Source organism: Adiantum capillus-veneris, chromosome 7 (assembly GCF_014529385.1).
Source record: "Adiantum capillus-veneris isolate H3 chromosome 7, ASM1452938v2, whole genome shotgun sequence".
NCBI lineage: Eukaryota > Viridiplantae > Streptophyta > Polypodiopsida > Polypodiales > Pteridaceae > Adiantum > Adiantum capillus-veneris.
Window position 1 is genome coordinate 92,065,234 of NC_140937.1, and position 144,179 is coordinate 92,209,412.

Consider the following 144,179-nt stretch of genomic DNA (forward strand, 5'->3'; position numbering starts at 1 on the left):
TATGCACGGTCCTTACGAAGATTGTATCTGAGTCGAGAACTGACTGGGACCAGAAGTTGCATTCAACATTATGGGCATATAGGGTAGCATATAAAACATCAATAGGAACGACCCCATATAACATGGTTTTTGGGCTAAATGCTATCTTACCAATAGAATTCTTGATTTCAACCTTAAGGGTGGCTAAGGATCTAAAGTGGACAGGGCATGAGCTCTCTGATAGAATAGATGACCTGGAAAAGCTAGATGAGCTTCGCCTAAAAGCAGTAGCTTCCATCTACGCTCAAAAAAGGCGACAAAAGGAATTTTTTGATAAGCATGTGCGGACTAAAGAGTTTAAAGTTGGGGACTATGTCCTAGTTTACACTCTGAAACAACATGCTAAGAAGCTTAAAAAGCGAGGGATGGGTCCTCTGGTGATTAAAGATCTATCACCAAGTGGAGCCGTCAAGCTTGCTACATTAGACGGAGAAGAAATGCCCAATTGGATTAGTGGATGCAGAGTGAAAAAGTATCTGTTGCCGCTAACACAAGACATGCTTCTCAAAATACATCAAGAAAAGCTGCGTGTCCAGAAAAAGAAAAAGATTGAGGAGGAAGCGCAAGCCGAGGCGAAGGAAAGAATGGAGAAAAGAAGACTACTGCGTCAGAAACAGCGCAATGAAGGAGCAATACGAATAAACGCAGTTAGTATAACAGAAATGGATAATGACAAAGAAGAACCCATCATTGAATGCAAAGTAGGAACCAACCAAATCAAAGCCAGAGCACTATTGGATTCAGGAGCTCAAGCTAACCTACTTTCACTCAGTTTGTATAGACAATTGACAAATGACACTAAACTACAAACTGCCAAGCAAGAGTTAAAGAGTTACTCTGAGAATGCAATCAAAACTGTCGGATGCACAGTTTTACATATACAGATTAACCAATATGTGTATCCTCATATGTTTTACGTGGTTGAAGACCAAGCTACACAACATCCATTATTGCTAGGACAACCATGGCAGAAGAAATACAATGCAATGATTGACTGGAGTTCTAAATCAGTGCTTATCAAATACGAAGGTGAAAGTCAATCAGTTAAGTTCACCAAAGGAGCAGAGCCAACTCCAAAGGAAGAATCCACGGACAAGGGCAAACAACAAACAGAGGAAAAGAAGAAGCAATGGCAACCAAAAGTTTCTATACAACCGGAGTACTCTTCGACGAGGAATTCTCAACAGTGGATAAGGAAGACAAGCAATATTATAACAGCTCAACCTTGGAAAAAAGCGGAGTCAACGTTGGTATGGAGACCAAAAAAGGTGGTGCCAGAAAAAACAAACAGAGTCTTCAATACCAGACAACAGAGTGATCCCCGACAATCAAGGACAGTGAAACAGATCTGGATTCCAAAGAAGTTCATGACGGCACAAAGCTATAGCAAGCAAATTTGGATCCCAAAGATTTGTAAAAAGGAACTCCCTTCAATACAATCAATGGAAACTCCTAGGTATTTCAAGGCGAGGGAATCAACACACAGAACAAAGCAGGTTTGGATCGCAAAGAGTTTGTGGCAAGCACAAGCAAAGCGGAAGCAGATTTGGATTGTAAAAAAAAAAGACAACAAGGTAACGAAGAATCCATCTACTGATTCAAATACCGAAGTGCCAAAACCAACCCAAAACCCGACCACCAATCCTTCAATCAAACAAAGAGCAGCTTTATTGGAAAGAATGTTGTATCGTCGCTCTACAATTGCATTGGGAACTTATGACCAAAACAACTACAATGCTTCACCCACAGACACTTCATAGTCGTCCGGGAGGACTCATACTAGGAGGGGGGGAGGTATACAGGAGCTACAAAGCAGCTACAAGCGGAAAAAACAAAGAAAAACAAAAATTATATTACAAGGGCGGTGTCTTACATGATTTTGCAATTTTTATGTTTGATTGCGGATATTGATAATATTTATGCCCTTATATATCTTGTTTTGCAACAAGAAGAGATCAAATGATGAATTTGGGTCTCTATATGTGTAAATATCACTAAATAAGAGTGTTTTTGGAGCTAAAAAGTGGAAAAAAGTGGTAATCCAAGTCCAGAAATCACAAAGAAGTGTATATTCATATACACAGGGTTACCAGCTATTTATCATGTATGTTTTGAATTTTTTGGCTTCAATTTGCTATTTTCTTTTATTTTTTATGATTTTCTTAATAAAAATAAAAGAAAAATAAAAAAGCAGGTGAAATGAGATCGGAAAAAAGAAAAGAATAGACGGTGATGATCCCCATGACAAGGGAAACCCAGGATAAAAATTGGGTACAATTCTGAAAAAGTTGCGGAAAGCCCGAAATGACAGAATTTTGGCAAAGTGGACAGATTTCTCAGAAACAGGTCAAACGGAGTCCAAATTGAGGAATTTCAAATCCTAAAGTGCATTTCACGACGAGAAAGGAGCACATGTCAAATTTGGTAACAAGTGATCCGGGAAGCCCGAAGTTAAGTATTTTTCACTTCACTATCAAGCTCATTTCCACTATTACCTTCTTGGAGAGAGCAAAGAGCACACAGGAGCATCCGACCTTCTACCGCCTTCTACGACTGCTACGAGAGCTCAGAGGACACCAGACATGAGAGGATCCATGGATTCCGCTAAGTCATCGGCAACTAAGAGAAAAAGGCCAACCATCAAGGATGCTCTTGCAGAGGTAGAACCTTTTGATATTCCAACAGAAACCCTCAAGCCAACCAAGACTTGGATGGAGGAAGCAGTACTAGAAAAAGAAGGAATAAAGATCTACCAGGGGACTTTCAGAGATCCTCAAGGGCAATCGGTCGATGTGCCTATGATCCCACGAGAATTAGTGGATTATAGCAGATCAGAGAACATCAGCAGATACCTGGAAAAGGCTGACTTACACAGGTTCTTCACCTCGAGACCATCAGGTGTAGACACAAGAAGAGCGTATGAGTTAGCAACATCCATTCAGAAGGATGGGAAAGCCACGTTGACAGCCATGGATGGAGAAACAGTTGAAGTACAGATCACTCCACAGCTCATTGCAGATGCATTGAAGCTGCACAACAAAGGGAGTTCTGTCAGAGAAAGAAGGGAAGCCATAGAGGTCTATGGATCAAAGAAACAAAATACAACCTACGGAGATATGGCAGATCAACGAGCGGCAACCCTTTGCCGATTATACAACCAGTTTTTCCATGTGTGCAGTAAAAGACCGCAGAAGTATACTACACCACCCCATGCCATTGCGACAACCATCACATGGGCACTGAAGAGCAACGTGCCAAAGGAGGTGAATTATGCTCAATACATCCACGAGCAAGTAATCGCCATGCACAACCAGAAGCCAAAGTACATAGGAGGAGGAGAAATCCTAACAAGAATAGCTTATGAAGCTATTGGAGCTAGGGATCAAGGGCCACGGGTTCCCTCCCAGAATGAGTGGCTTAGAGAAGCCGATGAGGAGGAAGAACAGCAAGAAGTATCCAAGAGGGTGTCCACAAGAGCACACCGAAAACTAGAAATAGTTTCAGAACCTGAGGAGGCCGTGGACGAGCCGCTCAAGAAGAAAGTGAAGAAGAAGGCCGATCCCAAGCAAACCAAAAGTCAAAAATCCGCAAGGATGGAAAGGCTGGTGGAGCAGTTTAGAGCGGAAAGAGCTCTAAAGGGGGACTTCGAAGAAATGTGGGTGCCAGACCCCAGTAAAGTCGGAACCAGCTCAGCCAGGCCACATGTTGATCAATATGATCAATACATTAGAGCTTATGAGGAGTCGGAGGCCATACTGGAGCAGCAACCTGTCGAGCCTTATACTGAAGAGGAGGTGCAGCTTTTAAAAGCTGAGCTGCAAAAGGACGACAAGGGGAAGAAAAAAATAGATGAGACTACTGCACCTAAAGAGACAATAAGGCAAGCAAACAAAGGGAAAGCCAAGGTGACTGAGGACAATCAGCCCTCTTTTACTGTTGTACCAAGCCCGAAGAAGATGGAAATTATTGTGGAGGAAACCACAATAGAAATGGAAACAGAAATTATGGAAAAACCGGAGGCCGGGACCAAGGAAAAGAGGATAGATCCAGTTCAGCAAAAGAAAGATGATTATGAGGATCTGGTCGCGATCGGATACAGTGAAGAAGAGGCCCTGGAGGCAGTTTATGGGATATCCCTACGGAAACAAGATGATCGGAAAGGGACGAAAGAAAAGACAAAGGGTACAATGGAAAGTGAAGAAAAAATGGTCGAGCCAAAGCCATTGGAGGTGGTGGCAGAAAGAGCTGTCAAGTTGACAGATGAAGATGAAAAAGACATGCACATGGTGCATGAACTGCTCAGCAAGATTAAAGAAAGATCCAGAGCAAAGGAAGTAGCATTTAAGACAGCAAAACAAAAGGAAGCAGAGTTGCAGAAGCAGTTAGAGAATGCTATGACTGAATCTGAAAGTCATAAAGCATCACTCTACGACGCAAAAAACGAGAGGGACGGCTTGATACTCCAACTAGCCGAAGCTTCAAGAGAGGTAACAAGCTCACAGGAAGCAAAGGAGCGAATAGAAGATGAGCTGGAGGCAGCCAAGGATGAGCTCATTGAGCTAAGGGAAAGAGTCGAACTTCAAGAAAGGACAATCATGAGACTCAGGACCACCCCTAGAGCTAGTAGAGCAGGAACAGAACAAGAGGGAGCCCTCGTACCAGCTCTGGAAGAGCAGGTCAGAAGTTTGCAAAGAGAGCTGAGGTTAGAGCAAGTACAAAGATTGCACATGGCGGAGGGATCATTGGCTGCAGAGGAGAGGCTCACATCAGAAAACCAAACACTAAGGACAGAAAATGAGGCCCTCCGCAAACAGCTCCAAGACCTCCAAGAGCAACAAAGAAGAGAAACAGAGCCACCACAAGAAGAGCAAGGGGGAGCAGCCATAGAGCTACCAGAAACTGGAGAGGCAACCACAATCGAAGATCCAGCCCCAGTTCAAGAAGTGGCCTCGACTTCAAGAATCTTTGAAGGAGAAGAACAAAGGCTCCAGGACCAAATAGAAAAGTCAACAGAGGAAAGTGCCAAGGCGGAAATGGAATGGGAAAGGAGACTCCTCATCTCCATTAGACTTCAAGGTTTAGACACAAAAGTGCTCCATGAAGAGTGGATGCAACCCAGCCTGCCTTTCCCTCTGATGAAATTTGAAGTGATAAAGACGAAAAAGAGAATAGAGGAGGAGCAGTATGTCGCTCTTTATGAAGGCGACATCACAAAGGATGAACAATCAAAGAAGATTGTAGATTCTCAACCTAGATGGAGGAAAGGTTGGCTGAACAAATACCCAGCCTACCTCATCTACTTGGTAGAGGCTCCAAAGGAGATTCGGGAGGATGCAACCTTCTGCCCGGTGCCAAGAGTCAGAAGCTGGGAAGAGCATGGCAAGATTGCAGAAAAGAAGCCAAATTGGCTCAATTACCCAAGGATGCCAGGACCAAAGGCAGGAGAGAGAATAGGTAAAGCCTACATGGTGAAAACCCTAACGGGCACCATCAAACTCTTTACTGGCTCTCCTGACCTTTCGTGTCAGATGCTAAAGAAAATCTGCAGGACTCTCCTAGCATGCATTGAAGTGTTCGCGCCAGATAGAGCCACGACCTCGAGTCTACTATCGACGGCCGACACAGTGACAGATATGATGTATGATCTTTCTTTGCAGCCATCACCAAAGGTGTTACATCTTTTATACCAAAGAATTATGTTTTTGCCTAGCTTCCACATGCAAACATTCGAAGAAGCTTTCTACACCGGCTTTTTCACTCACGAAAGCAAAATATTCGGCCCAACCTTGACCATCGGCAACCTACGCTACGAATCACATTTGCAGATGCTCAAGACGACAGGACTCTATTGACCAAGCCTCAAAGTCATGTCAGGGACGACATGAACGCGGAGGGGGGGAGTGTTGAGCCAGCAGAGGATCACACTTGCATTTTTGCTCACACCCATCATTTTGTAACCATTGATTGTAATAAATGTCTTTCCGACATTAATTTTGATTTGAGCCATTCATTAAGTAACGGGACTCAATTGAGTTTCGAGCTTGTAATCCCGAAGTAATTTCACATGTTAATGTAAATAATTAGAGATGTTCTCACCTCCAAGGCTGAGGTATATAAGCCAAAGTTTTGTAACCTAAAGGGGGATTTCAATTATTAATCAAAGTGAGTTTTTGAGCGCCGTGACTGTGTCTGAGAGAGAGAGAGAGAGAGAGTCTTATCTCCTTGCTACGCGAGCTACGGAGCCGCCATTGGAGAAGCGACACCGCCATTGTGTTAGCAACGGCGAGAGCTACGCACTGATACCAAGAGTGCGCGCTATCGGCTTCTACGTGTGGTAAGTTCCTACGAGCTTCGGTGTGAGTTTTCTTCCAACTCGTGTGTCGGAATAGAGCGTGCAGCATATCTATAGAACCACAACGAGTAGAGCTACACATTAGTACCATCGGGGTCAAGTTTCGGTCACCTGTATTTTTCGGCCTGTCTTCATACGCGTTTACCGCACGGAGTGGTTATAGGTTGATTTTGCAGTTCAAGTCTTTAGGGTGTTGTTCTTACCTAGTGTATAGACTTCCCCTTGAGTTTGAGATCGATTCAATGATTTTAGATCCTGTTTCGTATAGCATTCGTTCGTAGTACGGATTTCAGTCACTTGCGTGTTTTAGAACTTAGATTTGATTTCCTTAGTAGTGATTGTCATTAGAAGGTCGAGTAGGTGATTTGACACCCACCTAGTTTTTTCCATGCGCCTGCGGGTCAAGCTTCGTTCTCGTCTGACAAATTCTGTTGTTGGTTGAGTTCTCGCTATTTAGCTTCCGCTAGCGGCGTAACCGCCTTAACACACCTTGATGACAAAATCAGGGCAGAAGTTGATCATTGGCTAGAGGATGCAAAAGTATAATTGGCCATGCAAAAATAGTCACAAAAGGGGTCTTTAAATCATTAAAACCTAATGATTTGTTACCTTCAGTGTGCAAATGGTCATTTGGAAGTAATCAAGGGTAAAATGGTCAGTATCCAACAAAAACATTATGGAATAAGGTTAGGAGATGAACATGGAATTACCGCACTAACCAGAGCAGCAATTGAAACACCTTGAGGCTTTATTCCAAAACAACCTAAAACAAGAAACAGTCCGGAAGAGAGTGAAACACAAGTATCAGGGAGAAGTAACACTAAAGGTCTAATTAGGGCAAAGCAAAGCAAAACAATACCTACAAAGTCGTGCAAATTGCCTAGATCAATTTCCCTCTTCAGATGAATTCAGAAATTGATGGAAGTTGGTGGGGAGATAGGCAAAGCCGTGGTTTTCATGCACAAATCATCCAGAGTCAAGGGATTATCATATGTCAATCAAAGGAAGTGCCCAAAAGTGGTTCCAAAAAACCAATATGGCGAAGACAGGGAAAACATGGCCATAAATTGGGAAATTGAGTAAACAAAGGAAAAAACAAGTCCAAATTTAAAAAAATTTCACCAGTGTGCTAAGAAGACCTATAGGAGCATGTGTGAAAAGGCTTTCCCAAAATCCTTCCCAACAAGGATCCCGATCCATGTACCTTTCTGCCAAACCAAAGAAAAATTCACATCATCTGGCTCAGAACATCCAACAAGGTCTAGCCATGAAGTAGCAAGTCATTTGGATTCCAAAATCCACATCGAAAAGCCAAATTTCTCTAAGTCTGAGGATAATTACCAAAAATTGACCTATGTACCAAAACAATGATGCAAATTCAGTTTTTTTTTTTTGGACCAAGGCACCACCTTGATGACCCCTACCAGCTGGTATCACCTGATCTTGAAAAGAACAAGGAATGTCTATAATGGCAAGAGCTTGAACGTTGGGTATTCGCCACCAATTGGTGGAACATCGGTGCACCCAAAGTGTGTCGACCATGGCAGAGGGCACTGACAGTGGTATGTATGCTTAAATATGCAAGATGGAGTGCTAAAGCAAGTGTGGAAGGCCTGGCAGGTAGGTGATAGCTGGGATGTATGCTTGATGTGGTTTCATAGGCCAAACGGGCTACAAACTAGACCAGATGGGATGGTAGGCAATGATGTTTGAAGTGCAAGGTTTTTGCCTTGAAATGTGGTGCTCAAAGTTCAGTGTGAGATGATCTAGACGGCTTGTCAAACGGAGCTATAGGGTGCAATATATATCAGTTCAAAGCTAGAGGGCATTGAAGATTTTTAGACGAACATGGCAGGTGGGACATGTGGTTAGAGTTGGTTCAGTGGATAGATGTTTTAATCTAGCCAAGGGAATTAGTAAAAGGTCCACTAGTCAATCTTAGATCCATTGAAGTCCTAGTGAGGTATGAAGAGAGAGAGAGAGAGAGAGAGAGAGAGAGAGAGAGAGAGAGAGAGAGAGAGAGAGAGAGAGAGAGAGAGAGAGCTCTCCTCTTTGGGCATGGCGATGGCACCCGTGGGAACTGTGCCTGGCGCTACTGAGCGAGCACTGGGGGGTCTCGATGGTTGTTGGCGGTGGTCATGAGTGCCATACACGTTGTTTCCGTGCCATTAACGGGTCACCTTGTGGGGTAGTTGATGACATGGGGGTCCCCCTTGGGGGTGTTCTCATGGCGCCACAATGGTCCCAATCTTTTGTAGAGAGGAAGGTCACACGGGGTGGTTGTCATACCGTTGTGACATCCCCCCCTCCCAAGAGATAACTACCACGTGCCTTGGGGTCCAAGACTTGTCGAGAATAGCAAGCAGTAGTGCACATGTAGATTGGAGATAAAAGAAGAACAACATTGACAAAAATAGGGAGTTGCTCACACACCCTTAAGAGGGCCATTTTTATGCAGTTTCTCAGTAGAGGGAACTCTCAAGGAGGAGTTTTTTGGAAGCTTGGGGCCAATGAGGGCACCAACAAGAGGAATTTTTCTTGAGCTTTCAATGAAGAGAACCTTGTGAGGTGAAGCTGAGGGCTATTGAAGGGTTTTTGTGCTCGTTGAGGTCGTGCCGATGGAGCCGATAGTAGCTGATTTTGTGTTTGTAGTTAGTGTTTTGTCATAATTGGAGCAAACCATACCTGAATCTTGTGCCGTTTCTTCCCCCTTTCCTCCCTTCTCGTCTTTGCTCTGCTCAAAGTGTTTGCTGCTAGGTCATGTGAGTGGGTGCCCCCCAAGCCATCTGTGTGTGTGTGTGTGTGTGTGTGTGAGAGAGAGAGAGAGAGAGAGAGAGAGAGAGAGGCGTGTGCGTTGTGGAATTTCTAGAGTCGGACAAAATTGGTATGGTTTACTGTTTTTGATGGTGTGAAGCATGTGTGCGTTGGTATGCGTGCAAACAATGATCTGTATGTGGAGGTGTGCAGTTTTAAGCGTGTTTCCTAGTGGATGGGGGTGCTATGAAAACCCTGGGCTATAGAGAGGCAATGGTTTGTGTGATGGGTGTGCCCCCATTGAGGAGTACCTGATTTCTCCTATTTGAAGGTGAAGTATTGGGTTGGAAGTTGCAAAAGGAGCAATTTCAAAAGAGTAGGTGCTGTTAAAGATAGCATGGATGGGTTTTCCTACTTTGATTGGGGTGGAAGATGCGGAAACTTGGCTACAAGAGTATGGTCTATTTTTGCTGGTGAGAAGATTATCAAGAGAAGAAGGCACGGTTCAAGTTTTTTTGTTGCTAGTTTGTGGCAAAGCGAAGAGATGGCACGATGGTTTGTGAGATGAAGAGAAGGAGGACTAGATGACCTTGGAAGTGGCTTTTTGACACCAATACGTGCCAGATGTGCAACTGCATGAAGTGAAGCAAAAGCTGGATGGCCTAAAGAAAAGTTTGGACGAAGATTTTCAAGCATTTGAGTGGGAATTTGAAGCCCTTTCGAGACAACTTATGGAGATAACTGTTGCATACATTGTTGATTATTTGAAAGTGAGCAAATCCATTGATTGCCTGCATGAGGAGGTTTGGGATAAAGTTGAAGCGAACAGGCTTGTGACATATGCAAAAACGATAAATTTGGCAAAAGACCAGACATAGAATATTTTGAAGAAGCGGCAAGCCAAATAGGGTCAAAATGTTGTGGTGCCTAAGCAAGTCAAAGTGGTGGACATGAGGCCAAGGTTGATGTACAGGGAGGTGCCGATACAAGAGGAACCGAGGGTTTTATGGCTACAAAGGGTGGAGTGGTTTCTATGCCAAAGATGCGAGTTAGGGAAGCCCCAACTATTATGGAAGAACTGCAAAGGGTTCTAGACCAGGTAGAAGATGCACATGAAAACTTTGGTATGGATATTCAAGCTCCACTAAAGTGTGCTAGAGATCAAAAGGTTTGGTTTGTAGATGATGTTGAAGCAGTGAAGGTAGAGAAAAGCTCAGATTTTGAGATGAAAGAAGAAGTGGAAATGGATGATAGCAGTTCTATGGATGCTAATACGACTTGGGAACTCGACTCTTCCCATTCAAGGTATGGGGAATTTGATCTCTTGCATGTGGCTAAAGATGTGAAAGTTGTGTTGGCGGAGTAGGAGAAGGTGCAAACCAATGTGCCAGATGAAGTCCAACTAGAAGAATCCAGGCCTACAGAAGTGGACATGCATGTAGAGATCCTATGCGGAGCCATGCTGATGACTATTGTTGTGAAATTTGTAGTGGAATGTGCTACAATGGTGTAGCAAGTATGAAGTTTTGATGTGAAAGAGGAAGCAAGATTGGCTATGGAAGGAATGGTTGGCTATGGATGCTTTAAGGGCTAGGCGGCCTTGGTTTATTGGGATACTAGGCTAGAGAGCCTCAACATCAAAGGCAAAAAGGGTTGGATAGGAGAGATTATTGAGGTCTTTGATAAGGGTGTGGGAGTTTTGTAGGTTTTGTTTAAGGGTAAGAAGTAAAGGGAAAAGCTCAAAGTGAAGCTAAATAGTGGCTTTCTAAAACATATAGCCTTTGTAGGAGCAAATGGGCAGTGATACAAGGGAAGGCTTGTGGAGTTTAGGAATAAAGTAGATGGAGCATGGCTCTTGCTGCTTGTCAAGGGGTGAGAGGATAAAGTTACATTCCAATGTAGGGAGTGTGGCAAATGGGAGAGTGAGGAACTCGAGGGGGTCACTATGTATAAATCGTGTATATTATGCGCGTTCAAGGATTAATTATAAACTCTCGATCTGCGTATTTTTTACAATTAAAATACGCCCTTTTCCTATTCAATTTGTAAATTCTTTTTCCAATTCCATTTTATTGCACTCTTTGTGAAATTGTGAGAAAAAATGAAATTTAATAGCCCCTTCTACTACACTCATGTGATAGTCACATGATTATTAACTGACCCCCCCCTCCCCCCTGGCGCGACGAGATGAGGAAGAGGTGATGTAAGGGAAAGGTACAGAAGGGAAATTCTCATAGGTGGAGGCATCATTGAGGTGTGAGAGGGCATTATTTTCATACCAATCCAAAGGTAGAATAGCCAAGCCTAGGTTCTTGTCAGTGGGTTTTATGACAATTCAACGATCGAATTTGAGACTATACAAGGCTCCCATGGCATATGGTGGATGATTTGAAGGTGGAAATAAGTTGGATTCCAATAAGAGGCTAAGGTTATGGCAATTATTGAGAAAAATTTGGTTGAAGAAGGGTTTCCCCAGCGGTTGTTTCCATAAGGTGTTGGGAGGGAGGCAAAGTTTGATGGTCCTTAAAGAAAATCTTTATGTTGGGATTCCTAGGCATAGCAACATGAGCATTGAGAAGTGAAAAGGGTGATGGGTTTGAGGGAGGGATTGGGGTTGGGGAAGAGGGGGCGGAGGATGGGGGGGGATGCACTTCAAGCTTAGAGCTAATCAACAATTTTCGGGGAGGGAGAGAACTCTAGGTGCAAGGTTATGTACTTTTAGATTAGAAAAATATCAAGGTCCAACGAGAAGGCTTGGCACTTACCAAAAAGTAGGAGTTATAACCACGTAGCCAAAGCTTCCTTCTCGTCCCTCCTTTATGGGTTAGGAGCTTGGGGTAGCCTTTGTCAATAGTTGTTGAAGGTGCACTGTTGGTGGTCCACAATTATAGGAAGAGGGGGGTGCACCCATATGTAAGGGTGGTGTAACGCTAATCCCTTTTCCCTCTTCATTCCTGAGTTGCGATATGGGGCATTATTTTGATTGAGAGCTTTCTTGTGGGGAGGGGAGGAGGGGGAGTAATCAGAGGCTGCAAAAGTGGCGGGTGGGAGGCTAATTTGAGGGGGTAAGTGGGATTTGTGGGTGTGTTGGGGCGGTGGGTATACTTGGGTTTTTTTATGTGAGAGGGGAGTGTTATTGAAGGGGATTTAGAGGGAAATTCTTGGGGGCACTTCATGGCTATGCAGTGAGGCGATAGGGGAGATGGGTGGTGTGGGTGGGAGAAGGTGGATGCGATTTTCTTCTTTCATGAGACGTGGTCTCTAACTCCTCTTTTGTTTTTGCCCAATGACACTTTGTAACATGTGCTAGTGTAGAAGGATCTATGTGGAGGCTTTGTACTCTTGTTACCATGACGAGCCTTTCTCATTTGTTGGATCGTAAGTGCTGCAATTGTTTCTCTTTGTGGCTTAACCTTGCACATGTACTGACTTTGAGGGGCACACTTCAATGCATAGCTTGGTCATGTTTGGAATGATGTGTGCTTAAACATGGGTTATGGTCTTTATCAAACCCTTGCAATGAACACATTACTTCAACATGTGGAGTTGTTGGGTACGAATATATGTCATGAATAATAGTTCTTTCTTACTTGAGGTTCTTACCCACAAAACGAGAAATGCCACTAGTAGTAGGTTAAGGATCATTTTTGGGTGGTCTTTTGCATGTTGAGCAAAGCATGGGACGTGTTTTAGACGTTGGGAGAAGGCTACATTGTTGTTCAATAGTTCTTCCCTAAATCATTGTGTTATAAGGGTACATTTCTCAAATCCCACCTTATTGATACAATCATTAAAACAATTCCCTCAATTTTCTAAAATTTTCAAGCTGACTTACATTGATAATGTGCAAAGGGGGAATGAAGATATGGTATCTAGAATGCATATGGACAAGTTATTACTGGTTCCCCATTGAAGTCTCTAGCAAAATCTTTGACAGTTATTGAAAATCTCAAGCCATGCATTTACAAGTGTGCATGGAAGTAGGTCAAGCGAGGGTGCTTACTATGTCTCAATATTTCATGCTTTCGTTGCCTTGGGAATTTTAAATCAATTTCTCAAGTCCACCCACTTCATGTTTAAGGCAAAAAAAGATTCAAGCTAGGGATGATGCTCTCATGAAAGCACATATCTACGCTTGAAAGACGATAGGTGTTGTAGCACATGTAGTCTTATACATACATAGGGCAACAAGACATTGGAGTCTACAACAAGATATGTCTTCATTCCATGCTAGGTTTCTATTCCTCAACATAATCCTACATGGCCAACGGGCACTGCCATAACACATTTAGAATGCACAACATACAATTATATGTAAGCAATCCCAACTGTTTGGTGCTTCATTAGCATAACAACTTGAAGCCCCTCCACATCTACAAGCGACAAACTCCTTGAATCTGAGGTGTTGGCCACTTCTACGATCCTCACATGGCTTGGCCAAGATCATTGTTGCGAATAGTTCTACCTCATGATCAGGTTTGGCAATGTCTGGCTTCTAAGGTCATGCTAACCATGGAGCCATACTCTTTCCTTTTGGAGGATATAGGAGTGACTTCAAGGTTGTCTCATGATTGCATGTTCCAAAAATGGGTATAGACCACTGTTTCAGTGATTGCCAAACCAAAGCTAAGGTATACTCATGCTTCAGGAAGAAGCATTAGCTGCTTCAGATGGGGCTACCAATAGAAAAGTCCTCTAAATTCATAAGAGGGGGATTGGGGGTTTGAATGGTGACTACCTTCATGTCCTACTCCACTGATATGACTACTCTAGAACGAGCAATCTCTATTCCTACATAATTTATCTTGACACATGCATGGCATGTCTTCAAACCATTGTACTGTACATTGTTTTATTGAACCTTCGACCATGTAGGGCTCCTGTTTGTGACTAACATAACTATAATCCAAGTCAAAGGTATCGGAACAACGCCTCCTAGTAAACGGCACTTTTGCATATTTTATCTTGGGGTATGAATGTATTTAATAGAAGATTCTTTCTCTGTGAGGGATTTTTCTTTTGGGTTGGGGGGGGGGGGGGGGGGGGGGGGGGGGGGGGGGGGTTTGGCAAATTACTTGGTAAAAGAGAAGATCTTGCAATATGCATACTAGACCCCTGGACTCTTCTACAACCAGGCTCAGACCTGTAGTAGCTTGCTACTTCCAATTAATGGCAGACTTTTGTACAAGTATAACACCAGGACTTCATTCTCATAGGAGCTACAAGCTGAAGGCAATGCGTATTTCATTCTCGCAAAATTCATACAGGGATGGCTTTGGCCTGTTTGGAGTACTCCCAAGACACTCATGTCCTTGCACACGTAAGAGTCTGCATATGAGTAAGGCTTTACTAGTGTAGAGGTTCTTCTGTTTCAGAGTGATAATGTGAAAAGCACTGGGAAATGTGAACGAGGTAAAGGAATCAAGGCACGTGCTCTGTCTCATATTGTAGTTAGTGGTGACAATTGTGTTGTGCTTAATAGGGCCATCACTTGACGTGCCAGATTCTCATCTTGAGCAGACCAAACACAATCCAAAATAAAGGGTGCCGCCTCTCCCACTTCAGCTTTCTTACAGTTCTCAGGGCTGACCCTAATGCACAGTGAATTAGCAACTATGCAGCTGTCCTGCTTTCTCACAAAACCACTGCCAATCCCCCGAATTAAATGCGTGTAAACAGCCTGCAGTACATTCCCTGACTCTGAAGAAAGAGCTATTCCTTCCTCCTCTTTGAGATGCAACGTATCATGGGGGTCTTCTGCAACTTTGGCCATTGATGCAATGTCTTTCACAGTATTAGCTATAGGTTCAATTTGCTGTTTAGAGCCCAACGTATCTTCCATGTCCGTACAGTGCTTCTTACTTGGTTTCTCAAGCTCCTCTGAAATTTCACCTTCCTCTGCCAAACTCAAGGCTGGCTCTCCAACAACTGCAGTACCTTTACCACCATCACCGGCTGTAATGTACACGGGACAATAGCACCTGTAGAGCACCTTATGCTGAGAAACATTCAGAACATCCAATGCTTCCTGGGAATGTAGAACCTGAATGGTTTTGTGTTGATCCATCATGAGAATTCCCAACTGTGTGCCGCTCACCGCTGGAACTGACACTCCCTTCAAAATTTTATCGGACACATTGGCATCACCCACTTTGCTTGTTGCCTCTGTATATCCCAAAATCGGTTGACGAGCATTGGTCAAGAACTTTTCTGACGCTAGGATTTTCACAAGAAGGCGGGATGGAACTTCGACAGTTTCACCATTGCCAGGATCAAAGCATGGAACACCCAGTTCTGATATTATTCTGGTTTTTAGCAAAGCCATTTTGGGCTTCTCTCCATGAACTAAAATGACATGTTTTGCGCCTACATGTCTAAGAAGATCCATGATTCCTTTTGCATCAGTGTGTGCACTGAAAGATAACATATGAACCTGCAAAAAGTTAACAGAATGTGAAACGAAGACTTCGAAGTTCAATGACTAATGCACATCTCCATGTGTTATATCCTCGCACTGAATTAGCTAAGATAAGACAATATTCCGCAGAGAGTCGTAGCTAGGGTAATTTGTACTTAACTAACGGAAAATCTACTGAGAGAAAAAAAAAGATAGATTTGCAATTTTTGTTCATAAGCATGTGTGGAGACCTTAGCCTAATGTTTGGGTGGCGTCTAATATGAAAAATTATTTGGAGTTTGATTGTGATGCTGTATGCTTATTAGAATCTAGAGATGCTATTCATGTCTAAAACAATAGGTTGAGATTGTTTGTTCCGGGGCACTAAGAACAAATTACTGGATTCTAGAATTAAGTCCCTCTTCTATTTACAAACAGCTGATCTTGCTCAGGAAGGCAAACACTTGCAGGGAATTGCAATTGACAAAACAATAAGTTTCCTGACCAAAGCCGCTGATTACACAAAAAAACTTCATCAGAATGACTACCATTATAAAAAAAACAATTTTGGATTTCGAGAATGCTTCTTATTTATTATGCTTGCTTACATCCTTTCCATAATGCTTGTTCTATACATGATATGTGAAGGAAAGATCTAATCAACTCAGTAAAGCTATCAGGCCAGAACATACTTGACAGCGGACCTCCAAATGTGTTCTCTTGTCTATGTCTATCCTGGAAGATTTTCCCTTTATCAACTTGTATCCAACAGTCCCAGGAACACAATATCTGCAAAATAGACAATTTTAATGAATTGACAAAGCGTCATGTATTGACATTAACTTTTCAAAGATTTAAAGCAAGAATATACCCAGGTAACACGACCATGTTCTGTTCAAATGGAGCCCACAATTTAAACACCTCCAAGGAAAGCCCTCCATTCAGCATCCCAGGAGTTGCAAACAGAACACAAGGCCCTGAAGCATTGAGTTGCGATCGATCGAACACGGACACTGTGATCAGATATAGAAGTAATTAGTTTAATGCCTTGTGTCTCAACATACAATGACATCACCAATGACCCAATAGTTAAAACTCAGGCATTCATTATCATCTGCAAATATACTACTGCACTCCCTTTCATATGCATGTGCACATTCCTTAGTCCTCTTGGATGCACATGTGGCCCTGCCCTTATAACAGCCCTCGCAACCACTTTCCTCCGGGCCACCTAATCTTGCAGACACAAGGCTGGAGCACTTGCATGTGCCGCTGGGCTGCTCTCGCATCACCACCGTACCTTTAAACCCCCTCTTACTGCTCCTCGTCCCTCCATGAGGGTATCACCACATTCATCCTCAAGTCTCTCGGCAATAATTTTGCCCTTTCTTCAATGTTGCTATCACAAGACTCTGACAAACACTGACTTTCTTTGTTGGTTTCCTTCCCAAGATTTTTATTTAATTTTTGGGATTCCCTTTTTGAAATCACAAATGCCCGGACATTGCATGGCCAGTATGAAACGGCCGTTGGCTGAGAGTTTCACCCACAGGGGTCAAGGCCAAGCAGCCACGAGATGGTTGGGCCGATCGGCACTAAAATCTGACTAGTCTTTTAAGGAGTGGCTAGGCTCGATTAAAGTCTTTTAGGGCCCTCTGCAGGACTTTATAAGTTGGTGGTGCGTACTAGGAAATTTAAACCCAATGGGCAAACTGGACACATGGCAATAGGAGAGAAATCTGCAGGCCAACACACATCTAGAAGCTCTCATCCCAAGACAGGGAGCCCAAATATGAGAAGGGAGGCTGAATTCAGTTTTGTGGGTGGATTTTCAGGTTTGAAGCTTTAATGGAAAGCTTCCCTTCTTCCCCTTGACTCATGTAGCGCGATGATTTGCTCTTGTGCATCTCTCTCTCTCCCCTTTGCACATATGGTGATGATCCACTAGTTGGGCAACTCAGGTGACCATGTATAGTTCTGTGGGTTTTATATGCATTTGCCAAGTCAAAAGCCTCTCAACAGGAACTGGATTAGCTAATTGCTAATCCCCCATAGGTACACATAGTTCCATCGCGATGAATTGTAAAAACGGAAACTTTTCTCGCATGAAAGCTCGTCCAAATCACAGGGGAACTGTCCCATTGCGTGCGGGGCTCCCGAGACACGCGTAGACATGTTTGCTCCGCTCAAAACGATCCAAAATGAGAATTACAGTCTGCTGTGTTCATTTGCAGGTTCAGGGTTTCGCACCTAAACTGCAAGATAACACCAAGGGCGCCTCGAGAAGGGGTGCTTATAGAGGACTTTGGGCACTTGACAGTGACGAAAACAGCAAATTACAGCATGCTGGAATTGGCCTGCAGCTCACCGGAAAGCTTCTAAAATGCAAGGGAAACCATCCTAGACATGTACTTTTGACCTGCAAGGGTTTTGCTGCCAAAATTGGGTCGAAAACCTGCAATTTCAGCCCTTGACAGGTTTGAACACCTTGGTGAGTGTTTGGTGGAAGTGTTCGGGTCGTTTATTTGCAATTAAATAAAAAAATACCGAAAGGGGCACCAACCTTTGGGGCCAACATGGTGTCTTTGTCGACTTGGGAGCACTCTAGCTACCAACTCGTGGATTGTTTGAAGTGGTGAATTCGAGATACAGGTTTATTTGTGAAATTTCTTCATGTCTTAAAGTGCAAGGAAATTAGACGGTTATTTACGTGTGAAAGCTAAAGTTTACCGCCCTTTAGTAAGGCTACAAGCCCGTTTCATGGTTTTGTCGCCCGGGCCTACATCACTTTTTCACCTTGGTTTGTTTTGGGCGAAGACACAAAGTACAAGTACTTGGAATTCAACTATGGCTGACAGGACAGACGACACCAGAGAAGAGGGTTCCTCTTCACAAGTTAGAAAAGCTATTCCTACGGTGTATGAGGTTGGTGAAAGTTCATGGCCACCCCTATCTGTATCTTTTATTGATGTGACTGCACCATATTCTCAAGGGATAATGACTGGGCAACTAGATGAGGACATGCTCAAGACACAACTGGTAGCTGCTGTAAATGAGTTTACCCAGTTGATGCAAAATCCCAGGTTTATGGAGTTTCTACAAGTTCCACCAGTTCAAGTATTTCCACCGCCTACGATACATCCTGGGTATTTTGGAGGTGGGTTTGTGTTTCAAAGCATGGCCGGTTATGAGCATGGAAATCAACAGTATATGCTAGGAACAGTGTTTGGGGGTATGCGAGCCATGATGCAACCATCAAAGGTGAATAATAGGAATCAAGAAGAGTTAGACTTGTCTAACTTTCTAAAAGGATTCCAAGATGTGTTCATTGATGATATCCCTATGGACTTACCTCCAAGACGAGGGGATGATGACCATCAAATTGAGCTCCTATCAGGAAGCTCACTGCCTAACAAACCTCCCTATCGAGTTTCACAAGGTCAACAAGAGGAGATCATGAGGCAAGTACAAGAATTGGTAGACAAAGGAATGGTGAGGCCTAGCTCCTCTCCCTTTTGCTCTCTAGTCCTTTTAGTGCAAAAGAAAGATGATACATACCGTATGTGTGTGGACTATCGCGTACTAAACCACATCACTATCAAAAATAGATTTCCTGTACCTCGGGTAGAAGGTCTGTTTGATAAGCTACAAGGCTCTACCTACTTCAATAGGATTGACCTTAAAAGTGGCTACAAGGATAGTGAATGAAGATATCCTAAAGACCGCGTTTCGTACAACGTTTGGCCTTTATGAATATCTAGTCATGCCTTTTGGCTTGATTAATGCACCAGCTACATTCAATCGATTAATGGAGAAAATTTTTAGACCCTACCGCAAATTCACTGGAGTGTTCTTTGATGATATCATCATCTACTCCAATTCCTTGGAGAAACACAAGCAACATCTCCAAGTGATTTTTCAAGCATTAAGGGATAATAAGCTTTTTCTCAATCAAAAGAAAAGCGATTTTTGCCTTCAAGAGATTCAATACTTAGGTCATACTATCTCTCGAGATGGTATCCGTATGGATCCATCAAAGTTGGAGGTAATAAAAGCATGGCCTAATCCAAGGAATCTATATGAGCTAAGAAGCTTTATTGGTATGTGTGCATACTATAGACGCTTCATAGCAAAATTCTCTCAAATAGCAGGACCATTACATGACTTAACAAAAAAACACGTTAAATATTCATGGACTGCTAAGGAGCAAAGTGCTTTTGACAAGCTCAAAGAGAAGCTTATTCCCAACCAATCCTTATGCTTTCGGATCTCTCAAAGCCATTTGAGGTCCAATGTGATGCTTGTGGTGATTGCCTTGGAGCAGTCTTGCTTCAAGAAGGGCATGCCATAGCATATGAGAGCCGAAGGCTCAACACGGATGAATAGGTCTTAGGCATTTATGAGAAAGAGTTGTTAGCTGTTCTACATGCCCTAGACACATGGAAGCACTATCTATTGGGGACTCCATTCATCTTACGAATAGACCATCAAAGTCTCAAGTACTTCATGACGCAAACAAAGCTTTCCGACAAACAAATGAGGTGGGCAAATTTTCTTTCACAATTTAATTTCCACATTGCTCACTTGCTAGTAAGCACAATCAAGTGGCTGATGCACTTTCACGACGACCAAAAGTTAATGCTGTGTCAATAGCAACTCACAATGATCTATCTTCTATGATAGATGAGTATGCTACTGACCCTGACTTTAAAGACATAATGTCAGCCCTTGCTTTGGGGAAGAAAGAAGAATCATTCACCTTGCAGGATGGTTATCTTCTACATGGCAATAGGCTATGTGTTACCCACTCCCTTCGTGAGAAAGTCATGTATGAATCCCATGGTCCTCCCTATGCGGGACATAGAGGCATTCAACCTACTCTTCGAGGAGTAGAGACGTACTTTTATTGGCCTACCATGAAAGTGGACATACAAGAGTATGTTTCAAAATGTGTAGTATGCCAAAAGACCGAGTATGATAGAGGGAAGCAACCTGGATTACTCCAGCCGTTGCCAATTCCTAATTCCCCATGGGAGAGTATATCCATGGATTTTATCTTTGGATTACTAAAATCTATCCATGGGAATACGGGAACATGGACAATAGTCGACAAATTTAGCAAGCAAGCACACTTTATCCTTGTCAAGAAGACTATTAAGGCACACCAAATGGCAACTCTTTTCATATCACAGATTTTCAAACACCATGGATTGCCAACATCCATCCTGTCAGATAGAGATCCTAGAATGACCAATAATTTCTGGAAAGGTCTCTTCGAAAATCTAGGTACAAGATTGAATTTCTCTTCGGCCTATCACCCACAAACGGATGGCCAAAGTGAGATAGCCAATCTTACGATTCTTGATCTACTAAAGACCTATGTTACACATGTAGATCAACGCTCACAATAGGAAAAGTACTTACCTCTTGTAGAGTATGTGTATAATAATACTATCCATACTTCTACGGGAAAAGCACCTTTTGAAATCATAGAGGGAAGACCTAAAAGTCCCTTGCTACTTAAAATACATGGGAAGATCTTCACTGCCGATGAGTATAGCCGTGACCTGCAAACATCTTTTCAAAAGATTAAGGAGGCTATATCCATCTCCCAACTAAGGCAAAAAGCTACTGCTGACAAGCATAGAAGAGCCTTTAACGTTCAAAGGAAATGATTGGGTCTTACTTAAGTTTCCTAAGGCTCAATTGAGGCAAACAACGGGCAAAAATCCTACGGGCCATCAAAAGTATTATGCTAAACTAGCAAAAAGATACTATGGTCCTTTTCAAATTTTGAAGCCAATCAATGAGGTGGCTTATCAACTCAAGTTACCTAATCATTGGCTCATACACAATGCTTTTCATGTGAGCCTACTCAAGCCCTACAAAGGAGAGCTTCCAAATCAACCAATTATTGAAGACCCTCCCGAAACCAAAGCTATCCTTCGGCATGAAGACAAGGTACTACGACATGGTAAGATTATCCGACGGTATCTTATTAAGTTCAAAAATTATCCTTTTGAAGATGCTAGATGGATGCAAGGAATCCAGCTTAAGAATAGTATGAACCTTGTCAACGCTTACAATGCTACATTAGAGTAACCAAATGTACAAGTTTCTTTTAAATGATCAATGTTTTTGTCTTATAAGACTAATTCTCTCTTTATTGTGCACAAATTTAAGTAGTATGCATACTAAGAATCATGTTTGGGATGACGCCTCTCAAACACCATGTAGAATTTGTCACTCTACTTGGGAGGATGAAATGGACTAAAGAGCAGACATGCTTGCAGCAGCTATGTCTCCCAAGCACCAAATGAATTAGTCATCCATCTTGGAATCATGTCATAGGGTAAAAAAGGATCCTCTACCCCCTAAGACAAATTGACTATTGACTATGACTTTATCTCTTTTACCTTATAGTTGACGACAACTATGATTTCAAGAGAGAGGTAATGTCATTAAATATCTAATATCTAACCAACCTAAATGATTTTCTCATATTAAACTGATCATTTCATATGGGATAATAAACGGGAACAAGGGTTAGAATATAGACATGTGCTTACGGATCTATCTCAACACGGGGCCAATGGTTAAGGGGCTCAAATGAGAGATGGTCTGTCAAAGAGCAAGGTTAACTAATGAAGATTAAAAGACCTTAGGGTTAGCTTCATTAAAGACCTCCAATGGTTAATGTTAAAAGTCCTTTGACCTTGAGCAAACTAGGGTTGAGCTTCAGGTGGGAACCCGACCTAAACTTAAGCAAGCTAGGGTTGTACTTGAGGTGGGAACCTTAAGCAAGCTAGGGCTGTGCTTGAGGTGGGAACTCCAGGAAGTTTGAGAAACTTCCTATGCATAAAAATCTCAAAGTTAAGAGAATTCTAAAAGAGCACATGGGACACATGTCAGACTCTAACTAAGCTAAACCACATGGTGTGCTCGAATGCTATTGGTTGGACTAAAGAGGGGTCCAATGAGCTTCTACTTCCATCTAACAAATATCTAGATATTTTCAAGCTCTCTCTCTCTAAGGGGTAAGGAGGACACTTGTCAAAAGACTACCCATGTACTTGACTGCATGCTGCATGTGATTGGCTAGGGGGAGAGGGGTCCAATGAGCTTGCAACATGCAGAAAGGTCACCACTCGCCCAAAGCAAGGAGGGGGGGTGCTAGGGGGATATACTCCACACACACACACTCATTTGCAAAGCTATTCTCACTTGGTGAAAGTTGAGGAACACCACCTCCTTCTCCAAGCTTGTGAGAGTGAAAGCCTACACCAACACTCTTGGCTATGGAATGCAAATCCAACCAAGAGTCATGCTCAATGCTTAAGCTTGCCATCTTCTCCATCTTCATTACTATGCTATTATGTATGCTAGCAGGAAGAGTAATGATAAGTGAGGAACTATTTCTTTCTCCTATGGAATGTTTCTTCTTCATCTTCCCTATCCTCATTCCCCGCTAGCTCTCTCCACCTTCGAAGGTGTTTGAGGCCTTGGGACTAAGGCTTGGGATAGTTAATGCTTTCTTCAAGTTTATGTTATGCTTGTGATGCATGAAGCTTTCCATCTTCATTGCATCACCTAGGTTACAAGGAACACAAAGATTGTATTATACCAAGTCTCTCTTGAAGGGAGAAACTATAATACAAATGCCTATTGGAGGGGGAACCGGCTCCATATGAATCTGGTCCTCAACTATTGTCATGTTCTCCAAACTCTCTCTCCTGCAAAAGTATTGTTCATGCCAAGTTAACCAAGTACCATGTTTATGTTGCTACCATCAATTAAGTTCAACCGCTATGCTCACAAAGAATCTCTCAAAAGTGCTTCACCTAATTTCCTAATTCCGCTACTCCCAAAGTTCATAGGCAATTTCCATTACATTGGTATCAGAGCATTTGGTTTCTCTTTTCTTACTTAAGAAGAGAGGTACTTAAGTAGCCTATTAATGGTTGTTTTTGTTAATTATATTAGGGTAAGTGGGTCTGGGATCTATTATCGGTTTTGTTGAGCCCACTATGTGGGATATGATGCACACCTCGAGAGCTTTGGTCTTATTAATGGAGTCTTTTTGGACTTGCCTACGGCTTTACCATTATTGAGCCATAAGAAGTCCGAAAGGAGCTATCCCTCGACAACTTCGCTATGTTAGACTCACTCCACTACTCTCTATAATTAACCAATTCGAACCGTGGGTGTAGATACTTGAGTGCCTATTTTCAAAGGCTAAGAGGAGTAGCAACTAAGTTTTTGAATTACCAAAGCATACACTAAGTAAACACATAAGTTTAATTAGCATGGCTGACAATAACCAAGAGAGGAGAACGAACATTGATAACTTTGATTTTGTACATGAAGGTGCCAATGATGATGCCCCCATGTTTGCTAATTATCTTGTCACTAGGTTGCAACAAGCTATGGGCAACCCACTTTGCAAGACAAAGTTACTCAACAACTTTGTGCTTATGAGATTTCCTTTCCTCTCTAAGAGGAGAGAGAGCTTACGAGGCCTCTTGAAGAGACCCCCAAAAGAAGACTCTCTCCCATACAAGAGGAGGAATCCAAAGATCAAGAAAGTAATGAATCCCTAAATTCCTCCGAAGATGTGGCTCCACGAAGGAGGAGGACTAAACGATCGCCAACTCCTACCAAGAGAAAACGGTTAACCCATAGTCCTTCTCCTCGTCACTCCAAAAGGGAAGAGAGGAAACCAAGGAAGAAAAGGGCAAGAAAGAGGTCACCCTCTTCTCCTTCTTCTTCACCTTCTTCCTCTACCGATGAAAGCTATGGCTATTCTCCTAGAGAATATAAGAGGGGAGGACATCGCAAATCTTACCCTGCATGGCGAAGGTCACAAAAGCTCAAGAAGTTCAAAGAGGGAGGAAAGAGTATCTCTTTTCTCACCTATGATGGCACCTTTCGTGCTACCGACAAAGTATTGACCTTCATCCAACAATTTGATGCGGCCTTTGGAGACGAGGGCTTCACGGAGTCCTCCAAGCTACGCCATGTAGCTATGCACTTCCAAAAATCGGCTCGTCAATGGTGGGCTAGCCTTCGAGGCAATGGCAAAGCCCCAAAGACATGGAAAACTCTACGAGTTTCCATCACGAAGCAATTCCTTGCAAGCGATGCAAAGGACAAAGTGCTCACCGAATGGCGGAGTTTAAAGCTTCTCTCTCATGAGTCTATCCACAAATATGTGGACATGTTTTGGGATTTACATCTCAAGGCTATTGTCTTTCAAAAGATAAACTTTGCTGAGCAAAAACAACAATTCTGTGCGGGATTACTTGAAGAAATGGCCGAGTATATCAACTCTCAACGGCCTGACTCTATCAGCGAAGTAATCCACCATACCATGGTTGCTTCACGCATCAATTTCCAACAAGGGGTTAGACGGAATGTCAAACCCATGGAAAGTAAAGACAAAAGTGATGCAAAGGGAAAAATTCATGCCCAAAATTTTTCCCACGGCCATTCCAACAACAACAACAACAATCGGTCCAGGGAGAAAGGAGTTTACAAAGCTAAAAATAAACTCTCTCATGAAGAGCTTGAAAATTTTCGCAAGGATCACAAATGTTTTAAGTGTGGGGAGCAAGGACAAGGCTATCGTTCTTGCCTCAAAAGAAATGCTCGCAATGAGACTCCTAGAGCTTCCACTATCGAAGCTCCAAAAGAGGATACTCATTGCAAAGGATCACCTCTCTCCTATGCTTGGGGAAAGGTAAGGGAGCATGATGCTTTCATCTTGTTTGACCCTGGTTCTACTCTCAACTTCATATCAATGGAGTTGGCCACCAAATTGGGCATTCAAGCTTTTGAGATGGGAGATGCTGTAACTGTCGATGCCACTTTCAAGGGAGAGCAAGCCTCCGTTACTCCCTTGATTGGGAAGTTGAGGCTTCATGTCCAAAGCTATGTCGACAAAGAAGACTTCTTCATCTCTCCTCTCCAACATGAGGATGCTATCCTAGGGATACCATGGTTCAACCGCATGGCTGCCAACATGAAGTTCCCTGAAAGGAGAATCTACTTCACCTACAGGGGAAAGAATATGTATATAGATGCTAATGAGTCTGGTCGTACTATACCACTTGTAAATCCTCTCGCCCATGATAAATCAATGAAAAGCTCAGTTTCTACGTACATGATTTTTGTCAAAGAATCCCTAAAAGGTCCTAATGTTTCATCAAAGGTGAATGGTAGAAATCAAGAAGAGTTAGACTTGTCAAACTTTCTAAAAGGATTCCAAGATGTGTTCATTGATGATATCCCTATGGACTTACCTCCAAAACGAGGGGATGATGACCATCGAATTGAGCTCTTAACAGGAAGCTCACTGCCTAACAAACCTCCCTATCGAGTTTCACAAGGTCAACCAGAGGAGATCATGAGGCAAGTACAAGAATTGGTAGACAAAGGAATGGTGAGGCCTAGCTCCTCTCCCTTTTGCTCTCTAGTCCTGTCACGTGACACATCCCAACCCTATGTGTCCGTGGACAAGCTACACCACAGCAGGGTTCACTCAGTCCGATCAAGTTAGATTAGCAGTGATCTGGCACTTTTGTGAGTCTATTCGTAGACCGTGCATGCCCAGTCACTTAGTGTAGATGCATATCCTCCAGTTGCACAAAGCATGATCATCGAAATTCCCATCAGAATCCATTCGCATCAATTAGGGAAATTTTCCAGTGCATTTAGCCTATTCATTGGGATTTTCACTTATTATTTTCAAGTGACTTTCCAACAAAAGTAGGTAGGGCAATTTTGCTAAGTTGATATATAAGCAAACCAAAGTTCACACTTTCTGGCAGAAGAGGCAACAAGAGCTTCCCGCTCAACATGCAACTTCTCAGCAGTACCCCCCCTCATGACCCCCATCACCATCCCTCCCTTGGCGTTTTTCAAAGAGCATATCTCGCCTTGAAGTCCTCCCCCCTTCTGGCGTTAGTCCCTTGCAGATCAGCCCATCCCCGGTGTTTTCCCACGACAGAACCACACCAATCACTAGCGTTCGAACCTCAGCATCAGCCTATTCCCTTAACATTTTTGCTAAGGCCAGCACGGCTGAATTTCCCAGCGTTTTGGATCAGCAGCCAGCGTTTTTGACCTGCAATTTCAGCGGTAAGAAAACGCAGTTTTCAACAGTTAGATCAGTAGCAGATCAGCCCCAATCAGGTTGCAGATTGTTCCCCAAGTTTAGCCTCGAAAAACGCAGCCAAAACAGTCATTTTCAGCCACCGAAACAGTCCCCGAATTCAGCAATTAGAAGATCACAGATTTCAGCCATCGAGTCGTCGTCGTCATCGGCATAGTCCCATTGCATCAGTCCATTGCATACGCATTGTACACCTTTGTGTGCAATCAAAGTAGACCACTCTCGCCGACGAGAGTGGGGCCTTCGGAGGAGGGTTTTACAAACCTCTCGGTGTCGTATCTCTGCTCTCTCCTTCTCTCAGTCTCATTCATTTGCACGCACAATATCCATTCACTTTGTTCGTGACCACAACACTCTACAAGATGGAAAGCTCTCTCTTTCCCTAAAGAACTAAAAGGAACCTTGAGCAATAAAGATCACTAATCTTGAGAAAACACAACATTCATTCCGCTACACCTTACATTGGTATCAGAGCTTTGGAAGTGTTCTGCATTACTCAAGGAAAGAACCACAAGAACCACAAGAATTTTTTTTGCTTGTTGCGATCGCACGAACCCAAGTTTACTTGGGCGTGGCGATTCCTAATCGTGTTTTGTTGAAGAGTGTTAGGAATCCCAAGAAAGAAGGGCTTGTCCAGCCTCCCCTTGTGTCTCTTTTCAATCATTGAGAGCGGACCGTGCACTTAGCGACCGGCCAATCGATGTGAGGTGGGAAAAAGCAACCTTGGTGTGAGCGCAAGGCCGCCAAGGGGTGCGCCCACAGAAAAGGGTAGAACTCGGGTGAAGAGAAGATTCTTCTCCAACGCGATTTGCAAGCGAAAGAAAACCTCAAGAACCTCAAGAACCCAAGAACCAAGATCCGCAAGAACCCAAGTTCCTCGTGAACTTAAGAACCCAAGACCCGCAAGAACCCAAGTTCCTCGTGGACTTAAGAACCCAAGACCCCCAAGAACCCACAAGAACCCACGATTGCAGAATGGTCATCACTCGAAGCGGAATGGATACTTCGCTTGGAGGTGATGAGCATGAGAGGCGCGAAGAAGAATTTTCCCCACAAGGAGGTTTTTCCGACCCTTCCCCGTCTACGACAAAGATTGCACGAACTCCTATGGAGGAGTTGGACCAAGAAAGAGAAGCAGAAAGAAAAGCCTACGAAGAAGACATGGAAGCCATAGAGCGCCGGTACCAAGAAAGAATGGCGGCCATAGCGCGTGAGAACGAGCAAGCACGCTTGAAAGCAAAAGAAAGACAAGCAAAATTTGATCGTGAGAACAAAGCCCTCAAAGAACATAGCGATTGACAGAACAAAGAGATGTTGCGACTTTTTTCTCAAGTACAGGCGTACTTTGCACAGAATCACGGAAAGGAGACTCTCCGTCTCTCCTTCTCCAAAGCAGGATACACAAGATTTGCATGATTATTTGAAGCATGATGATGATTTGAATGATATTGCTAAGCATGATGATTTGAATGACAATGATAAGCATGATGATTTGGATGCCAATGATTTGCATAATGATTTGGATGACAATGACAAACATGATGATTTGCATGATCAAGATGTGATTTCTCACAAGCATGATGAATTGCATGAAGATGATGTGATTGTTCACAAGGATGATGTGTTAGTGGATGCTTTTTCTAGCGAAGCTAGCCTCGTTGTTGATTCGATCAATCACGAAGGATCGATCTTGGCTCTCGAGCCTAGGTCAACAAAACCCCCTCAAAAAGAACCCACTCAAGAAGAACCCCGTCAGGAAGAACAGATCTTGGCTCTCATGCCTAGGTCTCAAGAACCATCACAGGAAGGATTATGTGTTCGCATGATTGATACGCACGCATTGTTCGAGTGTTTCATTCGTTAAGGTTTCCTGTATTTTAGTCAGCATCGTTATGTGATCCCTTTTGCTAGGCATGACATATTGTATGTTGAGCACGTTGCTCTCATGGATGAGCACGAATGTATGCGGATTGTGCATGAAAGCTGAAAAGTTTGTATGTAAAGAAGTCACATTCCATGTATCTTCCTTGGCATGACACAGTTTCTGAACGAGCACATGATAGTATGAGCACCAAGCATGGGCATTTCCACTGTGATTTGCCACAGTTGATTGACTTCGATCAAACAGAAAAGATTCGAGCGCATTGTTCGCATGTGTTTGATGAACGGGTTGTCACTCCGTCTCTATGTTCATCTACATTGCATGCACAGTCTTTAGAGAAGACAATATTTTTTTCCTTCACTTTACATGGAATGGGTATGTTCATGGTTTTGTGTTGGAGATGGTTTCAAGAATTTTCAGCCATGGAGATTCTTGAAGACGAAAGAAGCAGGACTCTCGACGAAGTTGAAGCATCAAAGGAGCCATAGAAGACTTTGTGTCGCTTTCGGCGCGGCCCAAAGAAGCAAGCATTGCAAACCTTTATGAAGTTCAAGTACCGCACGACCCACACATCAGAGTGGGCCGGCGAAGAGTCCCTGGATGCTGTTGGCGATCTCCCTCGACGCCATACAGTTCGGTTCCAGTACCTCACTTTGAAAAGGAGGGGATGTCACGTGACACATCCCAACCCTATGTGTCCATGGACAAGCTACACCACAGCAGGGTTCACTCAGTCCGATCAAGTTAGATTAGCAGTGATCTGGCACTTTTGTGAGTCTATTCGTAGACCGTGCATACCCAGTCACTTAGTGTAGATGCATATCCTCCAGTTGCACAAAGCATGATCATCAAAATCCATTCGCATCAGTTAGGGGAATTTTCCAGTGCATTTAGCCTATTTTCCTATTTATTGGGATTTTCACTTATTATTTTTAAGTGACTTTCCAACAAAAGTAGGTAGGGCAATTTTGCTACGTTAATATATAAGCAAACCAAAGTTCACACTTTCTGGCAGAAGAGGCAACAAGAGCTTCCCGCTCAACATGCAACTTCTCAGTAGTACCCCCCCTCATGACCCCCATCGCCATCCCTCCCTTGGCGTTTTTCAAAGAGCATATCTCGCCTTGAAGTCCTCCCCCCTTCTGGCGTTAGTCCCTTGCACATCAGCCCATCCCCGGTGTTTTCCCGCGACAGAACCACACCAATCACTAGCGTTTGAACCTCAGCATCAGCCCAGCCCCTTCGCGTTTTTGTTAAGGCCAGCACCGCTGAATTTCCCAGCATTTTGGATCAGCAGCCAGCGTTTTTGACCTGCAATTTCAGCGGTAAGAAAACGCAGTTTTCAGCAATTAGATCAGTAGCAGATCAGCCCCAATCAGGTTGCAGATTGTTCTCCAAGTTTAGCCTCGAAAAATGCAGCCAAAACAGTCATTTTCAGCCACCGAAACAGTCCCCGAATTCAGCGATTAGAAGATCACAGATTTCAGCCATCGAGTCGTCGTCGTCATCGACATAGTCCCATTGCATTAGTCCATTGCATATGCATTGTACACCTTTGTGCAATCAAAGTAGACCACTCTCGCCGACGAGAGTAGGAGGGTTTTACAAACCTCTCGGTGTCGTATCTTTGCTCTCTCCTTCTCTCAGTCTCATTCATTTGCACGCACAATATCCACTCACTTTGTTCGTGACCACAGCACTCTACAAGACGGAAAGCTCTCTATTTCCCTAAAGAACTAAAAGGAACCTTGAGCAATTAAAGATCACTAATCTTGAGAAAATACAACATTCATTCCGCTGCCATCTGATTCGTCGGAACCCTCGGATGTGCTACCATCTGATTCTCCAGAATCCTGTGATGAGCAGTCATCCGGTTCCCCTAATTCATTCTCTTCACTGACAGACTTTTGCCCTATTGAGGTGGATACTATCCTGTCCATAGGATAAGTCAATGAGCTGGTATGCATTCCAAATCATTGCTTAACATGTCCCATAAGTCTCTGAATAGAGTCAGACTTCTGGTTTAGACACTATTCTCGAATCTCTTTTGGTAATCTACAGCAAAACGCTCAATTTGGTTTCTCAAAGTAATCTTCCGATACGAAGACACTGGCAAATAAGTATCTCAAAAGCTTTGGCAGTAGTTATCCAAATGTATCTTTCTTAGCCATTCTCAAGTGATGCCAAGCAATGATGACATCTCTTTCAAGTAAGATGCCGCCCTTCGCAACTTGGAGTGTTTTGTAAACCGACCTCCAGGGAAGGCGATGTCAAATGATTGTACAAACTCAAGGGCTCGATAGGTGTCCTGGTAGCCTGAAAACGTCTCCAACCTGACGACTTGACCCCCTTCCTTGAACACCTTGGTCTTCTCGCTCATCTGGTCATTGTCAAAAGAGGACGAGCTCTCCTCTTCTAAACTACTAGATGGCCTTCCATGCCTTCCAGGCTTGTTCAAAAATCTTCTTTTCTTTCTTTTTCTCTGCTTTTCCTCTGGTACTAGATGACGATGAACTGTCGGAACTTTCTGAAGATGAAAAAAAATCTAAGTCATCCTCGAAACTCGACTTCCAGCCCAAATAACCGGGGAAATCCACCGATTTCTTCTTCTTTCGAGAGTGCTTCAAGCCTTTCACTATCTGGTTTATCTTCTGGTCAACAGCTCTGTCCACTTCTTCCTATAACTTCCGCTTTTCTACACTCGTCTGACCTTTTAGCTTTCTTCCCGACCTCGCAGGAGAATCAATGGCCTCACTCCATCTCATCAATCGGGTAATTCTTCAGGTGTTTCGCAAATCTCGGGTCTTTGGAGTACTCGATCAATGTTTCCACACACGTGTCAACTTGCAGTTGACGTTTGTGCTCCACTTTGGCAAAGTTTACCATCGAAAATTTGCCCATTTCTTCATTCTTTTCTTCAGTTCCCACACCCGGGTTCAACTTTTCTTTGCCTTCCCACTGAGTGGTGTTATCTCTATCAGATTCTCCACGAGAACCCATGTGGAATCTGGGGTTCTTTATGGCTTATACCCTTTAAGACGGAGCGATGAAGACGGGAGCCCGCCCAATGCACGATGGACGAAGGGTAGGAGTGGCTAATAAGTCCGGGGTCGGCCACGAAGATTCTCTAATAAGCCTGGGGTCGGGGCACGAATATTTTTTCACAAAAACCTGCGTAAGCTGCAAAAAGGATCGGATCGTCCGTAGAAGAAGAATCTTTCTGAGCTCTGATACCACTGTAACAGGCTTGGACACTCCAAGCGAGAAATCAATAGCAAGGTTCGGAAAGCTACCACTTTCTTAAAGGAAATGCGCATTCATGGTGGACAACTTTGTTAATGCAAGGACATGCGCGTTTACTTCAAATAGATGTTTGCATCTGCATGGTTGTCAAATGAGTTTGAAGTTGACGTTATGACAGATTGGCACCAACTCAACGCGGCTAGCTACCAAAACTTAGAGGAGTACAATCGGAAGTTTTGTAAAGCACTACTTTCAGTAACTTCCTATAGATTTGTACCATTAAAAGAGCAGATAGAAAAGTACTATTGTAGGCTGCCTAAAGGGCTCAGGAATTACTGTACAAAGAAAAAAGTGGGCACCCTGACTCAACTAATGGAGGTTTCCAACACTGGTAATGCCTAGTTAAGAGGAGAAGACACTGGATTACATGGCAACGTGAAAGGGGGTCAATCAAAGAAAAATTCAGCAAAGAAGCCCTTTGCAAACACGACTCTTGAAGCTTCCCAGGGGTCAAGAAAAGGAGAAAATGCTAAAGATTCAGATGAGACTTCTAGAGGACAAGCCAAAAAATAGAAGAAGCCTTTTGTGCGTGTCACAAACTCATGACGTGGCATGACCAATAATAAGTTGTGCCAACTTATGGACAAGTGCCGAGGGGCCAAAAAGGGACAACTAGCCATTAAAATATTGCGCAATCACTGCTGATGTGGTTGCTGTACGGACGCCCGCGATTCACGCTGCTGACGTGGCTGCTATACAGACTTTCGCAAATTCCGTTGCAAAAAGCGCTGACAGGCCTATACGGATTTCCACAGGGTGCGCTGACTGTTTTTTGGCTTTTTGGTTTTGAGATTACTTGCTTTTGGGGCTCTGCTTTTAGCACCCCTTGTAATGTTTATAAGTGACCCAAGGGGGCTCACTTCTCAGACCATCTGGACGCAGAGTCTAAGAGCGAGCACCCGCGGGAAGTTGTGCTTTGCACAAAGGTTAATATAAAAGAAATACCGAAAGGGATGCCAGTCTTTGGGGCCAACTCTCTTGGCACGGAACTACGCCGGGCCGTGTCAACTCTTGAATTGTGAAGTGTTTTGAAGTGAATCTCTGTTGTGTCACGATAGAATCTAGACTTGGGGTGTCCAAGTTTGTTACAGTGGTATCAGAGCACGGCCGAATTCTCTTCTACCGGGAAATCCGATCCCTTTTCTTACGACACCTATGGATTCCTAAAAGAATCAATCGACCTCTTCTGCAACCGATGAGGCAAGAGGAGGCAATACGACAAATTCAAGTGAGTTAGCAGAAGATGAGTACGGGCAACCTCAGCCTACACAGTATGAACTATTGGAGACGCAACGTCGACAACAGGTTGATGAGTGCACAAAGCAGATGCTTCAGTTCCCTAAAGATCCCCATTTGCAAATTTTTTGACCTAGCAGTCGATGGTTGAAGTGCATACTCAGTGGAAGAAAGCCACCGAACCACCAATCAAACCGGCAATCAAGAAACCCCCTACTCCGAGGATGTTTACTGAAGAAGAACTTCAAGATGTGGTCCAGACCCAAATCAGTCAGCTTCTCGACACGAAGAAGCGCAAGAAGGGGATTGACTACCCCGGTTACTTGGGCCATCAATCTTCTTTTGCATCTGCAAGAAAGCAGAAGAAGCGTGTGAGTTTTGAAGGACTACCCAGTTCTTCTTCGTCTTCTTCTGATAGTTCCTGTAGCTCTTCCTCTTCCGACTCGAGTGAGGAGGACACAAAGGTCAAGAAGCGAAGCAAAAAGCAAAGCTCTGGAAAGAAAAAGAAAAAGGCAAAGAAGATCAGATTCCGACCAGTTTCTGATAGTTCTACAGAGGAGTCATCCTCTGAGAGTTCGGACTCCGACGATCACATGTTTTATGCGAAGAAGAAGCACTTTTACAGAGCCAACCAGTACAATTTCCTCGAAGATAAGAGTAAGAAGACAAAGGAATTTAAAGAGGGTTGACAGTCAATAAAATTCGAATCCCTTTCTGGATTCCGAGATGCTCCGAGGGCTTTGGCTTTCATTCAACACTTTGACATAGCCTTCTCCGGAGGGTATTACTCAGAGCACTCCAAGATCAGGATCGATGGATCGTCTTTAATGGGAAATGCTCGAACATGGTGGTCCACTCTTCTTCTGAGGAAAGAAGCCTTGGTCAAGTGGTTGAAGTTTAAACGGCTTTTTATTTCTTCTTGGTTGACTCAGGAGTACGAACGAGATGTGAGAACCACTTGGAACCATCTTCGGATGACCAACGGTGATCCTTTGGACGCATATTGCGAGAGGTTCTGGGATTCTTTTCTACCAACCTATTCGTTTAAGAAGGTCACCTTTAAAGAACAGATTGAACGATTTTGCTGCGGACTCCCTACAGAGATCCGAGATTACTGCCTTGAACAGAAGTTTGAGTCTATTCAACAACTAATGGGACATGCGAAACAGGGATTCTCGATACGTTCGGAGAATTTGACCTACCCCACTGATGAAATTTTGACTCAAAGGACCAGACAGACCTCGACCAATGAAAACAGAAAGAAAAAGAATACCCACGAAAAGAAAGATACATGACCCCGATTGACTATTAGAGCGAGAGAGATAACTATCTCAAAGAGGGGAAGTGTTTTGGTTGTGGCGAACAAGGGCACATCTTCGCAAAGTGCCCCAAAAAGGCACAAGGAGGCCATAGAGTTCTAGCTCAGCGGAGGAACGTGGCAGAAAGGCAAGATGAAAGCAAGATTGGTACTAGATTACATGGGAACCGCGACCCGAGTCCGACAGGACGGGAGCCACCGGCGGAGGCAGTTCTAGCGGTGCCCGAACGGGGGATGTAGCCATTATGCCTGTCATTGGCAAACTTCGTTTGCATTGTCTGGGGTATCTAGGACACGAGGACTTTTACATCATGCCTTTGGAAGGGTGTGACGTCCTCCTAGGAATCCCTTGGTACCATAAGAACAATACTGTGGTCGACTATCGGGCCAAGAAAGCGACTTTGACAAATGCGAAGGGCAGAAAAATTGTACTAGATGTAAAATTGAAGGGCGAGTCTGTCCCTATTGTATCGGCTTCAGCCATTTCAAAATGAAATCCATTCTTTTTGTTTACTCGATCTATTTGAAAGAATTGAATGATGAAAAACGAACGAACATGTCTGAACTAGACAAAGAACGACAAGAATTTTTGCACACACATGCTGATTGATTCTCATAAGGCCTGCCAGGCGAGTTACCCCCATCTCGTCCTACTGTTCTTCACCCTACTGTTCTCCAGTTTTATTGGTACTAAAGAAAGACGGATCTTGGAGGATGTGCATTGACTATAGAGCTCCCAAGGATCAATGATATTCTCTACTGACTTCAGGGATCCTCTTGTTTCAGCAGGATTAATTTAAAAAGCGGTATCAACAGATCAGAATCACTCTGGCAGATGTCTACAAGACAGCTTTTCGAACTAGCTTTGGTTTATACGAATTTTTGGTGACGCCTTTTGGACTTACCAATGCTCCAGCGACTTTCAACTGAATGATGGACTCAACCGAATGATGGATAGGATTTTCCGAGAGCATCGATATTTTGTGGGCACTTTCTTTGATGATATTATAGTTTTCTCCAAGGATGAAGAAGAGCATCGACACCATCTGCTACAGGTCTTTCAGGCATTGCGTGATCATAGATTAGTTATCAATGCCAAAAAGAGCGAGTTTTTCTTGCCGGAGATACTTTTCCTGGGACACATCGTCTCAGCAGCAGCAGGAGTACAGATGGACCCGGCCAAAATTGAGACTATCCGTGATTGGCCAGACTTGAAGAATGTTCATGAAGTTAGAAGCTTTTTGGGCTTGTGTTCTTACTACCGGCGATGCATTCGGAAGTTTGCAGAGGTAGCTTCACCTTTGCACTTAGACTCGGAAAAGAGTCCCTTTCTCGTGCGGACCGACAGAGGTGACTACCTTTCAAACACTTACGGAAAAATTGACTATTGGACCAGTGTTGGCTTTGCATGACTTGCAACAGCCATTCGAAGTTTATTGTGATGCTTGTGGTCGTAGTCTAGGAGCGATCTTGATGCAAGAAGGCCATGTGATTGCTTATGAAAGAAGAATGTTTTCAAGGCCAAAATTGGTAGCCCAGATTTATGAGAAAGAGCTATTGGCAATAATCCATGCTCTTACTCAGTGGCAACATTATCTACTCGGAGCCGATTTCACGGTCTTCACTAATCATCAGAGCTTATGCTTCTTCTTGTCACAGAAGCAGCTTTCGGAAAAGCAGATGCGGTGGGCTAACATCTTGTCACAGTTTCACTTCTAGATTGTCCAGGGACAGAAAAACTTAGTGGAAGATGCATTGTCTCGGAAGCCCCTCATCTTGGCTATTTCTACGATCCATCATAAAAGCTTAGAGGATATGGTTGATCAGTACGCCACCGATCCGGATTTTTCCGGTGTATTCACTCGGATACAGAATGGGAAGATAGTAGCAGGATATTCCATACGGGATGGCTCCTTGATGAAGAAGACAATGTTGCGCGTCACACAGCCGTTGAGGGAAAAGGTTTTGATTGATTGCCATTGTCCACCTTTTTACAGATCACCGTGGCATTGACACCACCTTGAAGGGGGTGGAACATTATTTCTTTTAGCCGAGAATCAAGAAGGATGTGGACGACTTTGTTCGCAGTTGATTAGTACGCCAGAAGGTCAAGTTTGACAGGCATAAGGCACAAGGATTACTACAGCCTTTCCCAACCACCCCTGGAAAGTATTGCAATGGATTTCATCTTTGATCTCCCGAAGACACAGAGCAAGCACGATGGCATTTGGACTGTCATTGACAAATTTAGCAAGCAAGCTCACTTCATTCCAATGAAGAAAAATGTCAAGCCGGACCATTTTGCGAGCCTGTTCATTGCACAAATATTTCCATTACATGGCATGCTTGAGACAATAGTCTCCGACAGAGATCCCCAATTCACGAGTTTGTTTTGGAGGGCTATTTGGGAGAACATTGGCACGTGGTTGCAGTTCTCGTCATCATTCCACCTGCAGATAGATGGGCAATCTGAGATTGCAAATTCAATTGTTCTGGATTTATTGCAGTCTTACATCTGCGATCAGAAGACTCAATGGGAATTTTTTTTGCCTTTTTCCAAAACGAAGACAGTAGCAAATAAGTATCCCAAAACCTCTTGCAATAGTCATCCAATGGATCTTTCTCAGTCATTTGCAAGTGATGCCAAGTCATGATGACGTCTTGTGCATATTCATCTGATATCCAAGTTGACGTGAAAATTGTCTTGAATTTTAATCACGCCGCAGGTGCTTCTCTGCGTAACAACAGAGTAGACCACCATGTTTTACAGTTCCTTTCAAGTAAGATGCCGCCTTTCGCACCCTGGAATGTTCTGAGAACCATCCTCCAGAGAAGGTGACGTCAAACTGTTGTACAAACTCAAACGGCTCGATGGGTGTCTTGGTAGCCTGAAAACGTCTCAAACCTGACCGCCTAACTCCCTTTCTTAAACTCCTTGGTTCTCTTGTTGATCTAGTCATTGTCAAAAGAGAACAAGCTCTCCTCCTCTGAATGGCTAGTGTCCAAATGCCCTCATGCCCACTTTGAGTCTTGGGGAGATCAAAGACGAAATCCATAGCAATGCTTTCTTAGGGGCGGGTGGGAATGGGTAAAGGCTATAAGAGCCCGTGAGCCTTATGCCTGTCAAAACTTGACCTTTTAGCATACTAAACAATTGCGAACAAAGTCATCCACATCCTTTTTAATCCTCGGCCAATAGAAGTAACGCTCCACACCCTTCAAGGTGATATCTATGCCGCGGTGGCCTATAAAAGGTGGACAATGGCACTCTGTCAAAATCTTTTCCCTCAAGGACTGTGTAACACACAACATCATTTTCCGCATCAATAGCCAAGCCTGAAACTGTCCCCCCATCCTGTATCCTAGTAAAAATATCAACTAAGTCAAGATCCGTGGCATACTGATCAACCATATCCTCGAAGCTTCTAAGATGAATCACGGAAATAGCCATAACCAAGGGCGTCCGAGACAATGCACGTGCCACTAAATTCTTTTGTCCTTGAACATTGACAGTCTGAAAGTGAAATTGTGACAGGAGGGTAGCCCATCGCATCTGCTTTTTCGAAAGCTGCTTCTGTGACAAGAAGTAGCGTAAACTCTGATGATCCGTAAAGACTGTATCTCAGGGAAGAAAAATTCGATCTTTCGCATTTATAACCAATTTATGCTTCCGCAGTGCCTGTAAAACTCTTTGAAAATCCCAAAGTCGTTCTAAAAGCTGTCTTGAAGACGTCACTAGGAGCACTTCAGATCCGATGATAACCACTCTTCATACCAATTTGGCAAGTAGAACCCTAAAGTCTGTCGAGTATATCATCGATCCTCGTAATGTGAAAATCTATTCTAGTTCATTCTTTCTTTATTTTGGCCTCGGCTAACTCTGTAGGTGGCCGGTTCGGTGGTGTACTACCAGGAATCAATCATGTGATCTTCAGTACGTGAAGGAGGCAACTCGCCTGGTACGCCCTCAGAGAAACAGTCAGCCTCGGCTTGCAGAAAATCTTTTCATTCCTTTTCGAGGTCAAACATATTCGACCTTTCAATTTTTTTTTCCCCATCAAGTACAACCTCTTTGCCCTTCTCATTCGTCAAAGTTGCTTTCTTAGCTCGATAGTCAACCACGGTGTTGTTCTTGTGGTACCAAGGGATTCCTAGGAGGACATCACACCCTTCCAAAGGCATGATATAAAAGTCCTCGTGCCCTAAATACCCCTGACAATGCAAACGAAGTTTGCCAATGATAGGTGTGATGGCAACATCCCGTCCGGGTGCCGCTAGAACTGCCTCCGCCTGTGGCCTTAGCCTATCAAGTGTAATTCCAAGTCGAGCCGCTAATGAAGTTTGCCTTGGCTCCTCCATCAAAGAAAATAAGGGCTTCCTAATCTTTCACTTTTCCCCATACACGGTAAAGTTTTGTGCGTTCGTTCATCTGATTCGCGTCGGTCCCCACGCAATGTTGTACCAGTCCTGCTTTCATCTTTCCTTTTCTGTGCTCAGCTGCTGCTCTGTAACTTTTTGGTGGTCCTCGGGTTCGTCTTCTGTTCAAGAGCTTTGTCTGGCTCTTCCTGCAAGTACAAGTTTTTCTTTTCTGCACTCATTTGTCCTTTCAACTTTCCTCCCAACCTAAGAGAAGAAGCAATCGCCTCGCGCCATCTCGAGTAAATCTCATCAATCGGGTCATTCTTCAGGTGTTTCGCAAGTGACGAGTCTCTGAAGTACTTGATCAATCTTTTCACACATGTGTCAACCTACAGTTGACGTTTGTACTCCGCTCTGGCACACTAAGAAACTGTCCAAATCTTCATTCTTTTCTTCGGTTCCCGTGCCGAATTTCAACTTTTCTTTTGTCTGCCCACCTAAAGGTGTTATCTCTGTCGGATTCTTCGAGAGAACCCATGAGTAATCTGGAATTCTTTATGGCTTATGCCCTATAAGACAGAGCAATGAAGACGGGAGCGCGCCCGATGCGCGATGCACGAAGGGTGGGAGTGGCTAACAAGTCCGAGGTCAAGACACGAAGATTCTTTCACAAAAACCTGCGTGTGATGCAAAAAGGATCGGATCCTCCGTAGAAGAAGAATCTTTCTGTGCTCTGATACCACTGTAACCGGCTTGGACACTCCAAACCCGAAAATCAATAGCAACACACAAACAGAGACTTCGAAATTACTGAACTTCAATAAAGAGAGAGAGAGTCCGGCGTTCCGTGCCCAGAGGTATTGGCCCCAAAGTTTGGCGCCCCTTTCGGTATTTATTTTTCATTACTCATTGCAAAGTACAAATCCCGAGGGACCTCTGCTCTTAGACTCTGCATCTAGATGCCCTCAGAGTGAGGCCTTGGGGGCTCTTATAAAGTTTACAAGGGATGCCAAAAGCAGAGCCCCAAAAGCTTCAAACTCAAAAGCAAATAGTCCCCCAAAGCATCTGGTCTAAAATCTGCCCCAAAAAGCAGGCAGCACAAATTATGGAAATCCGTACAGGCTGCCACGTCAGCATGTCAGCACGTTATGCAGAAATCCGTACTACTGCCACGTGGCACCCTGCCGTACAATCTGCTACGTCAGCTGCCGTATAGTTTCTGCCATGTCATCACTTCTGTCCGCAGGGTCATGCCACGTCATCAGCTTGGACTTTATGGGACACTTTGTTGCCATTTCTGCCAGCAACATTTATGCTTCTCTCCTGCATGAGTCTTGGCTGGCTCAACATTGTAATGCAATATGGTCTTTGCATAAATTTGATCAATGGTGGAGAAAGACTCTTATTGCAATTTGGAACAGCCAATTGCCTCTGAAGGAAGGTCTGTTTCTATGGCGCTGCTTGCTGGGAGTTCTCCCTGTTGGAACTCTCCTTAGTGCGCGTCACATCAGCTCTTCTCGTTGTGTCGGGGTGTTCAGCCTATAATGAGACTGTCAGACACCTGCTTTGCAATTGTCGTTCCACCACGGCCTTCCTTGATCGCATATCAGCATGTATGCGCCTCCGCTTTCCCTCGGCAATTTTCCACAAATGGTTCTGGGCTTTAGGCATTCTCCCATCTTCCCTTCAACGATTTGCGGTCTTTTTCACATGGGTCAGATTTTGGGTTCTATGGTCTCTCTGGCGTCAACGCAATCTTTGAATGTTCCATCAACATGATGCGGATCCCTTTCCTTTGTTCAAGATTTCACTTAGGCAATCCTTACATTTTGCCCTTGATGTTGGGGACATATCCATGGATATCCTACAGCTCTTCTATGTTTGCTTTTAGAGCCTTCACTATACGGAACAGTTCTGTGTTCTGCCGTTTGTATCTGTTCATTCATATGGGTTTTCCTCACTTTGAGGTTTCCCGTTTGTAAATTTTTTTTTCCAAGAAAAAGATCCTTCTATTAGTTAATGAAAACTGCCCATAGGGCTACATCCACCTCTCCAAGAAAATGCTACAACAAGCATGATGGGGAGACTCTCCCAATGAAAAAACAGCATATATACAATGGGGCTAAATCAAGAAATGGGAGGAGGGAAGAGCCACACAGGTGGACAGTAGTGCCATCTGAGCACCCCCTGGACCATGGTGTAGAAAGGCCCAGGGCGCCAGAGTCGAAGGAAAGCCTCGCGGCGCTCCCGCATGTGGTCGGAGCTGCCCTGTAGTCCCTCAAGCTGTCCTCTGAGAGTATGGATCAGCTCTAGCCAAAAGTCACGAACAGTCTCTGCTGGTGGCACAGGGCGAGCCTCAAAGATGCGGAAACAACGGGCCCGCCAGATGAACCAAAGAGATAGGCCGCTGATGAGCTCCCAGCACTCCTCTCTCTCACTGCACCACTCCTGTGGAGTAAGGTCTGTAGCAGGCTGGAGTGCAGGTCGCCCCCCCTGTATCACTATCATCCTGCTAGTGAAAGATAGCTCAAACTATAGTGCCGGGCCCGTGAGGGTGGACCAAGCCGCTGCCCCCCAAGTGTACTGTCGAGCCGCGGAGAGGGCAGGCATCAGCCGAAGAACTCGTAGCCACACCTGCTAGGCCGAAGGACAGTCCCAAAGACAGTGTCGCTGACTCTCCACCAACTGGTCACAGGCTGTACATGCGGCCGAGAGACCACTATTCACAAGCCAGCTCCCTACTGCTGTGGCTCTGTGTGCAACCAACCACTGGAACAAAGTGACGCGCCTCGGCTGTCTGGAGTCCCACAGCCTCTGCCAAAAAGCTGCCAAGAACTCAACTGTGAGACCCTCCTCCTGCCAATGACGTGCTGCAGCGGGGCGGGCCTCTCTCTGCGCTGCAAGTATATGACGTCCAAGCCGAACAGTGTACTGAAAGAAAGGGACTCCTGGGCGGTCTGCAGAAGAGAAGGGGTCCCTCCATAGCCACTCACCAGGATCCCACTGTACTCGTGCCAGTGGACAACACTCCCAAGCCCATAGCCTCCAGTGTCCTGCCTCGAGAGCTGCTCGGTCAGGGTCTATGACGCAAGTCCTCCCACAGATGCCCACAACTCGGATCCTCTGGAAACAGCACTCTGCTACCTGCGGGGCCTCTACTGTAACTCGTTGTAATCGCCCCCCACCCTGAAGCTCAAAGAACAGGGCTGGGACAGTCTCTGAACAAGCCCTGACTGAGATGAGAACCTCCAGTCGTGTGAAGGCTCCCATCCATCGGGGTGCTACAGGCTCGAGAGGCGTGAGCCACTCAGCTGGAACTGACTCTGAGATGTCCTGATACATGCTCTGAACCCCTCTCATGCCCTGTAGCTGGACACCCTGCACCTCCTCTGACAAACCTGTGAACTCTAGCCAATCACCTAGAGAGCGCGCTGGACCTGCTGCCATGGGACCCCATGAAACATGAGGCCTACTCCCAACTAGGTGGCCTCTCTGAGTGCTAACCATGGGGTTCCAGACGAGGGGCTGTCGTAGGCGCTCCTCCGTGCATGTCGGTTGTCTCTGCTCTAGGCCACGCCGTAAGAGCTCCCAAGAGCGAAGCAAACTCACAGCGAATCGGTCCTCCAGTCTCCTGCTCAAACCAACTCGGCGCAACTCTATAAAGATCCATCTGGTCGAAGGTTGCCAAGGGCCTCCTGACTGAGGCACCCTGGCACGAAGCCTCTGCAGCAAGAACTCTTTCCAGGGCTCCTCGCCTGGAAGAAGTCCTCTGACGACGAACTTCCCAAGAAGGGCTCTGCTCTGCTGTGCTGGATCAATGATCCCAAGCCCTCCCTGAGAACAAGGAAGTATGATGACCGACCAAGTCACCTTGGCTCGGGCAACCTGAGTGTCGCGACCTGACCAAAGGAAGTTCCTGATCAGCCTCTCTACCTGGCTGATACAAGAACTCGAGAAGATCCAGCAAGAAGTGATGTACCACATAGTTGCCAACAACACCTAGTTGGCAACTACTACTCTACCAGCCAGCGAAAGTCGTGCTGAGCTCCAGTGGAACAGCTTTCTCCTGATGGACAGGAGAAGAGGAGCAATCTGCTGCTCGGGGGACAAATCCAAACCAACCTGACAACCCAAGTATCGAACTGCAGTCCCTAAGGGAATCCACCTGAAACCCTCTCCTGGCATCCACTCTGGCACAGGAGCACTGCCAACCGAGAAAGCCACTGTCTTTCTCCAGTTGATCAATGCGCCCGATGCACAGCAGAAGGTCTCAAGAGCCTGCCCACACCTGTGTAAATTGGCCTCCTGGCCCTCTAAGTACAAGGCTGAGTCGTCGGCAAACTCAGCGTCCAGAAGCTCATCTCCCCGTACCGGGAGTGCTAAGCCTCTCAAACCAACCTGCTGTGACACCAAAAATCTGCTCATCGCCTCCGCATAGAACAGAAAGAGAAAGGGGGCAAGAGGACAACCCTGTCTGACCGATCGTGTGAGCATGAAGCGCTCACCTCTACCTCCTGCCAAAAGCACATGACTGTGAGACAGTCTGTACAAAGCCGACACCCCTCTGATCCAAGCATCTGAAAACCCCATCCTGCGAAGCGTGCCCTCTAGAAAGTCCCAGTCAACTCTGTCGTATGCCTTCTCAAAATCGAGAAGAAGAATCACAAGGTCCTCCCCACGGAGACGTGCCAGGGTAGAAGCCTCCCAGAAAGTGAAGATGTTGTCAAGGATACTGCGTTCCTTGACAAAACCTGTCTGAGTCCCATGTATAAGGCTCTCCAAAAGTGGCTGAATCCTCAAACTCAGAGCCTTGGCAAGAATTTTGTAGGCTGAGTTGAGGATGGTGATGGGGCGTCACTGTCGAATCTCATCCAAGGAGCCACCCTCCTTTGGAATGAGGTAAATCAGGCCCTCACTCATGCTATCCGGCATCACTCCTATGTGCAGAATGTACTGAAAGGCACTACAAAGATCTGGGCCAAGCAAGTCCCAGTACTCCAAGAAGAAGCTGGGAGTCAGCCCATCCTCACCTGGACAACTACCACGAGGAAGGGCCCTAAGAGCCGTGTGTAGCTCCTCAAGCTGAAGAGGTATCTCCAGCCTCTGGCGCATCTCCTCAATCAAAAGACAAGGCATCTGCGCCCAAACCTGCTCCCTGCATGCATCCTGTCTCTCTGACTGGGGCTCAGCCGTGAGTAGCTCACGGTAAAAGTCAGTAGCAACTGCACGCATATCCTCAGGCTCACAAGCAACTGACCCATCGGGTCTCCTCAGCTGAGTGACCTTGGCATGCGAGTGCCGAGGTCCTACTGTCTCAAAAAAGGCACCTGTCACTCTGTCACCTACCTGAGTCCACTGAGATGCCTGTCGGTGAAAGGCAAACTCATGGCGCCTCTCCTCTGTGCAAGCAAGCTCCTGTCGAGCCTGCTGTACCTGCTCCTCCAACCATGGACTGTCTGGATGTTGCTCCTGCATCCTCTGTAGTGAAGCAATGCCTCGTCTGAGACGCTGCTCCTCCTCTCTCGCTGCGGCCCGTCAAGCCAAAGACTCCTGGAGAAAAAAGTGGCTAAGCTGAGCTAGGCCTAAGGCCACTCTGTCTGCCGGTAGAGCCTGGCTGTCCATGCCCTCTGTCCAAAGAGCCTCTACCCTCTCTCTGAGTGTTGTGTCCAACAAGACCCGCTCTGGGATGCGAAGCATCGTGCTCCCACTCCTCAGCCTGTCTGCCACTGTGAGGATCACTGGTGCATGGTCCGAGAAGGATGTCCCTGCCAGGATGCCCACTGATCCCCCCAAGTCACTGAAGTGGTCACTAGTGTAGAAGCGATCTATCCGCAATAGATTCACTCCTCCCACTCTGCGGTTTGATCTAGAGAAGGCAAGACTCTCTGGAGGCCTCACAAAGCCAGAATGCTGCCATGTATCCAAGACCCTCAAGGTCATACACAACCTCTCCCAAGCTGCTAACTCGACTCCATGCATAGTAGCATGGCTGCCTCCGATTCTGTCAGAAGGGTCCTCCAACATGTTGAAGTCCCCTCCTACACACCAATGGTCAACCTGTGGCAAAGACTCAACAATCTGTGACCAAAACTCTGCACGAGCACTCGCCACATTGGGCGCATAGATGTTCAGGAAGCCCACAAGGCCACCCTGAACCTGCAAAGTAATCCACTGAGCCCTACCTGGCACAATAATCCCTCTGCCCACAATGGCCTGCTGCAATGAGTCCGCAATAGTCATACATACCCCACCCTGGATGCCTCCAGGTCCAAAAGCAGCTGACCAAAAGGTATCATAACGTCCACGCAAAATCTGACCACAGCGCCGGATGCGGCTCTCAGACAAATGGTGCTCCTGAAGCATAAGGAGATCAATCTCTCCTCCCACAAGGCAACGCTGAAGCTCCTGCCGCAATCGGCCCCGCTGTCGCTGAAACTGGGGCCCACCTAATCCCTGCACGTTCCATGAGACGATCCTCATGGGGAGCGAGAGAGAAAAGATGTTGTAGCAGCAGCAAGACGGTCTATCTTTGAGGCAGGCTTGGATGGGGAGTAATCCGCATCCGATCGTCCTCTAGATAGGCGAGCCTGTAGTGAGTGCCTGGTCCAAGCCCAAGCAGAGCGAGCCGAGCGTAAAGCAACCTCCTCTGTCCAGGAGTCCTCATGTATGTATACATAGCAAGGCAAACATTGTGTATCAGCAAAAAAGTACACCACAATGTGCCTACATCCTGCTGAGTCTGGGAGTGTCACCGCAAACTTGGCCAGTGGCCACAAAGTCTGCAGCAAATCTGTAACTCCAAGTTCTCCCATGTGGTGAGAGAACTCCAGAACCTGTGTATGCAACCATCCCACCACTGAGTCGAGGGACCACTCTGTCTCGGTCCTACCGCAGAGAGGAAAGGAGAAACCAACTGCTGAGTCCAAGGCCTCTGTCCCCCTAGCAGCGAGGAACAGAGCGTGGACCCTGAAGCAGGCTGCCTCGTGGTCTGCTGCGGAATCGCCGAGAAAGCGAGTGAATCCGTAATCGAAGAAGTCCCAGCGGCGTCGGAGGTCAATGCTCGTCAGACCACGAGGGATAGCTGCAAGGGAAGATGTCTGAATCTGCAAAGGGGGCCGCAAGAAGGGCTGACCCTCTCTCGCTAGGCGACTCGTGGCGAAAGCGTTGCCAAGAGATCTCCTAGCCGCCGGCGAGGGACCAGTCTCCTGAGTCGACTGTGGTACTGAAGTAGGAGGAGGGGAGAAGGAGCTGGGGGGGGACGGAGGAGAAGAGAAGCGGGGCGGGACGACAGAGACAGGGGGGCGAGGTGGGGAGTGGGCGGGAGCAAAGGGCGGGGGAGGGGATGAGGAGGAAGAGGGGAAATCTGAAGGTGGAGGGGCTGGCGAGGGTGAAACGGAAGAGAAGGCTAGCGTAAGAGGCTCCTCCTGCTCAAGAGGACCAAAGCGCTTCCCCGTGGGAACCCACTGCTACTGAGTAGGCACTTGAGGGCCACTCTGAGTGCCAGGCTGTCGCTATGGCCCCTGGCGTCGACGGCCACGGGCCTGCTGCCACCCCTCCTCCGCTGGAGCCCCAGGCTCGGAGGGTGGCTCAGAATCTGTGCGCTATGTCGCTGGCTGAGGCTGAGGTGCAGGTCGTGGTCTCCTTCGTGGATACGCCTTCGCTAGGTGGCCCATCTGTCTGCAAATGAAGCACTGGTTCGGGAGACCCGAGTACTCCACACTCTGCCTAAACCAACCCCCACTCACCCGAGGCAAAAGGATGACCTTCGGGAGCGTGTGGGTATCTCTGACCAAAACTCCAACTGAAGGGATGCCGACCGCCTTGGCAGCTACTGATGCTGCCGTACGAGGTGTCTCCAGAACAGTCCCGATGGCGGAGCCAATCCTGGAGAGCAGTGGAAGGTACTCCCTCCGTAAACCTGGAAAGCAGACTGAGATGGGGATGTCTGCCTCCTCTACGAGCACATCCGAAGTCGGGTCAAAACCGTGTCGCCACTGTCGAAAGTGGACGCGTGATGCTCGGATAGCCAATGGACTCATAGCTATGACCTTGGAGGCCATCTCGGAAGTCTCGAACTCGATCTGGTAGTACCCCCGTCCGAGGATCTGGACATCCAAAATCTTGCCCACCTCTGCGAGAAGGCGGGCCTGGAGAAGGTCACGCAGCTCTCCTCTGCTGGGTCGGGTGCCGAGAATCTTGCAGATGACCGAGGTCGCCTGTAGACGCTCTACCTCATCGGCTAGGCTCGCTTGCTCTGTCGGTGAAAGAGCAAGTCGAATGGTGGGCTCAGCGGTGTCGGGCGAGGGGGCTTCGGAGGAGTCCCTCTGAGGTGGAGCATGAGCCTCCATTAGTGTCTGCTGCTCTGAAGGAGAAGGGTGGACGAGAAGGCCAACGCTTGAGAGCTCGGCAAGGAGAAACCAACTGAGAATCCACTACCAGGCAATTCAAACGAGGCCTTCGGGGGGGGGGGGGGGGGGGGGGGGGGGGGGGGGGGGGGGGATAAGGGGCTGGAGCGGCGAGGCAGCGGGCAGCGAATAAAAGGGGGGGCAGCGGGCGGGGCTGCACTCTGGCTGGGCTGCACGCAGGCTGGGTGTAAGCTCGGCAGCGCGCGTGGACAGACAGCGCGCAGGCAGGGGCAGCGCGAGGGCGAGAGCGAAGGGGGGGGCTATGGCGTGGGGGAGCAGGAGCAGGCGGGGGGGGGGGAGGGGAACGTGCAGGAGCAGCAGCGAGCCTCCATCATATCTGTAAATCCTAAACCTTGTCCACTTCCCGTTTGTAAATTAATCAACGATTACAAAAAAATGTGTGTGTTTTTTTTTTTTTTTGAAGGGGGGGGGGGGATTGAGGGGAGAAGAGGACAAACGCTGAGAGGGAAGGAGAGAGGCAACAGTGCAGGGAGGCAGCAGCATTGAGCTCTGCAAAACCTTATTACTATCTCCTTGAACGACCAAATAAAATCTACACACATGATTTTGGATGAAAACCGCGGTACAGAATGGGACAAAGCAGACAATCCTAATCCTAACCATAGTCTTTGATCTGGTGTGCTCACTAAAAAGGGTAGCATATGTGCCCCTGATATCACCATCTGCTCTGTATCTGCAAACATAGTGCTCATCATCAAAGAGTTCTACATATCCAGTCTGCCCTAAGGATGCCTACTGCTCTGTTTCTCAGTGGTGAGGGACACCTGGAGCTGACTGATACATAGATACATTCATATATCCCAGTCTCCGTATCCATGAGAAAGGGGGGGGCACAAACCCTTCTCTCCATCTATTGAGGAAGAACCCGGCTTGCATGTGTTTGTTCCAAAGTGCCCAGGACTCAAGATCAAGTCATACAGGCTCTTGATACTTGACAAAGTAGGAAGCAGCCAAGAACTATGCCCTGATCTGCTGAGACCAAATTGTGACCTGAGGAGCTGGCATTGCAGCTTGACAGACAAAGTGCTAGCACATGTCAAAGAAAAGTGCAGGCATCCATATGCCAGTGTGTGCAGAATGCCAAAGCAAAAATATAATTACCATGTTTAAAGTCGAAAGTGTTTCGAGTGACACATGTGTCCTTGACCTTCTGATTGGTCCATGCTATGAGTAGCTTATAATAAACGTTTGCCTGCATAGTTAAACCTGTACAAAGGATCCACATGAACTGTGAAACAAAAGACTTGAAGCTTATTCTGATGCATCAAAGTGCTTGCATAAAAGAAATTTTAGTAAACTGTAACTCCAGGATACATACATGTTCAGTTGATCAGGAGACGTCAAAGTGTAGCCATCAGCCAGTTTTTGTATTATACAATAACTTCACAACTAAGGCCTCATTAAAATAGGCCATCCTGCTACCCGATGTTTCAAAACATTCATGATGAGTAATGAATTCCTTCATATCCAGTGTTTTGTATTATACTATAACTTCACAACTAAGGCCTCTTCAAAAGAGGGCATCCTGCTACCCGATATTTCAAAACATTCACAATGAGTAGTTTATTCCTTCGTATCCAGTGTTTTCCATCCCAACAACAATTCCACTATTGTATAATGTATTTAGCTAGCTCAAAATTATTACACGAACTTCAAAACATATTGCTGTTCCAAGAAGAAATAACAATGACACTACCAGGACAGGAGGGAGATTAAGGCAAACCGGCAGAGAAATAGATTGGAGCAGTAAGGTTCATGCGCTCCCAATAGTCATCCAAAAGGATACAAAGTTCCTGAGAAACAGTCAAAACAAAGCAGTGACTCATTTTAAGCCCATGAACGGTAAAACCCAACATACACATGCGAAAGAGTGAGTTTCACGAGTAGAAAGTTCGCACAGAAGGGTAAAAACCTGGGCACGACCGAGGGCAAAGACTGGAATCAGAACTTTACCACCACCAGCAACACATTTATGGACCTGCAAAAGGACCATTACCGATTCCTTTTCAGCAAATCCAGTCAGGCTTCATGGGTTCAGTTTCATGGCCAGATTATGTATTTTATCTGCTTTACCGCCTTCAGAAAATCTCGTTCTCGAGCATGCTTAGAGTCCCTTATGGTTGTTGCGTAAGTAGACCTGCAATGACCACAGAAGGCTTCTGTTATACATATAAACCTTAAAATCAACATTGCTTTTGCATGGACAAGATCATTTTATTAGTTAATTAATGCGCGAAGGGCTACAAGCATGTTCCTCTAAGGGGACAGGAGACTTTCCCAAGACACAAGCCCCTTGAAAAGATATATCCTACAATGGAAGGTGGGAATACTGATGAATGCCTGTCATCATTGCTGCATGCTGTCTGAGCTGCCTAATACTGACCCTGTAAACTGCAGACCAACTCAAACCACACATCATCAATCATCTCTGCAGGAGGCTACCAAGTGGCCATCAAAGATAATTAGGCCTCCATGAAAACATTATAGTGAGACTATTGATGAGCTTCAAAAGCTCATTCTGCTCTCGACTCCAAGCCTGAGCCAGTGTCGTCCGGGCGGGACATTGAATGAAACTGAAACACCCCCAGCTCTGATTTGCAAAGCTTCAGCCTCAGTCTCATATCCCAGGACAAAACCAAAGAGAAACAACCAGGATTCACACGCCAATCGAAGATCATGTCAGGGAGATTAGCAAGCATGAGCCCAAGATCAAAGGCTCTGGGGCAATCTCACGTAGGCCCTTTCCATGTGTCCCTACTGGATGGTCGCCACAAACAACTGCCGAGGAATGACCACTGCAGGCTAGCGGCTAGCCGACTCCTACCAGCTGCACTCCTGTGAGCAGCAACCGCTAGATGAGAATGCCCAGCAGGGGTATCTCCTGCTCCTCAGAACAGGAGTCCAGAAACCACCAAGGACATTAGCTGATATACCCTGTCATCGCCAGTGCTCACTGCAATCGGTGTCCTGCCCAGCTTAGCTATCAAGGTGTAGCAACCTTATCAGGGTGTAGCGACCTAACATTGCTTTATAGTGGAAAAACAAGAAGCCTCGATGTGAAGAGAGGGGAAAAGATGGTGGGTATATATAGGGCTGTGGGTTTTTCCCTTGAGCCCCCGAGGGTTTTTTCATCCACAATTAGGGACCCTTGTTTGAGCAGGGCTGTTGAGCTTTTTTTGTTTTTTGGAGGTTTTCGCCGGGGGGGGGTGGGGGGGGGGGGGGGCGGGGGGGGGGCTACATCTAAAGTCCCCACGAGAGTCATGCAAGATGTCGGTTCTCCCGAACTCACGGATAAGGTTGCTGATCCATAGAATAACATGACATAAGAGATCTTTCTACAAGTACAATTCACTATCAAGGAACAAACAGATTTCTTTAATCACTCAAAAGAATTTGAGCAATATGCTGCTCTTGCAAAAGATCAAGTCCCATCTGAAAGCCCAAAGTTCCAAATGTGCAGAGAACAATCCTGTATGTAAACTCTTGTGCTAATCAATTAGTGGCCTTGTAGCCACACAAAAGGTCTTGATCTGCGTAGGATCACCTCTTGACTACACATATGGAGTTGTCACATGCAAATTAGCTGTGTGCCATCATGACATGTTACTGCCGCTTCAGAGCTTAGGTAAGTCTAGGAAAACCTAGGAAGACGCCGTTGGCAACTTTGTGAACTTGTTCCCAATATTAGCATGCTTTTACTATTTCAGTGATTTACGCTTTCTCATTACATAACTCTCTTTCCTTGCATGACTATATGGGGTATAGTGGAGTGTTGCTACACTTTTGCGGGCATCTAGAGAGTGAGCATATACCCTAGGATAGGCAGGACACGTCTCATGTCTCATTGTAGCACGAAAAGCGTGTCATGCTCTCTACAATGGGTGCTCCTCAGTGCAATATGTGTGAAACCTCACTCCAACAAAAAGAAAACATCACTCAACAATGAAACAACAATAGACTCAGAACTCAATGGAGCTCGACAAACTTACAGACTTTGGCTGGCAGCACACTCAGCTCCAAGCCCAAGGCTCACAAGTACAATGGGGGTGTTGAGGCTTCAATGTGCAAGGAGGGTGTAGATGTGCAGTGCTGGACCCAAGACTCAAGACTCAAGATGCTAGACCATAGAAAGTAGATGATGTATGTCCCACCACTAGAACCACTCACACATATATACAATCATAAAGAGCCACCAACAGCTAGCAAAATATCCCAATTTAGCTATCTCCAAATTGTGGTGGTGGTGATCTGGCCACGATGTCCACTAGACCGCCACCCGTATCACTCCCACGTCTCACTGCCCAAGCCCAAGCAAGAGTCCGTCCAGTGTGAACTCTAGACCAACTATAACTAATTGCATGTTCTGTGCAGGTCACACTATAGCCCTGCTACAGGTTGCCTGCCACAAGACCACTCACAGTCTCGGTGAGAGAAAACACTGAAAACTGTGAAAGGAAACTGTAGGTACTAAGTAAGCTGAAAAAGGACCGCAAAACTACCATAAATGTGGAGCCAAGCTCTCCAAAGCATGTTAAGCAAGATATACTCGTTAGCTGTTATTCTCTTCGTCAAGTTAAATCAGTAGTAGGAAGAGGGTGGCTAGGAGCTAGGGCAACATTGCAGAAAGGAGGCCACATTGTGGTGCATGCATACCTCCTGGCTCTAGCACAGAGCGCACTGGAAGAGGATCAACAACAAAAAGTGGATGCAAGCAAGAAAAAAGGATGCATGTCGACAGCATATCTTCTTCAAAATTAGACTGGGGTTATGGAGTAAAAAGGCCTGGAGGTTGTAAGCATGAGTCCAAACCAAATTCTAAATTCTGAGAATGAAATCAAAAGGCAAGAAACTCTTAGCCTCCGTCCTGAGTCTGGAGATGTCACCGGTGCTGCTACAACTCCCTTCTCAAAACCCCCACAATGGCGGAGTTGATCCAGTACATGGAAATAATTGCAGATGCCGAATGAAAGCTTGCAACTGAGAAACTGGGAATGCAAGCTTGCAACTGGGAGACTGGGGAGCTATCCACGAGGAACGTCTCGATGAACCAGCGAGGGAGCCACAATTGGAATATCTCAAGAAACCCGGCGAGGATGTGGGGGTGGGTATGGGCTAGGGTGAGAGGGGGTGGGCTAGGAGGTTGGTAGGGTCGAGAGATGGAAGGGTGGGTAGAGGCAAGGGTAGGGTGGGTAGGGGCGAGGGGGGTGGGTAGGGGCGAGGGCAAAGGTGGGAAGGGGCGAGGGGGGAGAGGAGATGGGTGGGCGAAAGGGGGTGGGTAGTGGCGAGAGATGGAGAGGGGGTGGGTAGGGGCGAGGGCAAAGGTGGGTAGGGGGGAGGGGGAGAGGGGGAGTGAGTAGGGGAAAGGGTGAGAGGTGGGGTGGGTAGGTCTAGAAGGCTTGCTTGGGGGGACTTCACAGTAATCCCATTTGCAGAAAAGGTTAAAAACACACGCCCACATCCATCATGTGACACAAGGAAGCAACCCAAAATTGATTTTGGAAGCTTGCAATTCGCCAGCAGAGAAACATTCCATGATGGATGTGGGCGTGTGAAACCGGCCCGTAGGGCGGTAGACGTTAGCTTTCACCCGATTCTTTAACACTTGACTATACGACGCAAAGCAATGACTTAAGAGGAACCTGTGAATGACTGAGACTGGAAGTACACTTCAAAACAAAAACACGGCCAGGAAGCTAGAATGCTCCCAGCTAGACAGCGACACCTGTAGGCCCCAAAGGTTGGCGCCCCTTCCGGTATTTCTTTATTCTTTAACAGAGGGAATAAAACCTGTGATTTCCTACAAGCTGTCCCGCACAATCTGGGCTGAATTTCATCTGTTCTGGCTCGATTTCGGTAGCATAACTGTACTAGGATGCTTCACAGTCAGTATCTCCGCGTAATAGATGACTTTTCCGACGCATACAGTCACTTTGCAAAACCTGGCGAGAATCTGCAACACGCTGAATTCTCTGTTTTCTGCCCCAAAAATGCGCCACATCACCTCTATAGCGGTCCCCTCGCGTCCCCGAACCTCCTGGGGGTATTAGAGACTGTTTAGGGTCGAAACCCTAAACCTGCAAAATACACAACATGCTGTAATTCCCTGTTTCGGGCTCCATTTCGCGTGCCGGTCGCATCCGTAGCAAGTCCTCAAGCTCCCGCACCCGCACGTGCTAGTTGCCCTTTGAATCGGTCGAGATTTCGCACGTGAAACCTCTCCGAATTCACCTGTACCTACGGGGGATTAGCCACTAGCTAATCCAGTACCTGTGCAAGAGGCTCTTGCCTCGGCAATCGCGCATGAACCCACACAACTGTACATTGGTCAAATGAGAAGCCCACTTGAGGGGCATAACATAACTGCTCGTAGGGGAGAGAGAGAGCAGTGCGTAGCATGCAGGGCATCACTCCTGGCACCACACTGTACATAAGAGGGAAAGGAAGCACTCCATAGCTCTTAACCTGTGACAGAGACTTCAAAAATGAGCCTCCCAGCTATAAATTCAGTGCTACCTTCTCTTGCATGAGGAAAGTGCACAGAAATGTGCCACTTGGCGCGTTCACAAGCCTTCCCGTTTCGGGGTTGCCGCCTAAAAATCTCATGACTGGTTGCCCAATTGACTTCGCGACAGAGTAACAAAATGTTCCCCTTGACATTCCAGAGCTAATGAGGCGAACACTTTTTTTGGTCCAAAAATAGCAGTTCCCTAAATTTTAGGAGATGCTTCCATGGCACTCACACGGGTCATCTGACCATCAATCACCACTGGAACCACATCAAAAAAAATGCAATGTCGGCCAGCTATCAGGTGATTTACACTCGTAGCCCCACCGTGGCTAACCTTAGTCCATTTGCCTAACTTCAGTGCTCACTGGCCGTCCGGCCTAGACTCTCACAGTCCGCCTCACACCATGCACCTCGGGCATTGGCATTTCCAAAGGGGTGCTTTAAAACAAGTCAAATAAAATTCCCCCAAAAAGAAATCAACAAGTAAAGTTGCCACAGACTCGTGACATACCCCCCTCTTGAAATCGCGAACGTCCTCGTTTGCATGAATATCAATCCATTAGCGTGTATAGCACTTCGTGGACACCGTATCGCGGCTGTCAACCTTTTCGTGTGTACACACCTGGTTAACATGGTACGAGACATACATGCTCATAGTTAACACTCTTGTGTATTCAACACTTGTTAACTCGTGTATGGTCTACCTGTGAGACTGTTCCATTGACATAGTGGATAGCTTTCACACTGTGCCACTGGCTTTAATAGAGTCCATAACTTTTAGTACACTTCGAATCCTTTCAAGCATAATAAACAAACAGTTTAAAAATGCGTCAACCTGTACTCATTAAAAGCAATTACTATACTCTTGACAACTGACAAGACATACTTACTTCTATAGCATTGAACAGACTTTTGGACAAAACTTTTATTCCCCAAGGGGAATTACCAGGCAGGGTACACTTCTATTGCACTAAATCCATAGATACATGAGAAGTGCTAGCTGCTGGATCACCCCCCTCTAGCGCAGGTCTCTTTCCTTTTGACCTTTGCTCTTCTTAAGTTGGAGAATACGTAGATGGTAAACCAAAGGCTTCAAGGTAGAGCTGCAATACATTTGGTGACTCTTAACGGTTGACTCTCTTCCATCCACTTTGCATCCATAGGTGGATAGTTCTTGAACTTCACCAAATATCCCCTTGTAACCTTGCCTTTGACTTTTCTTTCCTTGTGTGCCATGATCTGTTCTAGGACCAAAATTTCATCAAGCTCTTCAACTTCTGGCTGCTCTTCAACTAGCATATCCTCTGGCACATCACCAATAAATGGTCTAAGAAGACTCACGTGGAAAGCATTGAGAATCTTCCACTTCTCAGGCAATTTCAGCCTATAACTGACGTCACTGACTTTCTCAGTTACTTGAAAAGGCCCATAGTAACACATACTAAGCTTTGTAAAGAGATTTTCTTTACCTTTTCGCTTCTTTAAGCGTGCCTTTTCAAACTGCAGCAGTACCCAATCACCAAGTGAAAACAACAATTCACGACGGTGGAGATCAGCAGCAATTCCCCCAAAAAGAAATCAACAAGTAAAGTTGCCACAGACTCGTGACAGCGTGTGCTTTTAACCTTTTCTACAAATGGGATTACTGTGAAGTCCCCCCCAAGCAAGCCTTCTAGACCAGCAAACAGGACTCAAATTGGTTGATAGAAAACTTCCATCACGAGCAACAGGACTCAGATTGGCTGATAGAAATCTCCTATCACTAGCAAGAGTCTTCGTCTGGCCACATCCGAAGCTTGGCACGACCAGCCATTGGTCTAGTAGCACCGAGTGATCCCACATTCCTCCAACCAAAAGAATGGGTTGGGGGTTGACAGAGTCGATCAAGTTGACTTCATTTACTAGGTCTAGAGAGGGCATTGTTGAAGATGTTTCTATAGGTGAAGAGGTTGCCGCTTTTTGGAGTGTAGAGACATCATGTGCTTGAGCTGGTGTCCGATCCAGTAGCTTCCAACCACTCAAGTAGGTCCTCTGGTTCATCAAGTGGGGTAGGTTGTTCCAAGTCAGGGTTGGACTCCATTGACAAAGAACTATGTTGCGCTACTGGATCCATGCCTCCTTCAAGTCGAACGGGTTCCATTGGGGAGCCAAGAGTATGTATCCACATTGCATTGTTTCCCCAATCATGTAGTGCTTTAGTGTGCCGCAACCATGGTCTGGAGATGAGCAAAGGAAAGCCTCCCTCAACTTGGGGAAGACGAACCACAACAAAATCCAAGCTAAAGGTGAAGTCCTGCAACTGCAGAGGCACCTTGTCTACTATGCCCAAGGGGTAAAAAGTTCTCTGGTCGGCCAACGTCACTGTGAATGGGGCAAGCATAGTAGGCTGGAGACCTAGTGCTAGCATAGTGAACTCAGGCATCAAGTTGATGCCAGATCCACCAACCACCATTACACGTGACAAGTGGCGCCCTAGAATAGACGTAGTGAGACGAGGACTCTTGTAATCAGTGAGAGGAGCAACGGGATAGGAGTCAAAGGGCTGCACTAGGAGGTGCCCATCACTGGACCCTGCACTGAGGTACAGAGATTGAATGACTGTAAGGGTGTCACTTCGACGATTTGCATCCAGCCGGAGCATGTCGTAGAGTGACACTTACTGAAAGGTGTTCTTCAAGGTAGTTTCTACTGTAGGCTTTTCTCCTTTGATCAAGGCCTTCTCTAGTACCTTGATCTACTGCAAGTCAGCCACTGCTTCCAAGAAGGCCCCATCAATATCAGATAGCATGGAGGTAGGTCGGCCTATGGCACCAGTGGATGGCTTGTCATTTGCTGTAGGTGGACTAGGTGGTGAAAGTGGGGATGGAAGAGTTGAACCTTTTGGAAGACTGAGGCCGAGGGCTGCCCTTTGTGCCCCAGAGAGGACACCAGCAAGCTCCTCCACTTGCTGCAATTTGTCCTGGGGAGTAACCACACGAGTAGTAGGTGACAGCTAAGGGATGGTGCTCACCGCTCTCGGGTTGATCTTTGGAAACATGAACTCTGGTTGGTTTTCATTCGGGCTCGAAGAAGTGGATGCCCATTGCTTGGGACAATCCTTATTGTAGTGATCCTTAGCCTCAGGGCAGTTACGGCAAGGAGGAGACCCTTCGGGCAGGGGACATTTGCTTTGGTAATGCCCATATTCCCCACATTTGTAGCACAAAATGGGCCGATTGGACGGGCCAACTGGGGAACGCGGTGGTTGCTGCTCTTGCTGCATAGAGGTGGAGGAATGAGGTGCAGAAGTTCTGAGGGGGTGAGGGAGCAATAGCATGATAAAAGCTCTGAGGTGGAAAATTGCTTTGCATACCTTGCATAGGGGCGTGTGTTCAGCAAGGGTGGCATGTAGTTTGGATGGGCATATGGGGAAACCATGTTAGACACAGATGCTAACCCTTGTGGAAGAGTAGGAACAAGGCTCTTCCATAGTTTCCGCAATCCCTTTAGGTAGTAGCAATCCTTGTCTTCCTGTCCAAGTTTTTCACAAAGGTGGTAATAAGCCCGAAGGGGACATTCGTGTGGAGGGTGCCCTAGAGAGGGACATGAGCTACACCAGACCACAGCCTTAAGACTCCTATTGGGCCCTCAGCTCTTCTAGCTCTATGTTGATCTGTTCCAAAGCCTCATGATGTGGAGGCTTCTCCTGTAGAAGAGAGGAGGATCTCTCCTCCTGAAGAGCTCGTTGTAACTTCAGTGCTTCTAGTTCCCTACGTAAAGCAGTCAAAGGGTCAGATGGATTTTCCAAGAGTATTGACGCAGTCTCTACCTGAGGAGGGTCTTTGAATAGCTTCCTTGCACCTTCTCTCCTAGTAGCACCAGAGACAAACTCCTCCAGAGTGGCTTCAAGTCGGAGACTCTCTCGGAGATTTTGCTGAGAAGTCTTGGGGAGAGCCTTCTCCACCCACTTCTTGACCATGAATTCTCCTGGTTGTTGGGAAGCTTGGCGACCAAAGACTTTGTTCTTGTCATGAGTTCTGCAAAAGTCTCATTTGGCTGGAGCACTAGGTTTGTCAACTGATCCAGAACCTTCTCTTGGAAGTCACCTGGTGTGAAAGCTTCACATAACTGTTGCCTTAGTGTTTTTCAAGTAGTGAAGTGGTTCTCAACAAACTGACTATACCATTTATCTGCCAAGCCATCCAAGGTTGACAGGAAGAGCACGAGGTAGGCCTCTTCTCTTTTAAGGCCACGACCCTGCAGAGGGAGACAAATCTCCTAGAATGGTCGTTTGCATCCTCTGTGGAGAGTCCTTTGAAAGTTGGAAACTTTATGTTCACCTTAGTCAGAATGCTTGTCAGCTCCTCCATGGCTGCCTGCTCCGCAGCCTGTTGCTCAAGAGCTTGCTATGACACGGTGCGTGAGAACTGTACTGGGGAAGGTGACCTGGGAGGTGAAGAACTAGTTGAGGGAGTGGAGGTAGATGCGTGGGAGGGTAGGAGTAGCGGAGCTGATGGACTTTGACTTGGCACGAAAGGTTGGCGCTTTCTGTGGTAGTACTTCAGAGGGCTCAAAAGTGGGCTTTGTCTATCTTTAGACTGCGTCGTATGTGTCATGCAGTAACAACAAACCCACCCAAGCTCTGGGTGCGGTGACCCTTGAGCTTGCTGGGTAGTCTAGACCCACTGGACCAGACCCGGCTAGATCAGGCTAGACTGGCTAGACCACTCCTGCTAGATAGGGGCGAGAGAGACTAGACCAGCTAGACCAAGCTGGACGAGGGCGACGCTGGTCTAGACCAAGGACCACACAAGCAGACTGGACAAGGCAAGGGGCTGAACCAGCTGGCTCCTCAACATGTATGCTCAGTGGAGTGGAGTGAGACTGCCGTTGAGGTCCCACCGGGCGTGCCAAAAATAAAGCACCTGTAGCAAGAAAAGTGTGTGTTCTCTCTACAGTGGGTGCTCCTCAATGCAATATGCGTGAAACCTCACTCCAACAAAAAGAAAACATCAGTCAACAATGGAACAACAACTCAAAGCACAACAACAGTCTCAAAACTTGATGGAACTTGACAAACTCATAGAACCATACAGACTCTGGCTGGCAGCAGACTCAGATCCAAGCCCAGGACTCACAAGTACAATGGGGTGTCGAGGCTCCAATGTGCAGGGAGGGTGCAGATGTGTGGTGTTGGACCCAAGACTCCAGACTCAAGACGCTAGACCATAGAAAGTAGATGATGCATGTCCAACCACTAGAACCACTCACACATATATACAATCATAAAGAGCCACCAACAGCTAGCAAAATATCCCAGTCCAGCTAAGTCTATCTCCAAACTGTGGTGCTGATGATCTGGCCACAGTGTCCACTAGACCACCACCCATATCACTGCCACATCTCGCTGCCCAAGCCCAGGCAAGAGTCCGTCCAATTCCACAGAGAGAGATTATCGACAGAGCCTGAGAAAATAGCACGCAAAATAACTCCTCTCTTCATAAAAATGAACATATACGCCTTGTGGGCTCATGCAAACTCTATCCGCTCCCACCTAAACTGATGGTGACGACACACCTGCCAACCACTAGAACATGTGGTGCATGTCTTGCATGCTCTAAAAGATTTATCCCACCATAATCAGAGGTCCCCCCTATAAGACTGACTACCGACAAATTTGTCGACAAATTGACAAATATGTGGACATGTGGAGTCGCCTGACAAGCAATCTGAAACAAGAGTAGGAGCCCCCCTAGACAACAACATAGGGGGTGTGTATTTCTCTCTGTAGACAATTAATACGGACAACAAACATAGACTCAACCACAAAGACATAATGGATGCACAATGTAAGGATGAGACAACAGAACAACAAGCTCTATTGACTACAAGTGCCCCATAGACATATAAAGATTGACATGGTGGTCTTCCCTCATGCATGTGCACGGACAATGTTTGGAACCCATTACATGTTGATTGACAGGACAATAACTGACAATTTGTGGATAACAAACATGTCTAATGTACTTAACAAAACTGAGAGCGGAATTATTTGTCACCTTTTTGTTTATTTAAAGAGCTGTTAAGACAGAGCTCGACAAAAACAAGCCAAAGTCAATTTGTTTCCACCGCTTTGAATAGTTGCAGTTTATCTTCAGCTTCAGATTTCTACTTGGACGTAGGTTCTTGAGAAATCCAAGAAGCCAAACATTCATATAGTGATCTGGAACAAACTCCATGAAATCTCCATCTGTAACTCTAACCATAAAAAGGCTTGAGAAGTCTATAAGTCCATTTTCTTTGCATTGATTTTTGATCTCGGCCATTGAACCATGCAACTCCATACAACCTTCGTCAGCAAAGAAACCGTATCGGGGAAATTGCAATAAATATGTTCTGTTGTAGAAGAATCTTGCAAAAAACAACAATTGATGGAAGTTTGGAAAGTCAAGTCAATGTTTGTTGTGAATGTTGTTCTTGAATTTAAAAAAATTGAGAATTTTGATAACTCCAATCCGTAGTCAACTTGTCAAAGAAGTCTAAAATAAATCATTGCAGAAAATACTCGAATTGAACCAGAAAATTACACAAATCTCTTATCTCAATCTCTGTATAGAACCTTGTAAAGGAAGTCAAGTACAGTTTCGATGCTGAGAAGAATACGTAAACAAGATCTTGACCAAACTCAAGGTTCAAATGGAGAGGTCAGAGCTGAAATCAACTTTTCCAATATGAACCCCTTAAAGAAATTCCCGATATATGCAGTAGAGCGCAGAGAAGACAACACCAATTTTGTTTTGCTCACAACCACATCTGTATGCCAAATTAGAGGTGTTGCCTATGTTGAAAGTTGCCTACCAAACTAGGACGCTCAAGATGGTATCGCTTTTTGCCGTTTTTTGAGTAGTTCGACACACAACCTTCTCCTTTGCAAGGTCTCTTTCCTGTGGGTGTCACAAGTCGAGGCTATCAACTATGGAGGTTGAAGATCAAAGCCGACTTTGATACTATGTTGGGTAAATATAGGGGGTGAAAGGAGATCTCTAGCATGTATAAAGTGCTCCGCCATCAATCCAACGTGACTAAAAGCTCTCTTGGTCCCCGTCCTGTCAATGGATTTCTTTACCATCTCAGCCGTAAAGAAAGTGTATGTCTGTGGGCAAGGCTCCGGAGGGTCGGGTAGAGACTACTCCCCTAGAATTGTGTAACAAGATGCTACATATGCGTCCCAAATCTCAATGGATGTGATAGTCGGTGGGGGGGGAATGCTCATGAAAAAAATTTCATGCCTCGCATGAGTCCTGGCTCAAGAATAGCTTGTACAACTCCTCTAACCGAGCAAGGTAGTCCTTTCTTCCGTCGCACCAGGCGCCAGAAGGCTATTTGTGACTGTCTATGAGTAATGGCTCCCAGGAGCACCTCTCTCTGGAGTGTGGCTCTAGTCTCTCTACACTCCTCATCATACCAACTGTTCTGGGGCATACTCCTAGAACCTTGTCTGTGCCCACATTGCCCAGGTTGGGTGTTGGGTATGCTTCTACTGCTGCATCATGTAGAGTCTTTGTATATCTAGGTAAGCTCCTGTAATGGGTGTCCCGGCCCCTCTGTGGCCAAGCGTTTGTAAATACTATCCATGTAAAAGTGTATCAAATATGCGTAGGTGTCTAAGCCAACGGAGCTATACTAAACTGGAATGAAACTATAAATGTGAGGAGAGCGTGGTCTACTGCTACCCCAACAAGCCTGGGGCCGACTGTAAAATCTTGAATAGATGCTATAAAACTCGGCTGAGCCATAACATAGTCCATTGTGCTAGCCCCATGCCTATGAGGAAAACAAGTGAACGCATTTGTTACTGGGAATCTCTGTAGTCCATTCAGGATGGTTACATTAGTAACAGGGAATGGCCGTTTTCAGGTCTCCGTTCCCCGTTCCCATTCCAAGTTCCCGTTCCAAATCCCCGTTCCGTGTTTCAAACGTGAGTACCCGTAACAGGGAATGGCATTTTGTTCCGCGTTCCCGTTCCGGTTTCCCGTTCCTGGTAACTATGATGGTTAGTCCATGTACAGTCCCCATGTCTGTCAAATATCTCACATACTCATTATGCACCTTGATTTCTGGCATCAACTCTTGCATGTGTGCAATTTGCGCTAAAGTGAGGTCATCGCCCGGGAATATCCCCGTTTCTTTTAAAGTTGCTTAATAACTCTTCTCTTCATCAAAATGAATATATACATTGTTTATAAGCCTTGTGGGCTCATGCAAACTTTAACCACTCCCACCTAAATTGATGGTGACCACACACTTGCCAACCACTGGAACATGTGGTGGATGTCTTGCATGCTCTAAAAGATTTATCCCACCATAATTGGAGGTCTTATTCCAACACAAAATACCATGGCGAGGCCTTCAATTTTGTGGTTTTGACCAAAGGAAACAAAGGAAGGAGGGGAAAAACTATGCCAAGGTGTGTCCACCACTCTCTACCTATTGGATGTTCACTAAGGGGTCTATAAGAACCCCCAGCCCCCATTGTAATGAACATCTAAATCTATTGTTGAGTTAGTTGGTTCAAGAAGTAATCTCTCTCTTTCTCCTTTTTGTCCATTCTCTCTCTATCTCTATGATTCCGCATCATCTACTTTGACATGCTTGGGTAGAGCCTAGGGCGGTAGGCCCTCAGCAAGAGCAAAAACGCTCAAAGCAAAGCTGGCAGCCACCGGTGTTTTGAAGGATGCAACCATGGAGGAAAACACCAGTAACAAAAACGCAGATCTGTAGGGAAAAACGCCCAGGACTCTATAGATCCAAGAGCCTAAAGTCTGATACCATGTCAAAGTGGCAATGGAAGCCAAGGGAAAGAGAAGAGAGAGAGAGAGAGAGAGAGAGAGAGAGAGAGAGAGAGAGATAGAAAAGGGCACAAGGCCTCAGCATGACCATGGGTGCACCCCCACGTGGGTGCCACCAAACAGATATAACTCAATAGGGAGAGAGGGCGAAGGTGCTGCCTATATACCTGCAAATAAGTAGGTCGGCATCCAGCCCCCCTGTTAGTCCCTCACCGGATCCATCTTGCACACATGACATGACGCAAGCCAACAAACTCACACCTAGATACACGTAGTGAGCGGACATTAGGCTCACCTCCCAGCCATAGAACCAATATGGGCTCACCCCCGAGCCTGCGAGCCTGCAGTCAAACGGGCTAGCCTTTGCCACAAGGGCTGGTGTCCCATACCACCAAGCCCACACCAGTGCAAGTGTGCGGGTAGAGCTGCCAAGGGCCTAGAGTCCAAGTGTGGTGATCACACAAGATGTCTCACAAATGAGACTCAAGTCCTATTTATAGGACTTCATAACTAAAGGGCCAGGTTCACGCTAGCCGGACATATTGCAGGCGCCCATCCTAATGTCTAGTGACATAACACTTCCCCCCTTATTTTTAATTGTTGTCCTCACTAATATCGTCGATTATAAAACCAGGAAAGCGATTCCTTAACAATCTAACTGACACCCTAATTGCTTGGGATTTTGGACGATGCTTCCACTTGACCAAATATTCAGGGTACGCACACTTGCAAGACTTGCAGACCCTTTGATCGAGAACCGATACGGGCTCAAGTGGAACATAACGGGTGGTGTCTTCAAGGTTCGGGACTTCCTTGAGAGGAATCACTAAGTCATCCTGCCCCAACCGTTCTTTTAGACGGCTTACGTGGAACACGGGATGAACAGCAATGCCTTGAGGCAAGTCCAACTTGTAAAAACATGTCCTCCATAGTTTGATTGGTGCATTCAGTCTGTCTATCACAATCAGGATGATCTGAGAACGACAAGCAAAGCGCATCTCCAATTTCTGGAAAACTATTTTCTAGAAATTGACTGTGAATGTTTAATTACAATCACTTACAGCTTTGTCAAGCAAACCATATAATTTGCATAATTATTCTACAAAGAGCTGACCTAATTCATGGCTCTTTACGGTGGAACGTGTAGAGATAAATCGCACCATCTTTATGAGTCGATCCACGACGATCCAAATGGCATCGTGACCACGGTTGGTTCGAGGTAATCCAACTACAAAATCCATAGAAATGCTTGTCCATTTGCTATCAAGAATTTGCAAAGGATGTAATAACCCGTCGGCGCGTGTTGACGTTGAGCTTTATTGAGCTGACATTGTGTACATTCTCGCACGTACTTTTCAACAAAAGCTTTCATGTGCGGCCAATAGAAATACAGGCCAACCAAGGCCAAAGTACGGCGTATAACAAGGTGTCGTGCACTTGGTGCATCATGACACTCAAACAAAGTTTGCTTGCGGATATCATCATCAACGGGCACACACACTTTACCCAGCTTGAAAAGTAATCCATTACGAATGAAATACTTTTTCAGTACCTTTCTCTCCGTAGCCAGCCTAGGGGCATCCGGACCGCCATAGCTTTCTGTCACGTGCACATCTAACCCTATGTCATGTGGACAAGCTACTTCAAGTCCAAGGTTCAGGTCAGCTTAGGAAGTGTTATGGCACCTTTGTGAACCTGTGCGCAAGCCGTGCATGTCCAGGCACTTAGAGTAGCTACATATCCTCTGGTTGCACACAGCGTGATCATCAGCATTACAGTCAATACCCATCATGAGCATTTTTGTCACAAGGCAGGCACCACGTGCCAATAGAAAAGAACACACTGAACAACTTTAAGCACTTCAAATAACAACTAAACTGAGAGAGAGAGAGAGACGACACGCGACACGGAGTGACAGAATTCCACCCCAGAGAGTATTGGCCCCAAACCTTGACGCCCCTTTCGATATTTCTTTATATATTGCATCAACACAATACAAGCCGGTACTCTAGACTCTGCACTTTCTCAAGGAAGCATGCCAAAGAATGAGCCCTAGCCTCATATTTAAAGGCCCTTGGCCTAAAAAGCAGTTACAGTGAAAAGCCTTCAAAACTCAAAAGCAATGCCAAAAAACTGTCAACGTAAATCACGAAAATCCGTACAATCCTGCCACGTCAGCACTGCCAGCGTAAAAAGCGGAAATCTATACAATTCTGCCACGTCAATAGTCAACGGAATTTCCGAAGCCTCCGTACAACTGCCATGTCATCAGTTTTTGGCGCAAGCCTTTGTGTGTGTGTGTGTGTGTGTGTGTGTGTGTGTGTGGGTCCTGCTTTATTTTAATTCCTTGATGTCTCTTGGGGCCCCATCGGACAAGGTCCCTATAAGTTGGTAGGACTTCTTCTTCTGTTACTTGTTCTTGTTAGGGTTTATGCCCCTCGGCCGACATCTGTAAGTTGGCCCCATTCTTCAGGGCTTTGACACGTCAACAGTTTGTGACATTTTACAGTGCACAGAACCCATTTTCCCTATTTTAGCCATTTTTCACTTATTATTAATACGTGACTTTGTTAGGAACTAGGTAGGGCAACTTTGCTAGGCAAGTATAAATAAACACCTAGCGCTAGCACTTTCTGGCAGAAGAGGCAGCAGAAGTTCCTACACTTGCAGTGCAACTTCTCAACAAGACCGGCAAAACTCCCCAGCGTTTTCAGCCATCAAGATCTTCTGACGTTTTGCAGATCCCCAGATCAGCCTGACGTTTTTGCATTTTGCAGACTACCCTAGCGTTTTGCAGAATATCGGCAACAGATCAGCACCTAGTATCAACATTTTCAATTTTCAGCACTTACTCCACAAGTATAGCCCCAAACCTCACAGATCTCACCTACTCGCACCAGATCCTCGCCACACGGTCAGATCAGCCAGCGTTTTCAGTTTCAGCCCGCTGTTCGCAGATTTCAGCATCTGCGTTTTCAGCGCATCGTCATCGCGTCGTCGCCATCGCCGTCCTCGCCGACACAATGTCAGAATTCAGCAGATTTGCAGATTTCAGCCCCTAGCGTTTTCAGATTTCAGCCCGTCTCGTCGTTGTCATCATTGTCGTCGACATCGTCGGCAAGTCCATTGCATCTAGACCATTGTACCAAATTTGTGCAATCAATAGCATAGACCTCTCTTGCCATACAGAGTGGGGCCCTTGGAGGAGGGTTTGACAACAGTCTGGTGTCGTATTCTTCTCTCTCTCTCTCTCTCTCTCTCTCTCTCTCTCTGAGTCTTAGCACCTTCAATCACTGTGTCATTCACTTTGTTTGTGATGATTTGCGCTCTCTCACTAAAGGAACGGAAGGCTCTCCCTTCCTAAGTAAAAGGAACCCTTGGGCACAGTTCGGAGCACTCATCTTGAGCAAAGTTCAACATTCACTTCCGCTGCACCTTACATTGGTATCAGAGCTTTGGCAGTGTTTTGTATCACTCAAGGAAAGAACCACAAGAATTTTTTTTTGCTTGTTGCGGTCGCACATAACCCAAGTCCACTTGGGCGTGTCGATTCCTAATCATGTTTTTGAAGAGTGACAGGAAACCCAAGAAAGAAGGGCTTGTCCGACCTCCCCTTGAGCGCAAGCCGCCAAGGGGTGCCCCGCAGGGAAGAGTCGAGCTCGCGTAAGAGAAAAGCCTTCTCTAACACAGATTGCAAGCTAAAGAAAGACCTCAAGAACTCAAGAACCTCAAGGACTCAAGAACCTCAAGAACCCAAGAACCATAAGAACCACAAGAACCCAAGTTTCTCGTGGACTTAAGTACCCAAGATCTCAGTGTATGGTCATCACCCGAAGCGGAATGGATACTTTGCGTGAAGGTGATGAGCATGGAGGTGGTGAAGAATAATTTTCCCCACCAGGAGGTTTTTCCGACCCTCCCTCTTCCCTATCTACGTCACGGTTTGCACCAAATCCTATGGAGGCTTTGGTCAAGACGATGATGGACATGATGTTACAACAAGAAGCGCAACGCGCCGCCTTGGATCGCGAGCGCGAAGAAAGAAAGGTAGCCTTGGATCGCGAGCGTGATCAAGCGCGGTTGGCAGCCGAGGAAAGAAAGGCACAATTGGATCGCGAGCAAGAAGAAAGACGGTTAGCCTTGGAGCATGAGCACAGGCAAGCGCGCTTGGTGGCCGAAGAAAGACGAGTGGCCTTGGAGTTAGAGCGTGAGGCGCAGAGAGACCAACGCATGCAAGAGTTGGTCCTACAGGTACTCACCTCGAGGCCCGAGCCGATCAAAGATGTTGGTAGTTCATCAAGTAGCACAAGCAGAGATTCGGACTCCAATAACCCCGTCACTGAGAAGTTGACGTTCAATAAGTATGACAGTAAGATGGATGCTACTATTATTCACTCTTGGTTGCATCAATTTAATGCTTACTTTGCGACAACTAAGAAGACACAAAATAGTAAGGTTTTGACGGCAGCCATGTACCTTGCTCGTGATGCCATTAATTGGTACCACACATGGCAAGAGGCACAGTTGACCGCGTACCTAGAGGAAGCCGAAGAAGACATGCCCCTTTCTTTCAATTGGGCCGACTTCCAAGACAAGCTCAAAGCGCGGTTTATGCCACCCCAGTACCTAGCACGGTTGAAGGACGATTGGCACAGTCTCAAGCAAAATGGTATGCCAGTTATGTCTTTCTCTAATCGTGTTTTGCAGCTCGGCACCCAATTATGCAAATCGGATGATGAGCGCAAAGAGGCATTCCTTTATGGATTAGACAAGTATATCAAGTATAATGTCGAGGTACTCGATCCAACAGATCTCAAAAAGGCGGTAGCGATTGCTCTCGCACAGGAGATGAAGTACAATAAGGGAAAGCCTAAGGAGAACAAGTCTTCTCAAAGTACCTCTCAGACTCCTCAGAACGGTAAGAACGGTAAGAATGGTAAGAACGGTAACTCTTCTAGCCAATCTTCCTCTAATCCTTCGGAAAAGAACTCACAAAATGAATCTAAGGGTAAAGCTAAAACACCTGCTAAACCTAAGCTAGCCCAGATTAAAAAACCGCAAAGAAATTATAGGAGGATACATAACGGTAGAAGAACAAGTCATTTATGCTAAGGAGGGTCGTTGTTATCAATATCACATCAAGGGTCACATTAAAACTGCTGCTCCTAAGACAACCCCACGTAAGGAATCCAAAGCACCAACAGCTGCCAAAAGCACTTTAATGAACTAATCTAGAATCTTCACATGTTTCTGACACACATTGATGAGTCTCTCTTTAAGTGTTATGGTTATGTGAAGGGTCAACGTTTTGTCATATTGTTTGATTCAAGCAGTATGCATGATGTGATTAGTGTCTCTCTTGTAGAGAGCCCCCGCCTAGAGGTTAGTCAGACATCTCCTCTCGAGGTGTCAGGCTTCGCTCCCGGTATGGACCCTCTCATTACGCAAGAGTGCCTTGATGTGTTGTTTACAATTCAACAAGCTGCCTTCCGTAGAAAATTTGTCATGTCTCCTCTCTCAGGATGTGATATTCTTTTGGGCATTAGATGGTTTTGTGAGCATAATCCTCTCATTGATTGGGCGGACAATACTCTCACTCTAAATGCCAAAAGTGACTCTCCCATGATCATTCGTGGTGAGGAGGGTCTGCATTCTTTGCCTCTCATTTCTCATATGCAGGCAAAGCGTGAATTACGACGAGGAGCACAAGAGGCATTCATCTATGCATCTCCAGTTACCCAGAGCATTCGGGCTCCAGACAGGTATACATCTTTATTTACTAGGTTTAAGTATCTCTTTTTGCAGGATGGTCTTCCACCTCATCTACCACCCAAGCGGCCAGAGGACCATCGCATCGAACCCACGAAGGGGGCACAACCAGTCAGTAAGGCTCCCTACCGTTTGAACAAGACTCAGGAAGAAGAGTTAGAGCGGCAACTCACGGAGTTGGTGGCCAGAGGATTCATACGTCCTAGTGTAAGTCCTTTTGCTGCTCCTATTTTGTTTGTCCGCAAGAAGGAAGGTTCGTCTCGTTTGTGTGTTGACTACAGGGCATTGAACAAGATGACCGTCAAGGTAGATAAAGAACTTTTTTTTGTCATTCACTCTCTTAAGCATTGAAAGCATTTTCTGTATGGTAGAGAGTTCACAGTTCGCACAGATCACCAAGCCCTCAAGTGGCTCCAGTCTATGCCTAGTGCACATTGGAGTGATCGTCAAGCACGGTGGTCACAGTTTTTGAACAATTTGGAGATTTGATCGAGTATGTACTGGAAAAGCTAACCCTGTTGCAGATGCGTTAAGTCGCAAAGGAAAGATCCTGGCTCTTCAGCCAAGATCCACAGTTTCTCTTCAGGGTGTGTCTTTCGATAGCACGAAGAACCAGTACGCAGATTCTGAGTTTAGTAAGCAATGGTTGCAGGCTCTTGCTTCCCAAGGGCCTAGCAACTATCTCATTCGTAATGGTTTGTTATATTTTCGTCACCGTCTATGTGTTGCCCTCTCTTAGGACAACCATATTACAAGATGCACATGACTCTCACGGGTGGGCACAGGGAAATTAACACCACTCTAGAAAAAATAGAAAGATTCTTTTATTGGCCTAAAATGCGAAAGGACGTGTTTTGTTATGTCACACAATGCACTATTTTTCAAAAGGTAAAAGCTCCTCGGGGTAAGCAACAAGGCCTCTTGCTTCCGTTGCCTATTCCCAATGTACCTTTTCAGGATATTTCCATGGATTTTGTGACTAACCTTCCACCTAGTTTGCATTCAAGGAACACACAATGTTTGACAATTGTTGATCGTTTCAGCAAGTTTTGCATGTTGATTCCTTGTAAGGCCACAGTCACCACACAAGATATAGCACGGTTGTTCATTAAGCATTGGTACCCCCTCTGCGGTTTGCCAAAATCGATTGTTCAGATAGGGATGTTAAGTTCACGTTTAATTTTTGGCGCGCACTCTTTGAATATTTTGGCACTAAGTTGAATTTTTCATCGGCTTTTCATCCACAGTCAAATGGTCAAACAAAGATTTACAATCAGTTGGCTTTTGATGTTTTAAAGTCTTATGTGCATAATCAGCAATCTCATTGGGAACTCTGCCTCCCATTGGTTCAGGCTATTTTGAATGACTCTTTTTTCTCTGCCATTGGTCGAACTCCGTATGAGACAGCTTTTGGCCGTCCGTTCCAGTCACTTTTGACTCGCTCAATCAGTCAAATGCCTGATGCCAATGCTGAAAGTCAGTCGTTGAATGAGATTTCTGTGAGTGTGAAGCTTCGACTAAGCAAGGCTCAAGAGTCTTACTTACGACAAGCTAATACGCATCGTCAAGATGTTTCGATCAAGGAAGGGGATTGGGTTTATTTAAAAATCAAGAAGCAACGTCTTAAGCAAGTTGGAAAGAAATGTCCTAAATTGTCTTTCAAAATGTATGGTCCATTTCTGTCATTACAAAGATAAGTGAGGTTTCTATGAAATTGCAATTGCCTAACTCATGGTCAATGCACAACGTTTTCAATGTTTCTTGGTTGAAAGTGTTTCAGGAAACACCTCCGAAGGATATTTCCAAAGAAGAAGAGCCCGAGATCATCGATGAAGCAAAAGTCATGGAGCCAGAGAAAGTGTTGTTGCATCGGTTTCGCCATGGTTCAAAGAAGCAAGTCAGACAGTACTTTTTGAAGTTCAAGGATCGAGGAATCCACGAGGCAGTGTGGGTCGATGAAGAGTTTTCAAAGATTACCCGGAATTGTTGGCAGCCTACAAGGAAGCCATGCAGCTCGGTACCAGTACCTCACTTTAAAAAGGAAGGGATGTCACGTGCACATCTAATCTATGTGCATGTGGACAAGCTACTTTAGGTCCAGGGTTCAAGTCAGCTTAGGAAGTGTTCTGGCACCTTTGTGAGCCTGTGCGCAGGCCGTGCATGTCCATGCACTTAAGAGAGGTTGCATATCCTCTGGTTGCACACAGCATGATCATTATCAGCATTACAGTCAATACCCATCATGAGCATTTTACAGTGCATAGAACCCATTTTCCCTATTTTAGCCATTTTCACTTATTATTAATAAGTGAATTTGTTAGGAATTGGGTAGGGAAACTTTGCTAAGCAAGTATAAATAAAAACCTAGCGCTAGCACTTTCTGGCAGAAGAGGCAGCAAAGGTTCCTACACTTGCAGTGCAACTTCTCAACAAGACCGGCATAACTCCCCAGCGTTTTCAACCATCAAGACCTTCTGGCGTTTTGCAGATCCCCAGATCAGCCTGGCATTTTTGCATAGCCCAGATTCAGCCTGGCGTTTTTGCATTTTGCAGACTACCCTGGCATTTTGCAGAATCCGGCGACAGATCAGCACCTAGCATCAACATTTTCAATTTTCAACACTTAGACTCCACAAGTATAGCCCCAAACCTCCCAAATCTCACCTACCCGCAGCAAATCCTCGCCGCACAGTCAGATCAGCCAGCGTTTTCAGTTTCAGCCCGCTGTTCGCAGATTTCAGAATCTGCGTTTTCAGCGCATCGTCGTCGCCATCGCCGTCCTCGTCGACACAGTGTCAAAATTCAGCAGATTTGCAGATTTCAGCCCCTAGCGTTTTCAGATTTCAGCCCGTCTCGTCGTCGTCATCATTGTCGTCGACATCGTCGGCAAGTCCATTGCATCTAGACCATTGTACCGGGGCCCTTGGAGGAGGGTTTGACAACAGTCTCTGGTGTCGTATTCTTTTCTCTCTCTGTGTCTCAGCACCTTCATTCACTGTGTCATTCACTTTGTTTGTGATCATTTGCACTCTCTCACTAAAGGAACGGAAGGCTCTCCCTTCCGTAAGTTAAAGGAACCCTCGAGCACAGTTTGGAGCACTCATCTTGAGCGAAGTTCAACATTCACTTCCGCTGCACCTTACATTCCGGGCTACGTATTCCATCTTGGACTCGTTGCCAGATTTCACCAAAGCGACTGTCGTTTTGGCAATGCCCTTTGAGAGAAAGAAGTCAATCAAAATTTCAGCAAACGAAAGAGTATTTACCTCAAAGATCCTACTAACGGCATCGGCCACCATATTGGTAGCACCCTTACGGTAGCGTATCTCGAAATCAAACTTTTGCATGAGTTCCACCCACCTTGCTTTTCAACCACGGAGGTCGGGCTGATCATAGAGTTATTTCAAAGAGTGGTGGTCCGGCCATACCACAAAGTGGACATCAAAGAGATAATGGCGCCAACATTTAAAGCATGAATGACCGCCAACAGTTCCTTCTCCTGTGTGAAAGAACGTTTCTGCACGTCTGTGAGCTGGCATAGTCACTGGCATCCGTTTCCACCACAAAGAGTTTGTTTGAATCCACAATCTGCAACATCGGTACAATAGTAACAAGTCGCTTCAATGTTTGGAAACATTGACCGAGCTCATCAATTCATTGAATAGAAGGCTAACACTACGCTTTTTGTTTTGAACACCCTTTAACAAATGAGTAAGGGGTTCAGCAATACGAGCGTAGTCCCTTGTTGATAAATTTCCGAAAGAAGCCCGTAAAACACAAAAACGATTTCACTTGCCTAATCGTGCCAAGAATAGGCCAATCCAACACAGCATGTATCTTTTCAGGATCGATGCGAATGCAATCGACAGAGATGACATGACCCAGATATAGCAATTCTGGCCGAAAAAATTCACTTGCTTCGCATACAACTTTTCTCATCTTAAAATACGCAAGACAAGACGAAGGTGTCGCAGGTGCTCCTTGAGTGTTTTACTGTAAATTAAGATATCGTCGAGGAACACAACAACCCACTTTCCTTGATATTGATGAAAGAGATCATTCATCATCTGCTGAAAAGTGGCGGGAGCGGAGCGTTGGTAAACCCAAAGGCTAAAACCAAAAACTAGTAATGTCCATACCGTGTACGAAACGTGGTCTTCGGGATATCATGTAAATGTATCTGCATCTAATGGTACTCAGAACGTAGGTTGATCTTAGTGACATAACAAGCGCCAGGGAGATCAAGATCAAGTCCACGAGAAGCTGGAAGCCCATATGGTAAATCCGGCGGAAAGACGTCCGCAAATTCAGCAAAACGGAATCCAAATAACTCAATTCCATCACGATCAGACTGAGACTCAAAAGTTTTTGATGCGGTAACAACAATTTTTGAAAGAAGAGAATGACAATGACATGGAAAATTAGCAAAAGAATATTTAACCCAACAAACTACAAGTTGTACACCGGGATCATGAGACAACGCATTGAATTCATTAGCTAAAAGCTAATTTACATCATAATCGGCGGTCAGGGAGGAAGGAGATCCTTCGACCAGAAGGTACACACCATCAAGCTCAAAGAAAACTATATGCGATGCATAATCAATAGACAAAGAAGCTATCTTATCGTAAAACCATGCAATGCCTAAAATAACATCTACATGTTCAAGGCCCATGATGCGGAAGTCCAAGACTTCGGAGATCGAGTTGCGGTACAATCTCAGTCCAATGATTGCTCTTACGTTCCGCATAATAGACCACATACGGATGGTCTGAGGTGACGTGTCGAGCTTAAGTGCATGTACCACATGAGAAGATATGAAATTATGAGTAGATCCATTGTCGAATAAGACCGTCACAACGTGGCCATTGATCTCTCCTTTAACGCGGAGAAGATCATGTGGGCCAAGCACAACCTTATTAGTGCGACAATCCGGGCAGCTACACGCATTTACATGAAAAATCTCTAATTCAAAAAAAGACAAAGTACCTGGATTGTCGATGGTGTTTATTGAGGTACTCGTCGGTGCGGTGATAGACGGCTGAGCCTCCTCTTTTGCTTGGGATACGCCTTATCGCCACGGTAGTGGCTAATCTGGTGGCAGTCAAAACAACATTTTTCTTTTGATCCTCCATACGAGCTGCCTTTAACTTGCCATGATTCTTGGATTTCTTCCACGCAGGGTTCGACAACTTACTTGTGGCTGCCGAAGCATTCGAGCGCTTGAATTTGGGAGTGGAGAGACCACGGCAAGGAGTCCCCCCATGCGTTGGGCCGCCAAGGTATTACCATGATTCTTGACAAACTTATAGATGTCCTCAATAGATGTGATCATATTGTGTAAAACGTCGTTTTGATATGCTGGCGGCAATCCGAAAAGTTACACCATTTGCACGATGACCGTAGGGTCGTCACCAGCCTTCGTTTTATGGAGAAGATCCTTGAAGGCATGTGAGGAAGCCTCCACAGTTCGCTTTACCAAAAAAGCTTCTTGAAGCACTCGATTCTATCAACCTGCACAAAGCACGCACAAAAGATCGGCTGAGACTCTACTCAAGGTGTGGGTTGCCGTCGTAACGCAGCCCACCAAGAGTAGGCCTTCCCTTTTAGCATGAACCGAAGCTGCTCAAGACGTTGGGCGTCAGTAAAGTGATGCATATCGAAGAAGGCGGTCCATTTCACCAACCATGAGTCTATATCGGTCTCTTCACACTCTTTCATTTCCCCTTTAAAGGGGTCACGATATAGTTGAAGAGGCAAAGTACCCATGGTGATTGGCAAAAACGGGACATGTGTAGAGCGCAGCTCCACAAGTTGCCTCTACATCTCTACTAATTGTTGTTGCAATATAGCGACGAGAGATGCGTTGGAGGCGGAAGACAGGAAAGAGGAACTTTCGGGACAAAGCTTGTGCATGTGTGTGGAATCGGGAGGAGAAAAAGGCGTCTCCTCCATAGGTTGATGCGTGCTGGCGGCACCATTCTCATGTGGAGAAGTGTCGTGTGATGCCATGGCACTCGGATGCATAGGCAAATATGGGAGTATGTAATAAGAGTCCTCTTGAGAAAAACGCCCAAGAACGGAGTACAATAAGTAAGCGGTACTAAGCAAGAGAGATAGACAGAGTGCAGGCTTTCGGCGAGACAGGTGTCGCACTCACGCTCACCGGTGTGGTTTATATAGAAGAGCGGGGGTAAAACACCCTAAGTGGCTAGGCAGTTCGGCGGCCAATAAAAGGCCTCACACTTAGAAAAGTGGCCACTTATTGAAAGAGTTTTTGGGTGGCCTCTTAGTTTAAAAATGGTCACCTAAATGTAAAAGGGTAAAAATAAACCCTTAACGCAACGAACACGTTTCCGCCTTTCGACGGGCCCTAACAGCGCACGTGCAACCACCCTGCAGACATTCGCGGCCCTATTTTCCACCTTGAGCACCGCCACAGTCCACCACCCTCGCAACGCCCTGGTCCGGTCTACGGCAACTCTGCGCTGGCCTGTATAGCCCGCAACCCAGCAGGACGCGCTGCTGCACCTGAGCTCTGCTCACAGCGGCACGCTCAAAGTGCGGGGTCCCGTGGTCAATCACCCATGGGTGAGTCAGCCACCATAGGGCTGGTAGCCCTTGGGTTTTGTCATTAGCATCTCAAGACGGTGAGCAAAAAAACGTGACCACCATATTCCGATGCACAAAGGTTGCAAAATACTCTCCTTCTCCATTTCCCAGCGAAGACATACTCCAGGAGCAATAAAATCTCTCACTGAGATGTGTCTACGGAGGGTGCTGCCAAGTCCTTGGAGTGGCAACTCCCGAGGACACCCTCAAGCATACTCAGTTACAGAGAGGTCAACAGACACACCAAGCATCCATGTGACTGCCTCCAGCATCAACATTCCACACACGGGAATCCATGAAAAGCAAAAAAAGAAAACTCACAGAATTCTCACCACTGGCCAGCATGTGCCCTCCTCTCTTGCTAGTAGCGTCCCATACCACCTTGTACAAGCGTTGGGAGAGCCTATCAGGCTGGGCCACCACAGCCCCATGAGCTCTAGTGTATTTGTGCATGTCATCATGTCGTGTATACGAGCTAGGAAAAAACTCTGATACCAATGTTAGTCCCTCACCAGATCCATCCTGCACACATGACATGACGCAAGCCAAACTCACACCTAGACACACATAGTGAGCGGACATCAGGCTCACCTCCCAGCCATAGAGCCAATACGGGCTCACCCCGAGCCTGGGACCCTGGAGCCAAACGGGCTAGTCTCTGCCACAATAGCTGGTGTCTCATACCACCATGCCCACACCAGTGCGGGTAGAGCCGCCAAGGGCCTAAAGTCCAAGTGTGGTGATCACACAAGATGTATCACAAATGAGACTCAAGTCTTATTTATAGGACTTCATAACTAAAGGGCCAGGTTCACATTGATCCGACATACTGCATGCGCCCATCCTGATGTCTAGGGATGTACCTCCCCCCCCCCGGGGCCACGACAAGAAAAAATAGGGCACCCACAAATAATGGACACAGGACCAAATAAGGTCCGGCCGGCCAAAGTATAACATGCAACCAGCCAAAGCAATGCAAGGGTGGCCTGCCCGGGTGCACACTAGCTAGTACAAGTATGCCATAACCCTAGATGAAGGAGCATAGTGGTGTAGCTCTAACACTTGGTGTAAGGTTCCCAATACTGAATGGTTGAAGCTTTCAAGTATGCAAAAGTTCGTGGTCTTTTTCATTAAAAAAGCATCAAACCAAGAATACGTCACTCCACAAATGTTTAAAAAATACGAACAAAGATTGGCAAGATGCCATGAACTATGAAGTTCAAGGCTTGCTTACAATCCTATGATATTGTAGACCACTTGAGACGTCCACCGCTGAGCAATCAGAACTGAATAATAGATACAAAGCTTACACACAACCATAACTTCGATTACACAATGGATGACATACGAGACTTATTACAATCATTATGAAAGAGCAGAAAACAATGAACACTAGAATAATTATGAAAAGTGAAAAGTACATCATAGGACATTAGACATATGTCATAGATACACACCTAATCCAAGTTCCAACCCCTCACTGAAATAGCTAATAAAGCATGAGACACTCCTATCTCCTCATTATAAGATGAAGAACACGCATTCAAGGCAGGCATGTCTCCATCTTCCAGGACATTATCTTCCTCATCAAACTCTGGCTCTACAACAGTACACCCTCATGATGGGCCTACATCATCCTCATCATACTGTGAAGTGTGAATGCTACGCATTGCCTCATTCGCCGAGCCTCGCTACTACACATAGGCAACTTCCCTCACCTAACACTCTCCCATTGTTTTCTCTTTGGCTCTGCAACCTCCTAACAAAGAGGGCTACTATAAGTCCAAGCTTGTAACCTAGTGACCCGTGTTTGATCCATGCTATCGAGCTCTCTGTGAAGCTCTTGTAGAGCCTCCTCCTGCTCATCTCTATACCAGGACTCTATCTCCTTTGCACTTGAATAAGCAATCATCTTCACTTGAGTCGGATCTACCTACTCTAGTGTGAAAAATCCACAAGTGTAAAGTCAAGTTGCATTCTCCAAGACTAAACTGTGTTCTAGTGTATAGATAACGTGTGTTTTACCGGCTTGGGGTTCATAGAAGTATGGAAACTACATATGAGCTTCATGTTTTCTCGGTAGTACACCAACTTCCCTAATTGCCCAGTGCTACAGTGGTATCTTATCTTGATGTGTATGAGCAATTGGCGCTCCAACTGCACTCACAAGCACTGACTGAGCAATCCTATACTCATCAATAGGTGGCCCAGGTTTTTCATCCATTAAGTCGCAGTCGGCCAAAGACACAGCCACCTACAGATTTTTCATCATGAAGCATCCTCAAGCAGCCTCAAGCTCTTGATTGGCGTTTCCCGACATATTGGTAACTAGACCAAAACAGACTAATATGTGTGACTGTGTGCATATTACACTCAGAAGAGCAAGATTACTTTAATGAGACCCTACAACCTGTGTATGAGGGTAGCAAGTTAACCATATACATTGAATAACGTGGACTAACAGCCATAATAGAAGCTCACTCTGTAATGATTAAGTCAGGCTGCAAGCGATCAATTTGAGCTGCCCCTAAATGTCGATCGGGAGTCATATTGTAATCTCCAGTGTAGACTACAGTGCTTTCACCCACTTTCACATAAAACATTGCTGCACCAAGTACCTGCAAATAATGTTGATGTAAAAAATTTTGGTTATATATAAAACTTTCCATACAAAATCATTATGCATCACCAACAAAAGAAGATAACAGTTGTCACAATACATGTCCAGCATAATAAGCCCGGAGCTGAATGTCTGATCCTAAGGAAATTGTCTGTCTCAAATCAACTGCAGTCACTGCAAGGCAAATGGCAGAAGTTTAGCAAGCACCACTCTCCCCTTGCATCAATCTCCCGTGCAAGGAGAGATTACCCTTTCTCCTTGCATCATTCTTAAGATTCACAGGTAGTATCCACTGGAATCACTATTAAAACTCAGAAATAGTCTCCACTTGAATCACCCCTAAAAGTCTATAGACTTCATTCTCTGAATCTTCCACCTTTGTTGAGTGAATGTCATCACCTTTTTTCATGCTTTCATGTATCTGCAACACACTAAACTGCTCCTGTTGTCCCCTTCTCTCCACCATCACTTTCCGATAATCCTCAAGCATCAAAGGAGCCAATGCCTTCGTAGGATACTGTCATAAGTAGGTAGACATTTGAAACAATCACATGTAAAGCATGTTTATTCTTTACAAATTTAACATATTCTTAAGCTGGATGAAAATTAACTTACTGTCATAAAGATGGGACCTTCATAGCCACATACTTCAGTAAAGTATGGAAGTGCTCCAATATGATCCAAGTGACTGTTTCATTATCTGGTATTACGAAGCTTGCAAGTGCAGAACTTCTGACTAGAAGGTAGCAACAAAACACTACCCAATTTTCCCGACTGAAGTGGCTAAAAAAATCGACAATGTCCCAAGCTTTTGTAACTTAATATGCATTTCATATGTAAATTGAGCTGCTTACATGAGCCTCAAAAAGTGAGCATGTGAGCTGTAATGTTATTTCATCCATGACTTCAGTTAGTACATATATGTGTGCCATTGCACAGATGCATTCCAGAAAAAGTTGATTTCCTTACAAATGTGTGATGATGATACAATCAATGGATTGAGTGAAGTCCCCTCGCTTAGGAATCAAAGAGAAGTCTGGGAAGCGACGCTCGTCATGATAACCCAAATGCATGCCACAATCGAACATGATTGTCTTGCCCGCAATCATGACCACCACACAACTCTTACCTACTTCGAGTCCAGCCCCTGATATAATGACACAAATAAATGATAAATTCTTTGTTGGATAAAATACAAGGTATGCTTTGTTAATGTCACCTGACAATCAAGAAAATATACATTGACATACATTTCATATCTGTACATGTATAGGTATGAGAGTATGATTCAAATATTATTCCACATGGGGGCTGACTCAATGAAACCCTGGTCTTCTTTTGAAAGATTAAAAGAATGGGAGAAAATTAAAGATGTACATTCAAAAATATAACAGCCTTCACCAAAGAGATCAACCTCTCTGCCTGAAGGATCAACTACTGCATCTCATGAATGTGATCCTTCCTGGACTTGGACTGCAGAGGGTCCATAACTGTACCTCAAAGTAAGCTCTCTTTATAGGCGTCATCATATCATAGACTTTATCCACGTGGTTCAAGATATACCGATGAGCATTGTTCATACTCCGAATATCGCCAAGTGCTTGTCAAGTACAATTGACGAAGATGAAAGACTAGACTCTAGCATTCAACCGATCCCATGAGCTGGTACTGCTCAAGCTTCTCCAACTCATGGGAAGAAAGGGTACGTTGGATGTCATGTATCCCGGCCTCTATATAAAATCATCATATGAGGTGCTCATTGTGAGCATGCAGGAGCAACCCAAGAAGAGAGTGCAAAGATGGAGAGCAAGAGAGACACACAGAGATGGACTCCTTGTTACGATAGTGACTAGTTTGAGCGTCCTTATTACTTAGACTACAAGGAATGAATGGTGTCACGCCACCTGTTTACTTGGGGCTGGCGCAATGGGCTTTACCACCCCAACAACCTCCCACTTCAAGGTCAATGTGCCTCTAAACAATGGGGGGTGACTATCTATATATGTAAATACAGAGTAGAAAGACCATCTATGATCTACCCTATCCCCATCAAGGTAGGATCCGTTGTAAGGCGCAACGGAATGAATGTTGTATTTTCTCAAGATTAGTGATCTTTATTGCTCAAGGTTCCTTTTAGTTCTTAGGGAAAGAGAGAGCTTTCCGTCTTATGGAGAGTGCTATGATCACGAACAAAGTGAGTGAATATATTGTGCGTGCAAGTGAATGAGACTGAGAGAAGGAGAGAGAAGAGATACGACACCCGAGAGTTTGTAAAACCCTCCTCCGAAGGCCCCACTCTCGTCGGCGAGAGTGGTCTACTTTGATTGCACAAATGTGTACAATGCGAATGCAATGGACCGATGCAACTTGGACTATGCCGATGACGACGACGGTGGTGACGACGGCGACTGAGGCTGAAATCTGTGATCTTCTTTATGCTGAATTTCTTGGACTGTTTCAGGGCTGAAAATGATTGTGGTACTACTGTCCCTATGGGTGAAAACAATGGGTGTGTCGAGGTTGATGCTGAAGACAACAATGCTGATGTTTTGTTACCATAAGGCTGCGTTTCTGGTGCTATTGTCGCATGCTGAAAAACGCTGGTTCAGCAGAGTTTCCCATGCTAACAAAACGCTGAATTTCTGAGGTCCTATGATCCCAAAACGCTGGCACTTAAGGCTGGAATCGCTGATGACTTGCTGGCTGGAAATGCTGCAGATCTGCAAGATAGGGCAGCGTTTTTAATGGGCTGCCAACCTGCTGCAAAAACGCCATAAGGCTGAGGTCTTCATGCTGATAAAACGCCACCAAATGCTGAGGTTCTGCTGTGGATGCCTAGCGTTAGTGAAGGCTGAAAAACGTTGATGGGGATCAGGTAAAAACGCCAGGTTCAGGTGCTTCTCGGCGATGGTTTGCTGTAGGGGAGAAACGCCAAAGGGTGGATCTTGTAGGCGAGGCTTCTTGTGAAGAAAACGCCAAGGGAAGGTTGGTCTAATGCTGAGGGGGGGGTACTGCTGAGAAGTTGCCTGTTGAGCGGGAAGCTCCTGCTACCTCTTCTGCCAGAAAGTGCTAACTTGGGTTTGCTTATATATTAACTTAGCAAAATTGCCCTACCTACTTTTGTTGGAAAGTCACTTAAAAATAATAAGTGAAAATCCCAATAAATAGGAAAATAGGCTAAATGCACTGGAAAATTCCCCTAACTGATGCTAATGGATTCTGATGGGAATTCCGATGATCATGCTGTGTGCAACCGGAGGATATGCATCTATGCTAGGTGAGTGGGCATGCACGGTCTACGAATAGACTCACAAAAGTGCCAGATCACTGCTAATCTAGACTTGACTAAACTGATTGAACCCTGTTGTGGTGTAGCTTGTCCACGGACACATAGGGTTGGGATGTGTCACGTGACATCCCCTCCTTTTCAAAGTGAGGTACTGGTACCGAACTGTATGGCGTCGAGGGAGATCGCCAACAACATCCGGAATCCTAGAAGGGACTCTCGCCAGCCCACTCTGATGTGTGGGTCGTGTGGTACTTGAACTTCATAAAGGTCTGCAACACTTGCTTCTTTGGGCCGTGCCGAAAGCGACACAAAGTGTTGCTAAATTGGCTTTATCTGACAGAAAAATAATTATAAATGAATTATTGGATTTATAAGTGAGAGGGTTTTCTCGCTTGGAACATCAAGGAAAAATAATTATAAATGAATTATTGGAATTTTAAGTGAGGGTTTTTCTCACTGGAGACATTCGAGTACAGAGTATTCCTAGTGCGTCCTTCAAAGTAATGACGATAGCACTGTGAACGAGAATATCTGTAAGGCCACCAAGAACGGGTACTTCTGATGCGTCACATCGGATGGGTGACAGGGAGCATTGGGAAGAAGTATCCGACCATCCGGGAACGGACATCTCTGATGCGTCATAGGATGGGTGACATAGAGCATCGTGAAGGGGATTGTACCGTAAGTTCGGTAGGAAAGGACTAGGTGATGGGTATTCTTGATGCATCACAAGGTGGGTGATGGGTGCATTGGAAAGGGGATATCCATAGTCGAGAGGAAATCCGAACTGGAAAGAGGAATACGCGTAAAGACGCAAGCACAAGAATAAAGATGGGTTCTGAGAAGCTTTTCTTAAAAAGCGGAAAATTTGAACGAGTTTTCCGGGAAGAGCGAATGCTTTCCCGCGAGGAATCTATGTTTGCATTGCATTCGTTCATGTGGTTGCATCCAGGGACACCTGGGAAGTGCTGTGAAAGCATTGATTTTAACTTATAAGGTTTTATTGAGTTTTTGGGCACGTTCAAACCAATTTTAAAAATATGCCGGCCGTCCACTTAATAAGTGGGCAGCCACTTAGAAAAAAAAGCAACAAAACCAGCCAGCGAATTCTCTCTCCCTATTTCGGGTAGAACAGAAAAAAAAAAAAAAACGGCCGCGATCTCTCCGCGAGCAGCTATTCGTGCCGTGGTGAAGGAGCTATAAAAGCACCACATGCCCTCACCGAAGGGAGGTTACCAGCGCCAGCAAGAGAAGACTCTACCGCCAGAAGACGCGAGAGATCGCGAGACTACGAAGCACGGAAGTCACTTTTCTCGCGCAAGAGTGACAGGTACCTATTGTGGATTCGCCATACGAATTGTTGTCGTGTGTTTGCGTGTGTGTTTGCAGGTACTTCATCGCGAAGGAGAGGCGAGAAGGCTTCGGCCTACGCTTGGGAATTCCGGAAACGGAATTCGGAAATTGTCTGCGGAGTCTCAACTCCGAGTACAGACGGAAAAAGGATTGAGAGCTTGTCTCTCGGATTTCCCTTACGGGAAGGAACGACCATCGAGTCAGAGATTTAGAACGGAGGGGTTTTCTCCGGTTCTTGTGCTTGTAAAAAGATTCTCCCTAATATAGAATTCTCTTTAAGGGGGGGGACCAGCCCATCTTCTCGTCCCCAGTACTCTCTCTCTCTCTCTCTCATTCTCTCTCTCTCTCTCTCTCTCTCTCTCTCTCTCTCTCTCTCTCTCTCTCTCTATATATATATATATATATATCCTTTGGCTTCAATAATAAGAGATAAATTCTATTTATCTGAGTATATTTTATATTGTTATGTGCTTCCGTTTGTGACAGTGGTATCAGAGCTCAAATTTTATTTTATTTTTTTTATTTTTTTTCTCTGTTCTACCCGAAATAGGGAGAGAGAATTCGCTGGCTGGTTTTGTTGCTTTTTTTTCTAAGTGGCTGCCCACTTATTAAGTGGACGGCCGGCATATTTTTAAAATTGGTCTGAACCTGCCCAAAAACTCAATAAAACCTTATAAGTTAAAATCAATGCTTTCACAGCACTTCCTAGGCGTCCCTGGATGCAACCACATGAACGAATGCAATGCAAACATAGATTCCTCGTGGGAAAGCGTTTGCTCTTCCCGGAAAACTCGTTCAAATTTTCCGCTTTTTAAGAAAAGCTTCTCAGAACCCATCTTTATTCTTGTGCTTGCGTCTTTATGCGTATTCCTCTTTCCAGTTCGGATTTCCTCTCGACTATGGATGTCCCCTTTCCAATGCACCCATCACCCACCTTGTGACGCATCAAGAATACCCATCACCTAGTCCTTTCCTACCGAACTTACGGTACAATCCCCTTCACGATGCTCTATGTCACCCATCCTATGACGCATCAGAGATGTCCGTTCCCGGATGGTCGGATACTTCTTCCCGATGCTCCCTGTCACCCATCCGATGTGACGCATCAGAAGTACCCGTTCTTGGTGGCCTTACAGATATTCTCGTTCACAGTGCTATCGTCATTACTTTGAATGACGCACTAGGAATACTCTGTACTCGAATGTCTCCAGTGAGAAAAACCCTCACTTAAAATTCCAATAATTCATTTAGAATTATTTTTCCTTGATGTTCCAAGCGAGAAAACCCTCTCACTTATAAATCCAATAATTCATTTAGAATTATTTTTCTGTCAGATAAAGCCAATTTAGCAACATCCCTCTCACTTATAAACAGTTGTCCTCAACTGTAGAGGTCCAACTGAACTGCCGGGGAGAAACCGGAAAGATTCCAAATCTTGCTCAATGGTGAGTTGAGCTAGTCCTTTCTCAAAAGAGAACTTAAAAATTAAATTAAACAAAAATTCAAGAATTCAATACTTACCTTACCGCTTCATGTCCTTCCTCTAGTACCTCGAGGATATCCTTCACCATTCATCAAACTTACGAGCCATGTAAGAACTCGTCATTCGCGTCTTTCCAACATATTGGAAGTTTCCTCATCCGAGAATCTGTTAACTCAATTCCACCTTCTCAATCCCGAGAAGAATAATCCTCCTAGAAATCAATCTAGGTATCTGTCTTTGCGCATAATCCTGCGTTGTTAGTCTAGAGGGTATTAAACCTCTTGTATCCTCCCACATAGGGAATGCTCAAGTCATAGAGCATTAAGCTCGATGTCTTTCTTTCTTCCACAATTTGCGATCACCTTAAAGAAGGTTCTTGTTCCAGGCCGTCGCTCAACGTAGGCGGACGGTTCCAGGCCGAAGATTCCTTGTGCACGACAGCACTTTCTTCCAATCGTTTCCTCTTGCGAGTTATTACCACCAGCAGTGATTTTCCGACGCCCATTAGCCTCTCTTCCTTACAAAATCATAAAAAATGATTCACCTTGCGAGAATCAATGACAACATGCAAAATCTCAGGCAGATAGGATTCTAGCCATAGCATTTTCTGAACGTACGTTCAAACCCGGTTCACAACAGAGCGAACCCTCTTTGATTCTCAGGGATGTTCTCCCATATGTAATTCTTACCATTTTGAAAGGTTGGCGAACTATATTCTTACGAACATAATAGTTCGAATTTATTCCAGCAGCGTGTAAATGCTACTTGACCTGCTCATGGAGAAACATATACCGCAACCAAAAGTTGCTACTGTAATGGTAAAAGCACATAGCGTACTCAATGATCAACGACCATCGGAAAACCTCTTCTCCGTAGATTCCTTCTACCAAACACATCTCAAATAGAGATTCTCGTGTCGGAATATTCTTGCGCGCAAATAGGCGCTCAAGAGAGTATAACAAACTCTCGTCCAGTTCCTTGGCATAGGTCTGCATCTTCGTGTGTTATCCATGTACTCAAAAGTGTACATAATTCTTAAGTTGTGTTAGAGTTTCAATGAACCTGGGAAATTACCTTCCCTTCGTAAGATCCTTAGAGCAAAGACGCTCAACTTGACGATCCCTTGGCTCGATCTTAGAGCAAAACCCGCTCATCAAATAATCTAGGATTTCAATCTTTGGATTCCTCGAGCATAGGCCGTAGTCGTCGCTTGTTCCTTCCCTCGTAAAGAGTGTTCATTCACTTGTGCGAAAAGCACTACCATATCTTCCCTTACCGGGTAGGGGGTGTGGACTTAAAGAGTATTCAAGCTTAGTGAAAGCTTTTCTTGGTTGAAAGATCTGAATGGTTTCTTCCTTTCTGTCGTCCTACCCACAATAGCAGGTAATTTGTTTGTGAACTACCGGATACGAGATCAATAGTTGACCTTCCGGATGGTTGAGCAAACCAATTCATCTCAGAAAACAATGTTTCAAATTGATCCTACTCTCATAAATACGCGAGAGTGATTGTCCTTGTCAGACACATGCATATCTCGTGCATAAAAGCAATACGCATTTTATGAGTTCCTCAAAGATATAACTTTGATCCAAGACCTGCCCTCTCACTTAAAGTTTGAGGGTCAAAAACTCGAGAGTTAGATTGAATTCCCTTACTCCAAACTTTCTCCGGATAGCAATGTATCCTTCGAGGAGAGGTAACAAAAATTCGTTGTTTCTGTGTTCAATGGTTCTCGTCCCACTGCGGAGATTGTATTCTATGAACATCAAGGTGTACACTTTCAGCTTTTATTGTTGACTCCACCATCTGCTGCAAAGTATCTTGCAGATGGGTTTACAAAATTCGGCAAAAGTCCTTCGTTGAATTTCTTCATCTTTCCTTCCTCAGAGAGGGTCAAGAGTGGAGCTACCTTGGCAAGAGTGAACCACTACTTGCTTGGACTTGCTCGTATTTCTATTGGGCAGACCGATCCCAATCTTCTTGGATGCCTTCCTCAAAGCGTAGAGGAAAAAAATTCAGCCTTGAATTGAATCCAAGTCTTGTTGTAAGTTCCTTGCAAAGCTTTGGTATACCACCAAGTACTTGCAATCCCCTTGAGGTGTTTGGTCACATACCTTACCTTTGACACTTCTCAGAAATTGCCGTTTGCAAAGGCAACTTCATACTGTCAAATGAAAGCGGTAGCTTTCGGGGCATATTCTCTTCCGTCAAAAGTATCAAACTTGATCGGAGGGTTCTGAGGTCTAAAGACCTTCATATCCTTCCCGAGATGACGGGATTTCTTGGCTATGGTTCTGGATTGATGTTCATGGATATCTTCTGAATTCTGAAGGATCTCGAGCATTCCGCTCCTTGGATTCTCTAGGTTCTTCAGCATCATGCTCTTGTTGCCTTCTCAGAGAATCCCAAGTCTTGTGTCGACTTCTTGCAGAGAGAAAAAAAAAATTCCAACTCTGCGAGCTTTCTCCTGCAGGACTTAGGTTTCCGCCTACTTACTTCTCTCTTGGCTTGTCATGGCTTCTTCCCGTATCTTCCCAGAGTAGTCCTCCTTTACAGAGAAAGAGAGGAGACCATGCTCTGATACCACTGTCACAAACGGGAGCGCATAACAATATAAAATATACTCAGATAAATAAAATTTATCTCTTATTATTGAAGCCAAATGATATAGACAGAAATAGATAGAGAGAGAGAGAGAGAGTGAGAAGATCCGACACAGTACTAGGGACCAGACGATGGGCTGGTCCCCCCCCTTAAAGAGAATTCTTTATTAGGGAGAATCTTTTTACAAGCACAAGAACCGGAGAAAACCCCTCCGTTCTAAATCTGTCTCTTAGATTTCCCTTACGGGAAGGAACGACCATCGAGTCAGAGATTTAGAACGGAGGGGTTTTCTCCGGTTCTTGTGCTTGTAAAAAGATTCTCCCTAATAAAGAATTCTCTTTAAGGGGGGGGACCAGCCCATCTTCTGGTCCCCAGTACTGTGTCGATCTTCTCACTCTCTCTCTCTCTCTCTATCTATTTCTCTCTATATCATTTGGCTTCAATAATAAGAGATAAATTCTATTTATCTGAGTATATTTTATATTGTTATGTGCTCCCGTTTGTGACACAAAGTCTTCTGAATCTCCTTTCTTGCTTCAACTTCGTCTAGAGTCCTGCTTCTTTCGTCTTCAAGAATCTCCATGGCTGAAAATTCTTGAAACCATCTCCAACACAAAACCATGAACATACCCATTCCATGTAAAGTGAAGGAAAAAAATCTTGGCTTCTCTAAAGACTGTGCATGCAATGTAAATGAACATAGAGACGGAGCGACAACCCGTTCATCAAACACATGCAAACAATGCGATCGAATCTTTTGTGTGTGATCGAAATCAATCAACTGTGGCAAATCACAATGGAAATGCCCATGCTTGATGCTCATACAATCATGTGCTCGTTTAGAAACTGTATCATGCCAAGGAAGAGACATGAAATGTGACTTCCTTACATACATACTTTTCAACTTTTCATGAACAATCCGCATACATTCGTGCTCATCCATGAGAGAAACGTGCTCAACATACAATATGTCATGCCTAGGAAAAGGGATCACATAACGATGCTGACTAAAATACAGGAAACCTTCACGAATGAAACACTCGAACAATGCGTGCGTATCAATCATGCGAACACATAATACTTCCTGTAATGGCTCTTTGGACCAAGGCTCAAGAGCCAAGATCGCTTCTTCGGGATCTATCGAATCTTCTTGTGGGGGATCTGTGGACCTCGACTCGAAAGCCAATATCGATTCATGGTGATTGATCGAATCTACAACGAGGTTAGCTTCGCTAGAAAATGCATCAACTAACACATCATCCTTGTGAACAATCACATCTTGTTCATGCAATTCATCATGCTTGTCTTTTTCATCCAAATCATCATGCAAATCATTATCATTCAAATCATCATGCTTCTCATAATCAGGCAAGTTCTGTGTGTCATGCTGTGGAGAAAAAGAGACTGAGAGAGTCTCCTTATCTTGAATCCTTTCAACGTTGTCCTGCATATTAACAATGAGGGATGGAGAAGGAGCAGTGTCCACTCCATCAAAGACAGTAGAAGAATCACTGTCGGCATTGAGAGTTATAGTGTTAGCCGCAAATTTTATGACAGCATCAGTCTCACGAAACCACTTAATGCCTAAAATCATATCACATCCTGAGAGAGGATAAACAACAAATCTTCTAGTGAAAGCAGTCTGTTGAATTGCAAACAACACATCAAGGCATTCCTCCGTGATGAGAGCGTCCATACCAGGACGAAAGCCAGAGACCGACTAACTTCGAGACGAACTCTCTCAACAAGAGGAACTGATCACATCATGCATACTACCTGGGTCAAACAATATGACAAAACGGTGCCCCGACGTATGACCATAACATTTAATGAGAGAATCATCAATGAGAGGGTCCTGAGAAACTTTGGGCACAATCGTGTTATCATTCATTGCATTGACAGATGTAGTGGGTGCTGTGGGTTCTTTAGATTCATTCGATTCAAGCTTAGGACATGTTCGTTTTATGTGACCTTTAATGTGACAATGAAAACAACGACCTTCTTTAGAATACGTGCTTTGTTCTTCCGAAGTGATGTATCCTCCTACAATTCCTTGTGCTACCGTTTCATCTGGAGTAAGCTTAGGTTTAGCAGTTGTGTTAGCCTTACCCTTAGATTCATTGGGAGAATTCTTTGATGAGATATTGTTGGTAAATTGGTTAGAAGAGTTATCATTCTTACCATTCTTACCGTTCTGAGGAGTCTGCGAGGTACTTGTGGAAGTCTTGTTCTCCTTAGGCTTTCCCTTGTTGTGCTTCATCTCTTGTGCGAGAGCAATCGCTACCGCCTTGTTGAGATCGATTGGATCGAATACCTCGACATCGTACTTGATATACTCGTCCAATCCAAAGAGAAAAGCCTCTTTGCGCTCATCATCCGACATGCGTAGTTGGGTACCTAGCTGCAAAACACGATTAGAAAAAGGTATCACCGGCATACCATTTTGCTTGAGAGCTCGCCAATCGTCCTTCAATCGTGCAAGGTACTGAGGTGGCATAAACCGCGCCTTGAGCTTGTCTTGGAAATCAGCCCAACTAAAAGAGAGGGGCGTGAAATCATCGGCTGCCTCTAGGTGCGCGGCTAGCTGTGCCTCTTGCCATGCGTGGTACTAATTAATGGCATCACCGACAAGGTACATAGCTGCCGTCAAAACTTTGCTATTGCTTGTCTTCTTAGTTGTCGCAAAATAAGCATTAAATTGATGCAACCAAGAATGAATAACAGTAGCATCCATCTTACCGTCATACTTACTGAAAGTCAACTTTTCTGTAACTAGATGGTTGGAATCCGCATCGTGGCTTGCGCCACTTGACGAACTCCCACGATCTTTGGGTGGTTCGGTCTTCAAGGCTAGGACATTGGCAATAAATTCTTGATTGCGAAGCTCCCTTTGAGCTTCACGCTCGGCGTCCCTTTCTGCTTTGCATTCTTTTCGTTCAACGCGCTCGCGTTCGAGAGCAAGCCGATTTCTTCTTGTTGTGCGGCCAATCTTGCGTTTCTTTCGTCACGCTCGCGTTCTAAAGCAAGGCGCTTGTCTTCCTGTCTATCCATCATGGCCATCATTTGCTTCATCGTTGCCTCCATAGGGTCTGGCGTAGATGGCGAAGGGGGAGGGTTGGAAAAATTTCCTGGTGGGGAAAATCCTTCGTCGCCTCTCTCGTGCTCATCGCCTAAATGCAAAGTATCCATTCCGCTTCGGGTGACGACCATGCACTATGATCTTGGGGTCTTAAGCTCGCGAGGAACTTGGGTTCTTGAGGGTCTTGAGGTTCTTGATCCGTGAGAATCTAGCGTTCTTGAGGTTTTTGAGGTTCTTGAGTCTTGAGGGTCTTGGGTTCTTGGGGTTCTTGAGGTTTTCTTTCGCTTGCAAATCGCGTTGAGAAGGATCTTCTCTTCACCCGAGTTCTACCCTTTTCTGCGGGCGCACCCCTTGACGGCCTTGCGCTCACACCAAGGTTGCTTTTTCCCACCTCACGTCGATTGGCCAGCCGCTAAGTGCACGGTCCGCTCTCAATGAGTGAAAAGAGACACAAGGGGAGGCTGGACAAGCCCTTCTTTCTTGGGATTCTTGTCACTCTTCAACAAAACACAATTAGGAATCGCCACGCCCTAGTAAACATGGGTTCGTGCGATCGCAACAAGCAAAAAAAATTCTTGTGGTTCTTGTGGTTCTTTCCTTGAGTAATGCAGAACACTTCCAAAGCTCCGATACCAATGTAAGGTGAAGCGGAATGAATGTTGTATTTTCTCAAGATTAGTGATCTTTATTGCTCAAGGTTCCTTTTAGTTCTTAGGGAAAGAGAGAGCTTTCCGTCTTATGGAGAGTACTATGATCACGAACAAAGTGAGTGAATATATTGTGCATGCAAGTGAATGAGACTGAGAGAAGGAGAGAGAAGAGATACGACACCCGAGAGTTTGTAAAACCCTCCTCCGAAGGCCCCACTCTCGTCGGCGAGAGTGGTCTACTTTGATTGCACAAATGTGTACAATGCGAATGCAATGGACCGATGCAACTTGGACTATGCCGATGACGACGACGGTGGTGACGACGGCGACTGAGGCTGAAATCTGTGATCTTCTTTATGCTGAATTTCTTGGACTGTTTCAGGGCTGAAAATGACTGTGGTACTACTGTCCCTATGGGTGAAAACAATGGGTGTGTCGAGGTTGATGCTGAAGACAACAATGCTGATGTTTTGTTACCATAAGGCTGCGTTTCTGGTGCTATTGTCGCATGCTGAAAAACGCTGGTTCAGCAGAGTTTCCCATGCTAACAAAACGCTGAATTTCTGAGGTCCTATGATCCCAAAACGCTGGCACTTAAGGCTGGAATCGCTGATGACTTGCTGGCTGGAAATGCTGCAGATCTGCAAGATAGGGCAGCGTTTTTAATGGGCTGCCAACCTGCTGCAAAAACGCCATAAGGCTGAGGTCTTCATGCTGATAAAACGCCACCAAATGCTGAGGTTCTGCTGTGGATGCCTAGCGTTAGTGAAGGCTGAAAAACGTTGATGGGGATCAGGTAAAAACGCCAGGTTCAGGTGCTTCTCGGCGATGGTTTGCTGTAGGGGAGAAACGCCAAAGGGTGGATCTTGTAGGCGAGGCTTCTTGTGAAGAAAACGCCAAGGGAAGGTTGGTCTAATGCTGAGGGGGGGGTACTGCTGAGAAGTTGCCTGTTGAGCGGGAAGCTCCTGCTACCTCTTCTGCCAGAAAGTGCTAACTTGGGTTTGCTTATATATTAACTTAGCAAAATTGCCCTACCTACTTTTGTTGGAAAGTCACTTAAAAATAATAAGTGAAAATCCCAATAAATAGGAAAATAGGCTAAATGCACTGGAAAATTCCCCTAACTGATGCTAATGGATTCTGATGGGAATTCCGATGATCATGCTGTGTGCAACCGGAGGATATGCATCTATGCTAGGTGAGTGGGCATGCACGGTCTACGAATAGACTCACAAAAGTGCCAGATCACTGCTAATCTAGACTTGACTAAACTGATTGAACCCTGCCATGGTGTAGCTTGTCCACGAACATATAGGGTTGGGATGTGTCACGTGACATCCGTACTATAGGGATTGATCCTACTCTTTTTCTTTTTTTTTTTGTGGTTGGGGTGGGGGGAGGGTGTGGGGGGTGCAGTCATTTGTGTGCACGCTCTTATTTAGGGCTTTCAGGCTCCTACAAAAGTTTATTAAACTGAATACAAAAAGATTATCATCTTGTTATTTCGATAAGACTATCGTCTATAATTGACTGACATCCATAGCATAACCTAAATTTTTTAGAGTTTGTTATTGTTTTATGTATAATGTAGCAATTGAGAGGTAACTTGAGCTTTGTATGTGTTGGCAAATTCTAATTGTTTAGTGTTGGAATCTGGATGTCTAAAGTGGTCCATGTTATCGAGCAGTCGTGTAAAAGCCTTAATTTTTTTAGTTTATGGGAGTCTTGGTTTGTAGTTTTACCGTTTTTGAAGTGATACTTATGAACATATTATGAACCTCGTAAAGTATTCTAAGTTTTAGTCTTTTAAAAAAATAAACCAATTTTACGCACCTTTAACTCAAACCATTCAGTACTACAATACGTACCGAATACTGCGTACCTTACCACCTTGATCCCCATTAAAGTTCGACAACGTGCAAACCACTCCGATCTGTTTGGTAAGAAATTTGCACAATTCTTACTGGTGTGAGCCTTGGCAAGTTGCATTCGCTTATCTTCCAGCACCTCACATATGAAGGGATACTTCACATCCACATGTTTTGTTTTCACATACAACATCAGGTTCTTTGTCAATTGTATAGCACTCTGACTATCATAATGTTACACATGCATGATCCCGAAGTCTCCGGGTCTCCCACTAGACGAGCAAGTGTAGCTTCGAGCAAAAATACTCTTGAAAGCTTGCCAAGTCCTTGGAGAATGAGGCTTGGTAGCTATAGAACTCCACCATTCCATAGCATTGTCTTTGAGAAAAGCAACAACACCTTTTGTGTAGTGGCTTTGCACAATCGAAAGGTTCTATTTGGCTGGTACAGCTTACAGTCAACCTCCTAGGTGGACACGTCATGTGACACATCCAGCCCTATGTGTCCGTGGACAAGCTACAGCATGATCAGGGTTCAGTCAGTCCAGTCAATCTAGATTTAGAAGTGATCTGGCACTTTTGTGAGTCTATTCGTAGACCATGCATGCCCAGTCACTTAGTATAGATGCATATCCTCTAGTTGCACACAGCATGACCATCAGTATTCCCTTCAGAATCCATCAGATTCAGTCAGGGGAATTTTCCAGTGCATTTAGCCTATTTTCCCTATTTTTGGTATTTTCACTTATTATTTTTAAGTGACTTTCCAACAAAAGTAGGTAGAGCAATTTTGCTAAGTTAATATATAAGCAAACCCAAGTTAGCACTAAATGGTAGAAGAGGCAGCAAAAACACATGCTCAACAGGCACCTTCTCAGCAGAACCCCGGCAAAACCCTCCAAGTGACCTAGCGTTTTTGGATCAGACCACCGCAGATCAGCCAGCGTTTTGCATTTGCAGAGCCACGGCGACAAGACCATAGCAGATCAGCCTAGCGTTTTTGCATCTGCAGAATCCCGTTGACAGAAACTTCATTTTCAGCCCTAGCGTTTTTGCATCTGCCAGCAACCTCAGCGTTTTGCAGATCTATCGCGACAGAATCAGCCCTAGGACCAACGTTTTCAGTTTTCAGCAGTTAGACATCGCAGATCGAGTCCCGAACCTCGCACATCTCACCTTCCCGCAGCAGTTCCTCGCCGCACGGTCAGTTTCCGCAAGGTTTACAGTTTCAGCCCGGAAAACGCAGATTTCAGCATCTGCGTTTTCAGCGCGTCGTCGTCGCATCGTCGCCATCGACATCGTCACCGACATAGAGTCAGAATTCAGCAGATACAAGATTTGCAGATTTCAGCCCATAGCGTTTTTGGACAGCAGTAGAAAGATTGCAGATTTCAGCCCTTAGGTCGACTTCGTCATTCCCGTCGTCATCGTCGACATAGCCTAGACTTGCATCAGTCTCATGCATACCATTTGTACCAGATTGTGCAATCATAAGTAGACCACTCTCGCCGACGAGAGTGGGGCCTTCGGAGGAGGGTTTTTACAACGTCTCTGGTGTCGTATCTCTCTTCTCTCTATCTCTCAATCTCATTCACTTGCACGCACAGTGTCCATTCAGTTTGTTTGTGATCATAGCACTTTCCACTAAGAACGGAAGGCTCTCCCTTCCATAAGAACTAAAAGGAACCTTGAGCACAGTTCGGAGCACTCATCTTGAGCAAAGCGCAAACAATCATTCCGCTGCACCTAACATTGGTATCAGAGCTTTGGCAGTGTTCTGTATCACTCAAGGAAAGAATCACAAGAATTTTTTTTGCTTGTTGAGGTCGCACGAACCCAAGTTCGCTTGGGCATGTCGATTCCTAATCGTGTTTTGTTGAAGAGTGTCAGGAATCCCAAGAAAGAAGAGCTTGTCCAACCTCCCCTTGTGTCTCTTTTCACTCATTGAGAGAGGACCGTGCACTTAGCGGCCGGCCAATCGACGTGAGGTGGGAAAAAGCAACCTTGGTGTGAGCGCAAGGCCGCCAAGGGGTGCGCCCGCAGAAAGGAGTAGAACTCGGGTGAAGAAAAGATCCTTCTCAAACACGATTTGCAAGCGAAAGAAAACCTCAAGAACTCAAGACCCCCAAGAACCCAAGTTCCTCGTGAACTTCAGAACCCAAGACCACAAGAACCCACGATTGCAGAATGCAGAATGGTCATCACCCGAAGCGGAATGGATACTTCACATACAGGTGATGAGCATGAGAGAGGCAAAGAAGAATTTTCCCAACCAGGAGGTTTCTTCGACCCTTCCCCATCTACGACAAGGATTGCGCTAACTCTTATGGAGGAGTTGGACCAAGAAAGAAAAGCAGAAATAGAGCGTGAACACAAAGAAAGAATGGCAGCCATAGAGCGTAACTACACAGAAAGAATGGCAGCCATAGATCGCGAGAACAAAGCAATAAGGCAAGAGATATTGCGACTCTTTTCTCGAATGCAGGCACAGATGCAACAGGATCGGGAAAAGGAGACTCTCTCAGTCTCTTCTTCTCCAAAGCATGACACACAGGATTTGCATGATTGTGTGAAGCATGATGATGATTTGATTGACAATGACTTGCATGATGATTTGAATGACAATGATAAGCATGATGATTTGAATGATATTGCTAAGCACGATGATTTGGAAGACAATGACAAGCATGATGATTTGCATGATTAAGATGTGATTTCTCACAAGCATGATGAGTTGCATAAAGAAGATGTGATTGTTCACAAGGATGATGTGTTAGTGGATGCTTTTTCTAGCGGAGCTAACCTTGTTGTAGATTTGATCAATCACGAAGAACCGATCTTGGCTTTCGAGTCGAGGTCCACAGAACCCCCTCGAAGCAATCTTGGCGCTCGAGGCTTGGTCCAAAGAACCCTCACAAGAAGTACTATGTGTTCGCATGATTGATACGCACGCATTGTTTGAATGTTTCATTCGTGATCGTTTTCTGTATTTTAATCAGCATCGTTATGTGATCCCTTTTCCTAGGCATGACATATTGTATGTTGAACACGTTTCTCTCATGGATGAGCACGAATGTATGCGGATTTTTCATGAAAAGCTGAAAAGTATGTATGTAAGGAAGTCACATTCCAATGTCTCTTCCTTGGCATGACATAGTTTCTGAACGAGCACATGAAAGTGTGAGCACCAAGCATGGGCATTTCCATTGTGTTTTGCCACAGTTGATTGCTTTAGATCAAAGGATGATAAGATTCAATCTCATTGTTTGCATGTATGTGATGAACGGTTTGGCACTCCGTCTATTTGTTCATCTACATTGCATGCACAGTCTTTGAGAAAGACAAGATTTTTTTCACTCACTTTACATGGAATAGGTATGTTCATGGTTTTGTGTTGGAAATGGTTTCAGGAAATTTCAGCCATGGAGATTCTTGAAGAAGAAAGAAGCATGACTCTCGACGAAGTTGAAGCATTGAAGGAGCCACAGAAGACTTTGTGTTGCTTTCGACGCGGCCCAAAGAAGCAAGCGTTGCAGACCTTTATGAAGTTCAACTACCGCACGACCCACACATCAGAGTGGGCCGGCGAAGAGTCCCTTCCAGGATTCTGGATGCTATTGGCGATCTCCCTCGACGCCATTAAGTTCGGTACCAGTACCTCACTTTGAAAAGGAGGGGATGTTACGTGACACATCCAGCCCTATGTGTTCGTGGACAAGCTACAGCATGATCAAGGTTCAGTCAGTCCAGTCAGTCTAGATTTAGAAGTGATCTGGCACTTTTGTGAGTCTATTCGTAGACAGTGCATGCCCAGTCACTTAGTACAGATGCATATCCTCTGGTTGCACACAGCATGATCATCAGTATTCCCTTCAGAATCCATCAGATTCAGTCAGGGAATTTTCCAGTGCATTTAGCCTATTTTCCCTATTTTTGATATTTTCACTTATTATTTTTAAGTGACTTTCCAACAAAAGTAGGTAGGGCAATTTTGCTAAGTTAATATATAAGCAAACCCAAGTTAGCACTAAATGGCAGAAGAGGCAGCAGGAGCACATGCTCAACAGGCACCTTCTCAGTAGAACCCAAGCAAAACCCTCCAAGTGACTAGCGTTTTTGCTCCCAAGCGTTTTTGGATCAGACCACCACAGATCAGCCAGCGTTTTGTATTTGCAGAGCCACGGCGACAAGACCACAACAGATCAGCCTAGCGTTTTTGCATCTGCAGAATCCCGACGACAGAAACTCCATTTTCAATCCTGACGTTTTTGCATCTGCCAGCAACCTCAACGTTTTGCAGATCTATCGCGACAGAATCAACCCTAGGACCAGCGTTTTCAGTTTTCAGCAGTTAGACATCGCAGATCAAGTCCCAAACCTCGCAGATCTCACCTTCCCGCAGCAGTTCCTCGCCACACGGTCAGTTTCTGCAAGGTTTACAGTTTCATCCCGGAAAACACAGATTTTTTCAGTACGTCGTCGTCGCATCGTCGCCATCAACATCGTCACCGACATAGAGTCAGAATTCAGCAGATACAAGATTTGCAGATTTCAGCCCATAGCGTTTTTGGACAGCAGTAGAAAGATTGCAGATTTCAGCCCTTAGGTCGGCTTCGTCATCCCCGTCGTCGTCGTCGACATAGCCTAGACTTGCATCAGTCTCATGCATACCATTTGTACCAGATTGTGCAATCATAAGTAGACCACTCTCGCCGACGAAAGTGGGGCCTTCGGAGGAGGGTTTTTACAACGTCTTTGGTGTCGTATCTCTCTTCTCTCTATCTCTCAGTCTCATTCACTTGCACGCACAGTGTCCATTCACTTTGTTTGTGATCATAGCACTTTCCACTAAGAACGGAAGGCTCTCCCTTCCATAAGAACTAAAAGGAACCTTGAGCACAGTTCGGAGCACTCATCTTGAGCAAAGCGCAAACAATCATTCCGCTGCACCTAACAACACATAATGTAGAGCCAAAATTTTGATAAATTGTACCTTATTCTCCGAGAACCATGTAAATGAGCTTGTGTAAGTTGATTCCAAAGCTACAGACTTCTGAGATATAACGTCTATTATGTACTCAAGGTCCAAAGTAGTCGGCGACCATTTTGAAGCCCTAGGTTTAAAAGCCAAAAGCTATAGTTTGACATGAAAATTCTCTAGATAACAAAACTTTAAATACGCACTAGGTCACTCACCACCTAAGGATCATTCCCCGGCAACAACACCAATGTTAGCAGGTCGCTGCGACCAACGTCCAGGGCATAGCTTTCTAGCACTAACATACTCATGTCAATACTCAAGGAAGTGACTCGGATGGGGCACGGAGACTCTTTGAGGGTGTCAGCTTCAAGAAGTGAACCTAACAAGCAAATGTATTAGTCTCTATGAGCAAATCACCAACTCACTGATCGGAAAATCTACCTATGTCCTATCTCACCGCTCTATATCATCACGCCATTTCAATGACGAAATGGACTCGGATAGCCACGGCACGTTAAGGGAAGCTATATTAGGTCTAAGGAGACGAGTCTACAAAGTCTGACAACATTCTAACAAGGTATCAAAATCATAATCCATCATTTACCAGGTCATAAAAACTGCAACATAACTATTTAAACAGGTAGCCCTAAGTTCTAATAACACTCTCCTATAGTCAAAACGTCATAAAACAATGATTTAAGCACTTAAAACTGAAGATTAGATGCAAAGTAACAAATCACGACACAACTTGAAATGCTGACACTTGAATAAAAGAGCAAGAGAAGAGAAACACAATGCAATTTTCGGAATTCAAAATAGATTACCCAATCATGAGATATGTTGATTACAAATTTGAGCTGAGTAGCTGCTCGACTGTACGTACAACAGAGCTCCTTTCCTTTATCCAAAAGAATGTCTAAGTCCAATAGATGTATGTGTGAATGAGGTAACCCCAACGAAATTTTGCGACGAAGAAGGCTATGAAATAGCACCCTTCCAAATGGTGAGTGTTATCATGGAATCAGGGTCAGAAACCGAGCACTTGGATATACAGAAAACTATTGAGAATAAACGCATAGTTTACGAGATTTCCATTAGGGATTTGAATGGTGGCTGTAGGTTAAAGAAATATTATTTGCCACTAGCCACTGAAATGTTGGAGAAGATCCACGAAACAGCTGAAAGGAAGAAACAAGCCAAGGCTAATAAAGTAAAAACTCAGATAAAGCAAAGTTGAGGATTTTAAAGCGCAAAGAACGCAGAAACAACATGCAAATTCTGCCACAACCGAAAATAGCACCTCCTTAAATCGAAGCAATTCAAGTAGAGAAAAATTGGCTTGGAGGTATGGATGTACGCATCAAAATCCAGCTTCCAATTGGATCAACAAAGCGAGCACTTGTGGTTTCGGTATTTCTTTATATTGCTTGAACTTAGTACAATGTTAGTGCTCCACGCTCTGCACCTTCACCCGGAAGCGTGCAAGAGAATTTAAAGGCCCTTGGCTCATATTTAAAGGCCCTTGGCCTATGAAAAACAATTTACATGAAAAGCATCAAAAAAAGCATCTGGCCTCCCAAAAGCAGCCAGCACAATTTTAAGGAATTCCGTACAGCCTACCACGTATCATCCACCAGCGTGAAACGTGAAATTCCGTACACCTGCCACCTCAGCATGTCAGTGCAAATTGTGGGGCATCCGTACAACTGCCACGTCAACACTTTTTACGCCAAGAAATAGTGTGTGCGTAGGTCCTGCTTTATTTGAAGTATCTTTAGGTCCCTTGGGCCCCATCACATGGGGTCCCATAAGTTGGTGGGAACTCCTCTTTAGAAATAAGCCACTCGCAAGACTTTGCAAGTTGGTAAAACTTTTTATACTGCTTCTGCTTCTTCTGTTGCTTCTAGGGTTTAGGCCCCACGGTCGGGATCTGTAGGTTGGCTCCGTTCTTTAGTGGCTTGACACGTCAACAGTTTGTGACATGATACATCTTGAAAGAAGGTAATCCTCCGCGATTACCGTATATCTGCAAAAGAACTCAAGTTAGCTCAAAAATCTCCAAGGGACAATCAGTTTTCTCAATCCAAATTGGAGCTCTTAAAATCTTGGGTCATTGGCAGATCGAAGCTCTTGATATTCCGGCGTAGTAAAATTAGCCATCACACCCAGACCGCACTGATCTCTGACAGGTGTCTTGATGCACTAAAATTACATACCCAAGCAATCTCATTCAATAAAGAATATTCATTGGTTGGCACATCACAATGCAACACAAATGCTCACAAGACATACAAACATTAAGCCGCCGACGATGAACACTCCCCTCGCAAATAACCATCCACGTCCAGGCCATGAGCTGTTCAACGACTACCTCCCCTCATCACTCCTCCCGCAAATAACCTGGAAAGGTCCGGGCCATGAGATATAGAAGCCTTTTACGACCAAACGCCCCCCAGACCGCAACCTGCGTCGTTCGAAGGTGTTGAGAGTAACCACTACTCAGACTTATTAATACCCACCCCGTAAATAACCACAAGGGTCCGGGCCATGAGTAACGATAACAATACTCCCCCCGTAAATAACCACAAGGATCCGGGCCATCAGTAATAACAACACTTTTCAAACATTCAATACTCCCCCCGCAAATAACCACAATGGTCCGGGCCATGAGTATGTGTAAGCATTCTCAAACATCATTTCTCACTACTCCACCCCAGAGTAAATCACCAAGCATTGAAACCAGTATTAAACCAGAGTCGAACAATTCAAATCGGCACCAAGACAGATTTAAAATAGATACCATCCATTTCAAACAAATTTCAAACAAGATCACCAAACAATTTCTCAAACAAAGTTTAAACTTAAAAGGCTATCTCGACATCAGTCGAGCTCGAAAAGACGACTAGCTTTCCACCTTGAAACCTGCACCAAAATTAGGGTTAGATTTATTTCATAAGGTTGTAGTTGACTACGGCATGGTCCATAAACTCTTGAACAATGGAAATAAGCCTCGACAGATAGTGTTCCTGTGGCCGTGATGGTAGCCCCCCAACATAGCAATCACATTGGACCTTTAAGGTTATCAGCTCAAGAAGAAACACCTGCTAAGAGCTCACACTCTAGCTCCAAAGCTACCTCTTTTCTTCAGCAGCTACACATTGAGCATCCTCATTCCCTTTCCATGGCGGCCCGCTAAGCCTCTTGTTGTAGCATCATCTCCATCATAGACTTTACCAAAGCCTCCATAGGATTTGATGCAATCCATGGCGTAGATGGAGACAAAGGAGGATCTGGAAATGGTCCTCCTGGTGTAGAGACTTCTTCTTCTCCAACTCCACTTCCATCATCTTCATGCAATTTCTGGTGATGACCATGCACTGAGTACTGGGGTACTTGGTTCTTGGTACTTGGTGTACTTGGGGTTCTTGGTACTTGGTGTACTTGGAGTTCTTGGTACTTCGTATTGCTTGCAATCTGCGTTGAAGAAGGCTTTTCTCTTACCCAAGTTCAACTCCTTCCTGCAGGTGCACCCCTTGGCAGCCTCGCGCTCACACCAAGGTTGCTTTTTCCCACCTCACATCGATTGGCATGCCGCAATGTGCAAGGTCCGCTCTCCATGAGCGGAAAGAGGAATGAGGGGAGGCTAGACAAGCCCTTCTTTTCTTGGTTACCTGTCACTCTTCAAAAACACAGATCAAAGAGATCAACACGCCCAAGTGGTCTTGGGTTACGTGAATCGTAAACAAGCAAAGAATGTTTCTGTTTTTTGCCGTTTTTTTATGGCTTAATGGCCCTTAAGACAGAGCGATGAAGATGGGAGCGCGACCGATGCGCGATGGATAAAGGGTGGAGTGGCTAATAAGTCCCGGGCAGGGCCACGAAGATTCTTTCAAAGAAAAAATCTGAGAGAGATTCTTTAGGGTCTTTTCTTGAGTGATGATACCGAACACTACCAAAGAGCTCTGATACCAATGTAATGTGCAACCGTAGTGATTGATGGTGAATGCTCAGGATGAGTGCTCAGTGCCTACTCAAGGTTCCTTTTACTGAACGAGAGAGTTCCTTTTACTTCCTGAGAGATGTGCAGAGACGAGAGAGAAGAGAGAATGATACTGTGAATGAAGGTTCTATGAGTGATAGAGAGAGAGAGAGAGAGAGAGAGAGAGAGGATGATACTGTGAATGAAGGTTCTGTGAGTGATAGAGAGAGAGAGAGAGAGTTGAAACCAAATGGGGTCCCAGGACCCCCTCCAAGGGCCCCCCTCTCTTTCGCTAGAGAGGTAGTTCAAGCCTGGGGTTCAAGCGGAGGGGGGCTAGCAGCAAGTTCGTGGTCGGCGACGGCAGGGGCCATAGCGACAACCTGGCACTCAGAGTGGTCCCCAAGACCCTGCCCAACAGCAGTGGGTTCCCACAGGGAACCGATTCGACCCTCTTCAGCAGGACGAGGTCCCTGCTCCAGCCTCACCCTCAACAATCCCTCCTCCCCCCAAGTTCCCCCCCTCTTCCACCCCCCTTCCTCCTTCTCCCTCTCCCTCTCCATCTCGCCCTCCTCTCTTTGCTGCTTCCCCTCTCCCCCATCTCCTCCCGCTCCAGTCCCGCAACCATCCCAAGGGGCACGGCCTTCCTCAGCTGCTAGGAGATCTCTTAGCAGCGCTTTTGCCACGAGTCGCTTTGCGAGAGAGGGACAACCTTTCTTGCGACCCCCTCTTTTGGTGCAGACGTCCCCCTTTGCAACAGTTCCTCGTGGTCTGACGAGCTTCGACATTCGTCGTCGTTGGGATTTCTTTGCCTACAACTTTACACTTTTTCTCGGCAACACCTCACCAGACCTTGAGGCAGCCTGCTTCAGAGTTCGTGTATTGTTCCTTGCAGCTAGGGGGATAGAGGCCTTGGACTCAGCTATAGATTCAGTGTTGGAGTGGCTGCAGACACAGGCCCGACACTTCTCTCATCACATGGGAGACCTAGGGGTTACAGACTTGCTTCAGACTCTATGGCCGTTGGCCAAGTTTTCTGTGACACCTCCAGACGTAGCAGGATGTAGACACATTGTGGTTCACTTCTTTGCTGACACGCAAAGCTCGCCATGTTATCTACACATACATGAGGACTCCTAGACAGAGGAGGTTGCTTTGCGCACGGCTCGTTCTACTTGAGCTTCGGCTAGACACTCTTTGCAGTCACGCCTATCTCGAGGACGATCGGATGCAGATTAGTCCCCATCCAAGCCTGCCTCGAAGATAGCACGGTTAGCTGCTGTTGCAGCTTCAGTTCTCTCTTGCTCCCCATGAGGATCGTCTCATGGAACGTACAGGATTAGGTGGGCCCCAGTTTCAGCGTCAGAGGAGCCGACTGCGTCAGGAGCTTCAGCGATGCCTTGTGGGAGGAGAGATCGACCTTCTTATGCTACAGGAGCATCATCTATGTGAGAGCTGCATTAGACATTGTGGTCAGCTTTTGCGTGGACGATATGAGACTTTTTGGTCAACTAGCTGCATTTGGACCTGGAGGCATAGTTACCCGAAACGCGGAACGGGAACGACGACGAGATCCCCGCGGAACGGGGGAACGGCTAGGGGTCCGGAATGGGAACGGCGCGGAACGGGAGGTATAAAAAACACCCAAATAGTGCATTTTTTAGCTCCTTGTGTTCAAATACAAGGAGTATTAGAGTGCTTTGACTCTAATACTCACAAAAAACTCGTTTTGAAGACCATTCAACCTTGCTATGACTAGATGATGAGAGAGAGAGAGAGAGAGAGAGTGAGAGGGAGAGACTCGAGAGCGTGAGAGGGAGAGGTAGAGATTTGAGAGAGTGGGAGGGAGAGGAAGAGAGCTTGAAGGCTTGAAGCCTTGAGCCTTGAGAGAGTGAGTCTTGAGAGGAAGAGATCTTGAGAGTGTGAGAGGGAGAGAGCTTGAGCCTTGAGGATTAGCTTGTGGAGAGAAAGGGGGAGGGGGGTGCATTTTATGAGTCCTTGAGGCCTTGCACACTTCAAAAAGAAGCCCAAACATTTACTTCAATTTTTTCAATTTTTGCCAAATTTGTTTGTAGCCGTTGGCCGTTCCAGGGGCATTCCGGAATGTTTCTGGGTCGTTCCGGAACGGCCGTTCCGGTTTGCACTGGCCACTCGGAACGTTAGACGTTCCGGGACGTTTCGGAACGTTCGCAAAGGGAACTGCCCCCCGGAACGCCGGAACGGGGGCTAGGGGGCGTTCCCCGGTAACTCTGCCTGGAGGCATCAAGGGCGGGGTATGTATGACTATTGCGGATTCTTTGCAACAGGCCATTGTGGACAGAGGGATTATTGTGCCAGGCAGGGCTCGATGGATCGCTATGCAGGTTCAGGGTTGCCTTGTGGGCTTCCTGAACATCTATGCGCCCAATGTGGCGAGTGCACGTGCAGAGTTTTGGTCTCAGATTGTTCAGTCTCTGCCGCACGCAAAGCAATGGTGCATTGGGGGTGACTTCAACATGTTGGAGGACCCCTCTGGCAGGATTGGTGGTAGCCATACTACTGTGCATGGAGCTAAGTTGGCAGCTTGGGAGAGGTTTAGTATGACTGCGGGTTTCACATGTGTGGAAGCATTCTAGCTTTGTGAGGCCTTCTCTCGTTCGGACCATAGAGTGGGAGGAGTGAATCTATCTCGGATAGATCGCTTCTACACTAGTGACCACTTCTGTGACTTGGGTGGGACTATTGGCATTCTGGCTGGGACTTCCTTTTCGACCCATGCACCAGTGATCCTCACAGTGACTGATAGGCAAAGGAGGGGGAGCACGATGCTTCACATCTCTGAGAGGGTCTTGCTGGACTCTGCGCTTAGAGAGCGAGTGGTGGCTCTTTGGAGAGAGAGCTTAGATATGAAGGATTTTCCTGCTAACGGAGTGGCCTCAAGACTTGCTCAGCTTAGTCGTCTCTTTCTTCAGGAGTCTTCGGATCGCCTGGCTGCAGCGAGAGAGGAGGAGCAGCATCTCTGACAGGGCATTGCTTCCTTGCAGAGGATGCAAGAGCAGCATCCAGACAGTCCTTGGTTGGAGGAGCAGTTGCAGCAGACTCGCCAAGAGCTTGTCGGCACAAAGGAGAGGCGCCATGAGTTTGCTTTCCATCGGCAGGCATCTCAGTGGACTCATCAGGTGGGTGACAGAGTGACAGGAGCTTTCTTTGAGGCAGTGGGACCCCGGCATACGCATGCCAGGGTCAGTCAATTGAGGAGGCCCGACAGGTCAGTTGCTCTTGAGCCAGAGGACATGCGTGCAATTGCTACTAACTTCTACCGTGATCTATTGTTTGCAGAGCCTCAATCAGAGAGTCAGGATGCATGCAGAGAGCAGGTGTGGGCAGAGATGCCTTGTCTTGTGACTGAGAAGATGCGCCAGAGGCTTGAGCTCCCTCTTCAGCGAGATGAGCTACACGCGGCTCTTAGAGCACTCCCCCGTGGTAGCTGTCCAAGTGAGGATGGTTTGACTCCCAGCTTTTTCTTGGAGTACTGGGACTTGCTTGGCTCAGATCTCTGTAGAGCTTTTCAATACATCCTGCACACAGGAGAGATGCCAGACAGCATGAGTGGGGGTGTGATTTACCTCATTCCCAAGGAGGGTGGCTCCTTGGATGAGATTCGACAGTGGCGACCCATCACCATCCTCAACTCATCCTACAAAATTCTCGCCAAGGCTCTGAGTTTGAGGATTCAGCCACTTCTAGAGAGCATTATACAAAGAACACAGACACGTTTTGTCAAGGAGCGTAGTATCCTTGACAACATCTTTACTTTTTGGGAGGCTTCTGCCCTCGCGCGGCTCCATGGTGAGGATCTGGTGATACTTCTTCTCGATTTTGAGAAGGCCTACGATAGAGTTGACTGGGACTTTTTGGAGGGCACTCTACCCGGGATGGGCTTCTCAGATGCTTGGATCAGAGGTGTGTCAGCTTTGTACAAACGGGCACACAGTCAGGTACTTTTGTCAGGAGGTAGAGGTGATCGTTTCATGCTCACGTTCGGTCACACAGGGCTGCCCTCTTGCCCCCTTCCTCTTTTTGTTCTATGTTGAGGCGATGAGCAGGTTCTTGGTTTCACAACAGGTTGGTTTACGTGGCTTAGCGCTCCCTATTCCGGGCGATGAGCTATTGGATGCTGAGTTTGCAAACGACTCAGCCTTGTACTTGGATGGCCAGGAGGCCAACCTTCGCAGGTGTGAGTAGGCTCTTGAGACTTTTTGTTGTGCATCAGGTGCACTGATCAATTGGAGAAAGACAGTGGCTTTCTCGTTGGTAGTGCTCCTATGTCTGATTGGATGCCAGGTGAGGGTTTCAGATGGATTCTCCCAGGGACTGCAGTTCGATACTTGGGCTGTCAGGTTTGCCTGGACTTGTCTCCCGAGCAGCAGATTCTCCCCTCCTTCTGTCCATCAGGAGGAAGCTGTTACATTGAAGCTCCGCACTGCTTTCTCTGGCAGGCAAAGTTATAGTGGCCAACCAGGTGTTGTTGGCTACTATGCGGTACATCACTTCTTGTTGGGTCTTTTCGCGAGTTCTTGCATCAGCCAAGTAGAGAGGCTGTTCAGAAACTTCCTTTGGTCAGGGCGTGACTCTCAGATAGCCCGGGCCAAAGTGGCATGGCAGGTCATCATTCTTCCTTGTTCTCAGGAAGAGTTGGGGATCATAGACCCAACACAACAGAGCAGAGCCCTTCTAGGGAAGTTCATCGTCAGAGGACTTCTTCCAGGAGAGGAGCCCTGGAAGGAGTTCTTGCTGCAACGGCTTAGTGCTAGAGTGCCTCACGCTGGACTCTGGAGGCCCCTGGCAACCTTCGACCAAATGGATTTTCACAGAGATGAGCAGAGTTGGCTTAAGCAGGAGACTGGAGGACCGCTTCGCTGTGAGTCTGCTCCGATCTGGGGAGCAACTGCGGAGAGGCCTGGAGCAGCGTCAGCCTACTTGCACGGAGGAGCACCTGAGACAGCCCCTTGTTTGGAACCCCATGGTTAGCACTCAAAGAGGCCACTTGGTTGGGAGTCGGCCTCATGTTTCCTAGGGTCCCATGGCAGAGGGTCCAACACGCACTTTAGGTGACTGGCTACAGTTTTCAAGCTTGTCAGAGGAGCTCTCAGGGCATCCAGTTATACAGGGCATGAGAGGGGTGCAGAGCATGTCTCGGGACATCTCAAAGGCAGTACCAGCTGAGTGGCTCACACCTCTTGAGTAAGCAGTGCCCAGATGGATGGGAGCCTTCACGCGACTGGAGGTTCTCATCTCAATTCGGGCTTGCTCAGAGACGATACCCTCCCTGTTTTTCGAGCTACAGGGTGAGGGACGCTTACACCGAGTTTCAGTAGAGGCCCCTCAGGTGGCAGAGTGTTGTTTTCATAGGATCCGAGTGATGGGCATTTGCGGGTGGATTTGTGTCATAGATCCTGACCCAGCAGCTCTTGAGACTGGCCACTGGAGACTGTGGGCTTGGGAGAGTTGTCCATTGGCACGAGTACACTGGGATCCTAGAGAGTGGCTTTGGAGGGACCCTTTCTCCTCAACAGACCATCCAAGTGTCCCTTTCTTTCAGTACACTGTTTGACTGGGACGTCACATACTGGCAGCACAGAGACAGGCTCGTCCTGCTGCTGCAGCAGCTCATTGACGGGAGGAGGGTCTCACAGCTGAGTTCTTGGCAGCTTTTTGGGAGAGGTTGAATGGGATCCGCAACTACGACGAGGCTATGGGCTGATCTACTGTCGCCGATGTTGGGCGATGGGCTGAAAACTGAAAACGTTGCTTGATCTGAGGGCTGAATCTGAAAACGCTGGTTGATCTATTGTCTTGGGCTCAAAATTGAAAACGCTGGCTGATCTGATGCTTGGGCTGAAAATCGCTAAGGTTGATCTCGTACTGCAGACTAATGGTGCAAAAACGCCATGGATGTTGATGGTACTACGGGTGGTACTGAGGGTACTGACTTATCCTGGAGAAGTAACCCCTAGGATCACTTATATAGGGAATTAAAGCCTAGGTCGAGCAATGTCAACAAAAACCCACAATATCTAAAAATGATGGTAAAATGTCACTTATTGATAAGTTGATGAACTACTAATAAGGGGTGATTCACATGCAATTAAATACCTAGGCTGAATACTAATGGAATTGTATGGGAACACTCCCCAATGCCTACATGTAGCAGACACTGGCTATGTTCATGTGCAATCAAAGGGTATGCAACTAATCTAAAGTGCCTGGACATGCACGTCCTGCGTACAGGCTCACGAGGGTGCCAGAACACTTCCTAGGCTGTTTTGAACCCTAGAAATAGGAGTTACAGCTTGTCATGCACGTGACATCCCCCCTTCTCAAGGTGAGGTATTGCTATCAAGTTGCATGGCTTCCGTGTAGTCTGCCAACAACTCCAGGGAATTTGCGAAGAAATTTTCGTCGGCCCACTCTGCTGCATGGGTGCCGCGATACTTGAACTTCAAAAAGGACTACAATGCTTGCTTCTTTGAGCCTCGCTACAACATGTGGCCGTTGGCCTATGCTACAACATGTTGGTGTGTACCATCTCCAATCTAGTCAACATCCAATCAGTAGGAAACCATGTGATAGCATGTGGGCTTAGGTGAATCACACAAGGAACCAAAAGTGTAGCCTTCAGCGGCTACATTGAGAGGTTAACCTTTACGCTTTGGGGAGATGCCTCTTGGCCCTTGAGAGGTGCACCTAGCCATTGTACTACCACTTGCACTAGCCTTGCTACTTCTATGTAAGTAGCCACATTTTGTACACACACCAAGAGTGTTGCTAGTTCATTTCATAATCAAGTTATGTCTATTGATTTTGCAATTTTTGCATTGTTTAATTGCTATCTCTAATCTCTCCTTATGAATGCCACTCTAATTATGCCACCCTAACCCTAACAATCCATGTCTCCGGTATGTAGCTGCCATAAGTTCTAGCTTAAGACCCTATTTCAGACTATTTGAACAGCTGATGTATGGAGAGTCAATGGGCATACTAAAAGGGTGGTAGATGGTCTATGTTGAGTCCATGCTCACTACTTCTCTATGTCATCTATAAGTACCGTGATTCTCCTGAGCGTGACAACTGAGTACATTCCTCATTTGCTTTGCTTGATGGTCATTACCGTGCTATCTTTAACATAGTGAATAATTGAGCAAATTGTGAACCTCCACCATAGAAATGCAGCAAACTCTGCATATGACGTCATGCAATACAGAAGGCTTGCTAACAGTAATGCCATGCAATACCGAAGGTGGCTGACCCAATAAAAAAGACGAGAACAGATGTAGATAGCATGATTTTAAAACAACATAAAGAAAACAGTCCAAACTACACAAGAATAGAGATAGTAGAATTTTTTCTGCTAATCAATATCGACATGTGAAAGGCTCGTATGTTTAGAAACACATATTCTATGTTCGCCCAAAACTTGCAAAACTTTTAACGAATATACTCACCAAGAACCAAACTTTTGATCATGATGAAGGTCTTTCTAGAACAACACAGTACGCTCAGCCTCCTTTTCTTCTCTGCAACATCATAAATTTGAGCACCCATAGAAATAAAGAAGCAAGGTAAAAATTGCAAACGTAAGTAGATGTACATGTGCACCAATGTCTGTGTTGCATATGTTGTGGGTTCAACGTGTGCATGTATCTGGGACGTTGCCTTTTCCTGCAATCCCTTCCTCCCCAGCCCTCTACACACTGATCGGGTGCAGCCTTTGTGCTGCCCCATCACCCCCAGTGTGTGCAATGGTTGGCTTCTTATCGCTGCGCTCGTCCCAGTCCGTTGTCAGTTCTTGTTCATGTGGGCTGGGGTGTGTGTGAGTGAGAGACAGTGATGCTCGCCCCGGTACTTCTCAGAAGCTCGCGCTGGTCTATTTTATAGTCCCTCGTTTTATTTTCCAGCGTGAGTGAATACTTATAAGGGAAAATTACCAAAATACCCTCTAATTTCTGAAAATTCCCAAAATACCCTTCAAATTTCAAAAATTCCCAATGTACCCCTCATATTTTGTCAAGAATTCCCAAAATGCCATTCAAATTTTCCAAAATTCCCCTAGTTGTGAGAGAAAATTTATCCAATGATAAAAAAATATGTAGCTTTTCATAAGAAGATTGATTGTCTATCAATACAAGATACTAAAACTAGAATTTGACATGGTTATGTAGGCTTTGGAGATGAATTGCTTCATTATTTTTAGACATAATTGTCTTTTTTTGGGAGGTAATTTGTGACAAATCACATGCTAAGTGCTAAACAACAGATCTCCATTGTCGAAAAAGAATAAAGATTAGGAAATCGTGAACAATCCAACTGAAATAGATAGAAGGGTATTTTGGGAAATTTTGAAATTTGAGGGGTATTTTGGGAATTTCCACAAAAAAGAGGGGTATTTTGGTAATTTTCCCTCCTTATAAACTAGTATGTGACCCGCGCGATGCTGCGGCCAAGAAGAAGATGCTACAATCTTGATAAATATCCTCTTCCCCCCGCCCCCCCCCCAAGGCGACATCCAAGTAGTCTCTATGTATGAGTGCTTCATTGTGAAGCTCATGAGATCAAAAATATTCTTGAGTGGTATTATGGTTTTCCATCGTCTATCATATTTATTTCAATCATTTAATCATTTGTAATGTAAAGTCAACTTATTATGACAATGAAAAGTGCAAAGACAATTGAACCACAACTAAAGTATGTGACCGAAAGTGGTACATAGCAGAAAATATTCCCATCAATGCCATTGAATCTCTTAAATCTATGGCGGAACTTTAGTTTTACTTACTCATTTATGCATACAAAGTAAGCTAAAAAAGCATTTGTAATGGTTGCAATTTACGAAAGCATCTGTAGCACAAATATAAAAATCTAAAAGAAAAGGAAACGCCTAATTTTGACATTCTCAATGTCTTTTTTGAAAACAAATAACTCCAGATGTGATGCCAATGGACCTGGAAACAACAAAATATGTAATTCATATTGACATTGTATATTCCATTAAAAATATCAAAACTATTAGAGAATGAATGAAACAGGCAGTGGCATACCATTATCATACAAAGGATGCCTTGGTGGAGTCGCAATTGGTGGCAGATAATGACTGTAACAATAGCCAAATTCCCTATACCTATCATACATTGTCCACCCTTCTTGCAAACGAAATCCCACAAACTCTATCGTCCACCATTCATTTGATTCTTCCACAAGGTTTACATCATATACGCCTTGTGGATGCACATCATAATGTTCAATGGACTCCTCCATGATTTCCAATGCAAAACGTTCCATAGGAGGAACTCTGCTACTTACAAATTTGAGACAAACTTCAATCATATACATATCATCATTGCACCCAAAGACCTACTAAAAATAATATAACATGCATTACCCTTGTCTGAAGTCATCTACAATGGTCATGGCAATCTCATGGGGTTTGGAAGGCGCTACCCAATTATTTGGGACTGTAGAAAGCATACCAATTCTACAAAAGTAATAAAATTTCTACCGTAAACCCAAAGACAAATGTTACAAGGAGATTCAAATAGTATAAAAAAATAACCTGGAATCTGTCGAGCTTCTGAGTACGTCATCTCGACCCTGAAGCTCTATTTACCCATTTTTGGACTTGGGATGGTCTAACTCGTCGATTGTCTACAAGTCTAACCATAGACTCTCCCAATTCTTCTCTTGCTTCAGGCCTTCTACTATGGCTAGGTTCTTCTTCAAAGGGATTGGTCGTTCTCTTGAAGATTGGTCCTTGAGAAGGCATGTCTGCCATCTCTGTGATCATTTCATCTCTTGTCACTCTAGAAGGGAATCTAGGTAGCTCCCCTTTTGGAATTCTCGTAGAAACACAAAGGTAGTACTTCACATTGTTTTGATGCAAATAATATCTAAACCAAAACCTAAAATATTAGGCTGAGTAAACTCTACACCTTTATGTCATGCACACAAAGCAACACGACCATAAAGCCAAACAAAAAAACAAGGTCATTACATTACTCTACCAACACAGTTCAACGCAATGTATGCTTTAGTACATCACACAAAAGTAAGTGTTTGAATTATTCATAGTAGCCAAGAATGAAGACACTTATATAGTACGGGCATCAGAAGCTCGAGCCATCTTTGTCATAAGCGCATTCATTCGGTTCAAGTGGACTTTGAGCCTTGTCACCTCTCCTTCAAGAGCACGAACTTGCTCCTTAAGTGCATCAATCTGAATTTGGCATTCCCTAACGGTCAAGTATGAGTTATGTACCGATTCAAATTGTTGTTGCTCTAGGCATACCAACATGTCAGACTGGTTCTGCTCAATGCGAGTCATTCCATCATCAAAATGATGTGTACATAAATCCACCTCATTCCAAAGTTGTACAAATTGTTGGCCATTGGTTTGTTGAGTCACATCCAAAAGAGCCTCTAAGTGCCTTTCAAATTCCAACCACCTACACTCAGCACGAGCAAAGAACTCCCGCATTGCTACCAAGAGTTGCTCAATCCCATCATGTACCATTGGATCAGCAGAAGAAAATCCAACAGTGCGTGTTGCAATTAGGGTTGCAAAGAAACACACACAGCTTGGAGAAGACGAAGGAAGCTCAAGGCACACAATAGAGAGTGTGTTACTTAGTGTGCAAATAGAAAGATAGATAGCCCTAGAGTGATGGGCGTATGTACAATGCTCGGGGGGAAAAACCTCCTAAAGAGGGAAAAAATGCCCCGACGGTCCTAGTGTGTTCACACACATCACTACCACATGTATATGGTAACAAATCCCCCCTGGAGTGATGCGGTGACGAGAGCTGGCACATGAGTAAAGGGAAGTGCCATGCCCTAAGGACAGGATCAGTCCACAAAGGGGAGTAAGCCCAAAGCTTTGCGGAAAGCTTCAAGCTTCTCACGAGACAATGCCTTTGTGAAAAGATATGCAAGGTTGTCCTGTGTTGGCACATAAGCCAAGCTGATCTCTCCTGCTGAGAGCCTCTCCCTGACATAGTGGTAATGCACCTCAATGTGCTTTGTGCAAGCATGAAAAACTGGGTTCCTCGCAACTGCCAATGCGCTCTGACTGTCATTGTAGATAGTGTTGGCAGTGTCCAGTCCAACACCCAAATCAGCCACCATAAGGCGTCTGAGCCATACACACTCAACCGTAGTTGTGAAGACTGCCCTGTACTCAGCCTCCCAACTCGAAGTGACCACAGTAGGTTGCTTCTTGCTCAACCATGATATACATGAACTGCCAAGCATGAAACAAAAACCACTTGTGGACACTCGCGTGTCAAAACAACCAGCCCAATCTGAGTCTGAAAAAGCATGTAAGTCTGGCGGAAATGATCCCCCCTTGGGATAAAACAAGCCAAGATGTAAAGTGCCACTAAGGTGGCGGAAAATTCTCTTGACAGCCTGCCAATGCTTAGACCCTGGGCTATGCATAAATCTGCTGACCTGTGAGACTGCAAACTGAATATCCGACCTCCTGTTGCATACATAAATGAGGCAGCCAATAGTAGTTTGGTAAAGAGTGACATCAGCAGGATCGCCAGCATCATGTAGACTCAACTTCAAACCTGTTTCCATGGGAGTGGCAATAGGTTTGCAATCCTCAAGTCCAAACTTACATAGCAATGTCTCTATGTAACTTTTCTGACACAAGGCAATACCACCATCACATTGCTTAAACTGTATACCCAAGTAATGATGCAATAGCCCCAAATCTTTCATCTTGAAAGTAGCATTCAAATCAGCCTTAAATTCAGCAATGTGTCGCTCATTTGGTCCAGTGATCATCAAATCATCAACATAAAGAACCACAATGAGAAGTACATCACCCTCACGCTTTACATACAATGTGCTTTCTGTTGGACTGTTACGAAAGCCTTGTTTGACCAAATGAGTGTCAGCTTTCTCATACCAAGCACGAGGAGATTGCTTCAACCCATACAAAGCCTTCTTACATCTGCACACTTTGTCCTCTTGTCCTTTTATGAAAAAACCGCGAGGCTGCGTTACATAAACTTCCTCAAATATGTCACCATTCAAGAAAGCAGTAACAATGTCTGATTGATGTACATCCCAACCAAAATGAGCTGCCAATGCACATAGAAAACGTACAGTAGTCATACGACAAGTGGGAGCAAAAGTCTCTTCATAATCTATGCCTTTTTGCTGTGCATAACCCTTTGCAACAAGTCGAGCCTTATGGCGATCGATCTCACCATCCGGCTTGCGTTTCAACTTGTAAACCCACTTCGTACCAATGGCCTTTTTGCCAGGAGGCAAATCATATAAAGTCCATGTGTCATTTTCTATAAGTGCATCATATTCTGATTGCATGGCAGCCATCCAATTTTCTGAATTCTGTGCTTCATCAAAAGACAGAGGCTCCTCAACATCATGTAAGCTAGACACAGTCAAAGCATAACAATCTGATGCATAAGATGCATGGCGAGAGCCTGAACGAGTATGACTAGACAAAGGTGCATCCAATTTACTGTCACGCAAAGTGTGCACCAACCATTTAAAAATACATTTGACAGCCTTATCATACAATTTTCTGCGCTGCACTTGTGGCACCAAAGCATATGCCAAACAACCAAAAACACGCATGTGCTCAATAGAAGGTTTTCTATCATGCCATGCTTCATATGGAGTAATAGACTGCAAAGCTTTCGTAGGACACCTGTTAAGTACATAAGTGGCACACATAATGGCCTCAAACCAAAAAGAATGCGGCAAAGCTTGACTTTTGACCATACATCGTGCCATTTCCGTCAGTGACCTGTTTTTCCTCTCAGCAACACCATTTTGCTGAGGTGTATAAGGCACTGTACATTGGTGTTTTATCCCACGACTAGCCAGAAATGCATTAAATTCATGAGACATATACTCCCCCCCTCGATCGGAACGGAGGGTGCCCATAGTACATTTCGAGACATTTTCAGCCATAGCCAGAAATTGTTTGAAGCACATAAAAACTTCGGACTTCGCTTTAAGCAGAAATACCCATCCATGCCTGGAGTAATCATCAATGAAAGTCACGAAGTACAGGTAATTGCCCAAGGATGGAGTTTGCACGGGCCCACAAACATCACTATGCACAAGCTGCAACCTGCATGTGGCCCGAACTGAACCATCCTTTGGAAATTTAGAACGCTGCATCTTACCCAAAATACAGCCTTCACAAACATGTTTGATAGGTGCTTCAAGAGGTGGCAAAGAAGCAACCATATCAGATTTCTTCAAACGCAGCAAACTGGCAAAATTCAGATGACCAAAACGTGCATGCCAAAGTTTTGCATCTGAAATAGACCTTGAATATGCAACAGCATTTGCAAAATTTTGTCCACACTTGTCATACAAAGTGAGCTTATACAGCCCACGGCACAAAAGCCCAGATGCAACAATTTCATCACCAAAACTGAGATCATGAACTTTACATCTGTCATCCACAAATTTGACTACAAGTCCAAGTCTAGCAAGTGCGGATATAGACAAGAGATTCTTCTTGATCCCAGGTACATAAAGTGCATCAAGAAGTGTGAAGGAACTGCCATTAGCAGCAGTGAGCACAATCTTTCCAACTCCCTGAACGGAACAAGAGGCGTTGTTGGCACAAGTGATTGAATTCCCATGAGGGAGAGACTCGAGAGAGGTAAACAATTCACGATGTGAGGTAATGTGCTTTGTAGCACCACTGTCGAAATACCACACATGTGAATCTGCAGCAAACTGACAAGCATGCATCATGGACAACAGGATTGTAAGTGCACTCTGCACTAAAAGCCCATTCTGCATCAACATCAGCAACACAATCTCCTTTCACAGAAGACTCAACAATGGCTGCATTTGTAGTGGAACCAGCATTTGCGGTGGAACCACCCTCTTTCTTCTTAGCCTCTTTGGCCTTCAACTTAGGACACGACTTGATCAAGTGATCATTGGCTTTACAATAATGGCAACGCATCTTCTTTTTGCCCTTATCACCAGAATTGCCAGACGAAGTACTACCAGTAGAAGCATTAGGAACAGAATTTTTGCCACTCGCAGCAGAACCATAAGAAGTGGTTGCATTACTGTTACCACCCTTTCTTTGAGAAGCAATAAAAGCCTGTTCAACTGCACGCTGCCTAGTCCTGTTTTTTCTAGAAAGTCACTCTTGCAACAGCAATGTGCATAATGCATCAAACTTGACAACTTCAGAATTTCCTTGGGTCATCAGTCTCCAAGTACTAGCAAAAGTCTGGTAGGAATCTGGTAAGGCATCAAGAACAGTCTGCACAAGGGAACTGTCTGAAATTACTTCACCTGCAGAAATAAGCTGCTCATTGATATCCTTGACACTAGCAAGGAAAGTGTCCATATCATCTTCCTCATGCATAATCTTCGACTCCAGCTCTTTACGCAGCAAAGCAATTTTAGCCTCTTTGCAACTTGCATAAAGACCTGCTAAAATATCCCAAGCCTGTTTTGCAGATTTTGCTGAACGAATGTGAGGAACAATGGTGCGCTTCACAGACAACGCAATCAATGCATGAGCCTGCGCATCCTTAACATCCCAATGAGCTTGTTCTGCCATAGGCAAAACAACTCTAACAGCTGCAATCCTTGCAGCAAGACCTGCAACATCCTCAACATCGCCTACATCCTCAGAACCAAGACGTACATCAATGCCCTGCACAATGTTCCAGACACCCTTTGACAGAAGAACATGTTGCATCATATAAGCCCACATAGGGTAGTTGTCCCCATCCAACCTGTCCTCAACAACAAACATCTTGAACACATCTGTGTTGTTGTTGTCATCCATGGTAAATGCTGCACCTGATGTGAAAACTGCCCGAAAATAGGAGAATTGGAGCGGGAACAACCTATGCTATATAGCACAAACCGTAGAAGACTATAAGGCACCTGTTATGCAAAAAACGGCACAGACAGAAATTCTGCACAAAAAGACGAAATAGCCTGTGTAGTACTGCCTGTAGTGGAAACGAAGGCCGAAATGAGCCCAAATCAAAATTCTGAGCAAACCAAGCTCTTTGAGCTTACCCAAAATTTTTGTCGACCTATGAACGCTCACCAAAGCTCACTGAAATCGGAGAAAGTGAGCAGACATGTGTTGGAGCAGCTGGCGACTAAGCCCGGGAGGACGTGACCTGCTCTGATACCAATTGTTGGAATTAGGGTTGCAGAGAAACACACACAGCTTGGAGAAGACGAAGGATGCTCAAGGCACACAATAGAGAGTGTGTTACTTAGTGTGCAAATAGAAAGATAGATAGCCCTAGAGTGATGGGCGTATGTACAATGCTCGAGGGGAAAAACCTCCTAAAGAGGGAAAAAATGCCCCGGTCCTAGTGTGTTCACACACATCACTACCACGTGTATATGGTAACAGTGCGAGCACTTTTCTTTGCTGCTCGAACATTGGAAATCCTTGGAGGAGTGGCCTCAATTCCATCGGATCCAATCTCGACGATGACGTTGATATTAGTGTTTTCCATAATTGTACCATTAAACATCACATCACAATGCATACAAAAGGTAAACTATGTTTTAACTACCAGAAAGGGAGTAAACCAATGTATAATATATGCTCAAAACCCAACATTTCATCATGCCAAAAGAAGCGTATACTACACAATGTCCAAGGTGCTCAAGTATAGCAAGAGTACGTGGAAATACTTTATAGTCTACCATATACGTCTTCGCAATGTACATGGTTTTCTCTCTGCCTTAGTGTGTATTACCCTCTCTCTCTCTCTCTCTCTCTCTCTCTCTCTCTCTCTCTCTCTCCCCCCCCCCCCCCCCCCCCCAATAGCGATATACTTCTCTACAAGATTGAGGATCAATGCATAAAATTGACATTCTTAAAAAACAATGCCTACAGTAGGAACAAAATATTCTGTATGTAGAGAACTAACGTCTTCCAAAAAAAGACTCACTACACAGACAGCTAGAAAAGTCACAATAAACATGAAGACCTTAATAAATGTATCAAGATATCTAAAGAAATGTTTAATGACCACGGTTGAGTTCTTGATATAAGTGACAAAGAAACAAACTCATTGAGGGACACTATTGTACCACAAAAATAATCTATGAAGCAAAATTAAGGCAGCTCGCTTCATCATGTAATTGACAATTGTCTTGAAAGTTTCTCCATCCCTAGATTAAGGACCATTTTATCATCCCAAGGTTGATTATCTCCTGAACAAAACAATGAAAGTAGTAAAAAAAGAAAGATTTTTTTCACACAACGCAATCAAAGCACCAAACTCTAACACTTTGTACGCACCAGTTATTCTAGCCATGTATGGCAATGCTAAGTGTGCAAGTTGTTTAGGCAAGTAAATTTGGTAGATGAGCTCAGAAAATCTGGAACTTTGAAGGTATTCCCAATCATTGGAAATGGAGTATCCTTCGTACGTCGCAAACCACGAAACATCATCTCTCCTTGGAGGAGACACACTCCTTCCTAATTGAGTACACACCGTACTCAATGTCGGATGAATATGCCAAAATATGCAACATGAAAGCATCGATTGATGGAAGTTTCCTACGATTCATAACACATTAGAATGGATCAAAACCATTTAGCCAATTCGTACTTTCATGTGCACACACCTCATCTTATAGTGTTTGCGAATGGTCTTGACAATTTTTGCGTGTGACAAAGGTGCACACCAAAAATGTGGCTCTGCTAAAGGAACAAAGAAGACATCAAGGTTCAAAAATGAATACAATAAACATCACACAATGACTTAATGGACAAAAACATACCAGGATATGTAGCATTCTCTATGTTTATATCAAAGGATACCTCAGAGATGTACTTGTATTGATCCATGACCTATACAACAAAGCGAAACCAAAAAAAAAAAGGCAATGAGAAGATGTGATGGAACACTCACATAACAGAGTATGATATGCCATGGGGAGAAAAGATAAAGTAATTCACAACATACAATTGGAACACAAAATAGACAACAATGAGGAGAAGGAATGGAGCCTTCACATGGCATTGTTCAATATCTCTTTGTATACAATGTTCGTTGTTAATGCATTTCTGCCATTTGCATCAAAGTTCCCCAAGAAAATCTTCACTCTAGTAGTTGAACGTGCACGTGAGAGTGCAACATATAATTATCCATGAGTGAAGACTGGATAGTAAAGACCCACCAATGAAATGCTTTGGCCCTGTGACTTATTTATTGTCATGCAAAAAGCCAATCTAACTGGAAACTGTCTCCGTCTAAGAACAAATGGCAAATATGTACCAGAGTAAACAAACATATTCGAGGGATAAAAACCCTGGATGCATACCTGTGATAACTTCTGCCTCTAAGACCCTTCCTTGAAATCCCTTGCACACCAATCGTGTCCCATTGCATAGACCCCGAATTGGATCAAGGTTTCGTAGCAGAATTATGGGTGCATTCATCTTTAACTCCAAGCAATGTGTTGGGAATCCACCACCCAAGGTGAGACTATTCAAAAACTCCACGGAGTATAAGGACACATGTTGCGTGGAGTTTCTCATCATAGAGTCAGCGCTAAAGTATGTCACAACATTACCTTTCATTGCGTACAGGGCCTTAACATTGAGACTATCGACCTCAGAGTTTTTTGGAGCAATGATGGCACGCTCTTTGAAGTATTCAGCGTGATCCACATCTCTATCGATTTCTGAATAGATGCAACCTATCAATCCATCCACTGAAGATGAAGAAAGCACCATGTGATGGGGGATCACTTTTTTATCTTCACCATTGCTTACCAGAGTCCCATTTCCTATATCTATAAGCCATTGTTTGTAGGCAGCATTTGCAATATCACCGTCTCCCACACGTATGTTACATGTCAATCTGAGAATCTTCACATATGGCCATAAGTGTGATTGACAGAGCGTAGCATCAACAATGTCAGCATGTGTTCCCTTGAACACCACTGGCAAGATTAGTCTAAAATCTCCCCCAAGAAGTATCACCTTGCCACCAAATGGCCTTTTTGAACACTTGATATCTTGCAAAGACCTATCCAAATCTTCAAAGGCATATCGATGCGTCATTGGAGCCTCATCCCACACAATGAGCTTACATAGTCTAAGCAATTCAGCAAGTTGACCTTGAACAGGGATATTGCATGTACTACAATTGTTTGACTCCAAGAGTATCTTGAATCTAGAGTGAGCGGTGTGTCCATTTTGTAATAGCAATGTTGCAATCCCTAAAGATGTCGTGGCCAATTCAACATCTCCTTGTCCACGCAATTGTGACAACAAGCAGTTATACAAATATGTTTTTCCAGTCCCTGCAAGCCCATCCAGGAAGAAAATAGCTCCACCATGAACAATCAATGCATGCAGAACTGTCTTAAAAGCAATTGTTTGATCTTCATTCAAACTCTGCTCCATTGCACGTGATGTGGAAAGCTCTTTCATGGCATCAAAGCATTGCTCGTGGAAAATCAAAGTATTATCATGAGGCAGCAAAAAGCGCTCATCAGGCATTGGAATTCCAAGATATTCGGATAAATTTCATCCAAATGTACTGCGAATGTTTTGCAAATCTCTTAATGCATACCTTCTGCAGCCTGTGCACATTCATCCAAGGACTCATATCTTCTCTCCAATCTGTGTCGATAGTCATCAGACAAAGACTGACGAAATCTCTCCCATAAGTGATCAGGGGAGGAAGGCTCACAAGACAATAGGATTGTCACAAACAAATGCCTCAACTGCAAGCCTGTATGTGTACTGCAAGCAAACCATTCCCCATCATCTTCCAGAATACCTGTTGCAATGCATGCTGCCTTGAAGGTGGGGAACAATACACCATGTAAAGAACACAAATCCTCAAATGATCTACATCCTTTACAAATAGTCAAAAGCAGACGAACATAATACCGTTCACCCGTAGAGGGCTGCACAAAATACATTCAACCAATGGTGTCTCCATGGCATCTCCTTGTCCATTTTTTGGACCTCAAATTCCACACCCACTTTTGAGGAAAATCAACGTATAAAGTATCATTTGCATTAGGATCATTCGAGTTACATGTGAACCACTCTGTTAGGGTGGTCTTCTCCGCACCCTCCCTTTGCAAGACATCGTTAAGGTTGTCATTATCTCGAAATGTCACAGTTTGACCAGTCGAAACATGCACAATCTCTGTACAATTGGTGCATCACTGTGTAAAGGAAAATAAAAAATCCTCTAGCAAGCCTCAGATGCATATACATAACGGCCATCCATATACATATCTATTTCATCAACATTCTCCCTTTCAACAGCTTGCACCGACGTATGAAATCTTATAGTTGCCCTATCATGCCCGTTGTAGATGTACTTGTAGACACACTTTACAACTAAAATCGTGGAGCATATCTCAACATTTATATGTGCATTAAAAAGTGTCGATAATATAGGATTATATGGCACCACCCATCAATTATCAATAGTGGAACCCCTAACCTTGGCAGTGGAGCCATTGTTACGTTGCACATAAATGGGGTAACCATTATTATCCACGATTGTTTGCTCACAGAATGGTCATGGATATCTTATGATACATTGTCCGTCAACCATGCAAGGAGACGAAGTGTTGAACTCACCACATGGACCATGAATGTTACTGTTGACAATGATATCATGCAACAACGAAAATAGATTCTTATCGGGCAACTCTGCACAAACCATCTTATCATAGTCAAATGTTGATTGAGGCTTACATCATGGATCTACAATTAGTAGGATGTGAGAATGTGGCAAGACCCTCTTTTGGAACTCCACAACAAACATGTAAGCCACCACTTTCCCAAAAATGTCTTCTTTCAATATGTGCTTCATCATGCTGGAGTGCTTCTGAAAGAAACCCTGGTTGTTATGTCTGGTCGATCAGCACAAGCCTGTCTTGACAGCAATGACTCATTTATTTCCTGCCAATTAGGGTTGCATGTGAACATGATGAACATATATGGCTTTCCCTTTGCACACACAATCGCCATTGCATCTTGATACAATTGGTACATGTGTCTAGGGCCACTTGTGAAGGATGAGGGCAAGACAATTCTTCGACTCACACATCGACCAAGGAGAACATCATTCTCAGATGAATGCACCATGTCAACTAAGCCTGCATATAACTCTGCCCTCAATGTTTGCTGATTGTTACGAACCCACGAAAGGCGAAAATCCTCAATGGCACAATATGCATCAACCATAAACTGCCGAAGTAAACGACCACCACGAGGCAAGCATAGTTCTGTATCATCACGAACTTGTAGCCAATATGCATAGTACTCTCTTTGACTGACACATTCTCGATTACTCAATGCATCCAAAGGAGCATGCACATCAGCATAAGGGACTCTGATATGCCATCCATCTTCTCCCCGAGGAAAGAGAGCATACAAAAGTGGCATGTACGACCTGTGTAGATTTGATATCGTATGCAATCTTCCATCTCGACAATGAATCACAATGTCTCGATTGCTAGTTGTTTGTAGATCCCCTTGACCTGGCATAATTCCAGCAACTTCATTGACAACAGGTATCAAATAATGCCTAAAAGTATTTCTTTTCTCACAAATTGTCATTTTGATATCGATACCAGGGCTATTATGTAACATTCTGCCAACATTATAGAAGGCATCCGCATTTGGATTACATGATCGCATCATTATCATCAATGCATTAAGAGTAGACAAATCCAAACCATCCAAGGCATTCATACGATTCTGAATCTCATGCTCAGTATCGTACACATACATCTATGCAAATTTTGGAGTACCTTCTCCATGCGGCATCAAAGAACCAATTCGATGGTACATGCCACCGTGAATACAGAAACAATATGCACCAGATCTACCCGTCAATGTCTCATCAATGCTAGCCCCAAGAGATGCAAATGCCATCACACTATTGTAACTCCTGATGTTCCTTTTGAAAGATCTACTTGAAGCATCATTATTATCGAGTAGTCTCTCCAATATATCTGGTGGAATTGCAAGAGAAAAGAGAGAAACTTTCCCTCCCCTGCAACAATATTTTCCAGTGGATGGTGTCACAGCTTCCTTTATCTCACACTGGCAAAGGCGTGCACCACAAAACTCACAACATGATGGCAGTCCCCATACATTCTGTATGTAAAGACACATGTATCAATGGCAGCATGGAAGAATGAACTCCTACTATACACGGGTAGGTATGTAGAATGCAAGCGATGCCTCCAAGTGAGCTATCATGAACATACGGGGTGCACTCCTCTGTTTGATCATCTATGAGAGGAAAGAAGTGGCCATCATGTCGATGGCGTCGCTCTTGTATACTGGAGGTTCGTTGCCTTGCCCGTTGTTGACAATATCTTCTCGTTGCATCCAAACATGAGAGAGTGTGTTGTCTTCATCGATGATCTTGGAAGACAGTTGGCAAGTCCTGTGGAATGGTAACATCACCATGAAAACAACCCTCCACAAATGGAGAGCCCCCTACCATGATCATGGCCATTTGTGGTGAATGGCACGTATGCAATGCGTTGTACAACAGTTTGCCGACGATAATGTCGTGCAACTTGTCGATGTGCACGTGTACGTGAGTGTTCACTCAAGGAGTTAGGAAGACAAAGGCATGTATCCCCTATCCTCATTGATGCTTCTGTTGAACAAAAAACACCAATTATACAATAAGTACATTAGTTTTTTTTTAAAACCTCCAAGAGTAGCCTCAAAATATTATCACCACATTACAATATTGTTGGACTATTGCACAGAAGGAAGAGAAGAGAAGGGAGGGTGCACATGAATTCAAAATTATTAGAAACCTCCTTTCGTTAGGTTTAATACACCTATCATTTCACGTGTTTCTCCATCTCTTCCTTAAACAAGCGTTATTGAGACCTCATAAGACAGTCTTTGACCATCTTCCTATTGGCGATCAAAACCACCCCTATGATGGGGTTCTCTTATGCTGCTCGACATTATGATTTTAAAGACAACATGCTTCAATGTAGTTAGGAAGGTTGAACAACCAAACTATGGCAATGCATGTGAAAGTTTTCTCCCCCAATTTGGAAGATTCTAGCTTCGTCTTCAAATAGGCCAGTTTGTTTTCTCAAATGTCTAAGGAGCAGGATACATGTATAGGAGGGGGAGCCCTCAATAACGGTAGCCATGACATCCACAACTGACAACAAGATTTCTGGGTCATTGACGTTAAGACGTGTCAAGAGACCTCCTCCTACTCATGCAAACATTTCCCAAAACAACCCAAATGAGGCAATGGCTTGTCAACTTGTCTCATGGCTCCACCTTGCAATTGACTCATTCAGCTTCCAATTTCCAGCAAAGAGATGGAAGGTTGTAAATTTCAACTTTTGTGGGTGGCAACGATACCCAAATATGTCAAAGACATGGTTTTAATTTAGAAGTAAATCTCAAAATTTGTGGGTGAAATTGCACTAAACCTAGGGTTTTGTCCAGCTGTGTGTGTCGTGTTTGTTTTTGTGTGTGTGTGTGTGTGTCTGAGAGAGAGAGAGAGAGAGAGAGAGAGAGAGAGAGAGAGAGAGAGAGAGAGAGAGAGAGAGGTGATTATTTTTCAACGTGTCTCAACTAAAACCCTAATGCGAGAGAGATAGATCTTTAAATACATAGAAAGAACTACGCACTACTCCAATATAATTTAGTAGTGAATCTCAAATTTTGTGGGTGGGATTGCACTAAACCTAGGATTTTGTCTGGCTCTGGCTTTGTGTGTGTGTGTGTGTGTGTGTGTGTGTGTGTGTGTGTGTGTGTGTGTGTGAGAGAGAGAGAGAGAGAGAGAGAGAGAGAGAGAGAGAGAGAGAGAGAGAGAGAGAGAGAGATGTGATTAATTCTCAATGCGTCTCAATTGAAACCCCACTGACAGAGAGATAGATATATAAATACCGAGAAAGAACCACGAACTACTTGAAAATATCATTTTTGCAACAATAATTTTTCAAGGCAAACTAATTGGACAACCTGGATTTGTGCAAAAATCTAAGGTATTTACCGAGATCTCTACCAAAAATGCCCAAAGTGTGACCCTAAAACTTAATCTCCTATTGGATCATAGGCAGGATTTTCACTTTTAGCTGAAAAAATTACTCCTTAGCGAAGAGGGCTCCTAGAGAGAGAGAGAGAGAGAGAGAGAGAGAGAGAGAGAGAGAGAGAGAGAGAGAGAGAGAATATTTGTTGAAGCATCTGCAATTTACCCTTTTTTGTTGTGGGACACAGATACTTGTGGAATTTTCTCAGGTTCCCTTTCTTCTTAAGGTTCCGAGAGGAGTGAGGTTCCGTGACCTTCTTGAGAACTATAGTGCCAAGAATCAAACCCGGATGTATCGCAAGCGTGCAATTTGTACCAAGCTAACCCATTGGTATTATGCAACCTTCATTGTAGTTGCATCACCCCCTTGCATATAAAAAAACACAAACAACCCCCCCCCCCCCCCCCCCAACAACCACCTTGCCCTCCCTCCCTCACTCGCCACCTGCCCCTCAAGGCACACGTTCATGTCTTCATCTACCTAATGTTGGGATTCAGGCCAATTGGCCGGACATCCCACTTACTACTAACCCATCTACTAACTTAACCGTGTATACACTTATTCTTTAATACAATAGAATAAGGAGCTGCAACAACAGGATAACGTTGTTGTGTGCTCCACCCAAAGCAGGTCTCTCTCTCTCTCTCTCTCTCTCTCTCTCTCTCTCTCTCTCTCTCTCGCACTCGCACACGCTTCTCGCGGCACCTTCAACTGGTATCAGAGCAAGGTTTGTGCTTGCCGTTTTCGCGTCCGCGCACGCACTTTCAAAAGTGCAAATAGGTTTCTGATTTCGGCATCGGCAAATTCAACGTTCCGAGAGCGTTTCCTCTAGGTGTCCTGAGGTTTTACCCCCCTTTCGAAGCTGTTAGTGCAGTCGAAAGCTTCATCCGAGCTATGCTTCAGGAGTTGTATTTTTCAACTCCACTTTTGCTACAGGTACAGGTACAAGACACAGGACACATATGCAGGTTGTTCAGAGACTATTTTGGGATGGTTTATAGCCGCTTTATGGCTATTATGTGCTATTGAGATGGTGTTTATGCGCTGATTTGGAGCACTTTTCGGCATCGACATTGTCTCGGGTTTTTCAAGCATCCATCTCCTCACAGGTTCTTGCATACATACAGGATATCCAGGTTTCTTACAGGTTGCAATGTTTTGCATCACCACAGATTTTAGTGGGAGTATTTGATGCGGATATGCATTGTTTTGACACTTTTGATAGTGCTTGAGCTCTTTTGAGAGCGGTTTTACTCTCCGCAAGGATTTGTTTATTGCTTGCATATTTTGTTTGGCGCTTATTTGAGCGTGTATACTGCACCTTGTAGTATTGTTGACAGTGGATGTAAGTTGAGTTGCGGAAACTGCCATATGTACCTTTTGTGGAGCCGAATTGGCTTGTTTCTGGCAATCTCGAACGTTTTGAGACTCGGTTCGGAGGCCCTTTCTGAGACTAGGCTGGTTTCTTGTCTGTATAACCTTTTGTAAGGGTTGATAGCGTGAGGTTTTCTTGAGCTGGGGGATTCTCGAATGTTGAGATCCTTTCGGTGATACAGGTTGCTGGAGTACCCCTTTTTTCGTGGCCTCGCCATAGGACATGTATAGAGAGGGCTAGGTGCATTTGATGCCATGTTGGCAGTCTTGGGTCAACTTGTGACTTTTTATGCACAATTAGTGGTTGATGCGCATGTCTTATGCTCTGAGAGCATTACTTTTGATGCGTTACTGATCTCTTGTGATAGTTTTGGATTGAGATTCTGTCAGTTTTTCTAGGGAAACTATGCCGAATTTTATCATCATTTTATCTTTAGCTTGCAACCATGTCATATGGTGGTGAAAAGGATATTTACAATATCCGGAAATTTGATGGGATGAATTTTGCTATCTGGAAAGAGCAGATTCAAGATGTTCTTATACAAAAAGGCCAGCTGGATCCTATCATGGAGCGCCCAGAGGGCGAGTATACAGATGTTGAGTGGGAGAAACTTGATGCTAGGGCCAAATCTACCCTCTATTTGCATTTGGCCGAATCTGTGTACTTTACTATAGTTGGGAAAAGGACTGCTAGAGATGTATGGGATAAGTTGTGTTCCAGTTATGAGAACAAAAGTGCCACTAATAAGGTTTTCTTGATGAAGAAGCTGTTTGAACTTCGTATGAAGGAAGAGTGTCATAATAATCAATATTTAATTCTCCTAAATGACTTTCTCATATTAAACTGATCATTTAATGTGGGGAAGTGCCAGGGGAGAAAAGGTTAGAATATTGGTGAATCTAGCAGACCGGCCACAGTAGGGATCCAAAGGAGGGAAAATAGGGATCCAAAGGGGGGGCCCATCTGCAAAAGAGCCATGTGCAACAATGGGCTAAAAAGACCCTAAGGTTCAGCCCATTAAGACTTCCAAAATGCTAAGGTTCCAAAATTCAAAGGTTGTGTCCAAAGGTCAAACCTAGGGGAAATTGGATGCTTTGTGTGTACCAAAAAAAGTCTTTGCAATCCCTACATGGGAGGGGGCGAGCCCTTCTTCTAGGGGATGAGAGAGAAAGTCACACACACACACACAGGCTCCCTTTACACAAAGGGAATTAGGGACACATGTCAGCTCCCTAGCCCAGATGCCCACAAGGTGTGCCCAATTCCTATTGGATGGCCTTGGAGGTGGACCAATGAAATTTAAACTAGAGTAAATCTAGTTTAATTAATTTAAAAAAACATTTAATAAAAGAAACCAATGAGAATTAAGTCTCCTAGAAGACTATTGGGCAGTCTCCCAAGGGGTCCAATGAGCATTCAGGAGCCCAATGGCTTGCCTGATTCCTATTGGCCAGGAGGCAAAGGGGTCCAATGAGAGTTTAGTTTAATTATTTAATTACCTAAAGCTCTCACAAAAGGGGAAAGGGGGACACATGTCAAAAGGCTATCACTTATGCTGCTTAATGGTGATAGGCTAGCCTTGGGGAGGGCCAATGAGGCTGCAGGAAGAGCAAATAGCAAGGGGGCTCGCCCAAGAGAGAGAGGGGGCTGATTTTTGCAAGGCATTATCACACACACACTCACACACAGTCTATGTGTGAAGCAAAGAAGACTATCTCTTCCCAAGCTTTAATGGAGAGCTCATCACCTACTCCAAGCTTGTGAGATAGAAGCCTACATCAACACTCTCTTGGCATGTGGATGCAAATCCAACCAAGAGTCAAGCTTCAATGCATGCTCATCTCCTCTACCAAGCTAATTACTATGCTAAGCTATGCTAATATGAGTGATTATGTGAGGAGATGTACATCTTTCTCGTAAGATACTCCTTCTTCCTCTCAATCTACTCTCATACCCTGCTAGCTCTCACCATCTTCGAAGGTGTGTGAGGTCTTGGGTCTGAGAACGGGGATAATTAAAGTTGTGTTTGTTAAGTGTTTTGCTTAGTGCATGAAGCTTTCATCTTCATTGCACTAGCTAGTCTTGAAGGAACACAAAGAATTGTATTGTACAATGTCTCTCTTGATGGGAGAAACCATAATACAAAGCCTTTTGGAGGGGGGACCGGCTCCATGAAAATCCGGTCCTCAACTGTTGTCATTAGCTTAATTTCTCTCTCTTTTGAAAGTATTGTCGATGCTATCTAACTAGGTGTTATGCTTTTTGTTGCTCTCTCCACCCAAGCACTCTTGTAATTCTCATTGGGAATCTATTCTAATGAAATGCCCACTATGTTCATGCTAATTTCCGCTACACATAAGTTATTAGGCCATTAAATGTTACAAAGAGGGCACTATTTCTACTCACATTAATGAGTTCAATATCATTTTCACTCAGTTGACCACTCAGGGTTTGGTCTTCGATGAGGAAATCAAATGTATATTCTTGCTATGCAGTTTACCCTCGTCTTGGGATACGTTCTATACTGCAATTAGCAACTCAACACCTTGTATTGGTCTAGTGTACAATGACGTCCTTGGGAGTCTCTTTACCGAGGAGATTTGCAGGAAATCTCTCGAAGGCAAGATGAATGGTGATGCGTATGTTGCTAGTGATAGACAGAGGGGTTGCACTCAAAGTGCCAAAAGCAAGGAATGTGGGGGCTCACGCAGTAAGTCTCGGGGTTCTATGCGTAATGTCGAGTGCTATCACTGCCATAAAAAAGGGCATGTGAAGAAGGATTGTAGGAAATGGCAGCAAAGCAAGAAGGATAAACAATTTGGTGAAACTTCTAAGTTTGATGATTCAAACAAGGGCAAAGCAAAGTTAGGAGATCAATGTGCGAGAGTCCTCAAATGCTCCAATTGTAGAGACTCTTCGAGGTGAAGTCGCGGAGCGGAGCGTAGATCGACTCAGATACACACACACACACACACACACACACACACACACACAAATACACATACAGAGAGCTTACACAGTACGCAGAGAATTCATTGAAGGGTTATCACACAAATCTTATTATTCATACAAGTATAAGTGAGTATATACAAAGAGTTAGTGATAAGGGAGTTAGGCTAGTGGCTGGCCATATCCGTATAAGAGGCCACTTGGGCTTTAATCCCAACACCAGCGGTTGTTATGCCACTTACCTCTGACGTATTGGTCTTCACAGCAGATCTACCTGTCGAGGCTCTTGTTACAGAAGATGCGCAGTATGCACAGAATTGGATAGTAGATTCTGGTGCGAGTTTCCATGTGACACCACATAAAGAGTGGTTCTCTACTTATTCTCACTCTTGTGGCAAAGTGAGGCTTGGTGATGCTTATGAACCAGACATTGAGGGTGTCGAAAACGTCAAATTGCATCTAAGGAATGGCACGCACTTTACTTTATGTAATGTCAGACATGTGCCCAAGTTGACTAAAAGCTTGATTTCTATTGGTCAGCTTGATGATTTGGGCTACAACACCACATTTGGCAATGGTTCATGGATAGTACGCAAAGGTAATCTTGTTGTACTCAGAGGTCAGAAGCATGGTACCTTGTATTCCATGCATGTGTCAGATGTTGTTCATGATTACATATCTATAGCCGAGCTGTCGTCTACTGAGTTGTGGCATTGCCGGCTAGGTCATATTAGCCAAAAAGGAATGAGAACTCTGACTTGTTTGCTACTTACCTGTCTTGTCTTATGTTGACTTTCCTGTTTATGAGCACTGTATCTATGGCAAATAGACTAGGTCCGTGCACTTACCATTGGGTCAAAGCGAGATGAACCTCTAGATTTAGTGCATAGTGATGTTTGCGGTCCTATGTCAACCAAATCTCTAGGGCGGGCCAACTATTTTGTGACATTCATAAATGACTCTACTCGAAATTTGTGGGCATATCCTTTGAAACATAAGGATCAAGTTCTTCCTGTGTTCCAGAAATTTTTAGCACTCGTTGAGAATCAGTCTGGCAAGAAACTCAAGAGGTTGCGGACTGACAACGGTGAAGAGTATGTCTCCAAGGAGTTTGACAATTTTTGTGCTAAAAGGGGGATTAAAAGGCAGTTTATTGCACCATACACATCAGCTCAGAATGGAGTTGTTGAGCGCATGAATCATACGATTCAAGAAAGAGTCACAGCCATGCTTTCTAGAGCAAATCTCACACAAGGCTTTTGGGCAGAAGCCGTCTTGACTGCAGTGCACGTTATAAACCGTTCGCCTAGTACGCCATTGAATTATGAGATTCCAGAAGAGTTATGGTCTCAACGTAAGCCCCACTATGACCATCTACGTGTTTTTGGTTGTGAAGCTTATGCTCATGTGCTTAAACAACTTCGACAAAAGTTAGAGCCAAAGTCACACAAATGTATTTTCATTGGATATGGTGCAAATGGAGAGATGGGATATCGTCTTTGGCACTTGGAATCTCGTCGAGTCATTCGTAATTCATATGTGATCTTCAATGAGTCGAAGATGCATAAACAACCTATCAAGGAAATAGAAATTCGGAGAGACTTTTGAGGATGTTGCCTCAGAGACAGTGAAATCAACTCAGCGGGCTAGTGATGTACCTTCCACTAGCAATGCTCCAGAGGGAGCGGATAGCAATGGTCAAGGAGTGAGACGGTCTACTAGAGTCTCTCGTCCACCTGCGCGTTTCGAGCCAGGTCTTGATTACATCATGTTGACCAATTGCGGTGCGCCAAGCTGCTACCAAGAAGCCATGATGATGGATGATGTGGTGAAGTGGGAGTAGGCTATGGAATCTGAGTATAACTCGATTCTGTCTAATGACACTTGGGACTTGGTAGAATTTCCAAATGATGCGAAAGCTTTACCTTGCAAATGGGTTTACAAGAAGAAATTTACCTCAGGTGATCCAAATCCAAAGTACAAGGCTAGACTTGTAGCAAAAGGGAGTCGATTTTGATGAAATCTTCTCGCCTGTGGTCAAGATGACAACGCTTAGAGCCGTACTTGGTCTTGTAGCGATTGAGGACATGGAACTTGTCCAAATGGATGTGAAGACAACATTTCTTCACGGGGATTTTGATGAGGATGTTTACATGCAGCAGCCTGAAGGGTTTGTTCAGGAGAACGCATCTCGTGAGGAGCTAGTATGTAAGCTCAAAAAGGCACTTTATGGCTTAAAGCAGGTGGTATCATAAATTTGATGCATGTATGAGGTCTCATGGATATAAAAGGAGCGAAGAGGATCACTGCTTGTACTCAAGAAAGTTAGATGATGGCTCGATGATCATTCTAGTTTTGTATGTTGATGACATGCTTATAGCTGGGAAATCCATTGCGGAAATTGCCAACTTGAAGAAAACACTTAGCAATAATTTTGCAATGAAAGATTTGGGGGATGCTACACACTTTCTTGGCATGCGAATCAGAAGATATCACAAACGTCGTATTCTTGAGTTATCTTAGGAAACATACAATGAGAAAGTTTTGTAGCGTTTCAATATGCAGGGGGGGCGGGGAAAGCATTGAGTACCCCAATGTAGGCATTCTTGAAACTCAGCAAGGAAGATGCACCCAAATCTGATGTTGAGAGAGCTAAAATGGCTAAGGTACATTTCTTTTGCAATGGGAGTAGTGAGCCGATATATGACAAATCTTGGCAGCAAGCATTGGGAAGCAGTGAAGCACATTCTTAGGTACCTCAAAGGTACGATCGGCAGGTGTTTACTCTTCGGGAACAGTGATGCATCCATTGTGGGTTATGCGGATGCAGATTATGCGGGTTGTGTCGATAATAGAAGATCGACATTTGGCTATGTCTTCATATTTGCTGGAGCAGCAGTATCTTGGAGGTCATGTCTTCAAGATTGTACGTCGTCTTCCACTACGGAAGCAGAGGAGGTGCATTGTCGGATGCAAGTAAAGAGGCTGTATGGTTATCTCGCTTGGTCAAAAATCTTGGCATTGATGAGACTCCAGTGATATATTGTGATAGTCAGAGTGCTCTTGCATTGGCAAGGAATCCGGTGTTTCACTCCAAATTGAAACACATTGAAGTCAGGTATCATCTCGTGAGAGATTTCTTGGCCAAAAAGCTCATTGATTTGGTCAAGGTACACACTGACGACAACCCAGCAGATGCTTTGAAGAAAGGGTTAGCTTTGGAGCGGTTTACACATTGCAGTGAGTTGATGGGTATAGGTTGAAGCCACTAGATTGCTTCATGGTTGTACATACCGAGTCACTTGGGCTGCGTTGGCCTTCAAGTGGGAGTTTGCCGGGATTCAGGCAAATTGGTCGGACATCCCATTTATTACTAACCCATCTACTAACTTAACCATGTATACACTTATTTTTTAATACAATAGAATAAGGAGCTGCAACAAGATAACGTTGCTGTGTGCTCCACCCAAAGCAGGTCTCTCTCTCTCTCTCTCTCTCTCTCTCTCTCTCTCTCTCTCTCTCTCTCTCTCTGCTCTCGCACTTGCACTCGCACACCCTTCACACGGCACCTTCACCTAGTTTGCCCATGCGTCCTCTTTTGCCCTCGTCCACTCGTCTCTCTTGGCTCCTTGCCACCTACGCGCACCCTTTTACTTTTCCTTTCATTGCCCTCCCTTTTTCCAGAGGATCTCGCTTAGATTCTCACTCTAGTCGAAACATCAGCAGAGCCATTGAGGTAAGTATGGGTGCACGATTTTGAGAAAACTATATGTGTGGTCGATTTTGAAAAAAGCGGAATTGACGAGAATGTTGGGAAGATACGTTTTGGGTATGTCTGCATGTTTCTGGAAATTGAAAAAGTGACGAATCCGGAGGAGATGCCGTTTTCAACATGAGGTCGTGTTCTCTCTTTTCTCCCTCCTTCCAAAATTTGTCGCGCGACTGCTTGGAACCGCCCACGGGTGGGTGTGTGTCTCTAGAAACCTCTTTTAGAGGCGGTGGGGGACAATGGGTTTATAAGAGTGGGGCACGATTGTGGGTCTCTCTCTCTCTCTCTCTCTCTCTCTCTCTCTCTCTCTCGTGTGCAGGCATGGCTGCCTGTCTTCCCTCATGCTCACGTGACACAAAAGAAACGTGTGCCTCTGTAGAGAGAGTGGATGGGAGCAGGAGTTGCGTGAGGGGGGGTATTCGTAGGGGCTCTCTGTCTCTCTCGCTCTCTTGCTCGTGACAAGTGCCAGAGAGAGTGGAGGTTGACGTGGATTTTACATTGGGGGTGGGTGTGGAGAGAGAATATCCATCAACATCTGATAAAGAAACTCAGTTTCTTTATTAGTATGCAAGGTAAAGGAGGGTGATTGTAAATAAATCACGAAAATGCAGTATCTGCAGACGATGCCGTCCAAGTGGCAGCAGTGGAGGAGGAAAGAGGGGCCAGCGCCCTGATGAGTCGGGCGGATCAGGTGGGGCGGCCAAAGTCTTTATCTGGAACCTCTCTGTGGAGGCCGGGTGCCAGAATAGAACATATCTATCTAAATGAATACAAGTCCAAATTAATTTTCTAAAAACATCAAATCAAATGCCAAGTAGGTCTATCCAATTTTGCTTTGAGGGAATCAAGCGCAGATGGCTTTGAACACGTGGAGGAGACCCTCTCTGGTTCGATGGGAGGTGGTGGATTGCATCGATAGCATGCCACAGACGATCATCTGAGAAGTAAATGAATCATGCTGAGGGGGAAGAAACAATGGGTAGGTTGAGTCGGCGGTGGATGACAGCAGAGGCGAAGGCGTCAGCAAAGGAACGTATCTCTCTTTCTTTCTCTGTCTGTCCCAGCTGTTGGGTTGATGGCACAGCGGCAACAAGCACTGACGAGTCTAGGGAAGAAGGACATAGCGAGAGCGAGGGGAGCTGATGCAGCTCCAAGCGACTGGCAGAGGGAATCACTGTGCGCTGCAGAAGACACGGACATAGATAAAGAGGATCACTATGTGAGGTAGGGCTATGTCACCCTATTGCAAGGCAGGCCCGGAGCCCCAGAGGGCAGCTCTCTGCCTGCGAGAAAATCTGTCTTCTTTTGGATCGTGTCATCTGTATTTGTCTGAGAGCATGGCTTGAGCGGCACTCTCCTCTGGGTGTGATGCTGGTGCATTCACGACAATGGGCAGTGGACAATGCGTGTCTCCTTCTCAATGGAGGCATTGCTTGTCTTTTGCGTGGCAAAGTTGACGTGCACAGAGAGAGAGAGAGAGAGAGAGAGAGAGAGAGAGAGAGAGGATCGTGTTTCCATGGCGAGCGAAGGGAGATGGGGGAATCTAAGTGCAAAGGCGAAGGGAGATGGGGGAATCAAAGTGCAAAGGAGAGGGTGGCTAACTGTGCAAAACACATGGTGGCGATAGGGGTGTATGTTGGAATCTGTTGGTGATCCTTGGTTGGAAGCAGCGGATCGGGACGGGTGCACCCTTAGGCAGAGGCGAGATGAAGTGAGAGAGACGGCATTTAAGTGCCGATATGAGCAGCAGGTCCTCTGGCAGAGGCGAGGCACATAGTGAAGCAAAGGTCGATGTTGCACAGTGAAGGCGTGCACAGAAGGAGCGATGGCGACAAATGGGGAGCGGACAGAGTGGCTGATAGCGAAAGGAGGCTCCTTTAATTGGCTTCGAATTTGAAGATTCCTTGGAATCTCAACAACAAATTAGTTGAGTTTCTCGTGCATGGACACTGGACCCAGTGTATGTTCATCTCGTTTTGTGGCAACGATACAGCAGGACGAGGCGGGGTAGGGACACAAACATTTTTTTTTTGTGTCGTCCGCAACAGTGATCAGTAATAAGTGAGGGGCAGTTGATGCCAGGTGGTGGCAATCACTCTCAGTGTCAGGCCCATTTTGCCAGGCTGAGCACGAGTGAGGTCCTAAGGGGTGGGGTCCATTTTGCCAGGCCGCACAAGAGAGACTACAACAGTTGATCGTGGCAGGGAGCACGAGGGGGAGCAGCTACGATCGCCTGCACAATCAAGAGGAGACAAAGTTGATGGCCGAGTTTCCAGGTGACTTGGGTGCAAGAGCTTTGCTTTTCAGGGACTATTTCTGTGCTTGCAGGAGTGTATTCGACAAATTTCATGGAGACTTTGCATTGGCAACATGCAAGAGGGCGATCGGAGAGTCGAGGGAGTTGTGCCATGGCATGCAGGATGAGAGTGAGAGAGAGAGAGAGAGAGAGAGAGAGAGAGGAGTCTTCTCGTGGCCTGTACGTGTGTCACCATGTTGTAAAGAAGTTGGGTCGCAGGTGGAGGATAGAGGCACAAGTGGAGACGCACTTGAGCATAGAGCGCAGGCAGCAAGAGACAGTGGTGGCACATGACAGAGAGACAGATTGAAAGGGAAGTGTGAGGGGGAGATGGGAGGCCCGGGTACATGTGCAAAGGGGGCTATGGCAAATGGGTGCGCAAGTGTAGAGGGGGCGATCGCACATGCAAGCATAAGTGGACTTTTGCTTCGCAATTGCGAGATTATCAGTAGGAGCATTATCCGTCCCTCGACATTGTGTCTACAGGTGCCAAGCTACGTCTTTTTTTGGACGGAATTTCTCGTGTGTAACACTGCTAAAGCACAGAATATCTCTCTCTCTCTCTCTCTCTCTCTCGTTTATCTGCAACGCTCCAATAGTGCAACCTGTTGGAGCTTATCATGACAAGGGTAGCTCAATGTATGGAGAAGGAGGTTTACTAGCCAATGAGGTGAGAAGCGAGGTTGGGCGGCGCGCAATAGAGATAGAGGGAAAAGAAGCGAGGCAAGGAAGGAAGGGATAAATGTTGCATAGAGCCAGGCAAGAGCATGCCTCTAATTTTGACGTATGCAAGGAGTTTCCCTTAGAATTGGCAGATTGGTTAAAATAATTTAAGCATTATAATGAGCTTCAAAGGTACATTCTACTCAAATTCATATCTATATTATCTTTGGATTCTCTTCATGTTCTAAGTGGAGTGGAAATTTGAACCAAGGACTTGTGTGATCATGTCTGGGTTTTTTGACACATCTATCAAAATTTGAACCAAGGACTTGCGTGACCACGTCTGGGCTTTTTTGACACATCTATCGAGGTTTGTGGCATGGAGATTCACTAAACTTCTACAATAGGGTTTATCAAGTTATGGTGTTGTTTCTAAGATGACCTTTCTAAATTCTCGCAGGCAGGCTCCAATAGAATAGGCATCTTCTACAACAAGATGGAGTGTGTTTGTGAGTGCTAAAATCAAACCTACATACTCGCCATAGATGCACGCTCTATTTCCGTGTTCTATATTCGACGTGTCATTTGGGGAGGGGGGAAGAGAGAGAGAGAGAGAGAGAGAGAGAGAGAGAGAGAGAGAGCTCCAAATGGATTCAAAGCACTTAAGGTCGGGATAGGACATTTGACACTAAAAAAGGCATCAAGATGTACAATCTTTTTTATGTGTTGTATAAGGATTTTGTGGAGAGCAATGAGAAACGGTGAGATCTTTCCTTCCTTTTCATTAAAAAGCTTTCATCTAATGTGTTCCCACTTAAGAAGTTCTCAGAAAGCTTTCCTTCCTTTTCATTAAAAAGCTTTCATCTAATGTGTTCCCACTTAAGAAGTTCTCAGAAAGGAGCATCATAATCTTTTTTGTCGGTCGTATGCCGTAAGCTTAGGATGTAGCCCAATGAATCTGATCCATTGTGGGTGGCCCTTAAATGGACAAAGTGCTTTTTGCTATTTGATGATAAATATAAGCAAAGTAGAGTAGGGGTTTGGAGTGCACATTGCAAATAATCCAATGTGTATATGTCGGGCCTTTACAAATCGCACAGCACAAGGCAAGCCTACATGGCTTGGAAACGCATTTACTTTCTGTTCCTTTGGTCCTTTGGCTTGGATGTGAATCATAACATGTTTATCCATGCTCACAAATGAAGATCTATAGCGAGTATTCAACTATCGTACTACTATGTAATCGATCTAGTGGATCATCTCATAAGTAGTGAAGCCCGAGAACTATCGCTCTAACAAATTGTAACTTGTAATATGGCTTTGGATATTTGTAGCATCTTGCAATATTTAATTGTGTTAACATTCTTGCTTTTTGTATGTGTATATAATTGTAAACGGTAGGGCGTCGCCCTTACCATTTGTAACATTTAGTGGAGAGAGAGAGAGAGAGAGAGAGAGAGAGAGAGAGAGAGAGAGAGAGAGAATTGGATGAAGCAATATATTGGAGCGAGCTTATTTTTTGGTTTTATGAGCCACGAGCTCTTGGGGCGAGCTTTCTTTTGGGACTACGATAATCGAGAGCTTTTGGAGTGATTTTTTTAATTAAATATGAAATTTAAGGAAAAGGTAACCAAAAAAAGATCTCTCCAAAAGCTCGTTACATGCCAATCCCCAATAAAATATGCTTGAAGCCTCCTCGTTGATGTTTCATCCATAATTGATACATGTACTTCTATGGTCCCCGATCAAAGACTATCAATCACTTAAGCATCATTGTCCGGTTTGGGTTGAGGTAGTTGATTTTCCCAAATACGTTTACGGGCAATTACTTAAAACTGCAATGGCTTTGGGAAACGTTGTGTGTATGTCTCAATCGACAGGGAACAAGAATAGGTTATGTATTTTATGGGACATTAACAAGGACCATCCACCTACATTCACCATTGAAATAGTGGAAAATTTTAAGGGAATGGGGGCATAGTATTTCAAATTGAAGTGGGGAGTTTTTGTGGTGCATGTTTTGCAGGTCACATGTTTGGGCACATGTCTTTCGAATGCCCCACAATTTTACATCCTCCTCTACTCGTAATAGACAAGTAGATAAGGGTAAAGGCAAGGCAAAAATAGTTCCTTCCACTACTTCTCCCAGCATTTCCAATTCTTCTCAAAAACAACGGGAAAGAGAAGCAAGACTAGCAGATTCCAAAAAAAGCTATAATGCCTCATGGACATTCTATCTTGTCAAGAAATTGAATAGCTTATAATCATGCTCGTACTTCAAGTTCTCCTTTTATTTCTACCTTAATTGCAAAGTTATGGTCGAGCATTCTTAGAGGTGGCCCTTTAGACATGGACATGGGCTCTAAATTATTGGATATTCCAATGCATGAGGATTACTATTCGAGACTTGATCACAGATGGACATGTCATGATTTTCTTCTTTTTGCATAGTTGGTATATAGATCATGTGCGTACATCATGCTTATTGCTCCAATAATATGTATTTCTTATGATATTGGAGGTGTCTATGATCAAAATAAATGGAGGCTATTTTGGCATCCACATATGCTCCAATAAAATGTCTTTTTATGATATCACATGCATCAATGTTCCTAATAAAAGGAGGCTATTTTGGCAATATATACATAGCATGGATCCACATATAGTACATTTCAAGAGCAGAATCAACTACTTGATATTTTATGACAGTACTCAAAACTACTCTGGAATTGTTTTGCTAGTTCAGCAAGAGTTGCAGCATGTAGTGGATCATAACAATGTTTCAAGACACTAGTTGGTTGTTCAATGTTGCCTTTATGGTCAAATTTTGGAGTTGTGATAGTTAATGCTCCTCAACAATCTTTGCATCATGCTTACCTATGGAGGGAGCTTCTTTTTTATCCTTGGCTATGTATTGCTTTCCTATTGTTGGAATTAGGGTTGCAAGAAAATACACACAGCTTGGAGAAGACGAAGGAAGCTCAAGGAGCACAAGAGAGAGTGTATTACTTAGTGTGCAACCAAAAGATAGATAGCCCTAGAATGAATGTGCGTATATACAATGCACGGGGGAAAAAATCTCCTAAAGAGGAAAAAATGCCTCGACGGTCCTAAGTGTGTTCGCACTTAGGGGAAAAAACCTCCTAAAGGGGGAAAAAATGCCTCGGCGGTCCTAAGTGTGTTCACACACATCACTACCACATGTATATGGTAACAAATCCCCCATGGAGTGATGCGGTGAACGAGAGCTGGCACACAAGTAAAGGGAAGTGCCATGCCCTGAGGACATGATTAGTTCACAAAGGGGAATAAGCCCAAAGCTTTGCGGAAAGCTTCTAACTTCTCATGAAACAATGCCTTTGTGAAAAGATCTACAAGGTTGTCCCGTGTTGGCACATAAGCCAAGCTGATCTCTCCTGTTGAGAGCCTCTCCCTGACATAGTGGTAATGCACCTCAATGTGCTTTGTGCGAGCATGAAAAACTGGGTTTCTTGCAACTGCCAATGCGCTCTAACTGTCAGTGTAGATAGTGTTGGCAATGTCCTGTCCAACACCCAAATCAGCCATAAGGTGTCTCAGCTATACACACTTAACCATAGTTGACTGCACTGTACTCAGCCTCACAACTAGAAGTGTCCACAGTAGGTTGCTTCTTGCTCAACCATGATATACATGAACTGCCAATCATGAAACAAAAATGTCATGTGAGCTTACATTATTGTCTCTAGTATATGACGACAAGGGCTGAACAGAATCTTCCACAAACACAACATCCCGTGAAACCAGAATACACTTTATTTGTGGATGATACAACCTGTAAGCTTTGCTTTCAGCACTATATAACCAACAAAAATACATTCGACAGCCTTATCATCCAATTTTCTGCGCTGTGTTTGTGCCACCAAAGCATATGCCAAACAACCAAAAACATACATATGCTCAATAGAAGGCTTTCTATCATGCCATGCTTCATATGGAGTAATAGACTGCAAAGCTTTTGTAGGACACATGCTAAGTACATAAGTGGCACACATGATGGCCTCAAGCCAAAACGAATGTGGCAAAGCTTGACTTTTGACCATACATCGTGCCATTTTCGTAAATGACTTATTTTTCCTCTCAATAACACCATTTTGCTGAGGCATATAAGCCACTGTACATTGGTGTTTTATCCGTGCATTAAATTCATGAGACATATACTCCCCCCCTTGATCGGAACGGAGGGTGCCCATAGTACATTTTGAGACATTTTCAGCCATAGCCAGAAATTGTTTGAAGCACATAAAAACTTTGGACTTCGCTTTAAGCGGAAATAGCCATGCATGCCTGGAGTAATCATCAATGAAAGTCACAAAGTAAAGGTAATTCCCAAGGACGGAGTTTGCATGGGCCCACAAACATCACTATGCACAAGCTGCAACCTGCATGTGGCCCTAACTGAACCATCCTTTGGAAACTTAGAACGCTGCATCTTACCCAAAATACAACCTTCACAAACGTGTTTGACAGGTGCTTCAAGAGGCGGCAAAGAAGCAACCACATCAAATTTTTGCAAATGTAGCAAACTGGAAAAATTCAGATGATCAAAACGTGGATGCCAAAGTTTTGCATCTGAAATAACCTTTGAATCCAAAACTGCATTTGCAAAATTCTGCCCATTTACTTGTCATACAAAGTAAGCTTATACAATCCACGACATAAAATGCCAGATGCAACAATTTCATCATCGAAACTGAGATCATGTACTGCACATTTATCATCCACAAATTCGACTGCAAGACCAAGTTTAACGAGTGCAGATACAAACAAAAGATTCTTCTTGATCCCAGGTACATAAAGTGCATCAACAAGTGTGAAAGAACTGCCATTTGCCGTAGTAAGCATAATCTTTCCAACTCCTTGAACTGGATAAGAGGCATTGTTCATGCAAGTAACTGAATTCCCATGAGGGACAACAGACTCAAGATAGGTGAACAAATCACGATGTGAGGCAATGTGCTTTGTAGCACCACTGTCAAAACACCACACATGTGAATCTGCAGCAGCTGACATGCATGCATCATGGACAACAGGATTATAGGTACACTCTGCACTAAAAGCCCATTCTGCATCAACATCAGCATCACAGTCTACTTTCACAAAAGACTCAACAATAGCTGCATCTGTAGTGGAACCAGCATTTGTAGTGGAACCACCCTCTTTCTTCTTAGCCTCTTTGGCCATTAACTTAGGACACTACTTGATCAAGTGATCATTAGCTTTACAATAATGGCAACACATCTTCTTTTTACCCTTATCAACATAATTTCCAGACAAAGTGCTGTCAGCAGAAGCATAAGGAACATGTGATTTTCCACTCGTAGAAGAACCATACGAAGTGGCTGCATTGCTGCTACCACCCTTTCTTTGAGCAGCAATAAATGCCTGTTCAACTGCATGCTGTCTAGTCTTGTTTTTTCTGGAAGATGACTCTTGTAACAAAAATGTGCATAATGCATCAAACTTGACAACTTCAGGATTTCCTTGGGTCATAAGTTTCCAAGTAGTAGCAAAAGTTTGGTAAGAATCTGGTAAGGTATCAACAACAGTCTGCACAAGGGAACTGTCTGAAATGACTCACCTGCAAAAATAAGTTGCTCATTGATATCCTTGACACCAACAAGGGAAGTGTCCGTATCATCTTCCTCGTGCATAATCTTTGACTCCAGCTCTTTATGCAGCAATGTAATTTTTACCTCATTGCAGCTTGCATAAAGACCCGCCAGAATATCCCAAGCCTGTTTTGCAAATTTTGTTGAACGAATGTGAGGAGTAATGGTGCGCTTCATAGACAATGCAATCAACGCATGAGCCTGCGCATCCTTTACATCCCAATGAGCTTGTTCTACCGTAGGCAAAACAACTCTAACAGCAGCAATCCTTGCAGCAAGACCTGCAACATCCTCAACATCGCCTACATCCTCAGAACCAGGACGTACATCAAGCCCTGTACAATATTCCAGACGCCCTTTGACACAAGAACATGTTGCATCATGTAAGCCCACATAGGGTAATTGTCCCCATCCAATCTGTCCTTAGCAGCAAACATCTTGAACACATATGTGTTGTTGTCAACCATGGTAAATGTTGTACCTGATGTGAAAACTACTTGAATAGAGGAGAAACAAAGCGGGAACAACATCTGCTGTATAGCACAAACCATAGAAGACTGTAAGGGACTTGTTATGTAGAAGATGTCACTGACAAAAATTTTGCACAAAATGACGAAATAGTCTGTGCAGTACTGCCTGTAGTGGAAACGGAGGCTGAAATGAGCGCGAATCAGAAATCTGAGCAGATTGAGCTCTATGAGCACACCCAAAATCTTTATCGATCTATGAACGCTCGCCAAAGCTCAGTGAAATCAGAGAAAGTGAGTAGGCATGTATTGGAGCTACTGGCCACTAAGCCCGGGAGGATGCAACCTACTTTGATACCAATTGTTGGAATTAGGTTTGCAAGAAAACACAGGGCTGCAGGAAAACACACACAGCTTGGAGAAGACGAAGAAAGCTCAAGGCACACAAGAGAGAGTGTATTATTTAGGTGCAATGGAAAGATAGATAGCCCTAGAATGAATGGGAGTATAGAAAATGAACAGGGGAAAAAACCTCCTAAAGTGGGAAAAAATGCCCCGGCGGTCCTAAGTGTGTTCACACACATCACTACCACATGTATATGGTAACGCCTATGTGGTGATTTCAATAATTTCCATCTTCAGAGTACATCTGTATTGACCGCATGCATATGGTTGGGGTTGAATGCTTAGTTTGGGATGATTTGGCATCTAATTGGGTATGTTGGATTTATGGCACCATGTTTGACCACATGCTCTTGGGTTCATTTTCAACTATAATGCATTTAAGCATACATTAACCAAATTGGATAGATGATATTTGCTTCATGTCGTACAATTTGATGATTTTGTCTCCAAAAAGTGGATAGATTGGGCACTTCTCTTTTGCTTTTGGATCATGCCCCTTTATGGATGGGCTTGTACTTTGATATGCCTTGTCATATATTGGCTTCTAGGTCTCGACTAGTCGTATTGAATAATAGCTATTGAAACATGAACTTTTTAAGATGGCTTTTCATACATTAACACCTCTTTACCATCAAGTTTATGGCTCTGATTTGTTCAATGTATGCAATCTGCTGTTACAAACTTTGGGCAGTCATATATGCATGATAATTGAGAAGCAGCCAACATGCAAAACAAGAATGTGAATCTCTCCATGTACCTTGGATACTTACCACTGGGATTATATTGCTATGACTATGGCATGGTAGGCTTTGGATTGAGGTTGCAACATGTGGTGTATTGGCTTTATTATGATAGTGATGCTTACATGATACTTGGCTTCGACTTATTGATAGTTGGAATTTACAAACATATATTAGACAAGCTACGCTTTGAGTGCCCTACTTTATGCTACAACTACTTTTGTGTGTGTGTGTGTGTGTGTGTGTGTGTGTGTGTGAATGAGAGAGAGAGAGAGAGAGAGAGAGAGAGAGAGAGAGAGAGAGAGAGAGAGAGATATTTTTGTACCAATAAGAAATTGCTCCTTTTTTTGTGTTTGTTGGCACTACTAATTTGATTTTATTTACAAATGTGTGGCAAGGCTATGCTTTGAGTGCCCTAATTTATCTTATGGATACTTTGAGTGTGTGTGTGTGTGTGTGTGTGTGTGTGTGAGAGAGAGAGAGAGAGAGAGAGAGAGAGAGAGAGAGAGAGAGAGAGAGAGAGAGAGAGAGAGAGAGAGAGAGAGAGAGAGAGAGAGAGTATCATGCATTGATCAATAGCAGGTTGGAAGAAATTGGAATAGAGGAAACATTAGCTCTTTGGGGAAGGCTACTAAGCTACTTTGGCATACAAGCTTTATCAAAGCAAAGTTATTTGGACCTAGGTGGGAAGCTCTTAGATCAAGAGGAGCTTAAAAACATTATCTATTATGGGTTCCAACAACTATAAAAAACCAAGGTTGTCCTGACACACCTTATGTCTCTCCTCTCATTGGACATAATATAGTCTCAACAATACTACATGCTACATTTTGAAGCATTTTAAAACCACATACAGATGACCAGAAGAATTGAAATGGAGTATGTTGAAATATGGACAGTCTCAGAGGTGAACATTTATTTACCTATTTTCCTTTTATAATATAAAGCAAAAGATTATTCTAATGAGACACATGTCAAAAAATAAATCCCACCTTTCTCTACAATTTTCAATAGAAACAGAGGCCATGAATCACAAGGTTGTGACTATTTTCTTTGATGAATCCCCTTTGAAAGCAAGTAAGGCAGTTGTGGAAGAGGCGAATCAACACCGACTCCTCTCTTTCTCTCTCTCTCTCTCTCTCTCTCTCTCTCTCTCTCTCTCTCTCTCTCTCTCTCTCACTTGTTGGTTTAAGATGTTGCTAACCTTGTTAGCATACTCTTCGTTGTCTTCAAAATTTGTCACCAACCGACCCATGTGGCTCCCAAGCACTGCTAGCATCCTAGAGTCTTCTCCACATTGCACCGCAACGTAATTTTGGTTTATATACCGAGTTAGTAGTTGCCACATGAAGCCATGTCTATGTTACACACCTTGTGCATTTCCATAAAAAGGTTAGAGAAATATGAAAAGCTATACCTCTACTTGATCATAATTCAAGGCATGCCATCCTCTTGTTTTGTCTATTCATTCTCTTCGAGTGGATCAAACCAAGTGTCCTCTTGTGGTAACCTAATGGCCACCGTTGTTGGTACAATCAAGTGGAGTCTTGGGTATATCCCTATCTGTCGTAGCCATGGAGGTTGAAGCTTTGAAGGGTTGTGCTACATGCAAGGATGTTTCAACTCCTTGGATTTGCAATGGTTTGTTGTCCTTTGTGTTATCAAGAGATGATAGTTCAAATGTCGTTTCTTACGCAGTAGGGTTAATAATTGGTTTCTATGTCGTGATACTCTCGATCCCCCAATCGATATTATTTAGTTGCAGACATCCACTTGCACCCTAGTTTTATCTTACCCTCCATAGTGCCAGCATGACCAAAAAGCATTGAACCATGGTCCCGTTGTCATAATGACAGGAGTGTATAGGATTCCAAAAACAATGGTCTCCTTCTTATTAAAACCCTTG

The 144,179-nt window shown here is 44.8% G+C and overlaps 1 protein-coding gene across 4 annotated transcripts; it reads right to left on the reverse strand.

The window, feature by feature from the left end:
- Positions 1–14,220: 14,220 nt before the first annotated feature.
- CPSF73-II (cleavage and polyadenylation specificity factor 73 kDa subunit-II) lies at positions 14,221–108,775 on the reverse strand. Of its 4 annotated transcripts, none has more exons than XM_086516227.1 (14): positions 108,497–108,775; positions 108,343–108,414; positions 78,546–78,723; positions 78,192–78,264; positions 77,976–78,093; positions 77,677–77,750; positions 77,438–77,574; positions 49,313–49,376; positions 49,152–49,217; positions 48,963–49,032; positions 48,341–48,445; positions 16,414–16,555; positions 16,235–16,331; positions 14,221–15,578 (listed from the first exon to the last, which is right to left on the reverse strand). In XM_086516227.1, exons 2-14 carry the CDS (start codon positions 108,362–108,364, stop codon positions 14,586–14,588), a joined length of 2,139 nt encoding a protein of 712 aa, XP_086372353.1. In that variant the 5' UTR covers positions 108,365–108,414; positions 108,497–108,775; the 3' UTR covers positions 14,221–14,585. The 4 variants fall into 4 exon arrangements, with proteins under 4 accessions (XP_086372353.1, XP_086372352.1, XP_086372355.1 ...); XM_086516226.1 differs by having other exon boundaries at positions 108,489–108,775; XM_086516229.1 differs by lacking the exons at positions 108,343–108,414; positions 108,497–108,775 and adding an exon at positions 78,338–78,457 and having other exon boundaries at positions 78,546–78,684.
- Between the last annotated feature and the right edge of the window lie 35,404 nt (positions 108,776–144,179).

Excerpts from the sequence above, each read along its gene's own strand:
- CPSF73-II (XM_086516227.1), bottom strand. The coding sequence starts at position 108,364 with ATGATCAAAAGTTTGGTTCTTG. Across the intron at positions 49,377-77,437 it reads CCTGACTTAATCATTACAGA|GTCTACTTACGCAACAACCA; the intron begins GTGAGCTTCTAT and ends TGGTCATTGCAG. Across the intron at positions 16,556-48,340 it reads CACTTTCGACTTTAAACATG|TGTCCGTGTTCGATCGATCG; the intron begins GTAATTATATTT and ends ATCTGATCACAG.